Genomic DNA, 144,179 nt, shown 5'->3' with positions numbered 1-144,179 from the left:
GATCAGATTTAGAAGAAAAGTGAGTCGATTTTAATGAATTTAAGTGAAGAAGGTAAACTTCGTTAAAATCCACCCAGCGATAGTAGAGTTTTTATACACTTGTATTATTTATTATTATTATTATTATTATTATTATTATTATTATTATTATTATTATTATTATTATTATTATTATTATTATTATTATTATTATTATTATTATTATTATTATTATTATTATTATTATTATTATTATTATTATTATTATTATTATTATTATTATTTTCGGGCTACTCCAGGGAGTCCTTAGACTCATCGAGGGAGGCCCTAAACATCATGTCCACACAACTATACGACATTCTCACAGTATCTATCATACCTTGCCTTGAACTCGCTCACTGTCATAGCACCCACAACAGACTCCGGCAGCTTATTCTACTCATTTACCACTCTAAAAGTAAAGAACCCAGCTCTAACACCACTGCTAACCACACTCTTGCCCAGCTAATTAACTAATTAAATTTTAATTTAATTTGTTTTATTTTTAATGACAGTTCCATCCATGAAAGACTGCAAACCAACCCAGTGATTATGCACTTTGCACATTTTAATTTCCAAAATGTATTTGGAATAGATTATATTTTTTTGCAAAACTTTTATCTATTATAAAAACTATTAAAATGTACTTGAAAGATTTCTGAGTTGCACGTTGTAACGCAATTCATTTACAATTTCTCATTTTGGTCATTTCATCGAAATGTAGTAGGCGGCCGAATTCTTTTTATTCTGATCATAATCCCGACTAACAAACAAAATAAAAGGAAAATGATCTGGCAGAAAGGTTTCCTCTCTCTCTCTCTCTCTCTCTCTCTCTCTCTCTCTCTCTCTCTCTCTCTCTCTCACACACACACATTTAATGCAAAGGCAAGATAACTGCTATCTGTTTTTCAACTTTCATTATATACTAGAGGAGAGGAGGTGGAGGGGGAATCGTAGTTTAAACAACCCTTTCCAGATAATCACATCATTCGATATGTATAAGTCAACAATGCTTTCCCACACCTCCTTAAGTTAGCTTTATAACTTATTACATTAATATATTCCAAGGAGATAAAGAAACTATGGAAAGGGTGCAAAGAAGAGTTACAAAGATTATATCTGGATTATGAGATTTAGATTATGAGGAGAGATTTTATGTATGTGGATTGAAGACTTTGGTTAACAGGAGAAATAAGTGTGATATGATAGAGGTCTATAAACTTTTGAATGGGTGTTATAGCATTTCAACTGATGAAATTTTCGTTATATGGAAGGCTGGGAGAGAACACGGGGGTATCCATGGAAGTTAAGTTTGTTCACAGTCAAGAAAGAGGTAAGAGCTAGCTTTTTTCCTCCCAGAGAGCAGTGAGTGAATGGAATAATTTGCTCTTAAGGGTAGTAAGTACATCTAATGTGAATGAATTTAAGGGAAGGAATGATAGCAGGTTTGGGTGATTTATAGCCTCCCTCAAATGAGTCCTTGACTCCCTTGAGATCTCAGATAATAATAATAATAATAATAATAATAATAATAATAATAATAATAATATTGTAGGATATATTATTATTATTATTATTATTATTATTATTATTATTATTATTATTATTATTATTATTATTATTAACTTGTTTTTTTTACTGGCTTTTATTGTGTATTGGTTTTTGTACAATTTTTAATGTTTTTTTTGTTGTTGTTTGTTTTGTTTTTATTCCATTTACACATGTTTTAGGTATTTTAGTATTTTTGCCTTTTTGGGACTTTTCCTTTAAGAGTGAAAAGTCAAATGACCATTACGTGGGGAGCGTCAACAGATAAAACTGATCAACTGGTCAACTGAGGCCTCTTTCTCTCGTCTTTTACAATTCTACTCTATTTATGAATACTTGCATTTCCTTTCAGAATTTTTTTCTAATTGCGTTTTAACTAAAATCTTAAACAAAACATTATTACTTTCCGAAAATGCATTTCGCAGAACTGACAACATTAAGACAAGACCAAGAAATAGAATTTTTATCAGAAACTTCTTCCAGTTTCTTTAACTCTGCATGTCATACAGCTATTATCGACTAACGATGCTAAGAACTAGTCCTTCGATTATCTGTAACGATATTACGGCATCGGCATCGAAAACAGTTCCATTTTTAGAATGTGCGTGATAGGCTATCATGTCAAAGGAGTACCTACGTTCGCCCATTTAGCACGATATATGAAGAATGATTATTTCCTGAGCTACGTCAGTCGATATAATACCCAATCACTGGATGGATAAACTTCTTTCGTAAGTTATATTATTACATACGTTCAGAGAAAATTTCGATATGATGTCATTCGTTTTTTTTTTTAATTTAATTTATTTATTTTTAAGTCCTTGCTATTTTAATGACTGAAATTAACCACAAAACATGATTTTTTTTCCCCCCAGTTACCGAAGCCCGAAATAGATGCAAAAAAACAATCAATGCTTCCAAAACAGAATTCGAAAGAGCAAAAAGCAGGAAACTAGCAGCCTGTCCAAACGGCAGCCGAGTCTTTTGGTCTTTCGCCAAAGCAGACTTACTGGTATACAATAAATTTATGACGAAAAAATTGGTAAAGAAAAAAAAAGGAAAGATGGGAATTTAGAAAAATTGATAAAATAATATTTGAAAATGAATAATCAAATTCTAAATTGCATACAAATATGAAATTAAAATAAAAAAATAAAGAGTACTCTACGAGTACGTCACTTTATTCTGCACCTACAGCTCACACAACTATCTACATCTACACACTTCTCCATCTACCGGAGAGTTTTACTTTACAATATATGTTAACGTGGATCATATTAAAACAAATGGGTAATGATCTGTAGAGCATTCAGGACAATGTGATATATCCTTTGGTTGAAAAAAGGGAAATAAAAAATCCTCGGATTTGAATCATGCTAGTCTCATTACTGAGTAGCAAATATTTTCTTCCTGTTTTTCAAATTGTTTGGAAGATAGCAGATGTAAACCATTAGTGAAGAGTGAGAGTCGAGTCAAATGTGTGGAGCAGCCTACTATATAAGTCAATAGTACATGCATGAAATCAAAATACTAGGTGTTATCATAAGAAGCCGCTTCACACGCGTGACTCAACTTCGTTCCATCATACTAGTCAAATTGTTTTTGTTTGTTGAGTGGCAAGGTTTCCATAGCAATTTGGAAAACCTTGATTCACAGAAGAAAATATTCTCTGTCGTCTTATGACAGTAGCATGATTTAAACATATTTTATTCCAAATAAAGAACCGGAATCACATCATCATCATCATCATGGCGATGATGGATATTAAGATAGTACTATATGAAAAAGTTACATCATTACTAACTTCCTATGAACAATTTTCCTTCAAATTAATCTATTATATGTCAATAATACGATGCTTACAGATCTTATATTTCTGTCTTCTAAGGCATTTTTTACTGTATCAATCCACCTAGATCTTGGTCTTTTTCTTCTGGGTCTTCTTCCCGCCAGCCTAGAGAAGAACAGTTGGCTTGCTTTCCTTTCCTCACGCATTCTGTTTAAGTGACCATATCACGTGAGATTAGCTCTGCTAACACATTCCTGAATGCTACAATGTCAAGTTCTTTCTTAATATCTCCATTTTTAATATGATCCTGCCATTGCTGCCATCTGCTGACACTCCTAATCTTCCGCAGATGTCTCATATCTGTAATGTACAGTCTTTGATCAAACTAATGTCAACTAAAAGTTAACATTAGTTTGAACACTGTTTTCTATACAGCTCGTTTAGTGTTTTGACTGATTTTTCTCTTATTTATATAAATAAGAGAGAGAGAAATCTCCCATATAAATTTATTCAGTTGACTTCCTATCATATCAGATTTACTAATTCGGTTGTCTAGTTCGATTCTCGTCACGACGGGAGGAATCTTTATCTGGACGATTTCAATCGAAGGTGAGTTAGCCGATCTCATACGGAGGTAGCAGGGTTTTTCTCCCGGAAACTCTGCTTTTTCATCCCGCATACAGACATATCGGCCCTTCAGAACACACGCAATTTACAGAGAAAAAATACTAGTTGTGGTGGGCGGTTGATGGAGATTATTTGTAGTAGAGGTTCGGTGTAGTGGTTGAGACAGTTGTAGGTATCCTCCTGCGATGAGTCTTCGGACTAATTGCAGTTAACAGGAATAATAATAATAATAATAATAATAATAATAATAATAATAAATAGCTGAGAGATAGGTGCTATATTTCTACAGGTGCTCTGTTCTGGATGTAGTTCGTCTATTCAATACCATACCTATTTTCATAGCCTTTGTCTCTTTTATTGCTGATTTTCATACAAAATTTATTACATCAGTCATTCCATTTATTTAAGCAATTCTAGAGACTTGTACTGGATTAATTTTGAAGTTTAACATCATCTGCATAAAGTTGAGCTGAGATTAACATATTCAATTTTCATATCATGTTTGATATCGCTTTCCTTCAAGTCTGATCCATTTGGATGATGAATAACTAAATACTGAATCAATCAATCGGCTAACGCAGTTAATTCTTTTACAGGGAGTAGGCAAGGCGGGGATCTTCAATCTCTACAGTTGGAGATTTTCAATATCCACCTGTAGCCAATCAGTGATAGTTGGCCCAGGACCATCACTTATTATAAACGGCATCCATTGAAGAGACGGCTGACAAGTGCCTCCATCTTGTTCCCCAATCATAACACTATGTATTTATTGTCTGAGATAGGGTGAATGCTACAGTGATTTTCTTGAGTTTAAAGGACAAAAAGTTTCCTAGAGAAAAAATCCGCTTGCCCATGCCAGAGATTGACTAACACGGAAACGGTTATAAAATGTTCCTCTAGTTGGTGACTAGAATTGAACCTAGGTCTTTCTTCGAGCGGCAGTGCGGTGGGGTGTAATTTTCGCTTTTACTGAGTTACACAGTGGAGATAATCCTTGTCCTCCAGCTGGTTTAACATAACACTTTCCTCCTGTACTTCCTTCAATTCTAACTAACACTTATAACTCAAACATAGGATAAGTATTTTTTGATATGATATACAAGTTATGCCATATAACAGTATGTTGAATAGCTTTTCTCTTGTCACCTTACCATATGCCTTCTGTAGATATGAGAAACTTAAATACTGGTCTTTGTAATATTCCCATGATTTCTCAACTATTTCTCTTAAAGTTAAAATTTGATCTTGATAACATCTATTTGGCCCAAAACCAGCTAGTTCTTTTCCCAGATCATCTTCCACAATTTTTCTTAGTCCTGTGTCAACTATACTAAAAGTCTCACCAGGAACACTCAATAGGGGGGGAATTGTTCTGTAATGCTCATATTCAATTTTCTTTTTACACTGGCAGAGCTTGACTCCAATCATTGGAATTCGACCATCTGAACAGATCTTATGAAATATGTAGAGTAGGCACCGAAAATTTATATATCTCTATATTTGAGCATTTCTGTTCGAATATCATCTACTCCAGCTGCCTTTCCACATTAGGTTTTTGTTGGCTTTTTCTACTTCAAGTATATATATATATATATATTCCTGATTGCATTCATGTTGACTGTTTCCTACCACATTGCAGCCATTGCTTGTTTCATTTAGCTATTTTTCAAAGTAATTACTCCATACATCTAGAATACCTTTATCTTTAGTTTAACCATCCTTTTTATCATCTGACATTTCTTTTAAAGCAATCATTCATCCATTTTCTAAATTTATTTTCAATTTTCTTACAAAGTCTTCCCATGACTTTTATTTACCTAGTTTTAGACAGTGCTTTGTTTTCTTACACTTTTCTGTGTGTTCTCTAAGGGCAAAAGCTGACCTACTTTCTAGGAACTTTCGATATGTTCTTCTCCTCCTTGACTGGTGATTTAACTTCCTGAGTCCACCATGGGTTTTTGATTTTTCCATCCTTACAGATAACCTCAAGGGAATATATTTGGTTCTTCATATTCAAATCATATCGCATTTTATGGACTGTGCATAATGATTATGTATTTTGGTCTACAGTTCATCTCTGAAACCTACTCAACTTTGATTCCTTTTAAACCTATCTTACACACTCTTCTTTTCAATATTCAATTCAATTTTTATCCTGTTCAACACAAGATAGTGATCACATCCAATTTCAAATCCTGTTCATACTCTTGTGCCCTGAACCAGTGGCAAAGCATTACTAACAACAGTAACATTGTAAACGACTCTTTTCTTATTCCCTGCATCTTTTCTCCATGTCAATTTGCGCCCATTTGTATGGTGGAACGAGGTTTAGTAATAACTAATTTATGTGCTGAACTTCTGTTCAGGAGGAACTTATCATTATGATTAACTTTGCTCTTTTTTCCAAATTTTCTCAGTCCATTTCTATATGTCTGGTAACAATTTCTGCTGTTTATATTATATTAAGGTTAGAGACCATAAGATGGCAGCACATGTTTTCCAGTCTCTTCACTTGATGCCGCTTAAAAGTAGTGATAGTCTTGGTTTAGCTATCTCTTATTAGCTACTGGTGGAGATTGAAATTACCCCTCAGTCTCCGAAACAAATGGCCTAGCCTATTCCCTATAAAGGAACAGAAGGAATTAGCTGAAAAAACTAGTCAATAAAATATATTATTGTTTTTCATCCGATATTAATGCATACGTGTAAGAAAACAAAGTTTGTGGGTGAAGTATCTTTACAAATAATTTACTTGTGTATAGAGACTGTTGACTTTTACATCAGTTGCCTTAGTATCCCACTATGCAAGATACACTTTCTTTTGTACTTGTATGTTGCTGTGTATTGCTATGCATTAAGGAAAGGGTTATTATGAGATCGATTTTCCATCTTTGTCAGTTTTTGGCAAACAAATTGTTGAAGCAACAGTGATTATTGAACACTTGGATCGTCCACTGAAACAAAGAGTTAAAGTTTACAAAAAATTAAATAACTGCCACTTGCAGTTACTTATTTTTTTTTAAACTTTAACTGTTTGGTGCAATTTTTTTTGTAACCTTTGTCCTAAGGTATTTGTTTATTGTAGTCTACTGCTAGGCAGTAGAATACACCGGACTTAAGCATTACTGAGCTTTTGGCTCGCTCATGCTTCTTGAAGTGAATTTAAAAACTAATTTGTTCAGTATAGTTTTGGATTTTGTGTTATTCAAATTGATTACATGCTCGCTGTAGTCTACAGCTTGACGAATTAATGGATTAGGGCGGATGGCGGCATTTGGAATCTCTTTTATGTAAGGAAGTTCGAACTCAGGCTGCAAATGACTTGTTGTTGATGCTGTCCGTTTGTTTCAAACCATGGTGCATTGAGCTCTGTTCGTAAAGATTTGTTTTGCATTATGTGTATTACAGTGGCGCACCCGGAGGGGGGCAAGGGGACCTGCCACCCAAAGAAAAAACACTAGAAAATGTTCCAAAAATCTTTTCCTAATTAAAATTAAATTTTTTTATTTATGTAGTGTCGTGTGTTCTATTTCTATACTACTTATGAATTAGCGATCATGTAGATGCTCGGTCATAGGTCGTATGCGATGCGTAGTTTGTATTCTCAAATCGTCTACTCAACTCGGCCCCTCTCAAGATTAAATCCTGAGTGCGCTACTGGTGTAGTACGTTAATGTTTGAATCTGCCATGTGACTCCAGGTGGTTGAGCTATACTTTTGATCTAGTCTGATCAGCATCCAATACAGAAGTGGTTTAAGTTTCGTGCTTCGCAGACTACGTCCACCGATTAATGCATATAGCTATCCTATTGCTATATTTGCTTATGTGATTGACATGAGTTGATAACACGAGTTACTGACCGCCATGGAATGGGAGTGCCAAACATGATTATTTCTCCCTCTTGGGATAATACTCCTGTTCTTGTGAATAGCACAAGACTATCTGGGTTGACATTAATTCTCCATTTATTGAACCATTGCTCTAGTTCCTAATGTTTTGCAGTTTTTCTGTTGCTAATCTAGGTCAGCGGTGAATACCATTATTGCAATACTGTCCATGTATATGGCTGTTGCTCTTAGAAACTATGCGTGGGATGTCAGTCACATAAATAGTGGAGAGCAAAGGTGATAACAGGAAACTTCTGCGATTTTGCGTTCAGACGATCTGATTCCTCGTGGAATCCCTTTGGGTTTGCGATCGCTGTGGTAGGATTTGGTTAGTTTGAATAGTCTTCGTGGGAAAAAAGTCCATTGTGTCATATTTTGTCGAATCCTTTTGCCACATCCACTAAGATCTTCCTTGTTGTGCTGTTTTCAGTTTTACCCGAATTGATATTTTCCAAGATTTTGAGAACTTGTTCGGAGGTGTGGTCCTACCGGAATGCTAACTGCTCATCGGGATGAGATTTAATTCTTTACTGATTTTACACGATCTTGTTAGTATTACCCTCTCGGCCATTTTTCCTGGGCAGGACAGCAGGCTGATTGGGTAGAAGTTTTGAGGAATTGGAGATGATGAAGTTAAATCAACGCATAAGTCACATTTTCATAAACAAGTAATATCTTCCTGGGTTATATTCCTGCTGGAAGTTACACTTTGTGTGTGTGTGTGTGTGTGTGTGTGTGTGTGCGTGCGTGTGCGTGTGCGCGCGCGTGCGTGAGTGCGCTCGCGCGAATTTCTCAATCATAGATTTCGTAGCTTCCCAATACCGCAAAAAAAAACAATAAATAATAACCAACTGGTGTCATCCTCAGATAAGCTTCGAGGATGACATCAGAGAAATTAGTTCTCATCCAAGATGTATCATATGTAATGAAATGTATGTAACGTATGTAATCACTGTAACAAAAGAATGCAATATAGAGTGATTATATCCATTGATATTGTATATATAGAGTGTAAAATTGCAAAGAAACATCTGTAATAATCATCATTATGAATATTATAATAATATAAGTTGTAAACAGTTATTGTTATTATTATTATTTTAAAAAAACTTTATGTACTAGAAAGTATTTGTTATGCATAATTATGTTCCTATAATGTATGTAATTTATCTGAGAAATAATAAAAATGTTTATATATATATATATATATATATTATTATTATTATTATTATTACTCCCTATATGGGAACAAGAAGTCGTTGGCTGGTTATTTTTTTTTTGCCACAGATGGTCAACTTCGATTGCCAGATCTTGATATTTACTGATTATTTCCCCAGTTCTTTGGTGTTGATGTTATCGGTGGGTACTGCCATGTCAATAATCCAAACTTGTCCATGTTCAATAATTGTGATGTCAGGTCTATTGTGTTCCAAATGCCTACCAGTTTGTATTTCAAAGTCCCGGAGAATTTTTATTGTTTCGTTTTCCAATACTGTCTGTATTTTATGCTGCCATCAGTTATCAGAAGTAGGAAAACCATATTTTTTTTTGCATACATGCTAATGAATTATTTTGGCCACTTGACCATGGCGGTATTTATAGTCAGTTTGGGCTATCTTGCTGCAGGCACTGATTACATGTTCTACAGTCTCCTCTTTCTGATTGCATAATCTGCATTTGCTATTATTATTGATGTTCAAAATTTTTGCTTTGATTGCATTAGTAAGTAACACCTGTTCTTTAGCGGCTAGAATAAATCCTTCTGTTTCTCTTTTATTATGTTCATATTGTAGCCATTGTCACGTCTTCGTCACGTCAATTTTTTCATCAGTATCTGGAAGAATTTGGCCATGCAAGGGTTTATTTTTCCAGAGGAAAAAAATCTATTGTTTCCTATTGCTTACAGTTGGCCTTCTTGTGTAGTAGTAGTAGTAATAGGCTTGTACAGTAGGCTCAGGGCTATTGTCGATATCATTTTTAGACTAATTTTGTCTTCTTCCGCTGTTTGTCTCACTTGCAGCAGACCCGTCCACCCATTCTTCTAGGTAGGTACAGCCGCTAAACATCGCTTCGTGGAATGTAATGCATGATGCATAGGCATTAATTTGACAAGGAATCACCTTGGAAAGTTCACGTTTGCTAATATCTGCTAATGCTAATATCTCCGAATAGTTCATTATTGACTATTGAAGTTTTTTTTCCCCATGATTTCATAACAGCAGCCAGAAACGAACATACTCGCATGTTTTTGTTAATTCCAAAGATTTGTAATGATTTTAGGATCCAGGATTGTGGGAGGAAATTGAATGGTTTCTTGTAATCCATGCTTTGTTTAAGTTACTTTTTTACCTTTTTAAATTTCTGAGGATCATTTTATAAATAAGGATCTGGTCGTTTGTTCCTCTAGGTTTTTGAAAATAACCTTTTAAATTGGAGTGTTTCTTCTTTTTATGGTGAATGACTGTTTGCATTTGTATTTTTCTAGAGAAAGAGTGAAAGAAGTGATGTTGGTTCAGTTGAAGTTGCATATTTTGTACATATTGGTTTATTCTTAGTTCATATCTTTTAATTTTCTGTGCAGTTGCAAACAAATCTTTGGCTTAGCTCTTTGGTAACTTCAGCAATTGCTTTTTACAGTCCATTTTTTAAGTTTGGTTTCTTCTAGTCACTTTTCAGCTTTCGGCCCTTGTTGCCCAGCAAGGAGACCTGGGTCCTGTAGCCCACTTATCGCCTGATTCGCAGGATACCTGATAAATCTGAAAGGTCCTTGATGATCCAGGGGTCAACTGATCCGGTATAGTTTTCTTCTTGCTTTTCATAAAATGGTGTGGATGGAACGCTGTTAGTCTGGATCCTCAGTTGAGACCTGTCTGACAAGGGCGGCCCTGCTGGTAGCTATGCTACTTCCAGCATAGCTCTCAACATCATTAAAGCACGCAAGCCCCACCGTCACGACAAGGCAGTATTCCTTGGGGATTATAATTATTATTATTAGACCTCAATGGAGTCAAGAGATTCATCGCGGGGGTCCTACTCTTCATCACATAGTTCACAAAGGACCACAGAGTAGATATTAATGAATATTTTCTTTACAGAAATCTTTCACTCAGTCCTTGATTGACACTTTGCTTTCAGCTCTGTAAGTGAAACTTGCAGAGAATTAACTTCAGTAGCTCCAATTTCCAAAACTCTTCTCCAATCAGCCTGCTGTCCTGCCTAGGAAAAACGAGAAAGTGATACCAATAAGGCCATAGGAAATCAGTAAAGAATTAAATATTACAGTTCATCATACCTCGGCTTAAATGCATTCACTGTCTCTGCACTCACCACACTTTCTGGCAATGTACCAATCAATCACCATTCTCCTTTATAAAAATCTATTCTTCACTCCCTTGCTCACACCCTCCTGAAACAGCTTCCAGGGATGGCCTCTTGTTCTCCCTTTGTCTCCAGATGTTCCATGAAAAATCTCATACATATTAATCTGATAATTTCCTCTTATCAGCATATGTGTCTCTATCAGGTCACCATTCACCTTCTATCCATTAGGCTGTGCAATTTACATTTGCTCAATCTGTCCTCATGCTTCACATTCCAGAGAGCAGAAACCGACTTAGTGATTTGTGTCTGAACCCTCTCCAATAACTCCTCATCCTTTTGTTAACCCGGCAACCAAATCTGTGTACAGCAATCCATATGCGACCTATTCAAAGTCTGGCACAATGGAATCAAAAAATCCTTATTCCACACGTCAGCGTTCTCCCATTATTCTCATAATCCGCTGTGTCGTCTCACAATTTTAGCAAATGTTCATGAATTTTCAACTCCCTATTCACTACAACCCCATAAATCCTTCATCTCCTCCACCTCCTCCAAAATATCCTCACCAATCCTATACCCTGCATCTCATCTTTGCTTCACAGATTTTAAAACTTTACATTTTGCAACATTAAACTGATATCCCCCACAAACTCACCCATTCAAGTTCTCTTCCAAGGCTACTATATCTGATCTAATTCTCGTAACTCATCTCAACTTTGTACCATTTGTAAACAACTGAATATCAATTTGATCCCCCTTTCAATGTCATTTGCATAGAAATTAAATAACAATATCTCCAAAAACATACCCCTGAGGCACATTACTAGTGTCTTTCCTCTTCTGGGATATCGCTTCCCCACATACACAACCTGCTGATATCTATCAGTCAATTTCTAATTCAATTTCTAATCTACTATTCAACCCCATCTGTTCCAATTTAATTACCAGCTTGTCATGTGGCAATCTGTCGAAGGCGTCTTTAAAATCTAAATACTGTATACTAATTTATATGCATTCTCCTTGGTCAAAGTATTCGTTCACCTTGTTATAATAAGCAGAGGCGGCTCGTGCATAGGCACAGAGTAACTGCAGCACCGTCAATTTTTTTCGATACATAAATATATTTCTTAATTTATTTATATTTGCTTGTAATATTTAATTTTATCATCAACAATCCTGTACAATTCTCTTATTTTGTATAAAAAATAATAAAAACCCATCTTGTAGTATTTCGGAGGGCGAAGGACACTAGCAGCACTGTGTTTACCACAGTGTCATATTGCTACTCGAACAAACATATGCACGTCATAGTGAGATGCGAGCTATTAGGGTAATGCGGCACTGTCCGTCGCGCAGTTCCACTGTTGTTTATATTCACTTTGCGCCAGTAGTAGAGTGTTCGTAGTGCTTATCGTGTTTACTCCGTTTCTTTAAATATTTGGACATTACAATTAAAGACACAACATTTGTTGTAGGTTTTTATTTTAGAACATTATTGGGGTTATGATAATGGATTTTATTTTTAAGTAATTTTGAATAAAACTAAACTGTATAATTTTATCGATAATACACAATACTTTTCCATGAAATAAAACAAGAAGAATATATTACATTATTTATATGGCTATTTTAGCCTGTTTCCGTTTAGGAGTGTCCCTTATTTTAAATATATATTTTATTTTTTTATTTTATTTTTATGTAATTTTAAATTATACCAATGTATAATTTTATCGATAATAAACAATATTTTTTCATGTTTAATTTTTTTTAAATTTTTACCATAATTTTGATATTTTATCCAAACACGTATACACTGTATTTACAGTGTGTATGTATATTTCAAAAGTTGCAGCAGCACCACCACGATTTCAAGCCACGAGCCGCCACTGATAATAAGTAAGCAGATTTCTAAAACGCGATATTCCTTTAACAAACCCGTGTTGTCCATCAAATGAATTCTGCTGTCAACCCAGTCCAGAATTTTGGTCCACAACTCCAGACAAGCACATCGGCCCCTATAATTCGAAGCAGTAATCTTATCAACCCTCGCTTTATGAAGTGGACCATTTTGCCCAGTTTCCAATCCTTTGGAACTTGGGCCAATCTAAAACTCATGTTAAAATGGTAAGTTAAAGCAGTTGTTAATTCCCTGGAACCTTACCTCAAGACACTGAGTGATATACCATCAAGTCCTATGCCCTTATTGACATCAAGTTTACTCAATTCCTCATATATCTGCTCACCAGTGTTTTTCCCCCCCCATTCCCACCACTCTCAAGTTCTGCATTATTTTACATTCACAAAGGTGGACTACTTTAATTAACTGCTCATTTAACACCACTACTATATATTCTCCCCCAGTGTTTATTCTTCTACCATTACCAGTGACCATCTTCATCCTCTCATTATCATCTTCCTTCTATTAGCCACATGTCGAAAAACACTCCCTAGGACTTTTAGCCTCATTTGCTGACAGATCCTCACTGCTGCTCATACTGCACATTTGCTTGCTCTTTGTACTCATGTAACTGATTATTTCCAATGATCTTGTGTTTCATCTAGGCCGCATGCTCCACCTCTTCAGTTATCCAATTGACACCTACTTTGATTATTTGCATTTGTTTCGTCATACACTTTTCCCCAGCATTCTCCAGGTCAGGCTGTTTTAGGCTAGAGACTGATTTTCTATGAAACATATTCGAATATCTTGTGATTATTTAATGTTCTCATAATGTTTGTTTTATATTTATAAAGATAATATTTATCATTATTACATTACACCTGCAAGGACTTATCGTGGGAGAGTATTCTGCAAAAAAAAAAAGGACATAAAAGTTCTTTACATGACGACAAGAATCGAACACAGGTATTTTTCCATCGAAGGCAGATTATTACGTTATTTTTCAACAGCACTGCGGAAGCCTTAAAAAAAAATAAAAATTGCACTTTTTTTTACTTCTAATATTCCTGCTGAAAATCTCCGAACATAGGAGATTTAAGAGAATTTAGAAGATAGTAACGTTATCAATGGGAATAAAATAATAATAAGAATGATAAATAATAATAATAATAAGGATTCATGAGATTCAAATACTGTATGTTTATTGCAAACTGCGCTGCTTTGTTATAATATTTGGCTGGAAGATGGCGCCACATTCTCCATAAGTTAAGCAAGTAAGTTTTTCAAATGGTTTCTGAACGCTGCGTCCTCCTCCTCTCTGGAATCTTTTCGTTGTGATTAGATTATAATTATAATCTTAATTATAATCTTAAATTCAGTTTCATAGATCCTAGTGTAAACTAATAAATTAATACTTAGGAGTATATCAACTGTTTCGAGATGTACAAAGGATTATGGCTCCAAATTGGAATTTCACGAGTTTCGAACAATATTATTATTATTATTATTATTATTATTATTATTATTATTATTATTATTATTATTATTATTTCGTGACATCTCCAAGGAGTCCGAACACTCATCTAGTGAGGAAGGTATGATATAATAAGTTCTTATTTATGATAAGAACTTATCGCATTTGTCAATTACATCCATTAAACATTAATATTTGGGCTTATTCTGAAGCAAGCACCATGATTTCCGTTCGTTGTGTACTATGTAATCCTTAAAGTAAATATCAGATTAAGAACTAATTGCTTAGATTGACATCCTCATATACATAATGAAAGTTTCAACTCTTACTTTACCAATAGCTATAAATCTTTTGATCAGGAAAGTTTATTGCTATTCATATATTCACGCAATGCGAGTGCTTGAAGAAGGTAAATAAAATATCAGAATTTCTCATGTGTAATAGAAAAGAATTCGCAAAAATTTATATAAATAAATAAAAACATAGCATACAAATAACAAATTCGCACACACACACACACACACACACACACACACACACACATATATATATATATATATATATATATATGCTGTTTGAAAGGACTACTCCATAGGCAAGATGCATCCTACTATGTAACGAGTCACGTGTTTGTAGCCGGTGTTAATTGCAGGAATAGGATGGTCCCAAGTCAGTACAGCTGTGTCCGGGTGAAATGGCCGCGAGAAGGGAACAGACGGAGTTTGAAAGAGGCGTTGTGATAAAATGCCATGTTGCAGGCCTATGTGTGATTTGCCGAACAAATAGGCCTGCAACATGGCACGGAGTCAACTGCAACTGCTACCCGCAATGGACAACCCACTTTACGCCGAATGTGACCGTAGGGATGCTACGAAGGATAATATGTAAACACCGCCATTCCTCGGCTGATACGTTGAATGCGGAGTTCCGGGTATTGACTGGAACACGAATTTGCATAAAATCATTCAGAACAAAAGCTCACAACATGGGCTTCTACAGTAGGACCGCAATATGCAAGCTCCAGGTTACCTGAACCACACAGAGGGTGCGAAGAACGAGTACAGTGAGACGTGGAAACTTGGAAAGCTGTGTTATGGAGCGAAGAATCACGCTTCACCCTCTACTGAGCAGATGGACAGGTGTGGGTGTTGCGCATGCTCAGTGAACGTCTTTTACTAGAGTGCGTAACCTTTAACTATGAAATTCGGAGGCGGGGGATGTGATGGTATGGCCTGTTTTTCCTGGTTTGGGCTCAAACCTTTGTTTGTGGTGCCATGAACATTGAACTCAGAGTGATAACTGAACATTCTGGACAATTCAATGCTTACTACTTTGCTTTTATGGAACTGACCATTGTCTCTTTCAGCAAGACAATGCACCATGTCATAACGCTGCTGTTGCTGCTGCTATATTGTTTGGGGAATGAGCTTCACCACACTTGCTTCCACAGAACCCTAATCTCAACTTTATTGATCATCTGTGGGATGAACCGGAGCATCAGGTGAAGTCAAGGGATATCAGCCACACAACAGTACAGGGCCTCATTACATGCCTTTTTGAAGAATAGTCCAAACTTCCCAGTGATCGCTATCGCACGCTTGAGGAAATTAGGAATGCTGCAGTCATCGTAGTGAAAGGAGGTCCTATATTTTATTAAGGTGGCCACCATGGCTGTTTGTTTCTTACACTATGGTGTCCGTTGACTTCTTTCCAAGCAGTGTAGGTCTTTTTTTTTTTTTTTTTCAACGGTTTCCAAAAATTATTTAAGGAAAAAATCATTCAATTTTGACATATGAAGTTTACTCATTTGCCTGTGGAGCTCAGTAGAAGTGCCGTTTGCACACTACGACACTTGACCGCACAACGAAAGACTTGGGTTCGAATCTAGTGGCCGACTAGAGGAATCTTTTCTAAGCCTTTTTTCAACCGGTTCCCAAGTTAGTCGATCTCTGGCAAGGGAAAGCAGGTTTTTCTCTCAGAAACTAAAGAAAATCGTCGTCGAACCCACAGCGTGCTTAAGGGTCAAAGCTGTATAACTGAGAGGAGACCTCCACATAGCCTTTAAAGGAATACGGAGAACCGACCAGGGCTTCTGACCTAATGTCCAGTCCTCACCTTCTCGTGGTGCACCCTGTGGGGTATCTACCTGGATACTGAACGAACGAGGATGGGTTGGCAATTTGGGATTTAGCCGACCAAATTGTATTCTTATTGGCTTAAACCAAAATAAAAAATGATGGTACAACATGACAAAATTTCATGCCGGCTGGGACGTCGCCCGGCTAAACAAGGACCCCGTTGTTTTCGCCAGGGAACCAGGGCGAACAGCAAAAAGTCAGCTACTGGAACAAATCTGGAAACAAACCCCAACTCAACATCACCAGAGTTAAAGATCGGTACTATCAACGTAAGAAGCCTGAATGGCAAAGAAATGGAGCTAGCTGAGGAATTAGATAAGTACCAGATTGACATAATAGGGGTGACTGAAACAAAAAAGACAAAAACTGGTGAGATCTTTCTGAGCAATAAATACAAAATGCTATATTCAGGCAATGACAATCAAGGAAAAGAAGGAGTAGCCATAGTATTCAACACAAAATTCGAGGCTAATCTTCTTGAATGGCAAGCAGTGTCATATAGAGTGATGCAAATATCAGAATGTGGAACTTGACAATGAGACTTATTTGTGCCTATGGTCCCACAGAAGGCTCTACTAAGGTAGAAGTGGAAGAATTTTTTGAGGCTCTAGAGACAGCTACTGACACAATGAAAAAGGAAAAGCTGGTCCTTGTTGGGGATCTAAATAGCAGAGCAGAAAGTGATTGTCAGACATACAAAAATGTTTTGGGAAAATTTGGAGAAAAGAGCAAAGCTAATAATAATGGCAAATACCTGTTGGATTTCTGCTCAGGACATGGACTGGCTATTAATAACACCATGTTCCAACATAAAAAATGTGCAAAAATTCACACGGAGAGAAGAGGCAAGAAATAAGAAGTAGATATTGATGTAGATAGTGATGTTTATTGTAGATAGTGATGATGTTTTCTCCCTGGTGCAGGTCACCAGAGTGTACAGAGGATTTGAAATTGGACGTGATCACTATTTAGTCTTGAGCAAGATAAAATTGAATTTCATATTGAAAAGAATAACATGTAAGAAAGTTTTAAAGCGAATAAAAGTTGAGCAGCTCTCAGATGTGAAGTGTAGACTAAAATACACAAAGATTATTGAAGAAAAAATGAAAGAGTTTGAGAACAAGAACCAAACCTTGGAGAGTCAGTGGCAAACCTTGAAGAAAACCCTGATTGATTCAGCCAGAGAGGCATGTGGTGAGGTTGTCTGCAAGGATAGAAAAATCAGAACTCCATGGTGAACACAGAAAGTTAAAGAGGCAGTGAAGGAAAAAGAAGAAAGCATATCAAAAGTTCCTGGCAAATAAGTCAGCTTGTGCTCTTAGACAATACAGAGACAAATGTAAGAAAGTTAAATACTGTGTAAAACTACTAAACAAAAGTCATGGAGGACTTTGGCAAGAACATAGAAAATAAATATCAAAAAGGTGGTAAGATATTCTGGAGGGTTGTTGAAGAAGCTTAGAAATGGGGGAAAGAGTGCTGTAAAAGGAGTTAGAGATGACAATGGTGACATGAAAACGGAGAAAAATATATCCTTGAAGTATGGAGTAATTACTTTGAAAAATTGCTAAATGAAACAAGCAGTGATAGCACAGTGGTAAAAAAACACTGACCATGCATGCAGTCAGGAATACATATCCATACTTGAAGTAGAAAAAGCCACCAAAGGCTTGAAATGTGGAAAGGCAGCAGGAGTAAATGACATTCGACCAGAAATGCTGAAGTATGGTGGTACAAAAGTCTTACAGTGGTTGCACTGCATAGTTCAGAACAGAGGGACGAATTCCTGATGATTGGAGTAGAGCTCTCATAGTACCTATATATAAAAAGGGAAATAAAACTGAATGTGAGAATTACAGAGGTATTTCTCTACTGAGTGTTCTGGGCAAGATTTATGCCAGTATACTTGAGAAACCGTTGAGAAGAATTGTAGAAGAAAACTTGATGAAGAACAAGCTGGATTCAAGCCAAATGGAGGCTGTCAGAATCAGATCTTCGCTTTACGACAATTAGTTGAGAAAGCATGGGAATATAACAAAGATCTGTATTTAAGTTTTGTCGATCTGGAAAAGGCTTACGACAAGATGCTAAGAGAGAAGCTATTCAATATGCTACAATTATATGGTCTCGATGGGGCATTATATCACGCAATACTTAGTCTTTATTTGAGTTGCAAGTCAGCAGTTAGAATTGACGGAAGTACAGGAAGATTATTTAATGTTAAATCTGGTGTGAGACAAGGATGTACATTATCCCCTCTGTTATTCATTATTTATATGAATCACATTATGAAGAAAAGTGGTATTAAACCTGATATCAGAATTGGAGATGTTAATGTCAGCTCGTTGCTTTATGCTGACGATGTTATACTTATCAATATATCCGCTACAAGTTTGCAAGATTCCCTGATTAAATTGTATAACTGTTGTGATAGATATGGTATGAAGGTCAGCAATGAAAAAACAAAGACAATGAAAATGGTAGAATCGTTGAAAATATCAACTATGTTTTGAATGGGGAACCTGTGGAACAAGTAAAACATTTCAGCTACTTAGGCACGATTTTTACTGAAGATGATAAATTGAATATGGAAATAGACAACATTATCAACAAAGCTGGTATTGTAGGAAGTCAATTGAATAAATTCATGTGGAATAAGAGAGAAATTAGTCGGAACACTAAATTAGCTGTATACAAGACAGTGTTCAAACCAGTTTTAACTTATGGATCTGAGAGGAGCTGGGTCAGAAGTAAAACATTTGACCAAAGACTAGAGACCGCAGATATGAGAGTCCTGAGAAAGATTAGAGGCGTGAACAGATGGCATCAATGGCAATATCATATTAAAAATGAGGAAAGAACTTGACATTGTCAGCATCCAGGAATACATTAGCAGAGCTAATCTCAGGTGGTATAGTCACTTGAATAGAATGTGCGAGGAAAGATTAGCAAAACAAGTGTTCTCTGTCAGGTTGGCAGGAGAACCACCCAGAGGAAGACAGATATAGGTGGATTGATACGGTACAAAGTGCTTTAGACGATAGAAATATAAGATCTGGTAATGATGTTGGAGTCTTGACAAGTAACAGACTGATTTGGAGGAAAATGGTAGATAGGAAGTTAGTAATGATGTAAATTTTTCATGAAGTACTATCATATCCTGTACACCCCTTGAGTGTACATGTCAGGAATTTGATGATGATGAAAAATATTGTGTTAGGGACCACGAAATGACAGTACTTGTTAGCCGTTTTCTTCTCTGCATACCGATTAATTAGTGATAGCCTTGGGCCAGCTATCTCTGATTGGCTACCAGTGAAATTTGAACTCCCATACCGTCTGAGAAGTTAGTAGTGCTAAAACGGCCTTGTCTACTCCCTATGCGGGAACAAAAAGCCGTTAGCTGATTTTTTTTTTTTTTGAGTTTACTTATTTTACAGATTGAACTTGAGAATAGTAATATTTTCAAAACGTGTAAAAGGCTAGTGTTATACAACAGTTGTTCGAAACAGTTACTCACCTTATTTATGGGAAAAAAAGAAGCACACGATTTCATAAATCGAGCATTTGATCCTATTCTTTGTACGAATAGATTCACATCCCACTGTGGGCATAGATGTTTGTGAACGTGTTTAGGTAGGAGATGAATTTCACCGCCGATATGAAACTACTCCGCTGCTTATTGAAGTTCGATAGTGCAATGAAAATGTTCCATATTTGGTTTTAAATAAAGGTTCTAGGAAAGTTAGTCACTCCTGTACTATACAGTACAATATAATACGTATTAATATATAATTCATGTATAACACAGGAAGCGATATGAATACAGTTACTTCCTAGCAGTTAGCTGTTTCGACATTAATTTTAAACTAAGATTTGCTGTTATAATAGATAAATAATAAGGTATTTTAATGGAAAAATGTTTTTAAAATATAGTTGGCTGACCAAAAATTCAATTCAGGAACAATTGTGAAAGTATTTTAGGTTGTTCATAAAGTTAGACGAAGAAATGTGATTATAAAGTTGAATGAGTTTTATAGCCCATTCTATTCCATCTTATAAGCCTAACTAGATCGCACTTCAGTAGTTGATTAATTGTTTTCAGTTTTTTTTTTTTTTAGTACCGAAAACTTAAAAAAAAACCGTTATTAAACTCGTAATAAGTTTTATAATATTAATAATAATATGATCGAAATTAAATATTTAGTCGCCATATCTTTAAACAATCATCATTAGTGTTCTGTCTCTTGACAGGGCCAATGGTATAACTCAGCAGATTCTCTTCTTCCAATTTCCTCTGTCTCTTGCTTCCTCCTTCATTTCCTGATATCCTCTTATTCCCATTATATCATCAAGCATCATCAGTCGTCTCCTTCCTCTTGGTCGCTTCCCTTCAATTTTCCCTTCTATCATTCTTTTCAGTAGGCTGTCTCCTCTTAATGCATGTCCTATCCAGTTATGCTTTCTTCTTCTTATGGTCTTTAGTAAATTTCTTTCTTCTTCAACTTTTTGTAATACTTCTTCATTAGTGATTTTTTCAGTCCACTTTATTTTCTCATTCTTCTCCATAACCACATTTCAAATGCCTCCCACATTTTAGCTTCTTTCTTCCCAATTTTCAGAAAATTGGGAAGAAAGAAGCTTTGTTTCTGACCCATATAAAGTCCTACTCCAAATAAAACACTTAACAAGCCTTTCCTTTAGATTTTTATTCATTATATTAATAAACAAATTTTTCTTGCTATGAAATGCATATTTTCCTTTGTTAATTCTTTCTTTTCCTTTTCATTTTTCCATGTCACATTTTCCATTTTCTTGTATAATACTACCAAGGTATTTGTTTGTCTCACTTGTTCTACACGTTCTCCATTCATCCTCACCTTAACACTTCCTGGTTTCCTGGAGACTCTCATCACTTTTGTTTTCTTTGTTAATTTTCATACCACTTTTCTTGCATATACTTTCAAATTTTTGCATTAGGTACTGTAGTTCATCTTCGGTATTAGCTAATATTGCTTCATCATCTACAAATCTAATATTTTGTATTGTTCTTCTTCCGATAGCGATTCCTCTTTTCTGTTCATCAAATGCTTCTTTTATTATTTCTTCTGCAAATATATTGAAGAGCGTCGGTGACAGGCAGCATCCCTGTCTTACACCTCTGCCAATCACATATTTTTTTAGTTTTACCTGCTTTTTTCTTTATTATGACCGTCTAGTTCATATATAATTCAGCTATTAGCCTTCGGTCTCTTCAATCTAAACTTATTTTGCGCAACATTTCCATCAGATTTTCCCATTTCACCATGTCAAATGCTTTTTCAAGGTCTACGAAACATATATAAACTTCTTTATTTACTTCTATATTTTCCTTTCGCATATGGTCCTCATTACTCCAATTGCTTCTCTAGTTCCTCTGTCTTTTCTAAATCCAAATCGATTATCTCCCAGAAAATACTCCACTCTATTATACAATCGTTGATTTAATATTCTTAGCAGTACTTTGGAGGCATGTGAGAGTATGCTTATAGTTCTGTATTCACTGCACTTAGCAGGATTGCTTTTCTTTTCAATTGGTGTAAGAATACTCTCTGTGAAATCTTTAGGCATGCTCCTGTTTTGTAAATGAGGTTGCAGAGTTTCCATGTTTCTGTTATTACTTTGTCATCCAGTTGTTTTAGGATTTCACTAGGTATTCCATCCACTCCTTCCATCTTTCCACTTTTTAATTCTTTAATTACTGTTTCTACTTCTCTCTTTATTATTTCAGGCCTCTTTCTTCTGTTGAGATTTCATTTTGCTCTTCCAATTCAATTTTTGTTGGTCTTTCATTTTTTGCATAAAGTTCTTCGATTTATTCCTTCCATCTTTCACCCTGTATTTCAATATCATAAATCAATTTTCCTTGCTTATCTTCTAATGGCATATTTCTTATGCTTTTTTTAATATTTGTAATTTCTTATGCTTTTTTTAATATTTGTAATTTCTTTTGCTTTTTCAAACATTTTATCATATCGCCCCCTTTTATCCATTTCTTCAATTTCTTTGCATTCTGCTTTTAACCATTCCTCTCTTGCTTTATCAGTTTCTCTTCTTAGTTCATTATTTAATACTTTGTATTTTCTTCTTCCCTCTTCAGTGGTTACATTTTTCCATCTTCTTCTTTCCTCCATTTTTCTTATCATTTCATTTGTAATCCATGGCTTCTTAATTCTTTTCCCTTCTACAAAACTTATCTCTTCAGCAGCTGTTTCATATATCAAGTTTTTCAGTTGATTCCATTTTGCGTTAACATCAATAGTTTCTTCAGATATATCCTCTTTGTTTCTTATTTAAACAATATTCAGACATAATTTTTTTTTTTTTTTTTATAAAATACTATATTAACACTCGATGATATAGTAGTTTGAATTAAAAGCACCAGATGGCAGCAGTCATCTGATGTATTCTCGTGATGCTTTTATCTAACCATATTATCTGAAGATCGTATTAATATTCTGCTGATCACGAAGGTGGCGACACACAGTCAGCTGATTTCGATGGAGTTAGAGTCTCTTTCCTTTGGGAAACATAAATGTAGTGAAAATTTATTTTATTTATTTAGATGTGTGTATTGATTGAATACAAACAGAAGGAAATGAACTAATCCTATTCAATATTTAATTTTATAATGGTTATAACTCGATACTTTTAGAATTAATTAATTTTTTTAAAATTTATTTTTAACTTGTAAACTCGTCAGGAACGATGGGAATTAACAACTAAATAAATTCTGTTTCCGTCAAAATGTATCTTGCTTTATTATTATTATTTTTTATTACTATTACGTTTGAGCACCTCCAAGGTGTCCGTAGACACATCGCAGGTCCAATATATAAACATTAACTATCAATACCTGTATAAAACCTGTCATATTTCCCCATGAAATCATTCACCGACAAAGCGCACCAACTGATTCTGGCGATCTGTTTTACTCATTCACCACTCTCCAACCAAAAAATATAGTCCTCACTTCATTGCTGACCACACTTTTTCTCGATTTCCATGGATAACCTCTAGATTACCTCGCATTCTTCATGTACTGATATATTTCCTCCACATTAATCCTTTAAAGCAACCCCCAAATCTTCAACCTCCTCCTCACAGACATACACAGACATACCACCATCTTGATCACTCGTCTAAATTTACTTCATCACATCCAATCCCCAAACATACCACCATCTTGATCACTCGTCTAAATTTACTTCATCACATCCAATCCCCAAGAAACCTATGAACAGTAATTCAGATGAGACCTTGTTAAAGCCTTATAAGGAGGAATAATAACCTACTTATCTTTGCATGTCAGGGTGTCTTTATAAGTAAGTAATCCTATGTGCTGTTTTGCCACTTTTGCAATATGCCCTATGAACTTCAATTCCCTATTCTCTAACACCCCTAAATGTCTGATTTTATCAATTTTATAAAATTTCTGAAGCACAGTTTCAGCAGCGTCCTACACAGCCGGTAATCTCTTCACTCCAAAATGCCTTACACTTTGCGCATTAAACTGATATCCATGGATAACAGTTTAATGCCCATACTGCCAGTCTATTTAAATCATCCTGTAAAATAGCATCATTTACTTTATTGACTACTGCTCTACCTAATTTTGCATTATCTGCAAACAACTGAACAGTTCCCCGCAGATCATTTCCTATATCATTAAAAAAACAAATGAAATAGTAGTGGCCCAAGTACAGAGCTTTGTGCCACAAACCTAGTCAGATTTCTAAGGGAATGTACTCCTGAATATACTTTCTCCAACAACTTATCCACATCACCAGCTTCATGACCATATGAAAAAATTTAATGTAATTTTTGTATCAAAATTCCATCCAGTATCCTGTCAAACCTTTTCAAAGCCCAACAGTATCACTCTGTAGCTATTACCCTTATCCAACTCAGCTGTCACTTTATTATAAAAAGTAAGTTACTGAAGCATGACCTACCCTTCACAAATCCATGCTGTACCCCTTCTACCATACAGTAGAAGGGGTACAGCATGGATATCTCATTCATATTCACTCATTCCTGAATATTGACCATCACTCCTAAAATCCTAATTGGTCGATAATTTATTACTTCTGTCTTGGGACCTCCTTTATGTAATGGTACTATTTCTCTTTCTTCATTCCTTGGGATTATATCCGATTTGAGACTCAGATTAAATAATCCAGTCAAAGGTACTACCATTTCCCTAGCACATCCTCGTAATATACAAGCCGATATCCCATCCAAACCCATAACAGTATTCACATGAGATTCTGCATTCCCATCCAGATTCTGCAATATCCTATATACCCCGGCTTCCTCTATCCCTAACTGAACAGTAATCCGTGTCATATCTATTACTGCAATATCTTCACTTGGATGTAAACCCTTGCAGAATGATCATTCAATACTTCAACTATTTCATTTGCTTCAGTCACCTCCCTATTATCTGCATTCATCAGAATCATTCTACTGTGGTCTTTCTTTCTTTTGCTTGCCACATACTGAAAAAATCTCTTTCTGATTAATCTTGGCTCATTCCGCATATCGTCTCTCATGCTCCAATTTGGCCTTTCTTAGCATGCTTGACCTGTACTTGATACTGCACACAGCCTCGCTGGTCATCTCTTTCTTTGAATATCTTCCAAACGCTTCTCTTTCTTTTTTAACTACAGTTTTATTCTGTAATTCCTTACAATTTATTAATTCTCTTAACTCTTGGTATGCAGGCAGCTACTTGTTTTCCTTTAAACATCCCTTTAACATCTCTTATGCACTACTAACATCTTTCCCCTGAAGTATACCTCCCATGAGACCCACCCAGGCAAATTTCTGTTTCCCACAGTTATGAGCTCTGCAATTTGACACAGAACTACTCTTCTTTCCTGAAAATTCCACATGCATAGCAATCTCCCTAATCAAAAGTGAATGATCGCTGTCGCTAATCGGCGCAATATATTCATCTTAGTTTTACACAAATCCTGAGACGTAATCATAAGGTCCAGCATTCCTGATCCCCCCTAAAACCTTCCATTACATGCTGCTTTTAGTAATCATTCCTATGAAACTGTATAAATCTCAATTCCTTCCTTTCTTCCATACGACCTTTCCAATCCTTTCCAATCCCATAATTAAAGTCATCCATAGTAATTACCTGCCCTCCACTTATTGAGTTTATCTGCTGATACATATCACCGACATCATACTTTGCAGTCCCTAACCTACAGCAGCAGCCAACCAAATACTTTGTCCTGCTAGCCTGTATCTCGCACCAGACAGCCTTAAATGCATGGTTTTTCTTCTTACTGATCTCTTGTTGCACTCCCACTCTTTTAGGCTGCAACTTATCTGATATCATCATCAATACGATCACCCCATCCTACTTGTTCTATCCCCCTTAAAATACTCTAACGCTCATATTTTATGCCTATAATTATATCATATTCAGTCAGCCACGTCTCGCCAATATCAATAACTTTTGGCCAATAAGAACTAACCAGTGCTAAAATTTCTTCCTTCTTGGTCTTAATACTTCTGGCATCAGTATAAATAAATGATATAAATCCCATAATTAACCTTGCGCTTTGTACCTCAGGAATTAAAGTCAGCATTTTCTCTCCAATCACACACTTATTTGCTTTATTGATGCTTGCAAGCATCTTCACATGCTTCCTCCCTAACAACTCTAGTTATCCTGATTTTGCACATCCAGTCCTACTACTGTCAGCAGTAATTTTTCTTAACTAACACCAAATCTATTGAAGTGCAGACATTCTACCTTAGATGATCTAAGGCAGATGGTCTTTTCGACTATCAAACTCACTCCATAACTCCAGAAACTGGACTCCATTCCTCCTACGTATTGAGTCATTTACAATTATGGCTCTTCTTCTCAATTCACCTCTATCGTACCGCGGCAACATACTATCTTTTGTATCATTCTCGTTTGCTGCTGCTGCTGAGTAACGCTTTCATATCCTTCCGAATTGCACTTGACAAAACAATTCATTATACCTTTCTGCATACTAACAGCATCATTAACTCAATCTTTGCAGTTGGAAAACATGATTTCGTCATTCTCCTCACAAACCACTCCTCTTATCATGGAATCTCCTTACAAAATTCTCACTCTTCTATCACTATCATTCTTTGACGAGCATTCTTTCACTTCCTTTATACCTCTTCTTTCTTACTTTTCTTAACAGCATCGAAAGACAATGAAAGACTGCATATAAGCATTCTCTCTCTCTCTCTCTCTCTCTCTCTCTCTTTCTCATTACATCTAACTCTTCATTCTCTACACCATCCATGCTTTTATTTGCACATACACTAGCATCCTTCCCTCTCTCATCCCCGACACTCACATATTGCTCTCGCGTCATCATATCATCCATTCATCCTTCCTTCACATACTCTCACATTTTCTTGGAACATTCTCATTTTATCTCTTCCTATTATACTTCTCCCGTCCAAGCTTTCATTTGTTTTCTCATTCTCTTAACTGTCTCTCACATTTTCTTTTGAAGTTCTTAAATTAGCAAATAATCTTAGCTCAGTGGAAGTGGCGCTTGTGTCCTCTGCGCTTGGTCGCTCGAAGTCAGACTTAAGTTCAAGCCTGGTCGCCGACTGGAGGAACTTTTTCTAATCCTTTCTTCGACCGATTTCCGAGTTAGTCGATCTCTGGCACGGGCAAGCGGGTTTTTCCTCCCGGAAGCTCAGGATTTTCATCCCATAAACTCAAGGAAATCGACCGTAGTACCCACATTATTTCAGTCAGTAACATATCCTGTTAGGGTTAGTTACCAAGAGATGGCAGCACTTGTTTACCAGCCTCTTCATCGGTGGCTGCTATAATTAATGATAGGCAAGCGGGTTTTTCCTCCCGGAAGCTCAGGATTTTCATCCCATAAACTCAAGGAAATCGACCGTAGTACCCACATTATTTCAGTCAGTAACATATCCTGTTAGGGTTAGTTACCAAGAGATGGCAGCACTTGTTTACCAGCCTCTTCATCGGTGTCTGCTATAATTAATGATAGACATGGGGAAGCTATCTCTGATTGGCTACCGGTGGAGATTGAACTGCCCACTCAGTCTCCAAAAGCTAGATAGGGTATAAAGGCCTCGCTTACTCCCTATAAGGGAATAAAAGGTGTTAGCTTATTTTTTATTTTTTTTAATATCCGAATCGTCCTAATTTCTTCTTTCACTGTTTTGATCCCAGTCCTCAAATCTTCTATTTCTTTTCTGAACATCTCTGTTTCTGAATATCAATGTAAAGCACATTCCGATTATTATCAAAATTGAACTCATTGAGCACATTTCATTGTGCATAATAAATACCAAATTAAATGTGTTAATTTAGACAGAGTAAAGATGACTCACCAAATTTTGGTACTGATTCGAAATTCCGATGAATAAAATCCGTCCAACCAGAGACGAGCTTCGTACTGAAAAATGGGGACAGATGAAACGAATGTAATAAATGCACACTTTTCGAAAATACATGTGCTTTTTCTAAAGAAAAAAAATCAGAATTATTTTATAGTTTTTTTCTATATTACAAGGCACAAAAAAAAAAACAGAAATTGATCCGCAAGAAAAAAAAACATTCAAAATTTAAATAATTATTTACGAAAATATTTTGCTGAAATAATGCTGCATTTAATATCCATTTTACTTATTTTTCATACTAGTGAAAATAATCAAATTGAACTTTCCTTTCAACCAAAAAAACAATTCCTATATTTTCATTCTTTTATTATATAGCACACGGAATGTATATTATTTATTAAAAAATAAATATTATTCAATAAAATTACTTTGATATTTTCTGTATATTGTTTCCAAATATGTAATTGAAATATGCAGAGTAAAGGCTACACCGAACAATCATTAGCTTTGAAACATTTAGTACTATGTTATAAAACAGCCTGTGAGGTAAAGCATACTTGTAACCGAGTCGTATAACTGTTTTATGTTTTTCCATGGTTCACATATCGTTAAACACGAAATATAAATCATAACATTGATTAAATTCTTAAGTAGTTTCTAGCTCCCCTTTTTTCCAAGGGAGAGTGTTAGGAATTCCTTGAAAACTAAGACGATGAAAACAGAAATTGTTTATGTTAAGAATTTTTGATTCTCACTATCCACTCCCTCTCTTTCTTCATTTGGATCGCACGCTTATTAGTTGAACAGAATGGTCCTGTGTTGTTCTTAGGGAGGGAAAGATAGCGGTACAGATTTTTGAATATGCGTAGGTCATCATGTAAACATCCCCAGTGTTTCTTCTACCACCAAATTTAACGTGGGGATCATATTTCTAAAGTCACAAATAAAACGATTTTAACGTCCTCCACATGTTGTAGGTCCCGTGGTCTTTTGGTATCCATCCGTGAAGTGACGGAGATGGTCGTCAAGGGACAAGCAAAAAAAAAAATTTTTTTGATCCTGTTTTATCTTCCGAAAGTGTCTGCGATGACGTCATATTCACATCTTCCTTTGTCGTTTTGTTGTTATGTGAAAAAATAGAATCAGTGTACTGAGAAAGCAACGTCTCCTTTTCTTTCTTCTTCTTTTCTTTTCTTTTTCTTCAAGAAAGAAAGAAAGAAAAAGAACTTTCTTAGTCGATAGCATAGTTGGTCCAGCAGTTAAGGGCATAGTAATATTTGTCTTACCAAAAATAGCGATCGTGTTTGTTTCGAATTATTTCTTTATTTTAACTTTCAGCAAATATATTTGTGATGATTTTTATTGCTTAAAAATAATAAACCTTTTTCTTTCACCAGAGGGATTAGGTGGAACTATTTTAGTCCTAACTTTTAGAAATCTGTAGTGAACTGTCTATATATATAAAATGTGGTCTAATCTCGCAGACTTTCTTTTTTTTTTTCTTTTTCTATAGACGTACGTTTGTTATATAGACAAACAGTTGATGAGAAAGGAAGGATGGACCACCAATAATGATACTACATAGAAATCCCTTCAATCCCTTCAGGACTACTGGGTTCCGATAATTTGTACCGGCTGCACATCTTTATCGTCGATCCTTATATGCTATAATAGAGAGAGATACGATCACTATTTGCCAGATTACTGCCATGTATCTCTCCTTAGTTTTTGATTATAATCAAATATATTTCTCTTTTTTATATTACATATTAAATTATTATGTATGTTATTAATTAATTATGTGTGATGATGATCAGCGTACAGAATCCCCGCTGCTGGGTGAAGGTCTCTTCCATGCTGGAGGGCTGAATCTAATTCTCCGATGGTGACCTATTTTATCTTGGGAATTTGTATATTTGTATGCATGCATGTCTGAAGAATAATCCCAAACATCCATGCCCAAGGCAGGATTTGAACCCATAGCCTTTTTTGTTGGAAAACGGATACGCTAACCACTCGACCAATCATGCCGACAGCCCTGAATTCTCCAATTCCAGAGATCAAATTGATAGGGATTGTAAACAGAATGAAGGCCTTCATTCTCATTCCACCCAAGCTCCTAATTGCTGTCTAGCCTTGATTTGCTAACAATTGCACCAAATAGTAAAAAAAAAAAAAAAAAAAGGCATATCAGACAAGCACTCCACTTTCCCACTGAGCCTATACTGCAGCTCACAACTATACTTACAACGTTTACAAATAGAAATCGAATGACTTCGATAAAGAACAAATGCAGAAAGCTTGCCTTCTTTTCAAACAGAGTTAAGCCTTCTAATATTTTAGCAAGGTTGTTAAAAGCAACTTCTGCTCTTAACATATCTCTCTTCATCTCTCTCTCTCAACAATCTGGATGTAAGAGAGACGAAGTTAGCAGATAAACTCTAAAGATAAGTTCTTACTGGTCACCATTTTGATTCTCCAATTCCTGTACACGGACAAGATAATTCATCTTCAACTGTATGAGAGAATAATCAATGGTTGATTCATCAGAGTAATATTTAATAATTTAGATAGCAATAAGTTAAGGCTCCGATATTACTTCCACTGTTCTCAAAAAGTTTGCTCGAGAAATAACATCCATCAGATATCGTTGTTATAATCTCTCGCCCTTTGCTGATACCTGCAGCATGGAGGCTTTATTCAGCCCAACCCAATAAAAGAGATAAAAGTTAGACATCAAGCTATTATTCCATTGTCCTAACCTCACGCCTTGAAATCAATGGAGACGATTATTAACAACCAAGTTTTCACCATCTGGTGTTTCACCCATTAATTAGTGACCACCAATATGGATTCTGGCACACACATACTCTCTCTCTCTCTCTCTCTCTCTCTCTCTCTAAATCCATAGCAGATCTCCTAGTCAACCCTTTGAATACAAGGTATGTTAATGCTTGCAGAAACTCGTGTTGCCATTTTTGACATTTTCAAGACACGTGATTGGGTAGCATAGAGACTCTACTGAACTCTCGTCGTGTGGTCTGCTTTCTACCTTTGGCAAATGAGTAAGTTTCCTGTCATGGTGAATATCTTTCTCTCTTCAGATTTTCTCATCAATAGTAGCACCCTACTCTCTGTACTCTCACCTATGCTCTTCCCAGTGGTGAGCTATAAGGGACTCGCGCGAGCCCTTTGTTAAATTTATCTGAAATTTGAAAGCCCCTTGTTCTTCTTGTTTACTTTTTTATTTTTTCAAAAAAAAATGTTTTTTTTGAAACATATTAAGCAACAAACTTATACGGTAACCTAACAAAAATTAGTCTATTCGGCATGTATAGATTATTTGGAATTATTGTTTCAACTCCTCTATAACGAATGCGCCCAAGTTTGAAAATAAAATAAGCGCATGCGTTATCTTTACCCTTCGCCTTTCTGGGAGCCAATCGTACGGTAAAACTAGTAGACAATCAAATGTTTTATAAAAGATTATAAAAGATTTCATTCTTATTATATTTTGATAGTTAAAAAATGTTTTCTTATGTGAGATAAATCAACACAGTTGATTGTGTGCAAATATGTCATGTTTAGAGCATGAAATATTTGTTTAAAAATTATAACCTTTAGAGGTTGATTGTCCTCTCATACTTTTTGATTGGAATTTGTACACAAGCTGTATTAATAAAAGTTTTTGTGTGTAATACGGCTTTTTTTTTTTTTTTTCTCGACGAATGCGAGCCCTTTGTTAAAATTTCCATAGCTTACCGCTGGCTCTTCCTATATGTAAATTGCATTTTCTTGCTAACGTAATATCTTATCTTCTTCATTCATTCAGCCATGCAGTCCTCAAACAATTCAGGCTTCAATATTATCCATAAACAATGTCTTATCTTCTAACTATTCTCCAATGTGATGAGGATAATCTCGTAAATTCTATTACAAACCACAGTATCGTCTTTTTTTTTTTTGCGTAAAAAATATTTCCTTCCCTTCACTTTTGATCGGATCTAAATAGTAATAGCAAGCATAAGATTTCTTTTTTTTGGGGGGGGGGGGCTGCCTTATACTTCCAGCCTTTCTTGGCCCCAACATATCTATAACCTCTTGAGTCTTCTAAAAATTGCATTTGTGGTGGGGTTACTAAAACTAAAATCTCATTATTAAAATGTTCTGTGGGATCTAGACAATATGGTTTAATAAATTATGTTATCTTATTGGAGTTACTTTTAATTAAACGTTCGATTTCTCCTTTCTATAGGTATTTTCATGGACGCTGTTCCACCAACTTGCCAATTTCCTGCAAGTCTGTAAAAAAGAAGAGAAACGTTTAGTGAACATTCATCGGCAACTGACATTATCGAACTAAATTCTAATCGTTCTCTTTCATGCAACTCTCATCTGTTCTTTGAAATCGTCTTGTGAAGCAAAAAAAAAAAAAAAAAAAACTTTATGAGGTACATAAGTGGCTAAATCAGCTCATCAAATCACTTGGATGCTGAAGAATACTTTGAGGAGCAGAGACAAGCAAGTTATTGTTCCTCTGTATCGAGCCTTGATAAGACCCTATCTCGACTACTGTGCCCAGATTTGGTCACCTAGGTTTCTTCTTGATGGGGAAGAGACTGAGAGGATCCAGAGGCGAGCGACCAAGATGATAGCAGGTCTACGGAATGAACCTTATGAGAACAGGTTGAAGATTTGTGGGTTGCAAAAATTTGTTGATAGGCGGAAAAGGGGGAGATATGATTGAGACATTCCAATTGCTGAAGGGTTTCTATAGGATTAATTCAAAGGATATTTTTGAGAACAGGATTGGTGGTGGGAGGACTAGGGGACATCCGTGGAAGCTGGGCAAGAATGTGTTAACAAGAATGTGTTAATTAATGTGTTAGAGCTAGGTGTTTTACTTTTAGAGTGGTGAATGAGTGGCATAAGCTGTCCGGAATAAACATACAGCTTATGCCAGAGTGGAATAAGCTGTCTGTTGCAGCCACAACAGACTGGTTGAAGTCTGTTGCGGGTGCTATGACAGTGAATGAGTTCAAGGCAAAGAATGATGGATACTGTGTGAATGTCGAATAGTTGTGATGGATGATGTTTAGGGCCTCCCTAGATGAGTCTAAGGACTCCTTGGAGTCTCCCGTAATAATAATAATAATAATAATAATAATTTTATTTCATAATAATCTTTCTTCTTAAGCACTTGTCTACACATGATGCCGTTGTTTGTAGGTTTTGCAACGTTTTGTATGAGGGATGATATACAAATAAATTTACAAACTTTTGCAGGCCGGATTGTCATTAAAATCGCAAGCAATTGTAGAATAAATAGTTATGTGTCTCCATGGTAATGGCATTTGCATCCATAGCATTAGACCGTGTGAAGGAAGACAGCTCTAAGTTAAAAAAAATCAGCTAACGCCTTTTTACTCCCATACAGGGAGTAGGCGAGGTCTTTTAGCCTTATCTAACTTTTGGAGACTGGGTGGACAGTTCAATCTCCACCGGCAGCCAATCAGAGATAGCTGGCTGAAGTCTATCACCAATTAAGTGGCACGCAGTGAAGAGAGACGGCTCAACAACTGCCGCCATCTCGTGGTCCCTAAGCCTAACGCAATATATTTAATGTCTGAAATAATGTGGGTTCAGGGTCGATTTTCTTGAGTTCACGGAACAAAAAACTCGAGTTTCAGGGAGAAAAAAATAAGCTTGCCTGCGCCAGAGATCGACTAATTCGGGAACCGGTCGAAAAAAATGCTTAGAAAAATTTCCTCTAGTCGACGACTAGATTCGAAACAGTCTTCTTTCGTGTAGTCAAGCGCCATGATATGCAAACACTACATCCACTGAGCTACATATATTTTATTTACAACAAAGCAACTATGTACAATCTGAATAGGAATAAATATATATACATCTATTTACAATTATATACATTTTGTACATAGTATGCTCAATTTAATTGGCATTTTTTTCTTTGATATTTCTTTATAATTTTTTTTTCACATTTTGTCTATTATCTGTGTTTATACAATATTTTTTTACATGATAATCTGCTCAGTGCTTAGTGTTTCCTAAAGTCCTTATACTTCATCTGAGCATTTTTTTTAATGTATCATATATTAATATCATTCGATCTTAAGCACTTATATTAACATTTAAATTACTATTTCATACATCCTATTTTACATCTATTTACAATTATATACATACTGTACAATAGTATTCTCATTCTAGTTGGCATTTTTCTTTGACATTTCTTTATGGTTTCACATTGTGTATATTATCTGTGTTTATACAGTCTTATTTTATTTTATTTTTTTTTCATGATAATCTGCTCAATGCTTTTTGTTTCCTATAGTCTTATGCTTCATCTGAGCTTTTCTTTTTTTTTTTTTTTTTTTTTTTTTTTTTAATCCACTGAGCTACACAGGCTCTTGAGCTACACAGCTCTAAGTTCAAGAACATATTTAGCCTTTCTAAAAGATAAGTTACTAAGTTTGTCAATCTCTGGCATAAGTGAATAGGTTTTGTCTCCCGAAAACTCGGATTTTTAATTCCACAACTCAAGAAAATTGACTCCAGCACTTACAGTTTCTAACAATAATAGTGTTAGGGTTGTGGAGTACAATATGGTAATGTTGTCTGATGTACTCTCTTCCTAAGATGTAAGTTAAAATCATTGTTAGTCTTGGGCCAGATATCTGTGATTGGCTAAGGCTGAAGATAGGCTGTCCCCAATTTCTAAAAGTTAGTTACTGCTAAATGGCTTTATTTACTCTCTTTAGAGAATAAATGAAATTAGCGGACTATTATTATTATTATTATTATTATTATTATTATTATTATTATTATTATTATAGAAAAAATGAGACATAAAACCAACTTTTCATAGAAATCTATATAAGTATTCAGTGAAATTTTTTAATTTACATGTTTTTTTTTTGTATTTTAAATTAACTTGGCTGTCACATCATTTTGATTTAATTACATTTTCTTTTAATTCCATAAAAATACATTGAAACTAAGGTTCCACTTAATTATTCCACTAAGCAACCATATGTGAACCAAAAGGCGACAAATTAATAAATGAATAGAACTTTTTATTATTATTATTATTATTATTATTATTATTATTATTATTATTATTATTATTATTATTATTATTATTATTATTATTTCGGGCGACTCCAGGAGTCCTTAGACTCATCGAGGGTGACTAAACATCATGTCCACACAACTATGCGATTCTCACAGTATCTATCATACCTTGCCTTCAACGCGTTCACCGTCATAGCACCCACAACAGACTCTGGTAGCTTATTCCACTCATTTACCACTCTAAAAGTAAAGAACCCAGCTCTAACACCCCTGCTAACCACACTCTTGCCCAGCTTCCATAGGTGTCCCCTAGTTCTCCCACCACCAGTTCTGATCTCAAAAATATCCTCTTAATTAATCCTATAGAATCCCTTTAGCAATTTGAATGTCTCAATCATATCTCCCCTTTTCCGCCTATCAACTAGTTCCTGCAACCCACAAATCTTCAACCTGTTCTCATATGGTTCATTCCATAGACCTGTTATCATCTTAGTCACTCGCCTCTGGATCCTCTCCACCTCCTCCCCATCAAGAAGGAACCGAGGTGACCAAATCTGGGCACAGTAATCGAGATGAGGTCTTATCAAGGCTCGGTATAGAGGTACAATAACTTGCTTGTCTCTGCTCGTCAAGGTATTTTTCAACAACCAAGTGAGTTGATGAGCTGATTTAGCTACTTTTGCAGTGTGCCCTCTAAACTTCATCTCCCTATTCACCAACACTCCCAAGTCCCTGGCCTCATCAATCTCTTGGAGTATAGTTCCACCAATGTGGTATACTGCTGCTAATCTTTTCACCCCAAAATGCATAACCTTACATTTTGTCACATTAAATTGACATCCATTCTCCTTAGCCCAGAATTTAATGGTCTAAGATGACATGATATTCATAGAAGGTTTTATAAAATAGTGGCTAAGCTTCAAAAATATCAAGCCGACATATGATGAGCAGAAATGATTTTCCCTTATGGAATAGGATAATATTTAAAAAAAAAATGAAACCAAAATGGATAAAAACTATATGTAGAACAAATGCGAAAGAAAAATATCTATGCAATATATGTAAAAAAAAAAAAAAAATAAATAAATAAAATCAGCTAACTCCTTTTATTCCCTTATAGGGAGTAGGCGAGGTCTTTATACGCTGTCTAGCTTTTGGAGACTGAGTGGGCAGTTCAATTTCGACCGGTAGCCAATCAGAGATAGCTGGCCCATGTCTATCACTAATTATAGCAGCCACCGATCAAGAGGCAGGCAAACAAGTGCTGTCATCTCTTGGTACCTAACCCTAACAAGATATGTCAATGTCTGAAATAATGTGGGTACACGGTCGATTTTCTTCAGTTTACGGGATGAAAAACCCCCTTTCCCGTGCCAGAGATCAACTAACTCGGGAACAGGTCGAAGAAAGGCTTAGAAAAAGTTGCTCCAGTCGGCGACTAGACTTGGACTTAAGTTAAACTTTGAGCGATTTTGGTTTAATTTTGGTTTTAAACAGAGGACGCAAGCGCCACTTCCACTGAGCTACACAGGCCTATAATTATATGTAAAATAAATTAATGAAATAATAAATGTATAAAATAGGTGTACTTAGACTTGAGGATCTTCTCGATTATGCTTACTCGATTTAATTGTTGGCATTACCGGTCCATTGAGAGATATTTCAGTATCTCTCAATAGACTGATGTTCTTTCAATTGCGCTGCTGAGGCCCTTAACTGTTATAACTATCATAAGAGTCATTGATATTATTATAACTGGTGTTAAGATTAGAAGTATCATTCGTATCGCAGATATGTCCATCGATCAGGAAAGATATAGGTTCGATTTTCATCAGAACAGGAGGAATCGTTATATGGATTTGTTTCTCTTTCTCTTTTTTTTTTGAACAAAAGATGAGTTAGCAATTTTTTCTCTCGAAACACGGATTTTTTTCCTTCATTAAAACAGACAGACCAGTCAGAGAACACAAAAATAACATGCAAAAGTGTTATATAGTGCAGTGAAGTGCAGACGGTGAATTATGTCGTGTAGATGATAGATCGTGAAGTGTTGCATGGTGCGGAGTGGTCTCCTGTTAGTTCTGGGATTCCATGGGAGTCATGTAATAATAACAATAAAGCATTTAGTAATTTCTAATTTTAAAACAAGTGTTTAACATGGTATTTTATTTTATTTTATTATTATTTTATTTTATGCGAAACGGTAACCTTACAAGTTTGACAGATTCCTCTTAGATTCCCATATGTAGCCAAGCATAATTAAATGTTAGTTCTTAATGCAAGTTGTCTATTAGGAAAAACTAAATTTCTATTTAGTATTTTCCTTGAAAAACTGTTTACCTTTCTTGGTCTCTTAAAAACTACACCGTTTGCCTGTGCGTGTAGTCCGATATCTGTGCGAGAAGCTGCACATAAATGGTGACTTTTCCACAATTCACTCTTGTTCAAGATAGGGCAAGGTCATCGTCGTACATTCCCATGTTGGGACATCAACGCAGTCACTTGTAAGCGATTTCCGTGACGCCACTAGTTTGTACATCTGCTGGAATGCTAAAGTTCGCCCCAAATATATTTTAAAAGGTTGAGAGGCTCGTGGATTATTCAGAGTTGGCTATGGTTATCAACGTTTTCATTTCAAGTGAAGTGCTCCAGTTTTTATAGCATCTCTCGTAATGTGTGTTGTGTACATTATGCAATCATATAATAATTACATAACATGATATTATTCTTAAGAAACGATGTCTGCCATTATTATAAATATCATGATTATATTAAATTAGTTTATTATTGGTTTAATAACCTGAATATGGAAATCCAACACAAAAATTCAATACTTTTTATATTATTTTAATTGAAAACTAAACTATTGCAAAAATAAGGAAATCAACACACTTCTGATTTTATTCCTTCCATGATGCAATAAAGATTAGACGTCACCTGGTGACGAGATAACTTTCACTGGTATAGCTTAGTGACGACGTTTTTACAAATATCAACAAAATCATATTTTCTCTAGTTACAGACTAAGCTGTTTTTTTCGCTGGTTAGGTGAATATACAGTATTTACAATTCACAAATTTGTAACAAAGTGCACTTACGCTACTTAAATATTATAATATAATACAGTAAAACGTCATATGTAAAGAAATTTAGTATTTTTATTAATTACACATTATTTATAAATAAATAATAATAATTTATTATTAAAATTGATTTATCAAAATATTAAAATGATATTAAAATTTATTATTATGATTTATTAATATTAAAATAATATTAAAATAAAAAAAAATACAATTTATTTATTAAAACAGTAAACTATTTTAAAATTCGAGTTTTATTAATAAAAATCTTCTAATCCAGAGCTACTAAACCGTAACTTTTAACAGTACAATCACTGACTTGCGTTTCAAGAATCTTGAAGACAGAAATTTGATTGTGTAACTCCGATTCCAAAGCAAAATAAATATATAGCTTTTTACATTACTTAAAGTCTCCTGAGAATTTCAGAATAATCGGATTAAACAGAAGGGAATTCCTTCTCTTTGTGAACATTTATAAGTTGTATGATTTAACAGATTCTGACAAATATAATCGTCACTTAAAGTTTTCTGAAAATTCAGAACATTTTTACAAAAATAGTACTAGGTTTCACCTCTCCTCACTGCAAGTTATATCGTTTTCTCAATGTACTGGTAAAAGTAATTTATATTTTAAAAAATCTCATATAAAAATAAAAAAACAACAACAGTGAAATAATGAAAAATCAGGAGGTTCACAGCAAGTCACAAGCGTCCACCAGAAAAAGATGGCTGCCTTCAATGCATATCTCGTATCTTGTAGTGATTTCCAGTTCATTACACGAGATGGTCTGTTAGTAGATATCGAAGTTTTGTCATCATGGATATTTTCTACCTATCCACCAATGAGAATTAAAAAAAAAAAAGCACTGTAGACTTGAGACAACTGCAGGACATAATAGGAAATCAAGTATTTTATTATAGTTGTATCGAGGCAATCTTGACTTGAGGCAGCCGTCGTGTGTAAGTCATAAATATTTAAAACAGTTGACTGAAACATTGTAACACAATCTTTTGATTGATTTCGCTTTTCTAATAATTATTGCTTATAACTAAAAATGTTTGTTTGACAAAAACAAAAGGAATTTTAGGTATTAAAAGTTTGCCTGATTTCAACTAAAACTGAAATGTCTCAGCAAATATATATTAAACATCTTAAACCACTAAATTTTCTCAAAATCCGTCCAGCCAACGGGTTTTCATTCCATTTTTCAGAGAGTTTTCACAGGAACTCTCTCTCTCTCTCTCTCTCTAGCTAGTCCATAGCTCCGTTGGGAAGACATACGAACATACTTAAATTATTTTGTTTCTTAAATTATTAAAGTACAGTTAAGCGTACTTTACGCTTAACTGTACTATCAGTACAGTTAAGCGTAAAGTACGACCGTCAGCTGCATCAGAATTGCATCAGAATTGCGTCACAGCAAAAACTTAATATCATTAACTCACCAGAATCATATTTCAACAACAATCCGCGATATGATTTTTTGTGATGACCTTCTATAACTCCGTCAACAATCCCAGTTAGCTATCATTAATAAAGGTGAGCAACGGACATTATAAATAATTAGCATTCCACACACTAAAAACATGTTTGAAAGTTTATTTTTCACTTCATTATTCAGCTCTCAACTCTGTATTTCCCTTAATGCATAGCAGTATACATGTCCGCAAGGAGATGTGCTGTTCATTATGGGAGATACAGAGACAAGGAGTTGAGAGCTTGATCCACCTTTGCTACGAATTTCCCGGTGTGGTACTACCTTACCTCAATCCTGATGATGTTTTCAGGCGCAAACTTTGTTTGCTCACACTTAGATAAAGGATTAAACTAAATTTATTATACACTAAAAACAGTTTCTTATATGCATTAATAATCTTACTCTCTTCAAGCCATCTTGAATGGATAGTATAAACATAATTCTACACACCGTTTTTATTAGTATTCTTGCCACTGTTGTTGAGGAGCGACACCTTCCTTAAAATTTGCGTGTACTCACAGTTTATACTAGTTTTTAACGTGACCGCTTTAATAGATGGCGCTCTGGTCTCCATGATAATGAAATATACCTTTTATTCTTTAATTAATATCACTTATTTTTTACGTGTTTAACTGTCTGTATTAGAAACATTTTGCTTGTTTCTTTGAGGTGAGTAACGTATATTTCCTGTTACCAACTAATTTGGTAACAGGAAATATACACGCAAACGCGACGCACACACCATGTACAAAGGACATATATATATCTTTCACTTTCTTCTCACTCTTTTACATATTCAGAAATGACTGTTTGACGTCATTGGACACAGATGGTTTAACTCCACTATGGTTTCCCGATATGTTTGTCAAAGAGGTCGACCGTTCAATCTGCAACAGAGTTGGAGTAAAGTTTCAAAGCGCTTAGATAAGATACGGTTGTCACTACGCCATACACCCTGTACATAAACTTCTGACTAGTGACCCCTTATGAAACCTGAGGGTGCCTGCAGTACATATATTCAAGGATTACTGAGATAGTGTACGACACTGTACAGCGGATTAATTGCCGTGATTTATACATTTCTTTCCTCTTTCGACAGAGTGGGGTCATGACAGATGAGACCTGATAATTGGTGTCACTCTAGAACTACAGCCGCATCTCCATTAAACCTTCCGTCATCACCTAGTGGCAAACGTGTTTAGTCTGTGGTTACAGGTCATCATGGGCCAATCGTGAGCTTACATGTCAAGCGGGTCACAAGTATACCGACAAGATATTATTTGCGAGTGCTTTTTAGTAATTTATTCGATCCAATGAAGTGAAAGAAATCTAAAACAAGATTATAAAAACACCACTGGGTTAGATTAAGTTTGTTTTAAAAACAAATAAACTTAACTACGAGATAAAGCTTTAGTTAGTATTTTCGTGCGATTTATCATGTTGTAGATCCTCATAAATGTGGGCATAACATTGCATAATGAATTACTATGCGAATCTATATATGTTCTAGAGCAGGGGCCTTCAACGCATGGCCCTCGGGAAACCTGTGGCCAGCCGGCCATTTTAAAAAAATAACTACTTAACATCAAAACGCAATTAAATAAAAAATATAATTCAATAAGGGAAAATGGCCCTTCCCTTAATGCATAGCAGTATACATGTCCGCAAGGAGATGTGCTGTGCATTATGAGAGATACTGAGACAAGGAGTTAATTTCAATGAAGCCCGCGGGCCACTAAGCTATACTGCGGTATTTAGAATTGCAAAGATGCTTTCCAGATTCACAAGGTGTGCATTTGATACTTTACATAAAATTATGTAAAAATAAATATTAAATAGACATGCCTCTTCAGTCATCTACCAGCACCAAGCAGTACTTAAGTACTAGTACTAACGTCTCAGGTAGATGGCTGAAGCAGTAGTTCGTTCGAGTGCGCTGTCTAATGCCTTCCAGATACCTCTCGAAGATTCTCCAAAATTTGTTATTTTCATATAAATACAAGAGGATCTCATCCACAGTCAGTTGTGAACAGTGTGATATTTGTGTATAAGCGCACGCAAGTTCATTAGTGTGAGACATATTCAGTGGATAATAACCGTTACACGGCCATTTTGAATCATTTTTTTTGGGTTCCTTCCATCACTATGGCGTCTAAGAGTATAAAGCGTAAATCAAGTGATTCTTTTCGGGTTTTTAATGAAAAGTGGACCAATTTTTACTTTTTGTGCGGATCGACGATAAGCCAATGTGTTTAATTTGTTGTGAGTCAGTGTCAGTATCAAAAGAATACAATATAAAACGACACTATGAGACAAAGCATGCATCCAGTTTCGATCACCTTCAAGGGTGGTTTCGTGTGGACAAAGTGAACCGTCTCCAAATTGATTTAAAATGCTAGCAGCAGGGTACGTTTAAAAGGCAGAGGAAAGAGAGCGAAGCGTGCGTCAAAGAGTTATGTAATAGCTGAAAAAATTGCTAAAAAATCAAAAGCCTTCTTGGAGAGCGAGTTCATGAAAGAGTGTCTCATCGCTGCTTCTGTCCCCAAATAATAAGGAAGTGTTTAAAAAGCAGAGTTTGTCTGGGGTAACTGTAGCACGACGTGTCGAAGAACTTGCCAATGGCATTGAAGGAACTTTAAAAAAAGGGTCGTCCGAATTTACGTCATATTCACTTGCTTTAGATGAGAACATAGATGTGAAGGATACAGCACAACTGGCTATCTTTGTCCGTGGCATTGATCAACAATTCAATGTGACAGAAGAACTGCTAGCGCTCGTACCTATGAAGGGAACGACGAAAGACACTGATATTCTTGAAGCTGCCAAGAAAACGCTCCAGCGTTTCGAACTCAGCTTAACCAACCTCGAGGGTGTGGTAACTGATGGTGCCCCTGCTATGGTGGGAAAGAACGAAGGGTTTGTTGCGCTGCTACGGAAAGAACCGGAATTAGAAGGAAAAGATTTCGTCCATTACCACTGTTTAATCCACCAGGAGAATTTGTGCGAGAAAACTATTGGATTTGAGAATGTCATGAAAGTTATTGTGGTTGTCGTCAACATTATTAGGGCAAGAGGATTGAATCATCGTATTGTCAATTCCAAGAGTTTTTGACCCAAGAATGCGAAGCGGATCACGGCGATGTGGTTGATTACAGTGATGTGCGTTGGTTGAGCAAAGGAAGGTTCTTAAAAGAGTCTTTGACTTAAAGAGTGAAATACAGCAGTTCATGCAAATCAAGGGGAAGCCGATTGCGGAATTCAACGATGCAAAGTGGATGACAGACTTTGTGACTGACATCTCGTTGATTATAAATGACCTAAATACTCGGCTACAATCCAGATATCAACTGGTGCACACGCTGCTTGGTCACACAGCTTTTATGGTCAAGCTCAAACTTTTGGAGGCACAACTCACAAAATAAGACTTAACTCATTTTCAGCTTCTTGCTGAGTCCAACTGTTCGTCTTTTGATGAATACGCTACAAAATAGCCGTGTTGCGAAGTGAGTTCGAAGCGAGATTTAGTGATTTTCGTAAACTGTCTTCTTTAGATCTATTTTCGATGCCATTCAATGTCAATGCTACCGAAATGCCAGGCTCAGTACAAATGGAGCTGCTTGAACTCCAAAACAACTCTTCTTTGAGAGAAAAATTATTCAATGTGCCATTGCTTACATTTTACAAAGACTACATTTCTGAGGACGCATTCCGTAATCTTCGCCGGCATGCTTTGAAGATGTGCGCTTTGTTAGGAAGCACATACTTATGTGAGCAGTTCTTCTCCAGAACGAAGCATGTGAAGTCCAAGAGACAAGAACTCACATTACGGACCAACATCTAGAGAATACTCTGCGCATAGCGACTTCCAACATTGATGATAACATCGACAAGCTGGTCAAGGAAAAGCATTGCCAAGTTTCCCATTCACGTTGTAAAAAAATGAATGTTTACTTCATTAAATTATCTTTTTTCAAGTATTGATTGTATTTACTTATCATGAACCCGACTCCTACCTACGCTCTTAAAGCTGATTTTTTAATTTTTTTTTTTTTTATAGGATTTTATGTAAAGTATCAAATGCACAGCGTTCCTTGTGAATCTGGAAAGCATCTTATAATTCTAAATACCGCAGTATAGCTTAGTGCCCCTGCGGGCTTCGTTGAAATTTTTAATTCGGCCCGCACTGTCTGAAAGGTTGAAGACCCCTGTTCTAGAGTATTCTCTCTGTATTGCTTAACTATATGGGACACTGAAAGTTTTTCATTTGTAGTGGTTATTTTTAATTAATTTGAAATTAATTTTCGATTGTCGAACCGTAAAAAATATTGAACATAGAAGTGAAAGCATTACAAAGAGAGATGAATGGTACGTGGTAATGGAAGCAAGTTCTTGGACAATTCATTTTCGATTTTCAAACTAAAAAATAATGAAAAAGCACGGCACACGAATTTATCTTCAGCGTATGCAAATACACTTGTATTCAGTAGATGATCTCAACATTCTCGGATTGATGATATCTCCTAAAGTTCGTTATCGATTTCGAGAAGTTCTCTTCAGCATGTACATTCTGATTCCAGAGACCTTTTCATCATCTGAAGCAACTGGCTACGGATTTTTTTGGGATGAAGTACACTTCTCGCATTACGTTTTCTTTAAACGTAATGAATGGTTTCAGATCTGATGGACTTTAACCACTATTATTGTCCGTACACGACAAGGGATGATTAATTCGGATTCAGAATTAATTTTAATCTCTGAAGCTTTGAAACCTACGACACAACTGTTGTTTGACACAAATATTTATAGGCAAACCCTGTTTTGAAGCATTTCATGCCTCTTCTATTGTTTTATCAAGTTTTTACACAAATGATAACAACAGTACCAAAGCGCTATTGATTTTTCAACAGCAACTGAGTTACTTTGAGAGAGAAATGACAAGGAGCAATATTATTCAAGGCTATCCGTAGCTTTCTTAGCAACACGAGAATGACTCGTAGATAATACAGCTGTGCAGATATTTGTGCAGTACAGAATAATCTGATTTATTATTCAAAGTAAATGAGGCATTTTCAGTTGAACTTGCGAACCATTTGAGAGTGATAACAAAACGCAGTGAAACTTCTAGGCACTTTTCACTGGTATGTAAACACATGAGTTTAGTTTTTTGGCTTGCACTTAGCTTTTCGGTTCTTTCAAATAAATGCTCCTGCTTTTTTGGTTCGCGACTCTGTTGCAGGCCAGTCAAGTTTAGATACATTACTTTTTTTCATTTTCAAACTATGTCGCAATATCACCTGCAGTATGACTTATTATTCAAAGAGACGTGTCTGTTCATTAAAATTGTCACAATACACGCAGCATTGCATAGTTCATACTAACAATCTCAGATTGTTATTTATTGTTTATAGTGGTAAATAAATTTTATTTATAATTTTATGATGTCGGCTCCCGTCTAGAAAATTTCGTCAAGATTAGTTAAACATTTCTTAAATTAATTAAACAAAACAAAACAAAAAAAAAACTTAGGCATCGCAAGATGACTCTGAGGGTCACTAAAGGAATATCACAGAATGATCAAAAAGACACATGGGGATATCAGCTTAGTTAGTAAAAATATTTTAAAATAATTTAAAGCACATAAAAAAAAAGCAGGGAGAGTCTTGAAGAAAAGAATTTTTTTTTTTTTTTTACTCCAAGACCAAAAATTAATGAATGATATTCATTATTCAATAGATTTCTTTAAAAGGTGAATTATCGTGACTGGATCATTATGATAAAGCGTATTCTATCTGAGCATTGAGGGGGCGTCAGGGACCTAGTTATTGCAACACGGCGATGCTCCAGTCCACAGATCATTACTTATATCATTCCTTATATCAACCAAAGGAATCCGTCCAAACCAACAGAGCTACCGAGGCTCTACTTATTTCGTTAAACAAAGCATTATACGTTTGTATCATCCTTTATAAATATACCAAACCCTGCGATGTCTACTTCTGACTCAAATTGAAGTTTCACTTGAAGGATACGGTAATTTTAAGAAAGGAAGAAGCTGTTTGATTGCACGGATGCTATTCAAAGAGAGTCTGTAAAAGAGGCTTCCAAATTCACTTAGTTGGAAAGAGTTAGATTAGATTAGGTTATTTTGGATTTACGGCCGAAGCAACTCAGGCCATGAGGCCAGTATATTATGTCTGAATATTGCATATGTTTTTTTTTTTTTTTTGACAGGTTTACATTGTTTTGTAAGATGAAAAAACTTGAGTTTTTTCCCATTAAATCCGTAAAATCGATTCTGGAAGGAAAAAAAAAAAAATCTCTTCTGCTTTCGTATGAGACAGGCTAACTCATCTTTAGACAGGCTAACTCATGTTTCTAAGGTGATAATGACTACTGATGACAATTAATGTGTGTTCCTTATTATTTTTAATTAGAATTTTATACATAATTACAAATTATACAGTACCCATTGTCGAAGTGTAATCCGGCAATACTGTACCGGTTCATGGGGAATAAAAAATAGTTTGCAGAAAATTAAAAAATTTAAATATTGTATGTAAGCTTCGATAAAAAAAAGAATCATTAAACGGTTAAGAAAAAAAAAACAGTGTTTACGTATTGTGTATTCAAGTTTAATAACATGCGCAGACACACAGCGAAAATAGAAGTCCAGGCCTTTTGCCTAACCGATATCAGGCACCTGTAAAAATATCAGATATTTTTACTGGGATTACAAATCCTGATTATTTAATTCAGAGAGCAGACAACCACAAACAATAATAATACATGGCGTATGGCATTAGACCTCAACAATTATTCTGATATAGTTTGAGAAACGCCTGTTGCTCAGTATACTAGTTTCACTGAACGCTCATGTAGTTTTGTAGCGACGTTTTCGGTACCATAATGCAAAACTACCTTCAGAAAGACAGTTATAGGCTTTTTATTCTACTCATTCATTAGAACTTTTTCTAGCGCTGTTTTTCAGCGGGTTCCCGAATTAATCAATCTTTAGAGCATGCATGAAGATTTCCACCTCAGAAACTCGAATTTTTAATGCATATTTCAGAAAATCCTCGAGTAGAATTATACTATTTCAGACAACAGTACAAGTGTTAGGGTTTAGGAGCATAAAACGCAGCAGTGGTCTGCTGTGCTTTCACCCACTGCTTTTAAAGTCATTGATAGCTATGGGCTCAGCTTTTGGTAGTGGCGAAGGATGATAACAGGCTCCTTTCCGATTTCCAAAATTAGTCTGTCTAAAAGAGCTTCCGTAATCCATTTAAGTAACAAACAAGTGTCAGAGGATATATTCGTTTTATTTTAATATTTTCACTAATGTGGACAATAAAATGTATGTATTGAAAGAAACACAAACATTTCTATATATGTTTCTAAAGACAAACTCACTAAAAGAAGAGAAGAACTAAGAAAGTAAGCAAAATGCTTATTAATATTTCTTATCCTGCCATCTATTGTGCAAAATCGAATCCAGTACATAATTGTACAATATTCTAGCACTTCCAAAATGTTGTTATAAATAGAAAACTTTATTTTGATAAGGTCTATCGGAAAGAGTATGTTGATGTTTTTTCAGTTGGTTCAATAACTTGGAAGCTTAACTGTGTACGAATGGTGACAAGCAGTTGCTTGTGCTTTGCTCTAATTAAAGGAAAATATGATGGTAGCGAGTTGGGTGAAATAATTGTCATGAAAATATCTGTAGAGAAAGCACAGGCCAGAAGCAGAATGTTTTAAAGAAAACTAAGAGAGAGAGAGAGAGAGAGAGAGAGAGATCACTTACCTGGATAGCAGAAGTTCCCAATGCTCCGCCCTAATGGAAGAAGAGTATTTTAAGGTATGGCCAATTTAGAATTTATACAGTGTTAAGGTTGTACAGATGAGAAGTGATGTTTTGAACGGAAAAGTATATTAACTTTTCTTGGAACGGAAGAGTCCATTGATGTCACTACGTGTTTGTGCCAGGAAAAGTCGGAGGTGTAAGTCAGCCCAAGTTGAGATATGTAGTCCCGCCTATAGTTTTCAGTATTTCAAAGGTAAGGAGAAGTTAAATGCAATTTTTCTTACGAAGAATAAGACAGGAGTGCATTTTCGCAGCACTGAAGATCACTAAATTGTCGTCACTCCACTATGACGATGGCAAGGAGATCAAAATTTAAGGCGTTGATCGTGGAAAATCTTGAAGCTCGGAAGCAAACTCGATGTAGCTGCATCTAGAAAGGAAAAATGAAAATAAGAGCGATATTAGGACACCAGGACAGGAAGTTAATGTCAAACAATATTCAATATCATAATCGTTTTATCTGTATTTTATGACATAACGATGACGTCACCACATGCATTGAGAGACGTAACCAAAAGTGGTTTTTAGTTAGTGAGCAGTTTTAGACACCAATAAATTCCATTTTTTTTTAATTTTAATTCCATATCTTCCTGGAATTATAAATTCCCTTTCAAACCACCTTTCCCACGCTACTTCTCAACCTTTGAAATACTGCAAAGTATTTCACTAAAGGTCACGACGCTTTGGAAAGCGCTGAACTAAACCATCAACGTTTTACAGACGGAGCAAAAACCTACCATATCAACAACATAAAAAAAATTGAAAAAAAAAATCATCGTTAGCATTCCCAGACGCATAATTAGCTGGAATACGCAAAACACGAAACCTTTAGCAATCCAGAGTAATTCGAATCCCCATTTCTTCAATCATGTAGACTTGTGCATGTAAGTAATAATCACCCTGAACCAACTCGCATCATTTATATTCCTGTCTCCCGCACTCACCGTCTGTTTCAATGTCCTCATCTATCATACATTCATAAACATCTGTCGGGCAGCTGTTCTTATCAAGTCATCAATCTAATAGCAAGCCATGTAATGAAGTAAAATACTAAAATGTAATAGAAGTTAACCGACAAAAATTTCGTAGCCCAAACCCCTCTCTTTCGATCAGACATTTGTAAACTGGTTGAGCAACATTTACTTATCTCTGTGTGCGTAGTAATTCATTTTGTTGAAAGGGTTTTTCCTGTGATTATTACGACAGCGAATGATCTTGTAGCAGGGGTCGGTTTGTTTACAAGAGAGAGAGAGAGAGAGATTAAAAAAAAGCAAACAGGCAAATTGATGAAAGTAAAAGAGAGAAAATCGTCGGTGAATGATTATAAAAACTTATTTTAAAATTTTATTTTAATTTTATATTGTATATTGAAATGTTGAACAGAGGAGTCTTTACATTAAAAGACTGTTAAACATTTCATCTTTCATGTTTATTTTATGAATTTAATGTTTAATTTTTTGATTTACATTTTAATTCAATCAAAACACTTAAGAAAATATATTCAATTAGTTTATTTAAAGTAAAGAGCCAAGAGGCTTCATTTCGGCGATGTAAAACATTATTTAAATTAAGGGGATATTAAATCCCACATTGTTTTAAAACCGAATAAGAAACTCAAAGATCGGAATCAAAGAGTTTCATGCCGAATATAGTAAACTATGAAAATTTCGACGGATTGTAGCGTAAGCCAAACCACGTAGTTCAAGTACGTAGTACAAACTAAGGCAACTCGTTGCAAAGGTGGAGAAAGTTCTGATCACTATTCTTAGTATTTTCCATAATGTATAACATACATAATGTAAAACAATGTGGTATTTAATATCCCCTTAATTTAAATAATATATTCAATTAGTTTTAATAATTAGATATATTTTACTTTGAAAAATGCCCTCCAAAAGTACAAAACATTAGAAAATAAGGGGATAAACATCCTTTGTTGTTTTATAGCCAGTAAGCGAAACTAAAGATCGATAACTACGATCTATAATTAGATTAGTAATTAGATCTATAATTAGATCTATAAGTAGATCATAGATCTACGATCTACGATCCATTTGGATTTTTATCTTTACTAAAGTACAAAACATTGTTGAGATTTTCATTTATGAAACAATATTACAAAACTGTTTTCGAGGTATGATTAACCGATCTGATAATTCTATTCCATAATTCCAATCATTCCATAATGATTAACAGATAGTGATTTACATTGTCCTATATCAGCGATTTTATGGGTTTTTTGCTACTTGATATCAGTATGTAGCAGTAAAAAAATTCATTTAACAACAACAAAAAAGTTAGACCTGTCTTAAGAAAAGCAAGTCCTGTTGACACCCCATCCTGGGCTTTAAAAATCCTACATAGGATTTTTAATGGGTATTCAGAAATGAAACCTGCTTAATAATACTATGTTACGAAAAAATATCGGTTAAAACTGGTTAAAAATTATAGTTCAGAGATACTGAATATTTATATTCAGTATATCTGAACTGAATAATATAAATAATATAAATATTTATATTCTGAATTTATATATTATTCTTATATTCTTAATATTATATATTATGAATATATTATTCTGATTTATATACTGAATATAGATTTATATATGGAGATACTGAATACTGATTATAGTTCAGAGATCTAACCTGAAAATGCATGTAAACTGAAAAGTTGGTTTTTTAACGATATTTCAGATCTGAGAGGTTGTAGTAGGTGATGCTGATGTGTCAGAGGTTATTATTATCAGAGCATATTATGGTTTTCCACACGTACTTTTAAATACCTAATTACAGTTCATCATGTCATCACCTGAATAAAATTAAAAAAAAAAAAACTCCTTCATAATAAGAGGCTACTGTGAAGGGCTTGGAAATACTATTTCAGTTTTAAATTGTACATTTATGTTTAATTTATATTATGTTTAATTGTAGTGATTGTACATCACTGTACAGTTAAACATAATATATTTAGTTCATGACTGGCGATAGATATGGGGCTACTGTCCTAGTGTCTTTTGAAGATTTGAAATATTTTTGTGTGGATCCAACTTACGAAATGCTGTAAATGTATACAACATTAATACTAAATGTGGAGTTAGATATCCGAAAACCTTGTTCCAGAGACTAAACATGGAACTTTTACTTTTTTTTTTCAAAGCACTTTAGGCCTCCAATAAGCAGGACAGTGAGTGGTCTCACATCAGCCAATGAAATTCAATATCTATCTACAGCTTGTTGATTGGATAGCAGAGACGTAATCCACTCTACCATCGCTATGGTGGCATTTACACTACCCGGTTGGAAAGAGAGATAATACCCACACATTAAACGGCAAGTAATAAAAAATATATTATAATAAAAGGTGAAAAATTTCCCCATTATTGACCAGCCAAGTTTGAATTAAATGTAACTAAACCAGAGAACGTTTACAAATATAAATAGGCCAAAAATCATCTTATTCAGAATTACATATCGGGACCAGCACAGTGTGTGTGTGTGTGTGTGTGTGTGTGTGTGTGTGTGTGTGTGTGTGCGTGTGCGTGTGTGTGTGTGTGTGTGTGCGCACGCTGATTGTTTTATTCAGCCCTTAAGAATGATTTGCAAAGTACCTTATAAACTTTGGCCTATGGAGTGTTTAACTTGCTATCTTGCTGACTGTAGTTTGTATACAGTCTTTTGTTTTTCCTGTTCTTTTTCTTCTTTATTTTTACTCTCTCTTTCAAAATATTGTTTGCACCTGGCATATCTTACTTTTCGTCAGTCACGCCATCTACTACCACTTTAGAAAAACTGATTAAAATTTGAATAATCCTTTAAGCAATCTTGCTAAACACGTACAACCTTTGAACCCCGACGTTCCTTATGGCTTAGAAAACGAGGTCGTAAAAAGTTGAGGAGGATACACGAGCTGCATGGTCGTTCACGCTTTAATAGGAAAATTAGCCCTCGACTAGTACCAGGTGATAAGATGAGAGAAAGAGAGAGTTTCGTGTATTCTGAAAGGACGAAAGAGGGAAAAAGAGGCTTAGAATCTTTTGTTCTATTAACAATCCGATATGATTGATGTTTTGACAAAATAGGACAGTCTCAACTGAAAAAAAAGAAAAAAAAACGGAAACAAGAATGGGCAGATGGAAATAAACACCAAGAGTCTTGATTCAGTTATTTGTGTCAACATGACAGCAAACCATGTAATTAGATTTAAATGGAGGAACGGGGAGGATGCAAAGGTTTCTTCACGTTTAAACTATAGACTAGAAAGAGGAATGCTACAATTGTATACTTATGTAAAAATTTATCCTTGGCTTTACATGCTTGTACTGCAGGTGGTTGGGTGTAACCCTATTTAAAAAGACGACCAGAATGCACCATCATCGTGAATTGTTTCCTGGACCATATTTAAAGTTGATTTAACAGGAAAAAAACAAATATTCTTATGAAGAGTAATAAAGCGAATGGCTTAAAAACATTTAAGAGATAGTTTATCTTCCAGTGAACGCCAAATTAAAACTAACTTTTGTCCTTCGTTAGAACATAAGAGTTTATTTTAAAAATCAAGTAATCATCATGACGCCTACGTTTATCACAATGACACTGCTTAGTGTCTGGAACAGTATCACAATCACAGGAACTGCATACAAACGTAACAAATTATGCATAATTTGTCGGAAAATCCCAACATGCTATGAAGAAAAAAGATTAAAGGCCACACGATGATACTCTACTTTTTTTAAAAGTTTTATTTATTTTTAAATAGTGGTCTCACCCACGAATGGTTCAGAACCTGTAGTGTGACAGCGCTATGTGGGTGTTCAGAAAGAAGAAGGTTACTGACTTTTTTTTTTTTTTTGACTGCTTATACATTTTTCTTCTTGGAAATACTGTAAATGGGGCAACGGTAGCAGGGGAGGTATAAGTAATTATTACAGTGCTTCTGGAGTTTAAATGAAAACTGATATTCTTTGGTGTTCGGGTTTTGATGAGTGGGATGGAATTATAGACGGATCAGAAAAATTACCATGACAGTAATCCGTAAAAAAGGCACTAAACAGATAATGTTCTGTATCTCTTTTACAGTTGTGTGGCAGAAACTAAAGTGAATCTTTCAGGGAAGCATTTTTAACCTGTCTTATTATTCCGTATAGGACAATATTCTATAAGCCTAACATTTTTAAGGAAGTTTGGATACCATCTTAGATACGGGAATATTCGATGCAGAACTGATTTGTAATTTGTAAAGGATAAGAGTTTCGTTGCCAAGGCAACTGTCGATGTAACATGTTATAAGTTTTACACTATATTTCAAAATAAACTTCAGTATTCCGTTGGCCTATATTTGATAGCCAATTTCTAATGCCATCTCTTAAGTAGACGATTGAGTACCGAGATTAGTTGTTGATCTCTCTCTCTCTCTCCTCAATAGACGTTTTAACTTTTACCAAAGGAACTCTATTTGATTCAGATTTGGATTTTTTTTTTGTTAGTCATTTGAATCTTTGTATTCCCCATTACTTCATGCTATATCTCCAAAGAAATTAATGCCTGACAGTTCATCATCATGCTAAAACGCAAATGATTGGTTTTATCGAATTGTCAAAATCACAGACAACAAAATTTCTGGAATGTTAGTTCAATGTTAATTTTTTCTATCACCACAATAAGGATTCTGCTTCAAAGAAAGAAAAGCTTCCTGACTCCTATAACATTAATGCCACCACAGTTAACACATGGAAAGACATATTCTGGTAAATACCGTTTTCCTGACAGGAGCATATCAAAACACGATCGTCTGATCTGAGCAGTGCCTAACACGAATCTTCGCTCCATCACAGCTTCCAACACATTTGGGATTGTGTAAACGGTTGCTCTATTTAAAAGCCTCCGTTATTATTAATTTTGTATTTATATTCCTTTCTTATTCTCACTATTCCATCTTAATATTGAGCACTTATTTTATCTACCTTTCGCTATGAGTTTTATGCTTATGGATACTAGAAAATGTATTTGATAAGACTGCGCTACCAGTATCTTTTAATTGGCATAAAACTCAGTAACACGGCCAGTTGATTTCTCTCTCTCTTTCTCTAACACAAAATTCCTTCAGTAAAATTTTATACAAACAGTCGTGGTCTATTTGTAGAATCAGATGGTACTCTATTGACATATAATTAAAACACATTTTATTATACAATAAAAACAAAGTACATTAAATAAGCGATAGGGAGGTTACTCTCTCTCTCTCTACCTATCCTTATACTTTTGGTATAAAGAAACAAATTTTCCCTTTTTCGTATTAAATGACTATACAATATAATTACTCTGTTACTTCTCTGCTTAAGAAAATCAAATTGACGAGGCTAATTTACTCATAAAGAGATTAGCTAGTTATGGCAAGTTATCTTACAATTTATATTCCATTTAACAACAAATCAGAGGCCTCTCTTATAGATATTTCTTATTACTATTTCTTATCAGCCCATCTATGACATATCTCCTAGATATGTCATAGATGGGACACACTTACAGAGGCTCTTTGTCACGACACCTTCCAAAAGTCCTACATCAAAGTCTCTATGGCTTTTCTTTCATCTCAGGCCTTAGGTCTCTGTCTGGAGAGTCTTGCTTCAGGGGGAATTTCATAGGAATACTGGCGAGTCTTGGACTGCAATATTCCCAGTACTGAAAAGCTCAGTCAAGAAATTTCAGCATACAGGCTTGAAGATCGCTCTGTAGCTTTTTTGGGAGAATAGCAGATGCCAAGGGCCGATCGGATGTCCTAGTGCTGCGGGCATCCGACCGGCCCTTGGCATCTGCTATTCTCCCAATTTTTTTCCTTTGCCGTGGGTTCGCCGTAAAGTCTGGTCTTCTGGGTCCAATTGCTTCTGGTTCTCCACCGACTGCCTCTGGCTCTCTTCGGTAACTGGACCTCGCCTACCCTCTGTCGACATCTGGACCTCGCCTCTCCTCTCGATGTTCGGCTCAGTCTCCTTTTATTTTCGCCTTCTGGGAACCTTGCACCAAGGGTTGTAAACCCCGAGAAATCGGCAGTTCTCCTTGATCTTTTTGATAAGGCCTACTCATTCTTTTTTCTCCTCTGTGCACTCTTTTTTTCCTTGTCTTGTCTGGCAGCGGAAACTTCTCTGAAACTAGCGGATCTCTTTGACTAACTTTAAGGTATTCATGCGCAGAGCTCGCAAACAATTTTCTCACACACTTAATCGTAAAAAACTTTCTTGGGCTTTTATACATAACTATTATACAAAGTTCCGATGGCAAAGCATTGCCTTTGTTTTTGACATTCTAGAAACTTTAGTTAAAACAGTAAATACAATCAATTCCCATAGGGCTATTTACATTAATATCTAACATAAAATACAAAGAGACAAACAAGGTTATTTTTGTAACATTCTCATGGGACTTGACCTGTGTAAAAATCGATGTAAAGCGCTTTTGAATTTCAAAGCTACATCGAGTTTTACAATTGCATACAGAAGCAGTAGCCCATGCTTAGAAACAAAGGTTATTGAATTCAACATGGAAGTTAAGGTACAAACCTCTACAATTGTGGGTTCTCTTGTTACTATATATAGTCAGGCCAACCGTTTCTTGGGTTTCTTTTCATCTTTGGATGACATTGTCCATCTGTAATCTTAAATGCAGTGTAGTTCCAAAAACTCACTGATAATATTTCTTACTCTAATAATACCTCTCTGGTGGTTGGTTAGTTCTAAAACCCCTTCATAGTTCCAGTAGTCATTTAGAGTACTTTCATTTTCTTTATATCTTAACATGCCACATAATTTGAAAACCGACATACACACTTATCAAAATGACTTAGACAGCTTTGCAATTTTTATTTATTTCCAATCACGTCTGCTTGGTTCAACAATTTCTTTTTATCAGCGAAAAGCACTACAGCAATAAAAACTTTTTTATTACCATTAAAAATAGTCAACGACTTCTTCCCATTTTACATAATAGGATTAGTATTTTTCTCCACAAGGAGGAGTTTAATTGTCGAACTACGAATAGAAAAATTATGGTATAAGAGGAAAAGTACAGCTGGCAAACGATTCTCATCGAATCACGAAGTTCCATTGCACACACGACAGATTTTTTTTCCTTTTATCTGAAGTGTCTGCACAATAACACTTCGATCTGGATTCCATCATCGATTTACAAAAAAAACAAAAACAAAACACGGTCAACTCTTCATGTTTAGTGAAGCAAAGTGAGTTAAAAGTCACTTAGTAGCCTTGATTATAGATTGCATTGACGCATCTCATTCTATGTGGGTGTTCTGTTAAGTGGGCCTTAATGAGAGTTGTAATATTCACGCAGCTTTCTCTTGACAACAAGATTTATTCAAGAAATACGATCGATCATATTACGCTGCTATCTTTGGAGAGGGACTCCGGAAAGGTTTGAAAGACACGTGATGATATTGCGCCACCCGAAGGGAAGAAAATAAAATTGTGCAGTGACGTCAGAAGGTAATCCCACGTAAACTCAATGGTGTAGAAGCTATTTGCACTTATTAGAAATATTAATTAAATAGTAGTCGTTTATTCGGGATATTCCCATGAAATGACCTTTTTTTTTTCCGGATGGAGTTATTTCACTAAATAATTTGTGAATTTAAAAATAATTCTAAAAAGGTTAGTAAATATGTTCGATTTTATTCGTCTACTACAGGAATTTTTGAAATTCCTATAAAATTTGAATTTTTGAATCCACACACAGAGGACATTTTAACAGATTAAACTAAATTGCTAGATGGAGCAAATTTGAGTGGAGTGTGGAGTTTTAAGTTGTGAAGTACAGAATGGAACGGCCGTCCGTGGAATCTTGTTTAGGAATTTCATGAGATATTTTGTTAGTGAAGCCAAAGTTAACTATATTCGTGTGAATTATCTATTAGAACAGTTATGACATACTCAGTGAAAACAAGAGGGGGAAAAAAATTAAAAAAATACGATTTTTGTTACCCGATATGAGATCGTTGCATTCTTAGAAGCCTGGAGGCTAACTTGAAAAAGATGCTCGTTTTCTAAAAAGAGCAGGCACCGATATCTAAATCTTAGCCTTAGTACTAATGTGCAACAGGTTTACTGTTCCACCCCCGAAAAAGTAAAACTGTTTCACATTAGTAAAACTGTTGTACTCATGTGCAACAACCTTACTTTTTCGTGAAGAGAACAATCATGAAAATATAGCAAAATTAAAATAAAGTAGAAGACCAAATAAGAAATACAGAGACGATCTAAGAAAATGAATTTCCTAACCACAACAGACTTCACGAAAGTCTATTGCGTGGGAAAAAAAAGTGCATGGTCAAAAATCACGTAATGACTAAGCCAAGTATTGGAACAAATGACTGACCATTCTTATTACATGAAGTATTCGAGGCAAATTTTGAATTGCTGTAAAAGTTGAATATTATCGATCCGTCACTTTCATTCTACTAAGCTATTCAACAGATCGATTATTGGTTGTTTAGGATTTATAGAAGTAACACAGGTTTATGAAGCCAATGTGCCATGTCTGTTACTTGTACATGATCTTCTGGACGGTTTTTCGAAATGAATAATCAAAGTATTCAGGAGGAAGAAACATGTCAATTGTGCCTGTATGAGAACGGATAACTCATGTTCAGTTGAAAAGCCCTAATAAAGATTCTGTGCGTCCTAGAGACGGGATTCGAACCCATGCCTTTCCAGCTAAAGGGAATCGTAGGTATCAACTAAGCTACGGAGGCTGTATTCAACAGGATGCCGCCTAGAAAATCTGAAGTACTAAATTCAATTAATAATAACAATTAAAAAAAAAGAAATTAGGTTGAAAAACAACCAAAAAACCCGCTTCCCTTATTTTTTTCCCCACTCTCCTGTAGGCTCTTCTATAAGTAGCATTGTTTAACCAGTTCGATCATATTTGCATTGGGTATATAGTTGTAATTTACTTTGCTGAGAGTGTCTGATAAATTCAGCCAAATAGGACAGAAATAGCTCTTTCAACAGATTTTTAAAAATTCAGAATTTTTAAGGTGTTTATGCTCCCATGAGAAATTCTTGTATTACTCCCTTGCTATGATCTGTCACTAACTTTTCTTTAGTCAAAAAATAGGAGAAGCTTTTTAACTTTTCCTCTACTTCTCATGTTTCTCGCACCTCTTATACTCCTGCTTCTCTTTTTTTTCCCTTTTCTGTTTTTCGTATTATTTATATCCTGTTTGTTATCTCTTCTTTCTTTTCTGAGGCTTTTTCTATCAGTTACCAAATTGCTCTTTCAGATATGTTATACTGGAAAAATTAATCCTTGGCCGTGATCACGTTGCTGAAAAAAAATTTTTTTTTTTGTATTTCTTAATTTTACGAGAGAGTTCATATCACGAAAATGAGTTAAGGTCTGCGTAAGTAACCTGAGAGTGCAAAGTGGCTTGCGATAACCCGTATTTTAACGATATCCGATATGCCTTTTTGCTCTTCCAACAATGTTTATTGCAGGAAGTCTAAGAAATGTTTATATGGGTTATAGTTAGAGGTTAAATCATAAAATGTGCAAATTTCTACTATTGTCTATAATGACATTATGGATCACTTTTTTTTCTTGGAATACTCGATATTAGTGTGAAAAAACGGACCTAGTTACTCTAGTTTCTCAGAACTTTAACACTTCAAACCATCGGCAATAATATTAAGCATGCAAAAAACACTTTATTAGCAATTTAGTTTTTAATAATGACATGCACTTTATTTATAAACCATAATTCAATATAATTGCATCCTTAAAAACTTTTACTTCCAATTAGACTAAAGAGGTCTGCGTACTGCAAAGAAGGGACTGAAGTAGCTGGAGCGATCTGCTGCTAATTATTTAGATAAAAAGAAACTTATCAAAAAAATTCCTCTAATTCCTTTCTTTTTATGAGGGGCTCTTTTAACTCGAACTGTTGGAAACTGGGGAGCAGTTGGTGTCCCCCCCCCTCCTCAGACTTATATGATGTTCCCTTATCCATCACTGAATGATGAACCCAGGATTCAGCATTCCATGACGGATATAACGGAGGCAGCGACACGCCTGACGCCCTACCGGGATTGATCGATAAGAATTTTTCATTCCACGATTCGTGTAGGGTAGTTTAACTCTAGAGTGCATCACTTTAAGTTTCATATTGCACCGCTTTACACTGGGTTAGCTTTGCATTAGGAACAACCACCTAATAACACGTTGGTCCACTTTTCGGTGCAGTCACAGCTCACAGACGCCTAGGGACAGATTTCACAAAGTGTTGAACATCCTCCCTGCATAATTCGACCCATGTTTGCTGCAGAAACGCCATCAGTTCGCGCTCATTCCGTGGAGAATCAGCAGTTTTCCCACCCTGTTCTAGCATATCGCACACATGTTCAATTGGGTTACATTCAGAGGGGGAGTTGGAGGGGCAAGGTTGTGGCGAATTTGTTGTCGTGTTCGTCCAACCACTCAGTCGTTGTACGAACCCGATGACAAGGTGCGTTGTCCTTTTGAAAGATGGCACTGTGGTTGGAGTAGACCTCCTGCAGATGTGGTTGGAGATGGTCGGCTAAAAGGTCATTGTAGCGTTCACCCTTCAGTGTTTGTGGGATGATAGCCAACGGGCCTTGGACATGCCAGGTAAAACCTCCCCAGACCATAACACCACCTCCACCAGTCTGTTGAACCCCAACTGTGCAACAAGGAGATAGGACTTCATGCTGTCTACACCAAAGGCAAATCCGGCCATCACATGGTGCAGCAGGAAACGGGACTCATCATTCCAGATGACCTTCTTCCATCTGTCGAGGGGGAGGGACGTTGCCGACGTTCCTTGGCCCATGTGAGGTGTTGCTTGTGATGCCTGGCCGTCATAATGGATGCTCTTGTTGGTTTCCAGCTGTGGAACCCCAAGCGAAGCAAGGTATGGTGCATGTGGAAATGGGTCAAAGTTCCCCGCCACTGGTGAGTGAGCTGTGTGACGGTTGCGCGTCATTGCTGAGATAAAAGTCGTGACACCCGACGCTCACCTCTAGGATCAAGTACGCGTGACTGACCAATGTGAGGCCTTGTACTGGATGTCTGTTCATGGTTAATCCAGTCCTGGTATACCCTTGATACAGTACTGGAGCAACCAACAAATGCGACTGTTTCTGAAATACTGGCACCTGCCTTTTGGACTCCAACTATCTGCCCGCGGCCAAATTGGCTTACGTTTCCCCATTACTGACAAAGGTTTACTGATTACGCACCGAGAACAGGTGTGCCCATTTTATAGTAGCCGCACGTGAGTTTGATATCACGTGATTCTTCGTTATAGTGCCGAATATGTAAATCGGGCGAAGGAAGGGGTTCCTAATGCAAAGATAACTCAGCGTATGATTGAACAACAGTTTATACAGTAAATTTTCTAGCTCACCTCTTTTGAGTTTTCGGTGAACAGAAGACACTTTTTTAAGTTAAGTACTTTGTACGACCAGAATTTTCATGGTTCTTAAACAAAAGAATGTAGAACTAAAATTTGGAAGGATAGAGGTATCTCCAAGAAGTAAAAATAGCAAATTATATGTGTGCGTGTGCATGCTATTTTAACTACATAGCGTGATAATATTTTTGGAAAAAAGAACAGCAAATAAGTATGAATATATAGTTTTAAGCATATATATTTATTGTACATTTACAGTATATAACACATATACTATAATACATAATATATATAATACAGTATATAAGTAAATGTATGCAATAATTTTCAATAATGATTTTATGTAGTAAATATAGTATTAAAAAAAAACTTTTATATAGCAAATATCTTATTTTTACTCATTTATCATTTATTTAGTGAAATTATATTTATATTATATTTATATTTAATGAACGAAGAAATGTAAATTATATTAAATAACTCAGCTTATTTGTATACTAGGTAAACGTGTAAAATAATAGAATATTACAAATTTCTAGATGATACCGCATCCGTATAATCACACGTCACTGTTAATAAAGGTGCCATACACAGTACCTTTGCGTACCGTCTCACAAGACACTCTCTGTGTGTAACACACACACACACACACACACACACCTATGTAGCTCTGTGGAAATAACATTTGCATTCAGTGATAAGCCACTAAGAAACAGTGTAATAAGTTTTACTGTAGTTGTAAACTAGAGAACTTTTTTTTTTCTGTCTTTCTTCGACTAATTTCCAAGTTAGGGATGGGGTTTTCATATTGTATGGTGAATTTGCATTCAATGACGTCATTGCTTGAATTTGTGCTTATAGAACAAGAACGTTATCTGAAAGGATAGAAATTTTCATTGATTCTCGTAGTTTATAAGAAATACTCAGATTTCTGATAAATTCGGAATATATATATTAAAAAATCGACTTGAGTATTGCAACTTCGATAATTCGAGCATGTATCCAGAAATAGTTAATACAATGTGGGAGTTTAGTAGAAGGATTGTGGTGCAAATTACGCAGTACAACGGGAGTGAGCATAAGTGTCGGCGATCGCACCGTGCGTTAACACTGTCTCCAGAACAGGGTTGTAGACGATTACTGAGAGCAGTTCTCAAACACACACACACACACACACTGAGAGCAGTTCTCAAACACACACACACACACACACACACACACACACACACACACACACACACACACACACACACACTGAGAGCAGTTCTCAAACACACACACACACACACACACACACACACACTGAGAGCAGTTCTCAAACAAACACACACACACACACACACACACTGAGAGCAGTTCTCAAACACACACACACACACACACACACTGAGAGCAGTTCTCAAACACACACACACACACACACTGAGAGCAGTTCTCAAACACACACACACACACACACACACACACACACACACACACACACACACACACACACACACACACACACACTGAGAGCAGTTCTCAAACACACACACACACACACTGAGAGAGCAGTTCTCAAACACACACACACACACACACACACACACACACACACACACACACACACACACACACACACACACTGAGAGCAGTTCTCAAACACACACACACACACAAACAAAAACCCAATCTGCCACACTTACACCATATCGTTGACTTTCCAAGTTCTTGCTCATGGGAGTGGAAGAACAAAGTTGTGGCGACAACAGCACAAAGTCAAAGCCATAATTCCTCATGCTGGTAACAACAGTGGTAATGGTCCGGTGCAAGCTTTCCTGTTTCTTCTTTGGTAACAGTAATGCAATAGCTAAATAATATGGCCAACTGAATATCTCTATAGACAAGATAGATCCATTTATATTGACGATTTAGCTTGCATGTGAAGGACTTCCAGCAGATGGCTCCAAACTAAGGGGCGTTCATCGGAATGGTTACGAGAATATGACGGGAAACTTCATCTTAATGGATTGGCCATGATTTACTAAATGTGAATCCTATTCAACATCTTTTGAATGTTGTGAAACGAGATGTGCGTCACAGGATTTCGATGGTAACGAATGTGATTGAACTGCAGGTATTCATCATTGAATACCTGTGGTTTGAAGTAGTGAAGAAGTTTGAAATTCTTTGGAGTGTTTCCGGCAGTTCGCAGAGGCGATGGGCTTGCATATGAAGGTCGTTGTAAAGCAGGGCCGATCCGAGCGTATCTGATGCCCCTAGGCAAAGAAAATTTAGACGCCCCTATACATTGTCTCTCTCTATATATATTGTCATACTCACACAAACATAAGCCCCGAAGTCTTAGGGCCCCTAGACGATTGTCTGGGTTCGCCTAATGATAAAACCGGCCCTGTTGTAAAGCATAGTGATGGTCAAACGCTCTATTATGTGGGTTTATCTTATCTGGCTACTTACTGTGAGTGTGTATATATGTATATTATCCTCTGCATCGTGGATTTTGGCAGTATAACGATAACTGGACCACAGTTATTACTTAATGTCAAAGTTCAAAAAAAATCTTAAATTTTTGATAACAGTCCGAAAATTCCTCAACATGTAGGATTAACTCTAATGCCACACACACACACACACACACACACACACACACACACACACACACACACACACACACACACACACACACACACACACACACACACACACACACACACACACACACACACACGCATCATATTATACAGAAAAAAAAACCTTCACGGCAGATGGCCTCATTCACCTGCTATTCAGCTGTATAGATAACTCCGTCACTAGGTTTATAGTTAAAGCAAATGCCATTGGATAAAAGTTTATTTCATTGTAACTGTCTATTTATAGTGTTCGTTAAGTACAAACTTGGGGGAAAGGGGTACTAACAAACTTATAGCGCAAGAATGCAATCATTAATTCATACATAAGTGCTTTTCGAGAGAGGTTAAGAGTTGCCAACACTTTTTGCTTCCTGCTAGAACCGCTAGCGTCTGCTACACGAAGAGGGCTCGTGCATTCGTGTTCTGAGAGACGCTAATAGTTGGAAAGTCTGCGCTGAGTGGCACACAACTTGAGTATGTGTGTGTGTGCATGAGTGAGAGATAGTAATACCTTATTCTCATACCGGGACGGTTTTTTAATTTATCCGACTTCGTGGCGGATGTGCATTCTGTTTTTCGACCTCCGTATCGGTAGCTACGGAAGTCAGAAGTGCTAAAACTGCATCAAGTGATCGAACGTTTAATGCAAATTGTTTATTGTACATGTTATATATTTTGTGTGTATAAATAATTAAAATCAGTGATAAAAATGAGAACTATTTCGGATATTTTCAGATACGCATGTAGACTAAACGTGTCAGGTTTTTCCTGCATGTTTTTAGGTAAGTGGACTAAACTATTATTATTGTTATTATTATTTTAGTGTTTTTATGAATGATTTCATTTTTTTTAACAGTAAGGCCTAAAAATAATGCTTTAAAGCGCGCGCAGTATTAAAAGTATGCATAAAAAGCACTTTCCATTTTTGCCAACTATTTGTAAATTCAAACATTTGATGCTTGCCATAAATAAATTTCTGACGAAGTTTTGTTACGAATTATATGTTGTTGAAGGTAGAATGCTGTGGATTATTTGTAAATTTAGTTTATTTCGATGGCTATTCATGCTTCTAAATACCAAAAACATTTATTAGTTTTTTTTTTTAAAGTTTTCATTCATAATTTAAAATTATAGAGTTGTTATTGATAGCATTATTTTAAACTGGATTTCTAATAATTAAACTTGCATAAAATAGAAGGCAATAGTTTGCTACGTTTTCTTAAATCAAAGCAGTGACAAGAAATCTACAAAAAAGTTAATTTATTAGCAAATGTGCATTATTTATGTTTCTATATTTCTTTTGGAGTATTTCCTGTAGGAAGAACACTTACGAATAATCGACATGGTTTCTATATTTAAAAACCATTTCATCATCATCATCATCATCATTGGTTTGACAGCCTTGTGTGGCCCCTGGCCTTCTTCAGAAACTTCTGCCTTCCTTATCCAAACTCCTCCAATTTCTGACTCCTAAAATCTTAATATCTTGCATCCCTCCATCTTCCCATCTTAATTTAGGTCTTCCAATTTTTCATTTTCCTTCCGGCTTAGCAATAAACATAAACAATAAGCAAACTAAGCCATCCCCTTGTCGAACACCATTTTTATATATATTGGATCAGACAACATTTTTTGAATTTTGATCTGATAACAAGTATTTCTCATTGTAGCTTTAACTAAAGCAATAAGTTTTCGTGGAATATGTAGTTCCTCCATTGTAATAAATAAGTTATATCTGTCTATGCTATCATATGTAGCTTTAAATTCTATGAAAAGATGGCGTGTTTCAATTCCATATTCATTGCATTTTTCAAGTAATTGGCCTATATTAAAAATACGGTCATTTGTGACCGTATTTTTCTTGACGGAACCCACACTGATAATCGCCAGTAACATTCTCTACGTAGGGATAAAGTCTCTTGAATAGAATGTTGGAAAAAAATTTATAAGTTATACATAGTAAATTAATTCCTCTATAGTTAGAACATATCATTACATCACCTGTCCGCGCGGTTAGCCTAGTGGCTTCGCGCTTCGCAACTAGATGCCTGGGAAAGGAGTGTCCTAGGTTCGATTCCCGTCGACGACGCGAGGAACTTAAGGATCTGCCATAGCCAAGTTAGCCGGTCTTGGGCGTGGACAGCAGGGTTTTTTCCGCCAGTTTATCTAGTTTATCTGGGGTTTTTCATCCCGCAATCAGGCAAACCGGTCGTACCGCCTCTGTAAAAGAGGACTCACGGCTACTGTACTATCACACGGGAAGGAAGGATTACATCACCTTTCTTATGGATGGGGCATATTTCCTTAATCCAGATTTTGTTGATAAGTTGACACGTTTGAAGTATTCTGTACCTGCATTTTTAATTAATTCTGCTTGTATCCTATCTATTCCTGGGGCCTTATTGTTCTTAAGTTTTTTAATAGCTGCATCTGTTGGTACTGGTTCAACTGCTTCTAGATATTGACTATCTTAATCCTCCTCTCCTGTCCATCTCATTTCTTGTATAGCAGTGACAAGTATCTTGTATTTGTCTAATTGCTCCAGCAGCATTTTTGAAGCTCCAGCTCAGTAAAGAAAAAGTACATTTCATGATCCAATTCTCAAATCCTTAAGACATTTGCCATTTTGTTGCCATTTAGGTCCATCCAGCAGTTATTTCTTGAGATTTCGTGACAAGTTTTTTTTTTCCAGGGTGTGGTCGTCAACCCCACCCCCAACCTGGAGGACTAGGCCTCCGTATTTATAACCCCCGGAGACAGGGTGACCCAGCTATACCTCCCCCGCAGGCACTGGGTACCCATTTTAGTCGCCTCGTACAACATGCACGGGTTACAGTGGGGCTATTCTTATTCCTCGGCCGCCACACGGGAAAAAAAAAACATTTTATAATTTAATTAAATATGAAATGGCAACCTCTTAAATATTTACCATCATGCTATCTATGGAATTATTTATAAAGTCCAAATAAGTAAATATTGTATGAGAATTAAACAAGAATAATAATTCATTATAAAATTACTCCAAACGAAACATCTATAATTATAATAAATTGCCAAAAGCCTATCCATGAAAAAAATTAATACGCTGATGATTTTTAAGTTATATAAATGCATTAAACAATTAAAATCATGGTATGTGTATAATCACATCTAAGTATATAATAATAATAATAATAATAATAATAATAATTTAAGTAAAATTTATCTTTTAACTCTCCAAATGAGCAGCTAACTAAATCTTCATTTTTTTTTTTTTTTTTACAAAAAAGAAATATTGTTGAAATATGACTGCATCAACAGAGAATAAAAATCAGTAAAAACATTATTTCCATTTCCAGATGCAACAATATAATCAGCAGAGTATATTTAAAAAATCTTAATGCAGTAACTGGAATTAAATCATCGTCAAATACGTATCAGATTAATTTTCCTCCAAATTAATCTGATACCTGTAAAGATTCTAACGTTATCAGATCTTATATTTCTGTCTTTTAAGGCGCTTTTTACTGTATCAATCCACCTATATCTTGGTCTTCCTCTGGGTCTTTTTTCTGACAACCCAGCAAGAACACTTGTTTTGCTAATCTTTCCTCTCCCATTCTGTTTAAGTGACCATATACCACCCGAGATTGATTCCTGAATGCTAACAATGTCGAGTTCTTTCATAGTATATTTTAAATATGATACTGCTATTAATGCCATCTGTTCACTCCACTAATCTTTTTCAGAACTCTCATATCAAAAGTCTCCACTCTTTGATGAGGTGTTTTACTTCTGACCCAGCTCCTCTCAGATCCATAAATTAAAACTGGTTTGAACACTGTCTTGTACACAGCTAATTTAGTGTTTTGACTAATTTCTCTCTTATTCCATATAAATTTATTCAGTTGACTTCTTACCCTTTGTTGATTCTGTTGTCTATTTCCATATTTAATTTGCCATCTTCACCAAAAACTGTGCCTAAATAGCTGAAATATTTTACTTGTTCTATAAGATCTCCATTCACAATGCAGTTGATATTTTCAATGTTTCTGTCTATTTTCATTGCCTTGGTCTCATAACTGCTGATTTTCATACCATATCTATTACAATTCTTATTCAACTTAGGGATGATTGGAATTATTTAGGAGTATAACATCATCTGTATAAAGTAAAGAGCTGAGATTCGTATATCCATCTTGACATGGGTTTAATATCACTTTCCTTCATAATGTGATCCATATAGATAATGAATAGCAGTGGAGATAATGTATACCCTTTTAGCACACCTGATTTAACCTCAAACTATCGTCATGTACCTCCTTTCATTTAAACCATATAACTGGAGAGTTTTGGAGAGCTTTCTTGGCACCTTGTCATATGCCTTTTGCAGATCGACAAAACTTAAATACAAATCCTCGTTATATTCCAAAGATTTTCCAACTATCTGTCTTCAAGTGAAAATCTGATCCTGACAAACTCTATTTTCCTGAATTAAGCTTGTTCTTTACCAAACTTCCCTTCCACATTTTTTCTTAGCCATTTCTCTGAAATTTAGTAATACATTCTATTTAAACGATTTCGATAATTTAGTTAGTATGTTGCTTCTGAAGAATTAATTAAATATAATGGCTGTTGATGAACATTAATTAAAAGGGAAAGGATAATCGAGTAATAATTAAAAAAGAATGTTGTCATTTACTCGTAATGACTTTATTGTAATTTGGGTTATAATTAACATAATAACCCAAAAATTTCAAAACTGGTACTTAGCAAATAGATTTTGCTTTAATAAATTTTTAAATAGCGTATACAAGCATTCACTGTAATCTCTCATGTCAAATGAGCTGAAAGTATTTCTGGATTGCACTTGTTTTCCAAGAGGACAATTTCGCTTTGCAATTAACAGACTACAAGCTTTAATCCCATTGTTGCGTGTCCATGATATCTTTAGGATATCATGGACACAAAAACTGTCTCTGGAACAAATCATTTATGCAGTTGTCAGTATTTTTAAATATATTTTAATCGCTTACTATTTCTTTATTATTATTTTATTTTATATAAACGTAATTATTTCTTTCATATAAAATAAACAAGTGATATTTATTTTATTTCTCTGTCGATTTATTGACTTTTATTTGAGTTTTATTGACTCGCAATTATAGCAAAAGCATACCTTCCGATGGATTTAATCTTTTACTGACCGGTGAAGTTCATTGAGTAGTTTTTTTATACTTTAGCATATAACCGTTTAGAGATTAACGGCTATTTGTTGGTGAAGCTCTAAGGAGATATTGCTTTTTGATTAAAGAGATCAGAGTATGAGTTCAGGATCACAGGCCAAGACCTTCGTGCAGCGAATAACAGTGCACTCGCAAAATGAAACAATATATTTTTGCTTTGGCAGATACGATATAATTTTATTTCCTCTACGAATGAATTAGAAATCTTTAATAGGCAGTTGTACATAAACGTCACTTACGCAGTGCATATGCAAAATACTTGGTCAAGCGATAAAAAATGGAAAGAAATTGATAAAAATCAGTGGTTTTCGTATTGACATGCGACCACCTTGAATTCTTATTATTTGTATGTATGAAGAATAATCTGCACAGATAATTCATAAGAGCGCATCTCCCATTCGATAGTTAGCAATTTATTGAATTCACGAAGTTCTTGAAATTCATGTTTTGTAGAAACTTCTTGTAGGAACTTTTCAGTTGATCAAGTATCAAAGTCCCAAAGTACGTACACCATTTTACACAGGAATTACCTACTTAAAAAAGTTTAAAGGACTCTTTAATTATTAATAATAACACACTTTTTTCCTCCTTTATTACTACATCCTATGGTTGAGAAGATCGGGTTCGAATCCCATGAGTTAGGGGCTCATACGACCGGATGGAATGTTCCCTTCCTTCTCGCAAAGCAGAAAAACCAGCCTGAGAACTAACCTACCAATACTTATTACACTATTTTATTTTAAAATACTGTAGTAATTGTTGATTTGTTAAATGTTTCTCTTTAGTGCACATCCTCTACTAGCGTCAGTTTGATACGTAAAAATCCAGTTAGCTTGACTGTTGTCCTGATTGAATGGGGCTAAATAGATCACACTTGGAAGAATTCAAAAGAAAACATTAATAACTCGTCGAAAATGTAATGACAGTTAACTAAACAGACAATAAATCGGAAGGTCTTGTGTGTGTAGCAACCTTGTTCAATTGTTGTGATTAAGACTCTCCGCGTACGTTTATGAGGGACTCATATATATATATATATATATATATATATATATATAATATATATATATATATATATATATAATATATATATATATATATATATATAATATATATATATATATATATATATATATATATATATATATATATAATATATATATATATATATATAATATATATATATATATATATATATATATATAATATATATATATATATATATATATATATATATATATATATATATATATATATATATATATATATATATATATATATATATATATATATATATATATATATATATATATTATATATATATATATATATATATTATATATATATATATATATATATATATATATATATATATATATATATATATATATAAAGCAGCATCCACTTTATTAAATCCTGTCAATTATTCTTAGAAAAATTGGAAATATGCCTTTTCTTCGTCTGCAAACGATGAATGTAAATTGTTTCCATTTATAGGTTCAAAGATAAAAATGGCTCTGTCTAGAAGGGATTCTCCATTAAGTCATTCTCATTATAGTCTCTTAAATTAAGACAGCGTAACGCTGTCTTGACTATAAATCTGCCAACAGACCGATAACGTCTGGAAACAAGCATTGGTTGCCAAACTCCTGCAATTACTCAGTTGTCAACACCGTTGCAGAATCGTACGAAGCAGATGACTGGTTGTAACTAACGACAGACGGCATTAAATGGGCGGAAATCCACTCAAGAAAAATCACAACACTAAATCCTGTACGCAGTTAACACTGATGATAAACAGTTACAGTATCCACGTACGCACGCACACATGTATATATTAATGTGTGTAATATATATATATATACATATTTAAAAATAAAACAGGCACTCTAATATTCCATACGATTGGGGATAATTTTAATATTTATTCAATCTGTTTTTCCTTCATTCAGTTATCCTAATTGTGTCTAGAACTATATACACTATTGGTAAATTCTTTTATAGCTGTGCATCTGCAAAAAGAAATCAATGTTGAGAGGAAGATCGGGTTACTAATTGAGGCTCGACGTGCGTCTGGTTTTCACCAAACAGGGATTTAAAAGCTTGGAAAAGTCATAAAAACATGGAACATGGTTTACTGTGTCAAACTGATGGTTCTATATTATCAGAAAAGTTTCAAAATTATTAGTTTTGCCTCTTGGATAAGGAAGTATCAAAAATCTTGCAAATAAACAGCACGGAAATGATCCAATAAAAACGTAAAAACACGATGGCTAGCTCTGATTCTGTTTCTAGTCTTCTTGAACACATCCTGAATCCTTGACCTTGATAGGTCTGGGCAGGAAATACACAACTGACAGACTTAACATACAGAGGTGTCATGCCCTACTACTAATAACCTCAATGCTTCCAATGACGTCAGCGTTTCAGCCTTTCATTCATTCATTCTATGATAGTGATGTCACGGATTAGCACTGAACGATTTAAATGTTTGCTATAGAACTGTAGCTTATGATTTCATACCAGTTACCATGTTTGAAAATGGTATTTATATATCGAAAATGGTTGGACAAATTTTAGTAAAGATTTCCAATACCAAATTTCATCAAAATCTGTGTAATGGAGGTTTTACGTGCTAACAGACTGATAACATCTCCACAATACAACTACTGTGAAACATTTTATATTTTCCCTATTACAAACAAAAAGTTAGACCTACTGCCTGGTGTTAATCTCCACCAGGAAGCGCTCTGGTATTACAATGAAGAAACCCTCAGTAAAGAAGAAATTGAAGACTGTCCAATTTCTTCTTTACAAATTATATTTTATAATATTTGCTTTTATTTAACATCGCAAACCGAACATAATATAAACAAAATCAAATTAGTGTTAAGATAGTACAATGTATAAAAGAATGAATTTATTCAATAATTGTTTCTGTACTTCTCGTGGTAAAGTGGAAGTTTCGTTATGGTGTATTTTTATGTGAATCTCGCCTCACGAAAGATTGTAACCATATTGTTTTGTGCAGCAGGCGATATAAAAGGTAGATATTCCCCAAACTCTACTTTATCCAGACCAAAAATAGAACTTTTACAGTACAAGTCACTTCAGGCTTTCAGTAATCGGGATGGTGAACTCACAGAAATTCACAAACACCCATTTCACAGAAAGATAAATAAATAATTTCGTAATAATTACTTCAATATAAAACATTCAATGACTGTTATAACTCAATTGTTGAACTTGTTTAGTTTGTTAAACACTTGGAAACACTCTCTTCTTTCCTCCCCAGGCGACATTCAACATTTCAACGCACTCAGTAAGTTAAGCCAATAATTCCTGCGCTCTTTTATTAAGATTTTCAGACACCGTGGCTTGTAGTCTTTGCTCTTTGACCGTAATTTAACACAAATTAACTCGACCCAGCCACTGTGTGTGTTTAATTCCCATATAATTAATGTTAATTAGTATTTGAAGATGCTGGAGATATTTCAGCAAAATGCGAAAAAAAAGATTATATTATTTTATCAATTATATATTTTGATTCCTAAATAATCCGTGCATGTGGAAGTGGGTGACTTTTTTTCCTCCTCTAACTTTACCAATAGAAACACACCTCAAGGCTTTGCATTTTTGTTTGCTTCCTTCTTACATCAGAAATTCCTTTTCACTGCAAATCCCATTCATATCCTTGTTGATGATATTATATCTTTGTTATTTAAGAAATACTACGATGTGGAAGCCAATAAGATATTAAGAATATTTTCTATAACCTTCAACGACGATCACCACACCATTCTCCAATCAGGAGAAAGATAATCCCAAGGTCTTCAGTCCTTCCAAAATTACTGATTAATATCTCCTTTACAGGAAACTACTCTACTTGACTTTATTTTAGATAGAATTCAACGCCTCAGTCAAGAAGATATTTACCACAATACTCTAGAGGTTCTGGTAAGTATAATTATATATAAGGCTCATAGATATCAAATGTAACTCACACAGACCTCCCAGCACCCAAGAAAACTGAATCTTATGTTCTAGATTGCATTTTAACTAGAACTACTTACTCTATCATTATTTGTTTCTCTCTCTCTACAAAATACTAAACTATTAAACACTGTTATTATGTTTGGAAAGATCGTTAAAAAACTCTTAAACATCGTAGAGTATTTAACTGAGATCAATCAAACTGATTAACTCTCTCTCTCTCTTTCTACCTACTTGTTTTTACACAAGCCTCTCCTGATATTATTTATTTGAGCTTTAATCTATACTTTTGTGATTCTTCTCTAAACTTATTCAAACTTCATCAGCAGCCATTCCCTATCCAAAATTTTCACTCTAACTTGAAACTCCACTGTAATGACAACAGCTGCTCCTCATTCATTTCCCAGCCACACCACTCTACGAAACGACCTTCCTACATGTGTATTTTCCATTAGTTACTCATTCAAAAGAAATGACAGCAAATTTCAGCTATCTACCTGCCCTACTCGTGTAGGCATTTACCATCAAGTTAGCGTGAAATCACTCTAAAAATGGGATAACCGTTTTGTCATATCAGAAGTTTACAATAGAGAAGTATATACAAAAAATCTCTCTCTCCCTCTCTCTCTCTATATATATCTATATCTATATCTATATATATATATATATATATATATATATTATAAAAACCTGACAGTGTTGAGAGGACGTACGAGTATTGGCACTATGCTGCGTATCACAATCCACAACACAAAGGGAGAGAGAGAGAGAGAGAGAGCTGTTCGCAAACGTAGAATGAGAAAATCATTGAACCCAGTACCATTCCCGCACCCCACATGGTACTGTTATGTGCATATGTGTGGCCTGGAAATCTATGAGTTGTTTTCCCAATAATTTTACAATTGCCTTATTTTTAAAAAGATTTTCTATAGTTACGTATTTCCCTACCCACTTTCTTGTTACTTTAGACTTGAGTTTAATTATGGTTCTCCTTATTCCTTTCCCATCTGTATTCTACTAAACAGATGTTTTTCATCGGTATTATTTGGTAGCTTGAAATTTAGGATAAGATTCCGTAGACAAGTGATTCATGATAATACACTAATGCTATACGGTATTACGTTGCATTTTGATTACAAGGAATGAAAATCCTACGCGCATTTTCCCCATTCATGTGCGTAGGATTGTCATTTCTTGTAATCAGATGTGTCGCAAAATACTGTGTAGCATTAGTGCAATATCATTAACTTGAAAAGCAAGCAATATGATCGCGCTTCATCGAAGACAAAGTGTTCTTTGTTAGATTCACGGTTAGCAGAACTTGATTAGAATTAGCGGTTTACGGATTGTTTATCTTCAAACGTATAAGAAAACGAATGTAATGTGGCAAGTTGTTTTTCTGTTATTTTTATTTTCCTATGGGATCGTCTACCTCTGGAAAGACATCAGATTGAGATGCCACTCAGAAATGTGTGTGTGTATACGTACATACATACATACACGAAGGGGGGGGGGTACGAAAAATAACCGGATTATTATTATTTTTGTTTACATTTTATTAAAGTTTATAATACCATATTCTAATCTCCTTCAAAGTACTTTCCATGTGTGTCGATGTACTTGTCTCAACGTTTTTTCCACTGCTGGAAATAGTTCTGGAACTATTTAACTGGAATAGTGTTTATGGCCTCCAGAGACTTTTCTTTCACGTCCTTATCAACGAATTGCTGCCCTTTCATGGTTTTCTTTATCCGTGGGAATAAAAAAAGTCACATGGAGAGAGATCGGGTGGCAAACATTCACACGTTTTTTTTTTTTGGATCTCCTTTGAACAAACGAAGCACAAATTTAGCGAACACACGTTTCATTTGCAAATCTTCTGTTAAAATTCTCTGGCACAAGTTCCATGTCAACTTGGAGACATGGAGCTTGTGTCTCTCTCTCATGGTCTTTCGACGATCTTCATTGATTTGCCTGGCAAACCTTTTCGACGTTTGATTCATTTCTGCTTGTCGAAGGTCGGCCAGATGGTGGTTGATGTTCCCATTTTCGAAACGAGAAACCTCTCGTAGACCTGCGTTTTACCTAAAGTGTCGTCCTTAAAGGCTTGCCGAAACATAACAATAGTTTCAGCTGCAGCTTTACCCAAAAGAAAACAAAATTTCACGCATACTCTCTGTTCCTTGTGGTCAGCCATCGCAAAATCGCCAAATTTGCTTGTAAACACTAATAAAAAAAGTAGCCAGAACTATGAACCAGTTCACAAAGGATGAAGCCACTTGCCAAAGTGGTGCGGAAAACTGTACACTCACGATTCTTAGCGGTATCATCCGTAACTAGAAAATGCGCGAGCGCTAACTTCAGATTCCTGTTATTTTTGGGTACCCATTTTGTGTGTGTGTGTGTGTGTGTGTGTGTGTGTGTGTGTGTGTGTGTGTGTGTGTGTGTGTGTGTGTGTGTGTGTGTGTGTGTGTGTGTGTGTACTTTCAGGATATCTAGTAATATCCTGAAAGTATATTTCGTAGAAACTGTTGCTAAGCTACTTAGACCTAACACATTCTTGATCTTAGAAAGAAAACATCCTTCCTTTTCAAAGGACAATCACTTCTTATTCTAATTACGCCTTACGTGACAAGAAAGGGTCGGGTTGGAGGCAAAAACCGGTTTTCTTCTTTGTTAATAGATGTTATTGGGTTGTAATTTATGTGCCCGACTTGTTCGGAGACATTTTATTACACAAGGTGTAACCCTGAGAAAAAAGAAAGCCGAAGATTTTTACGATCTTATTTTTTGAGCCGTCTATCCCTTTTCTCCACCCCAGTCATTAACTTCTGTTAAAACCTTCGTGATTTTATCTTCGGTATGTTGTATGCAAGCAGAAGCACTTCAATGAGTTCCACTGAGATGCTTGTGATTAATATATGGAGCGAGTAGATATCAGTTCTCTTTTTCTAATTACTCATTTTAGTCGTTTTTTTCTTGTTTTCATGTTTGTACAGGTGAAAGAATTCAATGTTATCATAGGTTTGGTTCCCCTCAAAAAGACTTGTATGCGGCAGTTCTGAATATTACTGTGTTACTGTTAAAAATGGGTGTAACTCTTTCGTTACTTGTTTAGTTGGCTGTTTTAGATTTAAGATAGCAAACTACTTATTGAAACAGGTTTCAAGCGATTCGTGTAGTTGTTGGCAATCAAAATGCGGTTGATAAAAGTTCCCGAAAAGACTGTAGTTGAATTTCGTGTAAGTTATAGATATTTCTACAGTTTTTTTTTTGTAATAAAAACAATAACTTCTTTAGTTTATAAGGGGTTACTAATCATTCATCCAGTATACCAACTAAGCGGTTATGAGACAAGCATAATGTTCTGTAGATTATGTGTGTTTATTACATGTAGAAGAAGACTTTCTAAAAGCAAGCTGACTTTTTTTTCTTGACAATATAAATGGACTTCGTGAACAACAACACGGACACTTTAGAAATATATTTCTTTTCGTCACTAAGCATGCTTTGAAAACAAGAAAGGGGTTTTACAAACCGTTATTATTAAACTGGGAATGCAACCCCCATAACTCTTCTCATCGTTCATAAAAAATCGTGTACTCAATTCATAATGCAGACCGTTTATCCACCTTGTTTTAAGCTCTTCAGTTAACAGAAAATGTCACAACAAATGCTAAAGTAGTCGGTGTACATGATAAGATAGTGTCCAATTAAAACATTCCCCCAAGGTTCGTTGATTTGACTTCAGTGACGAAAGCCGCAATGCCATTCTCATACCAATCATTCAGGCTTCAGGCCTTTCTTCAATGATTAAATGCACGGCCTAAGTCACATTCGTGATATGAATTTTTCATAATTTATGGTATCATGTAGGCAATTTCCTAATTTGATACCAAATTATTTCATATTTAACAGCCTTTAACATTAAAGATTAGCAGCTATCATAAATGCAGAAAATGACATTAATGGTCACGTGATCTTGATTTCTTGATTACAAAAAGAACATTATAAATGTTAGCTTTCTAAATCTTTGGCATTACTACAAAAATATGAGAGACTAGGTTTTTTCCTAAGAATTTCTTTATTATATTTTACACTCTTCAGAATGGATTACTAATATAAACAAAGCATGTTGGTATTGCTTTAGTTTTTATTTTTATTTTTACTCTTTTTTATAAGATCAGAATTAGTTATGCCAATAAGCAAGGGATTTTAACTATAATTCAATATGAAAAATATATATCTTCCAAAAAACCTACTATCAGCGCGTGTATTTTAACTAATGAAAGTGACACTATACTCGTATGCATCTGAATTCTATAACATAGCTGCGACGGCCTGCCTACAAGAATGTCCTCAAAATTCTCAAGATACATTTTCTTCTCAACAGAAAATTTATCGAGAAGATCAACAGTCTGTTAGGGGAGAGGGGAGATATGTTATAAATAGCAATTGGTCTCTGTAGCTACTGGAAAATGAAAATTGCGATTTCGACGCAATTGTCAAGCATGTTGATCCAATGCTTCGTGAACAATGATTGCCTCATGACTTTTACGTCATTGGAAGCAAACATTTGTATGTTCAATGAAGTATTTTGATATTCTTCATAAACACGTGTTAAAAAATCCACTTACCATTTTTTTTCTTCAAAGAGAATAGGCGAGGTCGTTTTAACTCTAAACAAACTTTTGAAGACCAGTGGGCAGCTAGCTTCCACCTTTGGCAAATCATAGAATAGCTGGCCTTACACTTAGTGATTTAATTGCCACCCGGGAAAGAGAGTGCGACAGACAACTACCGCCATCTTGTGCATGGTCCCTGACCTTAACACTACATATTAAATATGTGTTTTGACACAAAATTTCCTTCATTTTGTAGCATTTATATAAAACAGATATGTACTTAATTAATTCCAATTAACCGAAGATCGTGAATGAGTGTAATATCTCTCTCAGTTCTGTGGTTCATCAGTCAGTTTGCATGCTTCATAGATAGAAAAATCCAAGTTTTCAGTATTCAATTTTTCCATCTGTTAATTCAACTTCCCTTATAAAGGTTTAGGAAAAATGTTACTGGCTTTCATGATAGGATTCGAATTCAGATTGCTCTTCCGAATACATCAGTTGGCAACAACTAAACATTTTCGTAAATGAGAAATCTTTGTTCGTAGTCAGCATTTAGTGGGCTCTGCGTAATAGAGTCTGTGTCGATTTCGAAGCAGAACTGATTTTAATACAAAAGTTGTCAATTCTCATCTGAATCCTCATGCTTTATTTCTTAGTTGAAAAAACACTCAGCACAGTTTAGGCTAAGAATTCAGGCCTGAATATTCTCATTTCTCTAATTTCTTGAATAACATTGCATTTTTTCCATCTGGCACTTGTAGATCATCACTTATGTGTACTATATATACACAACAAGTTCATCTATTCATTTCCAAAAACACGACCTTGAAAGGTAAGTTATTTGAATGGCAATCATTAAGCAAGAGCTATGTTATTAAGTTGATCAAATATCTTAGAAATGTGTTTGCTGATTGACAGCTATGGTATACAATTACACACTTCGCGCATTTTTATTCTGTAATATGATCAACAATCCAATATGTTTGCATTACTTAGCAGCCGTCTCTTGAATATTAAATTTATTTTATTAAATTTCGTGACACAGCTCAACAGCTCAATGGGCAGTGAACTAGAAGGCATTCCACATCCATTCGTGCGTGTGTGTGTGGATTTAAAGATATCTGAAACCTTCCGATTTGCTGTCATATTTCATGTAATTCAACGTCGTCACTTAAGAGGTGATGAAACTCTTCTAAAGTTTAAATAGACATCCCAGCAGATACTGTCACATCCACTGGATTCCATTTCATCAGTCAAATGAATGAGGAAAAGAAAGAGGCTAACAAATATGATATGCTTTGCGTCTATCTGAGGAATAGAAGACGCTTTAATTGGATCTATGATATGAGTAATTTTGGATAATTGACTCCCACACTCTTCTTCCATAGAAAAAAAAACAGGCTTAATTAGTAAGAAACCATTAAGTTCAAATACGGATTTAAATAAATTGGTTACAGTATGCTACAAATTTATAATTTATAAGAGTTCTAGTAAACTTAGTACCCATACAATATTTATCTGGTCTTCCCGTCGAATGAAAAAACGTGGAATGCACTTGAATAAATATTGTCCTTTCCTTGGTCATTAATAACATTCTCTGGGCGCAACTAACCTACTTTTTAAAATGTGATACAAATATTTCAAGAAACACTGTGCATGCAGTAAAATTCAGAGTGAAAAAAATGTTTTGTATATTTTGTGATGTTATCAGCATGATGGATTAGTAAGCTAATATATGTCCAGCTTGCTAAATAGAGCAATTAATCAAATATAAGCCGTGTGTCAAAAAAGAGTTTTAGGAAGGAAGTGCACATGATGAAGACCATGAAGCTTACCAGACAACTATGCTTAATGTAAACACTGAGCGAAGTGTAATTATAGCTTAAATTCCATCGAATCTGGAAAACTAAATTAAACACTTATGAAGGAGACTGCTATTCTAGTAGAACGATACATAACACGAATCATTAGAAATACCATGAAAATACTTACATTTCCTTAAATTCATGGATTAATGCCTCGGAAGCGCAATTGGCAGAACAACGGGACGTTGAGCCCTTCGATTGAAAAAAAAAAAAAGACTTGAGTTCGATTCTCGTTGTAATAAGAGGAATATTTATATGGGCTTTTTGAATTGAGGGTGACTTAGCCGATCTCATACGGAGGTAGCAAACTCGGGTTTTTCATTCTGCATACAGGCAGGTCGGCCAAAAGGTCTCATGCTTTCATGTACCATCTCTTCAATAATTAAGACAAGCCTGAATCTTTTGTTTTCTTATTACCACTACACAAATCAGAATAACTTGATTTGGAGACCTGCAGTTTTTTTCCCCTTTCTGTTGCCTTTTTCTTCATTCTTTATACTGCGTTTGTTGGGCAAGTTTCCAGCAAGGAAACAAAAAAAGACCAAGCAGCGTAAGGAAAGAAGCACAAGACTCCAAAATCTTAGATGCGGACGAGAAAACTGTTGCTACTCCATGACTGAATGGCTAAGAACCAGCTACGAATAAGATATCCAGAAACGTTTAACAAACATTCTGTCCAATATTGAAATATGAAGTCTATTTGAAAAATAGTGTATCCTCGGTGGTTTCATGTTGTATATCAGGTTGTTTGTGTTACATACATTTATACGAAATTGTCAGTTTTATTTGCTTTGAAGAACTACTTGTAATAGATAAACTTAAAATGATTTTTATAGGAGCTAATCTAAGCAAGACCTGTTCCTTGTACTATAAGTAAATCCAATTACGTATTTTTTGTTGTTATTATATTTTCTCTAGCAGTTGGATTTGCTGTTATTTCCACAGTAACATGCACGACAATTACCGTCTCTAGGCAACCATGGAGTACGTACACTCATAGGTGAGTTATTTTGAATCTCAGTAAAGTAATAATTAGCAACATATTTAATAATAAAATTTGATTACATTTGTAAAGGCGATAAAACTCCACAGCTAAAGTAAGTGGGCGATAATTTTAAAGAACCGCTCTTATGAATGCCTAAAAGAGTTAGAATTTTTATGACTTGTGAAGGGCAGGATGCATTTCAAACGTGGCCGTATAATTGTATATGACAGTAAACCATCTCCTTTTGGCTTCTTTGAGGTCGCTAATGTTTTCTTATGACTATTAGAGTACTTTGACTTCCACCCACACTTGCATATGCATTCATAGCATATTGTTTGTCAGTTCACCACCCTAACCTTGCTAGCGATGTGGGGGTGTTTGTCTTTTCATGTTTGCCGTATTAGAAGTGGGAACGCTTGTGAGTATCGTGAAAGACCGCATAGTTCATTTTGGTAATTTGAATCGATGGTATAATTAATCGTTCGTTGTTTCAACACTAAGGACTTCCATGAATAGCTCTCTCTCTCTCTCTCTCTCGCCAGCATAATCCGTAATGAACATGACAGTTCAAAATTTTATCCATGATAGCATCGAAATATCTCTGAAAACTATTTTTGCCGTATAATACACAATGAACAAAAATCGTTCAGTAAAATTACCCTGTTTTCTAGTAAAAAACATAGTAATTGACAAATGATATCAAATTAACGTTTTTTTTTATTTTTATTTATTTTATTTTTTACAAGAATGCAAATGAAACCATCATAAAATTTCAATAGCATTCTCACATGGTAAATTCATTTTTGAGTACAGCAAGTGATTCCATTTTTGAATAATAATATATTAAAAATTCTTTATTGCTATTTGTAATAAAATTTTGTTCCAAAATGGCCCACGATTTACATTAAAATCAAGATGACGCGGCAATTTTAGGTGGAGATCCTAAAAAAGCAAATTTCAATCATTATATCTAGTGAAAACGAATTCGCGTTTAAATATCGAATGTTTTGTCAAATAATATCGCAGAGAGGAGCTGCAATTTTAATCTAAATTGAAATAACTTGAAGATGTGATTTACTCAAGTTCAACAAAGACTGTCCTACCAGACTAGAGTTAAATAATCAGAAAAACACATGAAATTTACAGTTATACAAGACAATGCAGATAGAGCTGAGGTAGCAAAGAAGCCAGCTACTTGGTCATGACAGGCCACTCAGCCCACTAAAAAAGACGGGATATATTGAACAACAACAACAACAAAAAATAATAATAAAATAAATAAATAAAATAATAGGGGTGGTTCTCATATTGTAGAAGGAAGTACTAAAATGTAATTAAAATATGATTATCACACACCATCCTTTTTTTTTTTTCAACAAATTGAGTTCTCATATAAGAAAGACTCTGTCACATTCTCCTGAAGACTATGTCAGTTGATTTTGAAAGGAAAGCAGGAATCATTGTCATCATCATGTGTTAGCAACAAGTCAATATTTTTGTCACTAAATATGCCTACCGTTAGTATAGTTTGGCTCGATAAAAATTCAGGTTTAAGAAAGTTAAAGGCAAATAAAAGTTTGACTTCCGACACACAAGGTTCAGTTTTTAATTATCTTTCTAGTTATACTTCATCTCAGTGTTTAACTCTTGTTGAGTTCCTCTGGTGGACCAAGAAGTTTGTCGCCTCCAAAGAGTAATTTGATAAGAGGATACGACCGCCACTCCGACGTTTATTTAGATGGCTATTAAAGCAGCTAGAAGAGGAAGTCAGCTAAAAATCTTAAATTTTTGTTACAGGAAGTAACAAATGTAGCTGAAGGGCAAACATTGTTTGCCAGAGTAAGTAATATTTATAGAAATAGCTTTTTTAGGCTACTACATTCTATAAATATTTAATAAATATTTCGATGAGTTCCTCATGATAAGGACGCGAAAGAATAATTGGCAGATGATTCTAATGATTACCATTATTAATGAAGGTGAAGAAGATTTGCAGTATCTCTTTGCCATGGAAATAAAGGATAAGCCATTCTATATTTGAGACTACAATTTAAACTTTATCAAACGGGGTTGTTGTCAAATATTGATCTCAAAGGTTTTCATACATAACTTAGTGGAAGCTTATTTCTTTATGAAGAAGATTGGTTCAAAAGGAAACCAGTCACTATACCATTTAAAAAAAAATGTTCAAAAATTGTGGCTTCTGACCTAAAATTATGATAAAAGTGATTTTTTGGAAGTTTACCAGAGCATTTTACAGATGTTTGAGGTGTGTTCATAAAAATGCAGTTTAGCATGTGTATCAGATCAGTTTTGTCCATTCGTTTATTACACAATAAATCATTATGTACTGGGTGGACGGATTTTTGTTAAAATTTGGTATTTGGGATCTTCAGAAAAACTTTATCTAGCCACCGAATTTTGGTTTTATTGAGTTAGAGACTAACTGGTGCAGAGTGATAACTCGCTTGGGTCGAATGCGATTTAAGAAATTTGATATTTCAGGTCGGCACCGAGATTGGTTCAATGGTCTCAATTTTGCTTCATTCAAAACGTTTTCAGTGACAAAATTTGGCAAAAGGATTTGAAAAGATATATATATATATATATATAATTTCATGACGGCCGCAGTTTAAAAACATACCTTTTAAATATATACTTTAGATAATTTAAATAAATAAATAAATATTAAAAACAATATCATTTAATTACATTTATCGCGCGTAGAGTGAATTGTAAGCAAGCTAAACTTTGCCCTGTTACCACGGCAACAGAGCAGAGCGCCAGCTATGAATACAACTCAACAATTTTTGTTAAATTTCTCAAAACAGATTTCTATTTTGTAGATTGCAGAGCTATCAGACGTGTCTAGAGAATTGCTCATATTTAAATCTGTTTAAGAACCCATTTATAAAGTTAATTATTCTTGCCACATGTGATAAATGAGCGATTATTCATTTTTCCTTGAAATTACAGACGCAACATGTGGTTAGCATTTTTGGTGAAATTTCGGAAGATTTTATCTCCAAGACCACTGCTGTTATGTACTGTATGTAAACTCACGAGGAATGTTTTCGTTCTTTTCTTTTTATGTTTTCGTTTCTTTCCCCCGCTTTTGTTTTTTTTTTTTGTAAACATTTATTTTGTAGGGAACATGGGAGGGGGGAATTGTCGTACAAGTGTCATCGTCCACTCCCATCAACTACTGGTCTTTCAAGTGCTTTTATTCGCAACATCTATTTCGGAATGAACATTCCATCAAGGAAAAACACTTAGTCTCTTTTCCTAGAAACACTACACAAGAATGCATCACGAGGGCAAACACAGTCCCCCCTGTTTATACGATTACGTGATCCGGGGAGTACTTATCCCCCAATTACTGCTGACTCGGTGGACACATGCACCAAACTAAACGTACTCCTTTGGTAAATAAACACCATGAAGTGGCGACTCAACGTTCGCGCGCCAACAGTGACCGTCCGTCAGTCGTCAGTGAGCAAAGTCCCAGAGTTTGCCACTGCTTTTCATTGTCAGCAGGTTGTCAAGTGTTTTTAAGAAGGTTTCTGCGTGGGAGGTCAGGCTCCCTGTTCGCACGTTACCAAATTTAGCCCTTTCGGAGATAAATGTACCAAAGGTTCCACTTGCCGTAGCTGACGTAACCGGACACTCTTCTCCGTAGCGATGACAACGACTCTACTAGGAACTCGAAACACCAGGAAGAAAGATGCTTTCACAGACTCGTGATTTTCATGCATCTTCAACAATCTAAATATATTCTACTACACAGGTGGTGTGATTAATTACACCTCTTAAACATTTCGACATTGTTAGCACTCATTAGGAGCTATCGCAGCATCTGTCGCTACTTGGTTTCACTTTGATTTACATGTATCCAACCCATGTAAATTATAGCAGACACAGTGCTGTTAATAGAACTACCGAGAGTAAAATGCTATAAATGAATATTTAAACATAATAAGAAGCATATTTAACATAATTACATAATATATAGGTGTTTTTATTACAATACATTTAGAATATTTTAATTAGAACAGATATGAATGTATTTTACAAACAAGAAAAGTAATCAGCAGGTTTTTTTGTAGTTAAAGTATGTCCACTTAGTTCTCAATGAGAGATCGTATACAATCTCATCAAGAATATAAAAAAAAGAAAAAAAAGTTACTTGAATAATTCTTTATGAATGCAATACTAGTTCACTAAAAATCTCCAGAAAGTAATAAATAACATAATTTATGTAGAAATATTTTCAACCATTTAAAACGTATCACAAATTATGAAAAAAATTACAATACCCTTTAATTTCTTATAATTTCTTTCCAAGAAATTTCTCTCCATAATTAATTTAATTATAATTGAATAATTTGATATTCACATTATGAACAAATATTGATAAACTTGGTATTAATGTTCATGAAAAACTCGAGGAAGTCAGTTTCATTGTTAATAACATAGATATTGGATCCAAATTCAATTACAAGAAAATGTAGAAACTTTTTTTTTTTTTTTTGTAGCGCAATTGAAAAAAACTTGTCTTCTGATCGGAAAGACCTGGATTCGAATCTTATTTAGGATATGAAAAACTAAAAAAAAAAAATTAAGGGAATGTTATTTTTTTGTAAAAGTTTTAAAATATAAGCCAGTTGGTCTCGCCGGTCTTAAAAATCGTACTGAAACACTAGAATGGATTTTCCTTCTCAAAATCTGATTTTCTGCACCAGCACAACAGAAAACCTATCTGGAGAACACATAATTAACAAACGTAATATACTGGACTCATAGACTTACTTTCTTAAACCGTAATTCAAACTAAACTAAACTAAATCAAACCCACCAATAATACAAATGTACTATGGGATTTTTGGCTTTTCGAGGGCGCGAATGGCATAAAATTAATTAATTCATCTTATTCTATATACTTTCAGAGTTTTGCCAAATTTTTCCACTGAAAAAGTGTGATTCTAAATGCAAATTTCATTATATTTCATCCAGAAGGAAGTTTAATTATACAAAGTATAATAACCATATTATACTTTATAATTAAAGACCAAACTATATTGTCCTGACCAATCCTCCTCTCTTCTTTTTTTATATCCCAGCGAAACCCTCTCCCCACACTACTCCTGTCTCCTTCCTCCTGGTTGACATCATCGACCTAAAAAAAGGACACAAATTATGTCACATATTGTGTTTCGCTGACCTTGCGTATTGATAGAGCCTTGAATCTCTAACGTCACAAAACCACGTGACGCTGGGAAATTGACATTCTTGGTCCAGCTTAGGAAATGGATGGCGCCACTGATGGCTCCTTCTTTATCCGTTTTACACCATAAATCATCCCTGCCGTTCTGTCTACTTGACTCTTGGGACACGGTGGTGGTTTTTTATTTTTATTTATCGCCGTAGTAACATCGCTTCACTATGACCCATTTCCTCCCAAACAACTATAAAAGATTTCAGGTTGACAGTGTAATCATTATTATTTTAAATTAATAGAATGATTACTTTTAAGGAATGTGGTTATTACAACAACATTCTTCTGCTTAAATAACAGTTTTTCGTTTGTTGTCATTTGGCCAGTAAGTTAATTCAGTTACGAATCGTCTTGAGTTTTTCAGTTGACCGATTAATCAAGATTTTAAGATTTCAAGATTTTATTAGTATTGCAGGAAATGTTGGATTTATTAATATTTAATAAAAAGCCTAAAAAGCATAAAATCTTAAAAGGGAGATTAGATGATATTGTGGTAATGAATTCGAGGACGTATACCGCATTTTTCTTAAGACTCGGATCCACTGCGTGTAATCTAAATCATGAGAAACATAACAACTTTCAAGATTACGGAATTCTAAGAACCTGCTTCAACGTATATTACCAATTCGACTTTAAACGACATGTTTTAAAGTTAATCAAGAAGTTTGCTGCTTCTTGTGTTAACTTTATGAAATCAGTACTGAGCAAGATAGCAAACACATCATCTGAAGAACATAAAAGTTATGTTAATAATTACTACTCGAGAAAATCTGGGTTCACTAGTAGAGTCAGGTGACCTTCATTTCAGCTGTATGCTTATTGTTGTATATCGTTGAATCTTAAAAAAGTTTCATAGCATTTTAATAACACAACGTGGCAATTGGTAATCATACTACTAATAATTATTATTAAATATTACTAACATTCTCAACACTTCTAAGTGGTGTTATTCGAATTGCTTCCCTGACTAGAACGTAGTATCTGGCCTATTTGATTAGTACTTTTTATCAGTATGGAAAGCTTTCTTAGAGAAACACTCTCTGAAAGATATTCCTGAACTTCAGTTGTATTACAGATGTTACATGAACACGTTCATTACCAATCACGCGATATCGCGCGATGCGAGCCCTCACCAAACGGCCGATCACGCGTTATCGCGTGGACGTCGCTAACTAAATAAAAAAAATAAAAAAAAATTTGGCCACCACACGAAATTCCAATTTTCAGCTTGGCAATGAAAGTGTTAAATAATAATAAGAAGATAATGCCATTTATTAGATCGTACTGAACTCAGGAATCCTGGTAACATTTTTTTTACTCTATTATTTGCTTTGCGTATATATGTAAAATAAGAACAAATTCACTCTATTAAGCGAAATATCGGTTTTATTTCTAAATATTAATTTGTGATTTCACGTCCCTTCATGACCAAATGTCTTAGCCATAACTTCACTTACTTAAATAAAAGACATCAAATTCCATCTTTAGTTACTGGAGCAGCATTTCAGGATTATGTAGTCCTACCCGAACCGGTGCACAAATGTGAAACCGGTTTACAACTGTTCGTGGATAGGTTCACTTGCACTTACGAATAGGCTACGAGCGTCACAAAGTACCGAGTGGACACTTTCCAAATGAAATTCATCGGAATTGAACTATTAGTTCCTATTCCTGGGCTCAGCTCTGTTGGTTAACAGCATATATTTTCTGGCCTGTCTTATGAGATGAAAAAAATCAGTCATTTCGGGGTGAAAAGGGCTACAAAAAGATTCCTCAATTCGAAGGTTAGAATAGATACTATAACGGTCTTTCTTTTGAAAAGACACACACACACACACACACACACACACACACACACACACACACACACACACACACACACACACACACACACACACACACACACACACACACACACACACACACACACACACACACACACATCTTTATTTACCTACCAACTTATTTGTTGGTTCAGCAGTTGACTCATAAAATGTGTTCTCATTTGTGTTGTTCTCTAGGAGATTTTACATTTTCGTACAAAGTAGATAGACGAGAATTAGTGTAAAGGATAATTCGTCTCTGAGCCAACAGATGGCCTGGACTTTTTAATGGCACTCTAATTTTTAGCACCTTTAGATTCGTTTGTTTCTCTAATCTGTATATGCATATAAAACTACCGTTCTGGTCAGATGTATTTTTACTGAAATTGGATAATAAGTTTCCATTAAAGTTTTTTGAGCCATTGGCAACACTATCTCAAAACCTTTTAACTAATAAACAATTACCAGTACGGATTTCGACAGTGTTGATCAATGGAGGATCTTCTTGTCTATCTCCGCCATCTTTGAACAAATACCATGGAAAAATTGGCGAATCTCGTAGACATTTGATCCGATATGACATGAAAGTCTTTTTGAGTACATTCCCATCATATCGTCTGTCTTCCGCAACAAGTTGCCAACTTTCGCTCGCTGTGCATGCGATGTTGGGTGGATTTTTATCCCCAAACTTTGCACTAATTCTGAAATTCCATAAGGCTCCACTCTTTTACCTATCCTGTTTCTTCTATACATCAGTAATTTTCACCACTTTACTGTGAATCCCACCAAAAGAAGAGTGTGCAGTGATCCGATGACAGTACACTGACTCATTTGACATGAGTCAGTGTACTGTCAGTGTACTTGTACTACACAAATATCACCAAAGCTTTCAGAATATAAATTTCTACAACCATAAATTATGATTTTTAAATGATTCTTGAAGGATTCTAATAATCCTGTTAATTTTAATGCTAGTAAAACTCAATCCTGTCTCATTTCTTGTGAAAAAAATCCTTTCTTCCAATCTTACTTTGAGAGCTCATTCTTTGAACAAGATTTTTTCTTTCTTTCTTTATCCTTTCCTCTGAAGAAGAGAAATTCTTCTTCAAAGGAAACTACTCTAACTTCCAATCTTTTTCGTGGCATAAACATGCTATGTACTCGTATATCGACTTCTCCTCCTCCTCAGCATCAATGATTCCCGCACTTCTCTAAATACGAGAGTGGTCTGAAAAGTTTTCGGCCTAAGAACGAAAAAACGAATTTAATTTCAATTTTTTTTTCCAGCATAATCTCCCTTAAGACTAATACATTTATTCCTGAGCGTCATTATCCCGTCCCTGTAGTGGTTCTCAGCAAAATATCCATCTACAGCTGCAATTACCTCTTGATTCGAATAAAAACGCTGACCATCGAGGAAGAGTTTTAGTTTTGGGAAGAGATAGAAGTCAGAGGGAGCCAAATCTGAGGAATAGGGTGGATGTTCCAACAATTCATAGTGCAGATCCCTTAATTTTCCCATTGCCAAAACACAAAAGATCGGAATAATATTTCCAGTTATTGTTTTACCCTTTTCAAGGTAATTAATAAACAAAATACCTTTAGCATCCAAAAACACCGATGCCATGACTATGTCTTCTGATGGAACCGACTTTATCTTCTTTGGCGTTGAACAACCGGCTTCTGTCCACTGTTTTCATTGATGTTTGGATTCTGGAGTGTAATGGTGAATCCAAGTCTTATCCATGGTAATAAATCGAAGCACAAAATCAGCAAACTTTGTTTGCTGATTTTGTGCGTCGTTTTATTACCATGGATAAGACTTTGCTTACACTTGGATAATGGATTAAACCAAGTATATAATTTCTTCGTATCTTAATTTATAATATGACCAAGTGAAAAACTTTCAACAATCAGGTTTATTCTTGTTAAAACGCTCCAAACACTGTTCAGAGATTTTCATGCGAGTGCATTTTTGATCTGCTGTGAGCAAGCGCGGCACCCATCTTGCGCAAAGCTTTTTCATTTGCAATTCTTCATGCAAAATATATCCTACACGTTCTTTTGAAATGCCTATACTCTCAGCAATTTCACCCACTTTGACTCGCTAGTCATCCAATACCATATCGTGCACTTGATCAATGATTTCTGGTGTTGTTACACTTTTTGGACGTCCTTCACGTGGGTCACAAGGCTGGTACGGCCACGTTTAAACTCGGCAGCTCATTTCTTAATTATCGAAAACGAAGAAGAAGAGTGCCCATAAACTTTTATGAACTTCAAATGAATTTATTTTAGCGTTAAACCTTCTTATTTTCTTTTACAAAAATTTTATAACCGCACGATACCCAATTTTATCCATTTCAAGGGATACAGACAACACTTTCGCTTCAGACAGCTGTATAAAACAAACTACTTGATAGAATGACTTGCTATTTCACATGGATGCTTTTCTGAGTTTTTCTGAGTTTCGGATTTAGAGTTCAATTTTTTTTCTGGAAAGGGGGAGAGATAATATAGTCTAGAGCAGGGGTGTCAAACTGGCGGCTCCCAAAGCAATTTCTTGCGGCCCACGACCCCTCAAGTAAAGATGAAAAAAAAAAGGATGGTTGCTTTTTATAATAAAACAGAAATACCGTATTTACTCGAATATAACTCGCCCTCGCGTATCACTCGCACCCCTGATTTTACTTTACAAAAAAGAAATTAAAACGTTTTGCATATACATCGCACACGAAAATAAAGTTTAACCACTTTCAAGTCGAGGTGATAACTCGCTCCCCACGTAAACAACATGTAAACAACATGCCCTCTCCAACTGCCACTATATTGCAGATGCAAGGAAAACAGATAGTTTTATTGTACCACTGAATAAAGTACAGAGACATTTGCTGTCTGTGTAATATCTTTCTCAACATGTGTAATATATTTCTTTAGTGCGATTAGAGACAACCGGGATAAAAACGGCACTAACTAATCAATCACATGCCCTCTCCCACATTAACCATGCTGCTTAGACTCAAGCAAAACCATATGTTGCAACACAGCATCTAACTAAAAATTATTATTTTTAGTTAGATGTGTGTGAGTGCACCCAATAACTCAAACGCAAAGCAACAATAAAATTAATTTCGGTTTAATTTGTTTTAAATGCCATCTATTGTAAATATTAATAAAAAAATTCAGCTACGCCTTTTATTCCCGTAATATAAATATAATAAAAATATTCTTTATTTTTTTAGTTGTCATAATCATTATACTATTATTTTATATGTCTTGTAATAACTTAGAATAAATAAAATGTTTGTTATTAATTTTCCAATTTATTGGTGCTCATTCTTTCACTTCCCTTCGATCCTAATTAGTGAAGGTTTTTTAGTCGAAAATTTTTTGTGGCCCACTTGAGATACACTTTCATAACAAATGGCCCACGGTCCAATTGATTTTGATACTCCTGGTCTAGAGCTTCAGTAACTTAGGAACCAGGTGAAAAAAGAGATCTGGAAGAAAGTTCCCCTTATCAGTGAATTATCAGCCAGGGCCCATCCCCGGAACTTTTTTATTCACTAGGCACCGACCTGGAATATTTTTCTGATTTGTGACTTTTCTCTCTTTACAGTAATCATGCCTACGTTATCGTATTATTATTCAACAATTGTTTACAGTTTTGAATGCGTATATAAAGTCAACATCAACTGTCGCCTGATTACGAACGATTTCGATTAATATGTTAGGAGTATTATATTAATTTGTAATTTTGTATTTGTATTTAATATTTCTGGTGGTGGGGAAGAGAACGTCTAATTACTTTAACTCCACCAGAATAAATAAATAAATTATATTTAAAAAATGGTGCGACAATCTAGCAATAGCCTCACATTTATGATCCTTGCTTTAAGGGCCCCGGAGCTTATTCGTTTAGAATTTAACCATTGATATAAAGATACTATTTATAAAGCCTAATAATTGCTTTAAAAGGCACTTAAAAACTAAATCACCGGTCAAAAAATGGAAAGAATTTGATATATAGATAAGACCTAAATAAATGCCCTGACATGTTCTAACATGTCAAGTACGAGTATATTACACAGGGAAGTTGTAATATAGTGATGATTGATTCTCTTTCGTCAAGATGGGATGAGAACTTCATGAGTCCATCTTTTGCACTCTTCTCTTAATAAAGTCTTCCTTGAAAGATCTTGGAGCCTGTTGATCTTAGCAGCTTTCTTGATATTAGTGATCCATCTTATCCTTGGTCTTTCTCTTGGTGACGGAACTTATAACTTATATCACCCGACAGGGACGGAAAACCCCCGTTTGGCGGTTTTCCATCCCAGTATGGTGATATAAGTTAATCTTTGTCGGTTTATTCTGTTGAATTATAAAGACCTAATATAGATTATAATTCCCGTCAGTGACATGCCCATACCATTTTAACCTCTTTTTATTTAGTTCGTCTAGTATTAGCTGTAATATATACAACTGAATATACAAGTTGAAGTTGTATACCTAAAGCATTATTTATTTTGCATTTCGTGTACACTTATATAGCTGTTTAATATGTAATATAGTTGTAAATCGTACATTTACACCTTCTGACACTGTTCGCGATTACTAAGTGCTGGGGCTGAATCGAGGAGGTGAGTAATGCACGGTAGATTTTTTATTGAGTATTTCTCAACAAACTACAACAGTAATAGTGAGAATTTCTTTACTAATATAAATCTATTCATGATAATACCCCTCAATGAATTTTACAATCATTAAGAGCGACAAGGTTGTTTTAATAGGGCAAAATTTTAGATATAAGAATCTTAAACACGCCACCTAATTATAGAAAATCTGTAGCCATAGATAATAAGATTGTGTCGTTGAAGCTAATAAACCTCTTTTCTGTGGTTTTGAAAATCCGATATTCATTTAATTATTATTTAATGATTAGCAATAATAAAAGAAAAACGGTTAAGTTGTGTTAAGCATTAGTTTATACAACTGCACGGTCAGTATATAAAATAGTATTGTTTGCATTTCGATTTTATTGTGATAAAATTGGGTGAAATGGGACGAATTTATTTTATTTTTTTATTTTTTTAACGACAACGGATGTGCGCAATAACACAACACCGAATTATTCTCTATAAACACATTCGGCCTGGCTGTAAGCTTTGTGATATCTGAGGGGGAAAAATGATATATTTTAAAATAATAATAATAATTCGGTACTTTTTTTTGTCAATGTTTCGCTTAATTTGTTTTATCTTTTAATTTGAATCAAATATCAATCATTTTAATTCATTAGTAAGACTGATTTGATTTTGGGATCCTTGAAAGCGACAGAACTAATTCTTTTTTTTTTTTTTTAGAAAAACAATTCCAAAATTGAATCAAGTTTAACTCATTGGAAGGTTTTAGCAGTCTTTTTTTGTTACAAAAGTACATTCATTTCTTAGACTAGTTACCATAGGAGCCGACTAACTTTAATGGTGGAGGGAACTATGATTTCCACTATCACGAGACACTTCCAAGAAGTCATCATCTCCAATGACACACAACTGCACTACTACTTCCATCAACGCCATCTACATAAACAGATGGCGAAGAACATCCTATAAATTTTCCATGTTCTCATGGCCCATTTGCCTGTATGAGGGGGATAGAAATCCCGAGTTTGAGATCGGCTATCTCACCTTCAGTTGAAAAAAAACCATATAAAGATTTCTGTCGTCATGACGAGAATTGAACTCAGCAATTTAATTCAAAAGAGAAACCATTTACCTTATTATTATTATTATCATTAGCATTTTATACGTTCTTGAACTCTCCCACTCCACAATCTACTCGTTGCGGGAGGTTATTTCGCTCATTCGGCTCTATCCATTATCTCAGTCTACTAATCCTATTAAAACGTGTTTATCTGTAAACGGCGGGTTTCGTGCTACCTTCGTATGACATCGTAACTTGCTTTCTTGTGAAAAAGTCCTTAGAAATGTTTCCTAACGTGATGACGAGGTTCTCTCTTATTTACACATAAATTGTTTGATTTTCGGTAAAAAAGAGCGCCCTCTATATTTAAAAAAGAAGTAAAAAATCAGAATGTAACTGATTAGATATGAAATATACAAAACAGAAACATAATAGGAAGATAAATTCTTATGCCCCCCCACATATTTTACTTGGAAGCAATAAATAAACAACAGGGAATTTCTTTAAATAATGAAATATGATTTATTAATACTTAGTCGACTTACAAAATCTTGAATTCTATGACCACATATGCATTCAAGATTTTGTAACTTACACGCAAATAGTTCGCTTTTCGATAAACAATAAAAAAGCGAACCCATTTCTCAGGCTATATCCCTATATAGCCTGAGAAATGGGTAAAAATTCACAGCGTGTCTGATTCAATATGAAATGAAAACAGCAACCTAATAGGAAGATAAATCTCCTCATCCCCTCCAAAAAAATCCCACTTGGAATCGCCAACTAAAAACAGTGAATTTCCTTAAATAATGAAATGCGATGATATTCCATTTATATTCTGATGGCAGTGCGTGTGTTATTATAATTATTGGTTATATATCATGTGCAATAGGTATTGTTTCTCCCCTCCCCTCCCTCTGTTCCTCGTTGAGAATCTTTAAAGCATTAACAAGAAAAAAAAAGAGAGAAAAGTAACAACCCATAACACTTACAAAATATCCAGTTTGTTCTTGACAAACCGGAGTTCCTGTTTGTCCTGACATTAGCTTCCATCATGAGAAAGAGGAATTCCTGTTTGTCAAGAATAAACTGGAGTACCTGTAGCGAGAAGTTGCGGAAACTGTAAGACTTTATGAATCGATGAAATTCAAGGCATGAAGAAGGTAATTAGGATAGGATGACTTTGGAATTTGAACGTGCAGACAGACGGCAGAACATATATTAGTAGTGAATGTTTCATATGGAAGTTGCCAGGTTTTTATTCGTGAGCGGGTTCATTTATATATAGAGATATACAGAGTGCATACATTTTGTACCAAAAACTTTGACATCACGAAATAAAACCTCTGCGCTTGGAGACCTTGTCCCTTAAGACTTCCGTTTTTTTTTTTTTTTTTTTTTTTTTACTGCAACCGAAGTCACTCTTTGAAGACCGAACTCTTTTTATGAATGGAAAAGTTTAAATAGACATTAGCTTCAATCACTCGCTAAATAATTAACTTATTTAACGGCATGAAGTGCTTATCATCTTATTTTTTTCATCACTTTCTTCTGTTCTGTCTGGACTAATACTGTCCAGGAAGTTTTCTAGCACAAGAAAAAAAAAAGGCGGCTGAAACAACATTTCAAAATGAGCACAGCGTGTTCTCTTTACAGCTGAACAAATTATGATCTTGACTGACGTCATAGGCCATCAATTGTAGGGCAGATGGAAGAGGGAGGGAATGAGAAGTGTGTACTTCTCAGAACATTCACTACTAATATATGTTCAAATAAATATTCTTAACGTCTATGATAATTATATACTGCGATAAAAATGTACTTTATTGTAATGATAACAAATTTAAGTCGACCCAAGATTGATTTACTTCAAAAATGCACATTTTATTTTGTTGTCAATTTTAATAAAAACAGTATGTACAAATGGGCATAGATTCTATTAAATAACATAACATTAAAACAAAAGTACTGAAAATGTCGAAAACAGTGCAAGACAAGCATTCATTTCTGTTTATCAAATTAATAATAAATTGACTAAAATTCAGATGAAACTGATTGATTTAATTTTTAGAATTTTCATCTACTTCTTTACACTTTCTGTAGATGGCGATAGAGTCTTTAACTGCACCACGAATGCATTCAAAGGAATTCTAGAAGAAAAAATTCGGTAATAATTTGTCTATCAATCATTGTACAAGCAAGTTTCCTTAGATTGATGACCAACTAAAGAATTCTTAAAAGGTTCACGGACCATCTTCATTTAGGTTAATGAATGTGTGGTCAAGTACTAAAGTCTATTTATTTTTTGGCCAATGTCAGAGTTGGAAAGGTTGGTTGGTACCAGACATGGGAAACAGTTTCAGACTTTGATATACGATAGTGGACATCAAGGTTACTAAAGTTAAACCAAACAACGGCTTTCAAGTCTTGGAACTAATGTAATTTAGCAATTAGTTCATGGCTTTAGAGAATATACCATACCGTTTCTATATCATTGAAAGATAAATCCCATTTTGTTCTCTTGTGCGATATTGAATAAATATTCCTGTTTATCAAGAAAATAAATCATTATGTTATTAAAGGGTTATTGTAATTTTTGTAATCAAATGGTTTTTGAAAATTGCGTTAGATGTCGCTCCACAACCGACTTCAGTATAATAACTTGTCAGTACTGATACGTCGCTGGGTCTATATATATATATATATAAACTTTCAAAACCTAATTCTAATATATGACAGTAACAATTATTCGAAATAGATAAATCGAGGTGAGTTGAAAGTTCAATAAGTTAGAGCGTCTGTTCTGCAGATTATGTAACCTTTCTCTGTCTAACTTATCTAATCCTAAAGCTACCCTTTTTACGTTAATGATATATTAGATTTGCAACTTTCGTGGACGCTATTATCAATTAAATTCAATAAAAGCTTACAGTTACTACCTTATAAATTAGTCATCCTATAATAGTTTTGCTTTTCTCCCATCTATTGAAGCGATACATTTGATAATATAACAATTTGCATCTTTCTAGTAGAATATGGGTTTAAAAATTGCAGACGATATTGTACTGTGCGCGGAAACAAGAGAAGAGGTGGAGCAAAAGCTGATAAGATGAAACAGATTATTAGAAGAAAGAGGACTGAGAATTAGTAGAAGAAAAACTGAATGTCTGGCGTGTGGTCAAAATGTCGACACTGAGGATGTGGTGCTGGATGGAGAGGTCATCAAGAAAGTAGATAAATTCAAATATCAGGAACCAGTAATGATAGTAAAGGTGAAGTGGAAAGGGAAATCAATAACAGAATTCAGGTTGGATGGAAGAAATGGAAAGAAATGTCAGGAATTTTATGTGATAGAAAAATTCCAGTGAAATTGAAAGGAAAAATATACAGAACGGTAGTGAAACCTACAATGTTATATGGATGGGAGACTGCCTATGAAGAAGTCCAATGACAGCAAGATTAGTAAGATAGAAATGAGGATGCTTCGATGGCTGTGTGGAGTAACAAGGAAAGATCAGGTGAGGAATGAACATATCAGAGGTACTATAAAGGTGACTGCAATTACAAACAAAGTACAAGAAGGTATGGACATGTAATGAGGCGAAATGAAAAATATGACGGACGAAGTATCATGATGATGGAAATACGAGGAGGAAGAAGAAGAGGAAGACCAAAGAAGCGGTGGAAAGATAATGTAGAGGAAGATTAGAAGGAGAAAAACCTGGACAAAGATGCAATTTACAATAGATACAACCAGTGGAGAAAACTTATCAGAAACAGCGACCCCTAGTTGGTCTATTTGAACAAAACAAAGCACAATTGCTCTTCTAGAAATAAAATTGAAACTGAAACCATTTGCTATTAAAATCTGATGATAATAAAAATCATTTTTGCAAATATACATACATATGGAGAAAAACCAGGGGGGGGGAGATGATCAAAAAAAGGAAAAGAAAAAAGCTAAAAAAAAGGAACAAGAGAGTGTAATAAAGTTAGGAAAAAGAGACAATGAATAAAAATATAATAGAGTGATAAGAAAAGGAAAACAGAGAAAAAGAGAGCAGGAGATGAAGATGGAGAAGACAAAAAAGGAAGAGGAGGAGAAGATGAATAAGAAACAACAGAACAAATACGGAGCGAGAAGATGAAGAAAGAGGAAATACATAGGAAGGTAAGATAGAGGGGAAAAGGACAAGAGATAGATAGATAGATAGAGAGAGAGAGAGACAGAAAAAATAATCAGGAAGGCATGAAATATGGCATCTTTTGTTACAGTTGAATTACTGCCGAAGTAACCAAGGCTATGAGGACGGTGTGACGTATTCTTCTGCAAGTCTGTCTGTTTTTTTTAAGATAAAAAACTCGAGTTTCTAAAGGGAAAACCTTCCACCTTTGCATGAGATCAATTAATTCACTTTCAGTTGAAAGTGAATGCGAGGAATCTCATAAAGGTTGCTCTCATCCTATATTGGATTCGAACCCGGATCTAGCCAACTGAAAGACAACTTTTTTAGCGATTGCGCTACGGAGAAAACGCGAAAGACAGAGAGAGAGAGAGAGAGAGATCGAGATTGAGAGAGAGAGAGAGAGAGAGAGAGAGAGAAGAAGAAGAAGAAGAAGAAGAAGAAGAAGAAGTAAAAATAAAAATAAAAAGTGGTTGCTGGGGAGAAGAATCTTTCTAAAAATCATAGGAAGGAAGGAAGGCGGGGAGAAGAGAGAAAAGATTAACGTAAAAAAGAGAGCTTACAAAGAAAAATATAGGTGAAGAGAGAGAGAGAGAGAGAGAGAGAGAGAGAGAGAGAGAGAGAGAGAGAGAGAGATGCGTGTGTGAATATTCGTAGTACCGTTCACTTAATGCACACGTGAAACCTCAAACAGCTCTAATTGATGTTGTGTGTGGCCTGTTTCTCCAGGAATTCATGTCAGAAAACAACACACACACACACACACACACACACACACACACACACACACACACACACACACACACACACACACACACACACACACACACACACACACACACACACACACACACACACACACACTGTGATACAAATAACTTCTTTAAAGTTAACATGGCGTAACGTCTGCCATCTGACTTGCAGTGCGCTCTTTCTACAATCTCAGCGGCGACTCAGTACTGCTGTTGACCTTCAAGCAGACTTTGTCTCCCCTTTCCCTTAGCACGTGTTTGACAAAATCACGTGGATATTATTAGGAAACACTTCGGAGTCCTGTGTTGTAGAAGAAAAAAAAAAATCCCAACTTCTGCTCTAGTCTCAGAGTGAAACCTTACACTGCGCAGTGTAATCTGAGCACACGGAAACGATCATCTCTACCAGCAACACCCGGTGTTTATCATTCCAACTGTCATCCCCGTTACGGCGTTGAACCGTAACACAACCCTCCCTGCGTGTGCCACGTCGTAAATATCCCTGTTCGAATACCACTTCCTGGTTGTTAAACCTCGGTTGGTCCCTTCGAAAATTTGCGATTCGCACGCGAATAAGAATGGAAACGATAAAGCGCCCTCTAGTGGTCGGTATCTCTTACAGGAACATTCGGGGCTTTGCCCGGCCTCTTTCAAACATCGTCGACGACTTGGTGGAACTTTTAAGCTTTGACTCAAAAGATTTTGTTGTAGCAGGAGGTGAAAGAAAGCGTTCCATCGGAAACTCGAGGTTTTTCCCAATTACTGGAACAGCCATAGTTCATTGACATGACGCATTCGATAATAGCGCCTAACTCGAGAGTCTCTATAGCTCAGTCGGTTTGACAAAATGCTGTGGAAATATCTGGGGTTTGAATTCCGTCTAGGAGAACCTTTATTAGGACTTTTCAATTGAGTTAATTGTTCTCATGCGGAAATGGAAGGATTATTGCTCCAGGAAGCTCGGGCTTTTCTTCCAACAAAACAGGCAAACAAACCGGTCAGGAGAATACACGCATACACACAAGAATATATTTATTTATAAGACTAACCAACCAGTTTATCTTAAAACTTATGGTTACCAAAGCTAATCTTAACCAGTAGTGGACAATAAGAGATTGCAACTTCCACTTATTATTATTAGTATTAGTTGTTGTTGTTGTTGTTGTAGTATAGACCAAGTTGATTTAGTCAAGAAATGCTAAACTTACATAGCCAATTTCTAAGGAATATTTGGTCATCCAAGCATCTTAACCTTCTTTTTCTCTCTGAGATATATTCAAGGAATATCTCTCATTTAATCACATTCACACTGCCATTCAATTTTCGTTCTCAAATTATGTGAAAATTATTTCACAAATAAAGTTATGTAGTGATATCTATTACAAAATCCTAAAACATTTATTTACTAGTTTTTTTAATGAATGATTTGTTTTAAAAAACAACCATTAAGTACCTTTTAAAAAAGTAAAGGTATTTTTAAGTTCATTATTAATATAACTCTTAAAATATACTTTAAAATGTGTTGAAATATTTCGAAGTATATTTTCAAATATCTTGAATAGTGTATACTTAAAATATACTTAAATATATTTTTTTAAAAGAGAATTTTCCCCCTCTTCCAAATTTACATGTTCACCACAACATAAACATCATTTTTAGTCCTCATTTTTATTCGAGAAATCTATAAAATAGTTTTTATAAATCCTACACTATAAAGGATATAACAGAAATTAAACAATCCAGAAATAGAAATTAAACCTGCACGCAATACACAGTAAAGTGGCATTAGTGAAACGACAACACAAAGAAATAATGGTAGTTTTCATCATCGCTTTCTTATTATATCGACACTATTTGTTATCACAGCCCTAATTTTGTTTTATTTAATTTTTTCCACTACAAATTCAACTGAAACCAAAACTGAAATAAGTCAATAAATTTTAATAGAAATCGTAAATACCAGATTTCATTATATCTCAATGGCGAATTGTTACCAGCTTGTGTCGAATTATTATACCAGATGGAATCGTTTTTACCATATGTTACGATACCAGTTACGAGAGTTTACCAATGAAAATTACCTGAAACTAAAATAGAACCGCATGGATATATTCCACTAATATACAATGTACAATGTAATAGACAATGAGGGACTGTGGTGTACCACACTGATCAATTACTTACAGGTACGTCATTTTAGATATAACGTGGATGATGGTAAGGTGGTTATAGGAAAAATATTTGGTATAATTCTTTATATTTTATTTTGGAAATGTTTCGTATGGAAGATAAGATACGAAGTTCTTCTCAGTTTACGGAATCCTTTTTTGTTTCTTTTATTATTATTTTAACGATATTCAGGTGGAAGACGACAATCTGTTATTGCTTCATTCGTCCTTCACAACCCTATAAATGTTTTTATTGTATAGCATGTGTGTGTGTGTGTGTGTGTGTGTGTGTGTGTGTGTGCGTGCATACTTGGATGCCTGGTTCTTTATAAGATATAATATAATGTGAAACAACGATTGTGAAGCATTTTGGGCTTGATGAGATTTTTATGTTTGTATTCTTAAGTTAAAGACTATTTTAAAATCCCTCATGGTAGTGGTGTGCAATAGTTTTTACATTATTCCCCCCTCCCCCCTCTAATTTTCAATGTTTTTCGCAACAGCTTGTGTATTTACAAATACAGTTTTATTGTTCAAGACAATTGTCCGTCTTTCTTTGCGTTAAATGATGGTATTTATTTTTTATATAAGCATTAAAAATAAACTGTGAAAGTAATAGAAAGAAACTGCTTCAAGTAACTCCCCTCTAACTAATTAGGTTTCTTGATATTTAGAAATATAATAACTTAATATCAAAGAAGAAAATTAATAAGTCATTTTTTTTACTATTTTTATATGTGAAAATAATAGAAATATTTCATCCTTCTAAAAGCCTCTCTGATTGGAATAGTTCAACATGCTCATTTACTACATTTATATATTATGTAAACAAAAATAATAAAATGAAGCAAAAAAAACCAAATTCTTGGTAAACTAATAATTCATATTAAACTGAGAATAATGCCGCTCAGCACCATCTTTTGATGAGGAACTGAACTAGTAATATAATTTTTACTAATCAGATTATTTACATTTAAAAAACGTCCTTTTGTATGTTAAGGATGGCGTTGCCTCCTCACATATCTATAATGAACTAATTAACAGAGGACGTTAATTGCTGCTGTTTCTTCATGACTACAGAAGAGGGTTTCAACAGTAAATTGCTCTAAGTGAAGGGTACCAGCCATTTTTTTCCTTATAAAACAGTCAAATATTTATAATACTACAATAATTTTTGCTTGTGTTTTTTATTACCTGCAGGTATCCAACACCGTATATTCAAACATACAGGGTAAATACAAATGGTTATTCACAACAGAATCTTCATAATAAAATGCCTGTAGATAGCTCCCGTTATCAAAGAACTCTTAATCATCACACTGCAAGTCCTATGCATGCTTCAACACGTGTTACATTACCGAGGAGGAATCCACCAGCAAGAAGATCACTAACGGGACCATCGCTTCAAACCAGTGAACAAGTAGTATACAATGGCGACACCTATCGTCGACCTCTTGGTGATCAGCCACAGGATTTAATTCGAAAAAATGCTCCAGTAGTCCGTGCTAGCAATCCAGCAGGTAAGACTGCCAAATGAAGATATTTATTTTATTAAAATTATATTTTAAGTAAATTTAAATAGATTTGAATAATTAATGTCCAAATATTTAATCATTAGTAAAGGTTTCAATGATTTATTAAATTTGATCGATAATTCTAAGAAAAATAAAAATCTCTAATTTCTTAATTGGTACATAAATAATCAATTATTGTTTTAATAATGATTTAGTTGGAAAAAATTTACCAATCAATCTCCATTAATTTTTTTAGCTTTCAATTCTATTGCTCAACCAACCTATAGAAGAGATGGTAATAACCATCACATCACAATTCCTCTTCAACCCAATACTCACACTCGCATCACCATCCCTTTAAGACAGCGAAAACACTATCAAGTTTATCGAACCCCGACCATTGTGCATAACGGAGCGCCATCTGCTGGAGTGAATAATCCACAAAGTTTTGTTTATCCAAGTTATCGACAACAATTGGCATCTTATCCGACTCATCATTTGCAACCTCAAACTTATTCTAAAACGTACCGGTTTAAATTACCTCTAGATAGGAAGAGTTATGCATTTCCTGCAACGCCATCTGGCAATAGTGTTGATAATTCGGTAACTGCTTCTTCTAATCCTGTGAATCATGTCTCTGTACTTCCAGGAGAGCAAACAGTATCTCGAATGCACTTGCAACAACCATCGTCATCTAGAGTGCCCATTCATAGTTTCCAACCAGGTACGCTTTTTACAAGTCCGTATTTATGAATTTCATATAAGTATAAGTAATATCAATTACTCATAATGAATTTTGAATTTTAATCCTATCACGAATATAAGTTTCTCTTACCATATTTTTTGAATCATAACATACCAAAGTGTGTTTTCCATAAGTTTCTATATATATATATAATTCAATGTTTGTTTGTAATTTAACGAATTAGACATAAAAAAAATTATAGGATTTGAAAACTGTTAATCGTTTACTTAGTACAATGTGGCTCTGATGATGCTAGCTTAACGCTAGTGACATATTAGCTGAGCTGTAAATTAATTAATAAATTCTAATTAATCTCATGGTGTTGTTGATCGTGGATCAACAACACAATTCATCATGCATACTACGCCATCTACAATTAACAAGTGCAGAGTATTTTTGTCTGTTAACTGTGTGTGTGTGTGTGTGTGTGTGTGTGTGTGTGTGTGTGTGTGTGTGTGTGTGTGTGTGTGTGTGTGTGTGTGTGTGTGTGTGTGTGTGTGTGTGTGTGTGTGTGTGTGTGTGTGTGTGTGTTGAAAGAGTCCATTTAAAGATGTATAGGATTATACTGAGGGGGATCATTTGTAGTGGAGGGTGTGCTATCTTTCTTTTCTTTCAAACATTCTTTCCTTCTTTTTTATTATTTTATTTGTGGTTTTTTAAATTAGACAAGGGATAATAATCTAAAAGTAAAAACAATTCGGATTGTGGACTGTATAGTCCACAAAACATATCGTTGTGGACTATGTGTTTTTTCGTTTTCCAAAGTTCATTGAAATTTATTTTATTTTAAAAATAACGTATGTAACATTTTTCGTAAACTCTGACAATTCGCAGAACAAATATGCGAAAGTTCGGTTCGAATTATCAATGAAATAACAGATATATTGTCTAAAATTTAAGAATTTGAACAAGAAATAGCAGTATTGTTTTAAGAATCTTCAAGTCTAAAACTATGCCCATTTATTAAAAAAAAAAAAAACCCAAATGAAAAGAATGAATTGATTGAATGAAATATCCTAGCAACGTCAAGAATTCATACCAGTATTATAATAAAAATAGGAAAATATTTTACAGAATATATGTACTTGCTGTATAAGATACAACCTGTATTGTGTAGCTGTATTCTGAATTGCTGCTGTGACATCCAGGAAATATTGAAGTGAAACTCTAACAAACGATTACTGGAAAAACCATTAAAACACTTTTTACTCTCGACATCCATATAATTAATGACATCTATGGCGTCATTAATTATATGGATAACGAAGACTGGAGAAAAATATCCTCATTTATAGCCCCAAGCGAAAGGGAAAAATAGTAAAATATTTTAATAACTCTAATTAAAATTATATTTCTTGTTTTTTTATTTAAACTAATAACTGACAAATTTCTTAAGAAGTGAATTTATAAGGTACTGATAGCAATGTTAGACATAAAACCTACTAAGCAAACTTCCATCTCTCTCTCTCTCTCTCGGCTTTGCATCTGCATTTTTCAATTTTCAATTTCAATCTTCTTGTTGTATGAGAAGAGCGATTGTGAGCATCTCTTATTCAGCTTAACGTGCTGGGGCCAACGTTGACTATTACTTTCTGTCACTTCGAGAGGAACCTTCTGTTTTCTTTCAATAGAGGTGGAGAGAATTCCGTCTATTGAACTTTATCAGAGAATAAAAGGTGTTTATTCTAAACATTTCTGTGCGTATCACTACGATTCCACTTGGGCATCAGCAACACAAACTTTGGCAGTGATTTTTTTTTTTTTTTGTCAGAATGGTATAATGAATACTTAATCATACTTACCACAACAATATTTACTATGATTTACATTGAAACGCTACAAAAATTGAAGCCAAGAATTCCCAGATTTATTGTCTTGGTTACGCTTTTGAACCACCCTCATACAATGCAGGCTTAATTACATCTGTCTTACATCACTTCTGGAAAACAATACATTTGGGAAGAGATCACTTCATGGCAGTTGATCAAGATGACCAATTAAGATGCAGTTTTAGAAAAAAGTTCCAGAAAAGCTCATTTCGGTCATTACAGACTGGCGATACTACCTGGCAGAAGTGTGCGGACCTCAGAGATAATTTTATGCACAAATAATTGTGTAAAATTAAAATGTGCGGAGAGCATACGTGTTTTTATTTTAATAAAGCAAGGACTCCCATTATTGAAAAAATAAAATAAAAGTTATTACTTTTTAGCAATCACTCTTAAAATTTGTATTCCTTCATGGAAAATATCAACAGCTTTCTCTTGCTACTAATTTAGACTTAGTCGGTACTATTGTATTACATGTTGGCAACATTCCATCAATGGGACTAACAGAAGTAGATCTATTCTGGATAAAATAATCACAGAATATGTCCTTTACTTTGTGACTGTTTAAATATTTGAACGATCTTAATTACCTCAACAAATATCGTTCACTGGGTATTTATTTAAATAATAAAATTGTAATGATGGCTTGTTACTTTCTCGAATAGTAAATGATCTCCAGTATCAATTCTTCCCGTGATGATCAACATGGAAAAAAAATTCGATCCATGGAGTTCACAATTCTTTGCACTTCCCTTTCATATGCATAAAAACATTGTACTACACAAATCAACATCAACAAAGCTTCCACAATATCAACGTCTACAATCAAAAATTCTGATCATCTTGAAACTATTCTTCAGTGGAGATTTCTAAGAACCCTGTTAACTTTAGTAGGCTATTAAAAATATCAATCTGCTTTACATCTCTCGAAAAAGGAAGGAATAATTTTTCTTCTAGTCTTTTGAACACTTTATCTTCTTCTGTAACCTCCATTCTCTTTCTTACGCCATGGCAAATGTGAGAAGAGTGTCCGATAGTTGAACAGATTTGTGGTTTGTATACAATCAACAGTTATTCATAGCTAATGTATTACCCGGAAAGAAAGGGGGAAACCTAACCTCTCGGATGCTAAGGTGATTCTAAACGCTTCCTAAAATTCATTGCTCACTGCCAAAGAGAAGAATTAAGTTGATAAATAGTCTCTTATCAATTCGCTTCACTTTCTTTCGTGCAATTTTTACTTCCGGAATTTTTTACATATGTTTCTGTGATAATCACTGCTAGTCAGAACTGGCATCACCATCTCCTCTATTTTTCTCTAAATCCGTTAATTCCCCCTCCTTTCTACATTTCGACTCCTAACTCAAAGAGCAAATTTTCTTCCTCTATTCATCCCTTCTGTTGTTGTCTTTTGGAACCACTTCATCTTAAATATAAATTTCTCTTCATCGAAGAGAAAAGCTTTCTATCAGTGTGTCTTACCTAATGACATATGGCGGCGAAGCCTAGAATTTAACTAAAGATAAACTTCACAAATTGACAAAATGGCCGAGAGGTTAGTATCCGCTTCTAGCCAAAAGGCTGTGGGTTCGAATCCCACCGTGGACATGGATATTTGTGATTGTCTCTGAAAATACTAGTGGTGATAGTCGGCGGTAGATGGTGTAGATGATGAAGGTAGTTGAGGTTGGTAGAGTGGTAGAGACGGAGTGTTGTGGAGTAGGTGCCCTCCCTCGATGAGTCTTTGGACTGCCTGGATATGTCATGTAATAATAATAATAAGTAAAGGTTACTACAGAAGAATAAAAAGAAATATGCATGGCATAATCATTAAAGACAGGATATCCTCCAGTTTCATAAGAATGGGAACATTATATTGTATAGCAGACATTAATAAATACATCATGAATTCAAAGCTGAGATGGGTTGGACACATCGTAAGATATAACAACACAAGTTATCCTAAATTATTAACATAATGGAGACCTATGGACAGAACCAGACGGAGGTGGGGGGAGACCAAAAAGAGATGACAGTTCTGGAGATATTTGGAGTGCAGTGAACTAAAAAGCTGAAGTAAGAATTGGATGGAGGAACTTTTAGCAAACTTTCTATTATTGGACCGATCCAGGTTGAAGAAGAAAAAGAAGAGATAATATTCAGCTCTCGAATCTAGTTTTCTTTAGCCCATTCACTGTACTAAAGTTCCATAGGTTGAACAACCCTAATTGAATTGGATAATTAAAAAAGCGAATAATTAATTGCAAACGCTAACTTACTTTAATTAAATATATTACTCCCGTCTGATTGTAATGTATGTTAGGAAACTTTCAATTTGTTTTGCAGGTTCACAAACGACAGCAGGAGGAAGAGCACATTTGCAATCGTTCCCCCTTCCTTCGAAATGTATTCGATGTCCTCCAAACCAGACGATAGTTCTGGAAAAAGGGAAAGGATGTACAGAAGTCAAAATGCCACCTATCAAAACGTGTTCTGCGTAAGTGGGAACCAAAAATTTGAATTCTTATATTATTATATCATTTAATGTAATTGCAAAATTTTGTATGATTACTTATTTGAACAATAGTTAAAATCATATCTAAGTTTTATGATATTTCACTTTTACGCTTAAACAAAGTTTAAACATGAAATTTCATAAATGAAATGTTAGTCTATAATAACTTCTGAAACGCAGACAAGGTTTGCAGAGAAGTGTAATTTACAGGGATATAAATGAAGTGTCTTCAATTTGCTGCGAAGTGCCATCTCGTGGTACAGGACTCAATACATTGTTAATACGTTTAAAAGGACTCTTCCACAAATTACGTAACTGTTTTAGGAACGGGAATTTGGGCTGTTGTAATGATGTATGAGAAAAAGATAGGGAGAATGGACAGGATAAAGGAAGCTAATATGTTACGTAGAACAAAAATCGTTCTGTTGTTTTTTCCAAGTTTGAGTTTAATTTTCATGAATTTTAAATTCTAGACTTGCCAATCCTTATCCAGTTAACAATTAAAGACCGGGAATTAGCAAATTTTCTGATTCATATAATTTTAAATAAGAATTTATCTTTTAAATCTGGATTGGAATAATTAAAATAACTTGAAAATATTCTTGAACCAGAAAATTAATTAAATACTTTTACATTATGAAAACTATTTCAAATTATACGAAATTCTTGTCATTTTTAAAGCAATTGGAAACTTTTGATATGATTCATACATCACGTTGCATTTTCGTGTTCCCATATAGACTTTCTCGTACTCCTGGGACGTTAGAGGTGGCTATGAATTTTGGACCAACACCAGGAAGTGTGATTACAGAAGGAGATTATTTAATGCAACTTCATATTCTTAAAGGTGGAGTAAGGATTCATACTTGCCAAGTCGGACTCAAAGTTCAAGGTGAGCAAATGATTTATGATGTAGCCATTCACATTCTGCCGCGGTATTTAAAACGGCCAAACAATGAAAATATAATGTCCATCAATAATGATCATGATAATTAAAGTAATAATTATATTGATAAAAAATATATTCATGATGATAATAGTCAAAATAATAATGATAATAATAATAATATAGCGGCAATGAAAAAATAATGATGTTTTTTATTAAAATTTCGATTACATATTTCGATTAATTTGATTACATATGATACATTACATACATTACAAAAATACATTACATGCATTTGATTACATATTTTTAAAATCCAGTCCTTTTTATTATTAAAACTATGATTGCATATTTACAACACATATGATTTACATATTCACAATACATATAATTCTGGGATTTTTTTTTTGTAACAAAGAAATTCATGCAAATTTTCCTTTTTTTCTGTATAATGTATTAATAATTGTTACTGTAGTTGGTAATTTATATTTGTGGTTGAATAACATTGCGTTTTTACAACATTTATACAATAACAATGGGTCATATACATTTACAATTTTTGATTTAATATATTTAAGCGCTGTAACTATAGCACTTGAATGTAATACATGGATTTTTTTCCTTTTTATTGATCTTGGATGAGATGTAATTTCTCAGCTTGCATCCTCGAAACTTTTTTATTAAGCTTTTCTGAGGATGACATCGGTTAGATATTGTTTATTGGTTTGATTGCCCTGTTGGAAGTAGGCTGATGTTTGATAGGTCTGTTATCCTCTACAGCCGCGTAGGTTGAGAAATTCATTCACACGCAGGCACGCCCCCCCCTACTCCCCTACACACACACACACACACACACACACACACACACACACACACACACACACACACACACACACACACACACACACACACACACACACACACACACACACACACTATAATTACGAATATCATGACGCGTCGCTGAACTGGAGAGCCTGAATTGTGTTTCATTAAGTTTGTAAGGTATGTAAGGCGTGTTTCTTGTTCATAGTATGCCCTTAGGGCTCTTTTCAGGCTATTGCAGTTTGTAAGGTTCCTGTATTCAAATAGTAGTTTACTTAGCATATCCAGGAAATAGACGCTTCGAGTGGACTTTCCGTAGTGATTATTATATTTATATGTGATATAATTAGTTGTCTGAGGTCTTGTCATACGGTATGTATTTCTGACTGTCCTGTGGTTGGCATCGAAATAATGTTTTAGCAAAGCTGCATAGTGACATAAATGTTTTGCTGTCAGTATTTTGTGTTCTGACATTGCAGTGTATATAAAGTCGTTATTGTCTCTTTGTTCCCAAAAGATCAGTTTTACCATTTTGTACTGTAATAGCATTAACCTTTTTAGTTTGTAGGGTGCACAGAAAGCATACGTTGTTATAGCGTATCTTAGTATATTTTGTCATACTTTGTATAGTAGTGTTTTCAGGCGTGTTGGAACTATGTCTTTTAACCTGTAGAGTTTGCCACTTATTGTTCGGAGTTTGTTGTGTAGATGGTTTATGTGGCTATTCCAGTTCATATCTGCATCGAAGTAAATTCCAAGGTATCTTATTGTTTCAACCTGAGTGATTGTAGTGGTTTCGCTGTTCTGTGTGTTTTTTATGTTGGAGAGTGGATGTTGGATGGTTATATATTTGTTATCAACTGGTCGAGTCAGTGGATTTCTGAATATCATTAATTTTGTCTTTTCTGAGTTTAGGTGTATGGAGTTTTTGGTAAGCCAGTCTATGATCAGATTTATGTCAAGTTGCATATTTGTTTGGTTATGCTTGCGTTATTATGGATGGATATTATAGCTGTATCGTCTGCGTATTGGAAAATCTTTCCTTTGAGAGGTAGCTGATTAATATCGTGCATATAAATGTTGAGTAGAGTTGGGGAGAGGAACAGCTCCCTGTGGGCTAATAATAATAGAAATAATAACGATAAGTAATAACGATGATGGATAAATGAAAATCATATTGAAAAAAGATAATGAAAAAACATAATGACAATGATAATCAAATAATGATCACACTAAATGATCCAAAATGATCTGGATTTTTTTATTTCGTTTATTTTAGTGCAAAAATGTCCAATGGTCGAAACGCCTCAGAATGGTGTGATGCATTGCACTAACGGCAGCACTTGGGGGAGTACATGCTACTTCATGTGTATTCCTGGTTACAATTTAATTGGAAGCAGTGCCATCTCGTGTGAAGGAAATAAAGCTGCTGTTAGATGGACTGCAGAACCTCCTATCTGCAAAGGTATTTCATTAATCTCTGTATAACCTTATAAGATTCTTCCTCTTCACCTCAAGTATTGAGAATGGATTCAATATTATAAAAATCCCTCATGGTAATCTAATCCAGATTCGAATGTTTTATTTTGATGATTTTAGCACCATCACATGTTGAATGAATAAGAACTTGTTTTCTAGCTCGGAAAGAAGAGCCTTTGCACAGATCTGAATGTTCAAAGCCCGAAGAACCAGTGAATGGCTTATTGCACTGCGAACAGCCATCGATTAACGGTGTATATCCAGATGGTGCGACCTGTCAATACTTCTGTCAAGTTGGCTACGAAATTCCGTCTGATGTCCTGAAAAGTGGAGTGATTAAGTGCAAGAATTCATCATGGAACATCACCCAAGATGTCCACTGTGTGCGTAAGTGTCTCATCAGATGTGTTCCTTTTTTTGTCATTGTTATACCTGCACCATCTATACATTTAATATGACTGTTTTCATAAACTTAAAATAAATGCTGAAGTTTTATTAGAAACCATACAAATACACATGCGAAATACGAGTTTAACTTTTAACATTGTTTTTTAAACACGTTATACATAGGTTGTCATGGAAACAGCACGCAAAGACATGCTCATCTGCAATGCAAAGAATTTAAATTGTAGATGCCGAATTGATGACAGATGAAGAGAACATTGTTCAAACGTATAAGGGCATTTTAAGAGTGAGTGAGTTAGTCGGTGTCATGCGAAGTTAGCAAGGTTTTTCTGTAAAACGGCAGAAGAATATACACAGTTAACAAACATGCTCAATAAACATTTAAAAGCAAACCAAATAAAACCAAACACAGCGCTGGCTTCATAGTCTTAGTTTGTGTCACACATACGTATAAGACTGTATTCCTTGGTGTTAGTGTAGATTTTTCTTTCTTTGTTTCTTATCTTTTCTTCTTCTTCTTCTTTTTTTTTTTAGATATTGCATAAGCATTACACAGAACTTTCTGGAATTTTAAGTCCTGATAGAAATGTTACGTTTATTTTATGTGAATCCCACCCAAGAAAGATTTTAAATCTGTAGCATATTAGTATCATGGATAGGCAAAGGATTAGATAGTCCCAGAGAAACAGAGAACTTTCTCAAGCCACTTTTAGCAGCTAAGGAGTAACTGTTTCACACTTCACACCAGACGATAAAATTCATCTACCACTTAAGAATATTTACAAAACCATGTCCATAGCTGAATTCGAACCTACAGCCTAGCCTGTTGAGTGAATAGCAGAGAGAGAGAGATCCACTTGGTCAACCAGATAAGCCCTTATTTCTGATATTATTTAACAATTATTACTGTTAAATAGCATGTTAAAAGAAAGTTATGATGATAATTAAAATGGACTTGACTTTCCCTAGTATAAGCCATAGCTGATAATTATAGATCTCTGAATCCTTGACTTTACAGAGTGGAGAATGTTTTATTATGGCTTCGAAGATATGAGTATTAATACAAAGTCTACTAAGACATGAGCCTCCATAGAGGGTGTATGTTGTTTGAATCATGAATCATGTCTAGAACGAGCGCGTGTACCCCCCCGCCCCCACACACAAATTTCCAAGTTATAGTAATCGTTTTACAGTTTATATTTGTCATTTCATTTCATTTTCTTTTATATAATACACGCATACAGAAATAATATTTTCTGACTACATTTGAAAAAAATAACGAAAGAAATATTTCTTCTAGCGGTTGGTTGTATGAAGCTGACGAAGCCAAAGAATGGATATTTGACTTGCGTAGATCCAGTAGTTAAAAATGACCGAGGCGACACTCCGGTCAGCCATCCCAACCACTCAAAAGGTACCAAATGTCGTTATCAGTGTGATGTTGGATACGTTATTCCGACTAGCCAGCTTGATCTCGTATCGATTGAATGTGGTGCCCCCTATTGGAATAGCACAGCAGAACCATCTTGTAGAGGTAATTAGTGATTCGTATATATAATGTTAAATGAAACATATTACTTAAAAGCATCACGAATGTTGTCAGTGGAATTATACTGAGAATAACTACAATGACATGCTGTTTAAAATTGAAAATGAATTTTCCAATGCAGTGAGCGCGCGCGCGCACACACACACACACACTACCCATGCAAGCGATTACTCAGTCAAAGTAGCGTCAATCTCCTCTGGATGAGTAACCGCTTGCATCTTCACGAATGCAAGGAGTTATCTCCGCATTGACTCCACTAAACCACGGGTGTCCTGAGAGATATTTTGAACCAACTAGACAGAACGTCCCAGAAATCGGCAACTGAGCGAGGACTGGCATCATTGGAGGGTGCCACTGCTGTTGAGTTCTACATGTTCCCACAAATGTTCGATGGGAGAATTAGGCCGCCAGAGGGAGTAATGAAATGCCTGCATATGTTCTTCAAACCATGTTTATACAATGCGAGCCTCGTAGAGCACGTTCGTTGGGGTAAAAAATCTTCAAAAAAATGTCAAGTATTGTTGATCCAATGTGGCTCAACAATGCCTCAATCATTGAAGGGAGAGTCCTGATTGAGCTCCTAGCAAATTACAGCTGTTTGCCTTGTTGAAGAAGGATTCAGCTAGCCAACGTTTCAGCGAAGACGAGGTGAAATGGACCGTACGCCGATGATTTCTGGGAATTTCTGTATGAAAAGACATTAAAAACCAACAGAAAGATGAGAGAAATGTTTTAACTAGTTTATGGAATATGTCAAAAATAAGTGATGAATCCCTTTTGTCTGTATATTGCGACAATGCCACGTGTGAAATAAGAAATACTAGCAAAGCTTTTTACATTTACTCTCGTAATCAAATTAAAAAACGATTTCTATCAAATGAGAACTCTTCAAAAATTATTAATAAATTAGTTGTCTAGTCGATAAATGGACACTTAACAAACCGACATGATGCTGAAAACTAAATTTATGACTACTACTTACGTACTGTTGAAAATTAGATTTCGAATGATGCATGGATCGTTTCTATCTGTTAGAAATTAAAGAAGAAAGCAAGAAACAAAGAAAACAAGCAATTATGTTTTTATTTATCATTTATCATTACTTGCATTTTAAAGTATACAATTTGAAAGAAAAAAAAGAGAGATTATATTTCTTATTTTTTCAGAGATCACTCCTCCCATTTATATGCCAGAAGACTGCTTTGACCAGACCATCGCTGCACCCAGCGGATGGGCAGATGTGATCCTTCCTCGTTTCACTTCGGCAGGTGGAAGTCCGCTGCAACCCACCTGTACTTACATCGGCTCACTACAACCGGGCACTTACGAGAATAAATGCGAGGCTACAGATCCTGAATTGAGAGTGAGCGCAAGCTGTACATATACAATGATCATAGTAGGTAAGTATACATAATTGCAGTAGACAACAACAAAAATAACGCTTAATGAGTAATTATTTTAGTCGGCAACAGTAACTAATTTATTGTTTATCAGCAAAGAACTGAGAACAGTTCGAAAAAATACAGATGTGAAATCAATTCCAGGAAATTCACAGACAACTCTTTTCTAATAATAATAATAATAATAATAATAATAATAATAATAATAATAATGTCTACTTATACATAAACGATGTGTTACTTGTATGGTTACTTCTGAAGTAGAAACATATCCAGTATTCACCCGATGCGAATATCGATGTCATGCTGGTCACGTCATTCCCACCAGTCTACAAGTTTTATTTATAATAAAAATGATATTTATTTATTTTTATTTTTCACAATTGAATTTTTTTTGCTGAACTTTCATAAGACCTGCATTGAATAAATTAATAAAAACTGTATATCTAGGAATTAAAATTAAAAGCCGTTCATGTACTTCTATTTATTAAAAATATGAACGTCTGTCATAGGGAACTATTCTGGAAAACAAAATAATTATTTTAATTCACCAAAATAATTATTTTAATTCGTGTACATAATTACATTTTACGTATATACAAAAGGCCAAAATCATAGGAAGTTAATAACAGTTTTATCAAAAATTACTGAAAATGCAATCTGCATACCTCCCAACTTTAGGGATCCAAGATACATTGGAAAAAAATACGGGACACTAATGACTGAGAGTGAAAGTTTAGTATGCGTATCCATCACATATGCCAGTCTTACAAAATGATTCTAACTTTCCAAGTGCGTGCGTAGTAAGGTTTACTATGCACACACTTTACTAAGTATAAGTAAACAAATAGTAAATCAAACTGTTAGTCTGCATAAACTCCACTTTATCTGTCTCGCCCAATTTAGTAGATTTTTTTAAAAACGGAAATTGAGTTTTTAAAGCGTCTATATAATCCCACTTCCTTTTCGACATTTTCAACGTTCAACAGCACTACAGGAGAATTGAAAAACCATACATTTTAAGAGCAGCCGTACAGTAATTAATACTCTGCAGGCACCAACCTGTTTCTCTTTGAGCAAACTTCTAAAATGGCGTGGGTCAAGCGGACCGTTCCGTGCTATTTAAAGCTGAGCCAATATCATGGCACACGCCAAAATGTCAATGCACATGCGCACTGTTCTAACGAACTTATTATTGTTGCAGTGTTGCCATCACTCGCCTTGAGAAAATAACAACGCGTCTACAGTTCCCTGTAATGACGAAGAACGATGTTTGTAATAGAATAGAAATTGAAAGTCATCGATTTTATTATTCAGGACAAAAAGCTGTCCCAAAGAGTTTTCTCGGGACAATGGGATGCATTAGCCAAAAACGGGACATCCCGTATTTTACGGGACGTCTGGGATCCCTATCCAACTTACAACCGTACTTTTTTTTATTATTTATATATATACATCGTTAGTTTTTCAAATAGTCATATTAGAGATTTATGGCATTTAGTGTCACCAGTTACTTTATTACGTGTCGTAATTTTTTCTCTATAAATGTGCAAGTAATGCTTAAATTGCGTGAAGTACGAAACTAAAACTCAGATATTTCAGTTCCACATTTCACTTTCTGCAATATTTAATAATATTAGGATTAAAAATAAAAATGAGCCAAAAATGTCTTTACTTTGCTATAAAATATTTGGACAAGCATATAAAACTATTATTATATATACGCCTAATAAGCACAACAAGTTTATTATTGGAATTACTAAGAATTTTGGTGATGTATATGTAAACATAAGCTTCTGAGCTATCTCAGTAATCATAATCACGTCAACAAAAGATCCGAATTCCTGTTCAAGAGTTCCAAATATCGTCCTTTTTATTAGAGCATTAATTAGATTGATTCCAACTTTCATATGGAAGCAGCATGAGAATACAGTACACTTGGAAAAAATCTTATATTACAGTTATGTCCCAATATATGAACCATTAAATCGTATAGAAAAATTAAAGAAAATACTTCAACAGTAGTTCATAATAAAATAATATATCTCAATGTATCTCGTAATATATATAGCTCATAATATATCTCATAATATCAAATAATATATCTCATAATAATAATATCTCAATGTTGCCTTTTATTAGTACATGAATTGAGACAACTGATGTAGGAAAACCTTATGCCGGTCTATCAACAACGTTTTCAAATTCGTTTCAAATGTTAGAGGATCTTACAGACAGATCCTTGAATGGACATTGGATTCTTCGGTGTTTCCGGAAAATACCTGCTATGACAATGATGATGATATATTTTTGAATAGATTTCACAGCAAAAATTCACTTCAAGTTTCTTATTTGTAAATTCGTCATTAGGATCCTCTGGTTTTCTAAAATATATTAAACAATTCCTAATGATACTGAACTTATGAATCTCCCTGTATATATTTTTCGGGAACACAGAGTAACTGAATTATCTGTATTCCCGAAAAATTGGCTATGGTTATAGTGTTAGTACTCTAATAAACAATTTTTCTATCTGCGGAATCACTTTTTTTTTTTTTTCATTTTATTCACCATACTAAAAGTTAATACAGTCGCAATTTCTGTTGCTTTGTTGCTTGCAGCATTTTCGCAGAATTATTTATGAGCGTTTAATTGTTAGAATAGCCCCTCATAAAATGCTCTGCATCTTTTTAAAGTCGTTTAGTATTTAAATCATCTATACGCTAATAATTTTCTTTCTATTCACTTAGTTCCCGAATGTGAGCCGCCACCACCTGTAGACAACGGAGATGTTGCTTGTATGGTTTCAGAAATAGGAACATACCCAGTATCCACCCGATGCGAATATCAATGTCAGGATGGCCACGTCATTCCCATCAGTCTACAAAATCTTCGGGTGAAGGAGTGCAATGAAGACTTGAAATGGAGCCCCGTGGGAGTCCCCTCATGTCGCAGTGAGTGTACTTTTGTATATTGCAAGGTTGTTTTAATGTGAACAGATAAGTTGACTTTCACATTTATTTTTAGATGTTTGTGTGTCTACAAGTTAAATAAATAAACGCACGGAATTAAAATTACTCTTATGAAAATAAATGAGAAAGGAAGACGTAATCGTACGGTTTTCGACACGATCTTTATTGCTCGTTTCAAATTTCATTTATCTTTGCAGTTTTATTAGCTTATTTAATCCCAACATCAAGATATGTTGCTCCACAGCCTTGCTAAAAGCTACTCACCATTAATAATAAAAAAAAAGTTAAAGAATAAATAACTCTCACAGTGCCAATTACTGATTTCACAAATATTAAGTCCCACTGGGTAATAGCTGAATGTAACTAATGTACATAAATAAGTGATAGAGAAAACGTGCAATCGGTGCAGATGAAAACTTTAACCGGATGAATACATCATTTAGATTCAACAGGTTTTATTGCATGGGGTAGGCAGGGATCAGTTTCATTTATTGGCTCATAACAACAAAGCGGTTATGTACGTCCAGCAAATAGCCTGTGAAGCTGAAACTAACTTCTGTCCTCTTCTCCTGTGTTGTTTAATTAATTTGCGAAGGCCCTCAGATTTTGTATTTATCTTCCGAGTGCTGGATATACTAGATATACAGGGTGGTTCAAAATTCCACGGACGAATTTTGAGGGGAGGTAAAGAACATCGAAATCAACCATATTCACATAGGAAGGCATGGCCGGAAACGCCACCGGAAGGTACTAACAGAGACACAAAGATAAAGAAATAACACAAGGCAGTAAGTAGTGTAAGTCCGCGCGGTTAGCCTAGTGGCTTTGCGCTTCGCAACCATATGCCTGGGGAAGGAGTGTCCTAGGTTCGATTCCCGTAGGAGACGTGAGGAGCTGAAGGATCTTCCTCAGCCATAGCCAAGTTAGCCGGTCTTGGGCGCGGGCAGTAGGGTTTTTTCCGCCAGTTTATCTGGTGTTTTTCATCCCGTAAGCAGGCAAGCCGGCCCCGTGAACACACAGGGATACAGCCAAGAATACCTTGAGGCATAGGAGTGACCATTCTATCCTCGTATTTCGGTTATAAGTGATGCATGCCTGACACCGACGATGCATTGATTGCCGTACATTTTCGAAAATACCTGGAGTTTCCCGGATATTAGCAGCGGCGATGGTGATTCTTGCCACGAGGTCCATGTCAGAGGCAACAGGCGTTTCGTACACCATGGCTTTAAGGATCCCCCACAGAAAGAAATCAATGCTTATAAATCAGGTGGGCGTGGGGGTCATGCGACAGCCAATCCATCGAGCCCCAAAGCACATGTCCAAATACTGATGCACAGAAATGCCAAAAATGGGCTGGAGCCTCGTCGTGTTGGAACTGCATCTGCCGACGCACAGTCATTGGGACATTGTTCAGTAAATCCGGCAGAACTTCTTCCAGAAAGGTCCGATACCTCTGGGAGTCCAATCGGGGTAATGACAGGTATGGCCAACTAAACAGTCAGCGACGATACCCGCCCATACATTAATGGCGAAGCGTTGTTGTGCAGCATGTGATCGTACAGCGTGTGAGTTCTCATGGGCCCACACATGAGCATTGTAGTGATTGAAGACCCCTTCGCGGATAAATGAAGCTTCATCTATGAACAAAACACAACTTGGAAAATCCGGATCTACGGCACTTTTCTGGAGAAACCACTGCGCGAATTTCACACGTCGAGGATAATCTTCAGCCATCAGTAACTGGATCCGTTGCAGATGAAATGGATGTAAGGACTCAGAGTGCAAAACGCGCAATACACTTGATCGAGATACTCCTATAGCAGAGGCAACGGCACATGTGCTTGTCTCTGGATTATTGTCCATCGCATGCAACACCTTCTCTTCCATGGCGGGATTTCGCGTCGATCGTGGCGCCCGCTATTATGCCTGCGATCCCTGAATGATCCATAGTCACACAAATTCTGATTCAAATGCGCAAACATTTGGTGATGCGGTACACGTCTGTTTGGGGTACTGTTATATCCCATTATTTTTTTTTCATATATTTTATGTATTTTCCTTTAGTCTTGCCGTTGTGAGGCACGTGGTATCTTAGGGACACAAAGGAAAAGCCCGGGTTCGAGCCAAAACCTGTGTGGTAGACACCTCGTTACCAACTTCTCGTTTAGTTCTAAGAAAATTTATCGAAACTGCGCCACTTAGAACTATTAGATTAATTAAAGGATTAATCAAGAAGTTGGTAAGGAGTGCACAGAGATAGCACGAGATATGCAATCGTGACCATTGCACTAAATGTTGTTGCACAAATTCCTTTATTGCACTAAATTCTGCCCCCACTGCCTTTTCTTTTCTATATAGCACGGCTTAGACTTCCGATCATCGATATGCTAACTTGCTCGTCTATCTGACCTCTTTTGTTACAGCTTTCTGGAAACGCACTTTCCTAGACGTTCCATGTGGCATAGCCTGCTGCAGTATCTCGGGATCAGACTTCCCGCCTAAAACCGTCCAATCACATGCCAGTGACGGACCTTGCACCGCCGAGCTCCGATCAACAGGAGGTGAAGACTCAGGAACAAGAGAGAAAGAGGGGGGGGGTCTAATCCTTTTATACCTCCTCCCTAACGGCCATCAACGTAACTTTGTCCGTTCACACGGCACGTAGAAGTCGCCGTCGTGAGTGTATGACGTCATGGCGTCCGGTCGTCTCCCGCCACTCCTAGTTACGTTTCACGAGGACGAGACTTCTTGGGGAAGCTGCCTGCTTCTCCCCCCGAACGTTTACACAGGTTATGTTGGTCTGGCCTCGCATATTATTTCACAATAAAGTTTATTTTGCATGGTAATATTAGTCTTAACTCAGTTTTAGAATATACATATGATATATACACACTTTTCTTACATAAGTATTCAGAACTACGCTTACCTAGATATCAAGCATGTTTTAAATGTTTCTTAATTGAGTGTTTGCTCTGTTATACAATGATAAGATGAAATATCTTATGTTCCAACTTATTAGGGTATAACAGTACCTTTCGCGATACATTCGTACAGCGGCTCGTCCATTACCGTCAGCTAAACCCGTAAACGAGGTGCATGTCTGCCATCTCAACGTTCGTAAAAAACGACGCATATTCTTCGTACGATGGCGAAAGCTTGAATGGAAAAGCCCCAATTGCTCACCTGGAGCGCTGGCGAACAGCGCCACCTATCACTTTCGAGTGGCGTTTCGGTCATGTTTTCCTATGTGAATATGTTTGATTTTGATGTTCTCTACCTCCCCTCAAAGTTTGTACGTGGAATTTTGAACCACCCTGTATACTCTGATGAGCGAAAACATTATGGCCATCCAGCTTGTTTCCGGCCACCTAGACTGCACAGGACACAGGCCAGTGGTGGTGATATCCCGGTATGATGATTATTTTCATCGACATTGAGTCCTCGCATCCTCATTGAACACACCTTGACCGCTAATTCTTACCCAGGGATTGTTTCTGACCAGGTATTGTCCTACATGGTGACAATGTGAACCGATGTATTTGAACTCTTCCAGCAAGACAATATATATATATATATTGTCTTGCTGGAATTATATAAATATAAATATAAATTTATATATATATAAATTTATATTTATATATATATACATATATGTATATGTATATAAATATAAATATAAATTTATATATATATAAATTTATATTTATATATATATACATATATGTATATGTATATATATATAAATATAAATTTATATATATATACATATATATAAATTTATATTTATATATATATACATATATGTATATGTATATATATATAAATATAAATTTATATATATATATATATATATATATATATATATATATATATATATATATATATATATATATATATATATATATATATATACACACACACCGAAGAGTGTATATGCTGTATATCTATAGAATACCGAATAGCAGGTGTGTATATAAAAATATGGAAATTATCAGAGACATTTTACCAGAAACGTTTACAAAATCGGCATTAAAATGCTGCCCGATTTGAATCGAAATTCAGCTGATTCTTTAAATTTCAAAGATCACCTAAATTTTGGTTCAAATTAGTGATCTTAAATTACTAATTTATACTAATTATTACTATTTGTAGAGCAATTTTACTTTTTCAATCAACGCAATTCGAAGAAATTTTGTTATGAATTTGTAACGAAGAATTAACATGCGTACTGACGAATAAAACAAACTTAATAGTTGCTTACTCATTGTAGAAAAAGGCACCTTAACCCATATTAACTACTTAACCGAGTTCCACATTATGGAACTATGTCCTACGTAGTTATGTGACTTATTAAAAGGACAAACTGCGTCTCACTTTTAAGTGTAACGTAATCAATCATTGCTGTCAAGCAATGTGTCTGCAACCAAGGCCACATCAGCAGTCAGAACAAGCAACAAGTCACATTTTTAATTTCTCGAAGTACTAAGCACCTTTATTATTTATTTCTTTACTGAATATACTCTTGTTTATAAATGATTGCGATGCCTCAAATATCAGGATGCATTCTATACCTACTGAAAATGTTTACAAATTAAAAGTTATGTAAGTTGAACTGAAAAAAAATTTTACAATCTCCAAAACCTAAAGCACCTTTTAGTAAATTGATTGGTTTTATTTAAATAAAAATAAGTAATCAATAAGTATTTAAAAATTAATCTCAATAGATTAAATATTATTGTTTATTGATTCAATTAAAACAAATTTGAATCTCAGTTTCCTTCGATTTATTTTTAATTTTTCTACAGAGCGCGTGGTTCCTGAAACCGCTCCTGAAACTTGCAAAGATCGCGAATTTATCACGACTGACCCACGTTCCATTAAACTTGAACTCCCAGTTTTCTTGACAGCTTCTGGAGAACCGGCCCAAGTGTCATGTCTTATAACGAATGTGTCTGATCACGGGATGCACGAAAATGTATGCGAGGGCAAAGATCCGGAGTTAAACACATTGGCAATATGTAAATACAGAATATTAGTGAAAGAACCGAGTCATACAGATGCAGTGAAAAGTAAGTGTTCTTATAATATAAATCTATTTGTATCTAGTTCGACCGTCTCTTCGAATGTTTAATGTTTATCTTTTTTTTATTTATTTTTCTTTTTCTTTTAGGACACAGTTGTGATGCCCTCACCGCCCCTGCAAATGGAAAGATACGATGTTCCACTCGAAGCGGAAAATTTCGATGTCACGTTAGATGCAACGAAGGGATGATTTTCGCTAATTATATGGCGATACTGAAACGGGGATATGTCGAGTGTGATCCTAGAGTTGGAGAATGGGATTTCCAGAGAGAACATGGAATCGACAACCTTCCGGACTGCGTGAGTAAGTAAAGGGTATTCTTCATATTTGTCAACAGTGAGTAGTCATGATTTCGAAGAGAACATAGAGACTATCTGTCGGTTGCTTATATAATTTGAAAATGAAATTTCATTTCTTAATACAAGATATCGGTTTATAGTCTCATTGTAATTTATTCAGGTATTGTGATAGTAAATTAAAATTATCATGGAGTATGATGTTGCATTGAAGCAAAGTTGTATTGAGATGAGAAAATGTGAATAATGTTTCATAAAAATCGGTGGGAAGAAAATGTTTTATCTGATTATGTATATGTTACTGAAATCATGTAACCGTAATAAAAACACACGCTAACAATTAGCAGTTTTCGTGGATATAATTGCACCTGTTCTCATCCCCGTTTTTTTTTTATTTTTTATTTTACTTACTCTCAAGGAGAGTTGGCAACCACTTCTCTTCAAGCACCTCTAAAATTCAAGGCAGGAGTGGCAAACTGTACTGATTTTATGACTCTTAACCGTGTGATGACCGCTGCTAAGACTGGGCTCACCATTCGCAATGCTGACCTGTGTGAACGCGTACATTGCAATGACTTCACTTTCATGTGTGAGGAAGATAAAAAGATCAAGCGACTTGCAGTGGAAACTACATGGACCGTACAGGTAAGCAAATTTTCTCTTCTCTGCTTTCTATCTTTAACTTTTCTTTTTACAATTTTATTTCTGTTTTGTATCATTTAATATAATTCATCAGTTCGTTTGTTTGGACAATTCTACATGTAATATTTTAACAAAAATGTGTAATACACGATTAAAGTACAACTTTATTAAGAGAAAGATTGAAAATGTATTGAACATAACTGATAATTATTAATATTGAAAAAAAAAAGATTTCCTTTGTTTCTTTAGGCATTGCAAAGTTTTTAATATCCAGGAGTACAACGAAAGATTTCAAAATTCATAGTTCGACCATTCAGATACAGAATCACATAGGATATCTCAATGGATACTATAAAATCGAACGAAAATCGTGATTAATCCTTATTGATACTTTCTCTATAAAATACATTCATATAAGAAAAAAACTTAACACTATTTTGTAGTGAAATAAACTTCAAGACCATATGCTTTTTATAAAATAAAATTTTATTTTTCCTTCTTCCGGAAGGGAAAATTCCACCACCTCCGTACGAGACTGATTAACTCACTTTCAAAAAAAGCCCTTTTAAATGTTCCTCGCGCCTTCGAGATCTTTGAAATCAAAGAGAATTATCACGAGCAAGTGCGCTAGATAATATCTTAATTAGGGATTGTTATCTAATGAAGATAGATAAGGGACAATAGAACAGGTATGTGGATCTGAAAATTCTATAGCGAATGTTCAATCCACTAGAGTATGCTAGTTTCCCCAAAGTATGTATGTGCGTGGTTAGGAAGGAGGAAAAATCTACGCATTACGTCTATAAAGTTCATGTCTTCTTTGAGAGATCTAAATCTATTCAAATGAATGTTTTATTCCGTACTATCAACAGAATAGTTATCGCCATGTAAATGAATAAGAAAAAACAATGTTTTAATACGATTTCAGTGTAATTCCACTTAAATGAATGAATTCGTTTTACCTCGATTAGAATTTTACGCGTCTTATCTCGTTAGGCTCGATTGCGTATTGGTCAAGTAGCCTGGCTTCGTAGAAATCTATTAATGCTCTGACAGAATGATTAATCGTATTTGCATCATATTCTATATCTAATCTAGCAACTGTTTCTGTGTCTTGCAGAATGAAAGGGAAAAAAAAACCTACTTCCGGAAAGAGAGAGAGAAATTCCGCAACCCCAATATGAGACCAACCAACTCACCTTCAGTTGAAAAGTCCTTATAAAGGTTCTTTGCCTCTTAGACGGTATTCGAACAACCAAGTCTTTCCAGGGTTAAGCTTCTATTTCCACCCAAGGGAATCATACCTTGATGGTGCTTTCATGTTTCGTCTCCAGTTACGTTAAAGAAATTCCTCAGATCTCAGAATAAAATAACTGTTGCATTTTATGTCATTCGAGTGTAGCTTGCTAGTGAGATGGAGTCAGCAGTGTGGCCACTCAACGCGAAATTACCAATCTTTTCCACGTCCACTTTTTCATACATAATAATAATAATGACACTATGTTAGCGTCGTGATTATTATGCATGTGATATACTCGTACGTTGCAGAAAGCTATACTTCCGCCTGTTATAGCTTCTGTCATATATGACCAATTGTTAGAAATATATAGAGTTTCTCAGACGCAGTTGGCAGAACATATTCTTCTTGTTCTAATCATACCAAGAATGCAAAGATAAGAACATTTGCTAATATTTTTCAAGTGAGGAATATTTAAGCAGTCTCAGATGAAATTAGGAAGGTACCCCCTCTCTGAAAACTGTGATTTTACTAAGAAAAAATTGGCATAAGGGATAAAGCAGTAAACAAGAGTAAAAAGGAAATAGTGACAGTACAGTGGCAGTCGCTTCAAGTTGCTTAAAGTTTAAGTTGTAGAAGTGGAATGGGAATTCATGGAGTGATGCAAGCTTATATAAACTGTCTTAAAAAGAAGTCCTTTTTGTAACAATTTCCTTAACGATCAGGATTCAAGTTCTTTAAATTCAGATATAATTTTGCACGCTACGTCTCCCTCTTCAGCAAATACGTTTTCTGTTAATAATCATTAACATCATTACAATATTCACAATCGGGAGAGCTGCACATGTGCAGCCCCCCCCGTCATTACAATATTCACACATGTGCATCTCTTCCAATTCCCGATTCCATTGCTTCATATTAAAATTGATGTGATATGCTAATATATAATTTTCTATAGCATTGATTTCGATTACAGGCTTCTTATAAACCCCAGGAATACGAATATGGTGATGAAATACCGGATATAGAGTCCTTAATCGAAGAAGTACAGGCAAGAACTAAAGATATTGTATCAAATAACAACGATTTTAAAGACGAACTTGCATCAGCTGGCGCATCTTTATGGGATGATTCATTCAGTCAAGGAGTGTTTGCAATGGTATGCCATAAATCGGGTTACGTTCTGGATCCGGACACAAATCGCTGTTGTGAGTACAGCAGTTAATTACATGAATCCTGATATCATCACAGCTTTCATTTATTTCCTTTATTCTGTTTGAATACTTTATTAGCCAGACATAACTTTATTTCTTATAGTTGAATGTCCTACCGGAACTTATGAAGAAGAAGGAATTTGCCAAACCTGTCCAGGCAATTATTACCAGGAAAAAACCGGTCAGACTAAATGCCAACCGTGTCCCAGAATGACTATTTCCAATATGGGATCTCGTTCCAAATCAGACTGCAAAGGTGAGATTTTAATTACCTAATATTAATTATTATTATTATTATTATTATTATTATTATTATTAAGAGAGGCCTCCAGGGAGTCAGAAACTGATCGAGGGAGGCCACATACTACATACACCATCATACTTATTCTTGAATTTCACACTACTTGCACTCACAACATTCAAAGGCAATCCATTCCAATTACGCATCCCCCCCTCTGAGAGAAAAATCTAATCCTAACCCCCCCTTTCTTAGTAGCCTTCATTCTCAGCTTCCAAGGATGCCCTCTCGTCCTTTCCCCACCTTCCATAAATTGAAAAATTCCATCAATTGAAATCCTGTGTGACCCTTTCAGAAGTTTGTAAGTCTCAATCATATCACCCCTATTTCTCCTGTTTGCTTGTGTCTGCAGTCTACAAATTCTCAATCTGTCTTCATAATCAGTATTCCACAATACTGATATCATTTTTAACACTCTTCTTTGTATTCTCTCCAATATATCAGAATCACAACGCAAACTAGGAGACCAGACCAGCGCACAATAGTCCAAGTGAGGTCTTATCAAGGCCCTGTAAAGAGGCAAAATAACATCCTTATCTTTACATGTGAACGTTTGTTTCAGCATTCCAATTATCTTTTGAGTTGTATTTGCAATCTATGTCACGTGGTCCCAGAATTTCAACTTCCTATCTATTAACACTCCAAGATCCCTAGCCTCATCAGTTTCTTCTAGCCTAATCCCACCAATATAATACGACATTGGATATCTAATCATGCCGAAGTGAATGACTTGACATTTACTGACATTGAACTGACACCCATTGTCCCATACCCACAATTCCATCCTATTCAAATCATTCTGCAAAGACTGCATATCAGCAGCATTCCTGATCACCCTACCTATCTTTGCATCATCAGCAAATAGCTGTATGTCGCTTGTCAAATCCTTTCCAATATCATTAATGTACAGATTGAATAATAGTCGACCAAGCACTGATCCTTGTGGTACACCACTTGTTACCTAAAACCTTGCAGACTCAGATCCCCCGTATACCACTTTTGGATATATGTCAGTCAGCCATCCTCTTATCCATGCTAATATTCTATAACCCAAACCCATTTTCTCCAATTTATGCAACAGTCTACCATTCTTTTGACATTCTGTCAAAAGCCTTAGCAAAATCCAAAAGTATCATGGTGTATCCATTCCCCTTGTCTAGTTCAATGTTAACATTATTCTAGAATGTGAGCAAGTTATTAAAACATGACCTTCCCGTAGTAAACCCATGTTGTTCATTGCAAAATAGAGATTCACTGTCAACCCATTTCTGAATGGGGCCCTAATCAATTTTTCCAAAATCTTCACCACCACTCCTGAGATACTAATTGGTCGATAGTTGGATACATCGGTCTTTGCACCACCCTTGTGCAATGGAATTACCATACATTCCTGCGGAATCATCCCTGTTCTGCGACTCATATTAAACGTCCTGGTCAAAGGAAATGGCCATTTCAGCTGAACACCCTTTTAGCACATGTGCTGATATTCCACCAGTCCCTATTGCTGAATTCTTATTCAATTTGTGCAACAGCTCTAATACCTCGGCCTCACAGACCTGCGTTTCTTCATCTATTGAAGAGGTAACAGTGAGCTCAATGTTGCGTTCACCAGGTCGATAGCTTTTATCGAAATGGGCACTCATTAACTGAACAACCTCTTCTGCATCAGTAACCAGGGCCGGCTCTACCGACGGTGCAATACGTGCATTTGCACGAGGCGACAATTTTTTCGGGCGGCAAAATTGGCATAAACTATACGAAAAATAAGGGAGAAGGGGCGGCAAAATATGCTACAGCACGGGGAGGCCCTGTCTGTAACCCTCACGCCATCTGGATTTAGAAGAGTTATTCTTTCATATTCATTATTTCTTTTACTTACAGCATATAGATGGAATTCTTGTGGGTTGTCTTTAGCACGTAGAGCCAGTTTCTTTTCATACTTTGCTTTCCGTACAAGTTGTGACTATGCAAACGGTATTCCTTCCACATCGTCATTTTCTTACGAATCTCTTGCTTAATAAGATTACACATCCATTTGACTCCTACTCTATTTATTCTTCGAACTCTCGGGATCATTTTGATATCGCATAATTTAAGTATTTTTTGAATGCTTCCCATGCACTGTCTATATTCTTTCCATCCAGCAACCCATCCCATTCCAATGAACTCAGTATGCTCCTCAGTTGGTCATAATTTCCTGCTTTGTAGTTCAGCAGTAACCTTTTATGAATGGAACATTCATAAACTAGTCAATTCCCAAGTGAGTACCGTATAATCACTGTTACCAACTGTCTTTAACTGAAACGCCCTCTGACACTATAATCAAATCTAACACTCTTTGACCTCGAGTTCCTTCTGTCATATGCTGCTTGAGGAAGTTGTCCCGCAACAGCTCAATAAATGAATTTTCATTCTTCTCATGAGATTCTACTGCTACCCAATCAATATTTGGATAATTAAAGTCTTCCATTATGATTAGTCGATAGTTGGATATCTTTTCGCGCTCATCTTCTGTATTTGGTGATGCATTTCTTCATCACTAGCAACCGATCCACCAGGTCTGTAACAACATTCCACTATGTAATTAGTCTTGTTAGACTAATTACATAGTGGAATGTAACACCTCACACCAGATGGCTTCAAACTCACTGCCACATGAATTATTGTTAGTAGTATTACTACAATCATAGGCCTCAACTCTAACTGCATTTAATTAATCCAGTATCATTAGCAGCACGCCCCTCCCCTCCTATTCTGTCTATCCTTCCTAAAAATACTGAACCAATGAAATTCGATACCAGTTAGTAGGTCTGATTCTGATAGTCAGGTCTCACGAATACCTACAATCTGAGGTTGCAGCATATTGACAAAGGCAACAAACTCTATCCCTTTGTTTCTGATACGCCTAGCATTCGTGTACAGACATAATAATGTACCTGTTTGTTCTTTTGTATTGTCTTGTCTGCATTCTGCCTGACACAGTTGGACAACTTGCAGATCTTTATAAATACAGACTAATAAAATGATGCAGTAATCGATATCCGAGATTCGGGAATATTTTTAACAAAAAATAATACAACAGAAGGCCTACGTAGAACTTTAATTGAATAAACGTTTCGTTCAACCAACCAAGTTTCTTTCCATCCAGGTTGGGTTGTCCAACCTGGATGGAAAGAATATCAGACGAAATCTTCAGTGTGAACTCAAAAATTAAATAAAGTAAAAGTTACATAACAGACAGAAAAATCAAGAATGGGAACATGTAAGATAATAAATGCGAACACCTGTAAGATAATAAAATAAAGTACGATCCTAACTGCTCTAAAGTCCTAACGATTTTAAATATATTTTTAAAAAAATAACTAGGACACAATGTGTAAAGATAATCAATTTCCCATAAGGGATATAATTTAATTACATCAGATCTATTCAGGCTGAGATGTTGTAGCAAGGTTTCGCAGCGTCCTTTGTAACTATTCAACAAGAAAATGGCTTTTATGTAGGACTTTCCTTTCAAAGGAATTTACGTCGGAGCAGATGCCATGTTTGGCAACTCTCTGGTGGAGAGTATCCTGGTGTTAACTCCCGTGCACTTGTGGTCTAGCATATTTCGGCCAAACCGCAGATATGTAGTTGTTCTTCGTAAGGAATATCTAGAGAATGTTATTCCAAGATCTGGAATAATCTGGACTTGCTGAACGTGAAGATAAAATTTGCTTTCAGTACTAATGTAACAGTTGAATCTGGATTACGCATTTATTTCTTTGTATCATCTTCAAAATTCACACGCCCAATCTTGGTTCCCCTCTCTCTCTCTCTCTCTCTCTCTCTCTCTCTTGGCTATGGAGAGAACTGTACTATTGTCTTATATTTTTGTTCACAATTTATATTCACCATTGCGGCAGTGAGGTTTCATGGTGTCAATAGCTGACTGAAATTACATCCTCTCCTTTACGTGGCACTTACATTCAGACCGAAGAATCTTATATTAAAATTAAGAACATTTTGAAGAGAATGTAAAACTATAAAATGACCTCGAACGAAAAGGTCACTAAAGATTTGGTTTTCCGCTGTAAGGCGCCGTTATAGCAACGGCCATGACATGTCACTTTCAACTTCTCTACTGTTCATATGATAAATAAATTTTGTGAGATTTCTTTGTGAGATTACTTCTCTACTCTCGCTGGCAGTTCTCTTCCCCCCCTAGATGATTTTCACTACTAATCTGTCATAGATTAGTGGCGAAAAGTGGAATAGCAGACTTATATAAGCTCTTAAGAAAGAAAAAAAAGGCATGAAATGTTTCTCTCTCGAGAAGGATGATTATTAACAGCTCAGCACCGAGTAAGTGGTTGTTAAGATTACGCCTGAATTTAAATTTTTATTTGACTTTAGCTTATGTAGGTAACGATTTCTTATTCACCCCCAAGCAAACTTAATTGAAACTGTAGATTGATATAAATCAATGATGTGTTTTTTCTATCATAGAGATCGGTCAACATGCAGAACTGACACTTCGGGAACCTGTCCGAGAGCAGCCGATGACCGAATCGACTATCAGAACAGCTTGTGATCCTAATCCTTGTAACCACGGAGGAACGTGCCTCATCGTTCGACATTCCTTCCGTTGCCTTTGCAAGGAAGGTTTCAGAGGTAAGTGAAAATAATATCGTAGTTTATTCACTAAATCTCCGCAATTTCATTAACTTATAATCAGGGTTACTGTCTTTTAAATCCTTTCAACACACAGACTTATCAGAAAAAAAAAAACGTTTTGGACCAAAAATAGAAAAACATCAGAAAAAATAAAATAAAATAAGGAAGAAGAATAATAATTAATAATGTAAAAAAATCTATTGTGATGTATGAAAATTCATATCTTTCAGTTTAAAGAGGTCTGAATAAGTAGAATGATACAGGTGGGTTCCTATAATACACTTACATCGTTTTTACTTACTCCGAACTTTTATCGTGAAAAATGTGAGCATATGATTGCGATGAATACAAAGTTTTAATCTTAACCTTATCTAAGCCTTCCATTTTACTAAAATTATGGTTATGAGTTCCTTTAGTCCTCACACTGAGGCTTCATATTTTGGCAGAGGAAGGGTTACATTGAAATACTACTATAATTTGTAGATATTTACTTGTTAGTTGCTGCTATCAAGAGGCTGAATATACATAGAGAACAGATCGCAATTTGTACATAACTTACCCCTGATAGTTAACAATATCAATATAAAATATATCTTACACATATTAGGAGCAGTTATTAAGCAGTTAAACAGAATTAGTTATAGAAAATAATATTATTCATAGATAATGTTACTCACCAAACATTTTAATAGCAAATATAAACATTTATCCACATAACATTGAAAGAAGAAGAACAAAAATAAAAATATTTCGTTGTTGTTATGGAAACAACAACAACGAAATGGTTGTCTCCTGATGATTTCAGAAGTAATCCAATATCCTAAGATGAAAGCCCTAAACCCGGATTTTAGTGACTAAACTCAGGTTTAATCGGTTATAATATTACGGTTATTATATTTTCCACGCTTACCATAGTTTTTTGCCTCCTTGTGCTTTATTAAATTATGATCATGGTTGAGATAGATATTTAAGATTGTTCTAAATTCTAAATTTTGTGACAGATATTATGCAAGCTCAAAAACTGGGAACTTTTCATTGAGTAACAGTTTTCCAAGTATTGGCTGGTAATTATTAGATATATATTGATGATTTACTATTTCTCTTTTTGTCCTCAGGTTATCGCTGTGAGACGCCATATTGTCCACCGAATTTGTGCATAAACGGAGGAACTTGCCATGTCCATACGACTGGAGCCATAAGCTGTCTCTGTCCAGACAACTATGCCGGAGCCCGATGTGATAGAAAAAAAGGTAAAACATTTGTAAGGTGTTATTTGAATTTACATTGAATGCAAGTCATCAGCTGAAAGTAATATCAAGCTTATAAATTCTATCCAAAATACTCACTTCTTATTTTATTAAAGTGTAGTTAAAATGCATGTTGCATGAACAGCATATAACTTACAGCATCGACTACATATAAAACATTTACGAAAGTGCACATAATGTTTGTTCGCTTCTGTTAATTTATATCTAAGCGCGTGGAAAAATCTAATAAATTAACAAAGTAAAAAGCATATATCGATACACACTTTATGAAAATTACAACATATGCACAATAGATATATAACATACTGCTGGCTAGTTTTATGAAAAGTGGCATGGAATTATTATTCAAATTTAGTGTCACATTCCCAGTTGTGTATACAGCGGATAAATTAAACCAGGATAAGGTATGGAATGCATTTCATAAAGTTAGGACTATTTCCATACTTGATAACTGAAGCATTTATCTTGCCTATCGCATTAAGATAATTTTGTGATTATTTTTATACAGAGTTAAGTGACTTTACATTGTCGTAATATTTTACAGAGAGGGATCCTTGTAATTCGAGCCCTTGTCGAAATGGAGGGCAGTGTAATCGAAATGGGACTCAGTTCTCGTGCAATTGTACAAAGCAGTATACAGGTAAGAATGAAGATAATCGAATTATGTTAAATTTAAAATAAATATGAAAATAGATATACGGAAACCATTTCAACATATAATGTTGTATTCTGAAAACAGTTTCATTAAGATCATGTTCATCTGTTAGATATTAAAAATCAATTCACAAATTATAGAGAAACAAGGAATAACAACTGTGATATGAAACTTGGTTTTTATCAGGATTAAGTATGGAATTCATTTACATCGTAACCGATGTGATCGGTGAAGAAATGATAAAAAAATACTGAAGATTTTAGAAGACTTAAGCATTGTAATAAAGACAGTAGACGAACTACACGATGAACTTTCCAATCGTTAAACAGGCAGGTAGATACCGGGGAAAACTTGAGACGGTGAAAAGAAAGAAACAGTTTTTCAGGGAGGTAAGAGAGAGAATTAAGTTTCTAAAATCCTACAGAGAGGATGATAATGAAACTGACTGATTGGTTATTAGTTTTAAAATGAACAGTACTTATACTGCACAGAACTAAATGAAAAAAATATGAACCTCAAGTCATAATTATAAAATTAAAGACATCTTTAGCTTAAACACTGACTCAAAGGAAAGCTTATTAGATAACAAAGATAAAAATTACAAATACGGGAAAAGGCAAGACTTTCCTGGATTCTTCCATGGTCAAAATATCAGTATACGACATGTTATGTTGCTTACGAATGTGAGAGATATATTCTCACAGGAATGATGATATTAAATAAAATAATCCATAAGGAAGAACTATAGAAAATAAGGGAAAGGAAACAAGATTAGACATTAAGAACATAATATGACAAATTATGCAGAATTGTTTAAAACTATTAAGAAACATATGAGAAAAGTAACACCAAATAAATTAGTGATACAAGGAAGGGATAACACTGAAAAAATATTAGCGAAAATCTTAACGTGTAACAAACAAATGTATTTACTAATTATGGAAATAACAACAGAAGAATAATAAAAATTATTCAATAATATTCGACATTATAAAGAATTATATGTGCGATACCCGCAAAAACCTGAGAAATTATATTCACCTCTGAGTATAGTAGCAGAAAATAAAAACACTCTATAAAGAATGAAATATGACCAAGTTATGATAAAAATAAATATTAAAATTGTAAATCCTGAAAATAATTTATTTTTACTTATAAACTTAAAGATGTTAAAGTGTTACATCAGCTAGAAATGCGCCCTTAATAAAACTAAGAAGCTTATTATTCACTCTGTACAAATATTTGCAGCCACTATAACTCGGAGAATAACATCACTATTAAGTAAATATCAACCGGTTGTTCAGGCATGATTTTAAAAATATTTTGATACATACAATCATAACTGACCACATGCAAAACTTCTAGGAGATAGTTAATTAAAAACGTGAAGCATTGCAAGTATCATATGTTACCGGATTTATATATAACTAACTGATATCCTTTTAAAATGCATGATATGAATTGTTTTATTAGTAGAAGCTGTGATCAGTTTAGTTACATTTTTAGGAATTAATAAAATTATGAAGGACTGAAGGAATAAGTAAAGATGATTTTTTCGATCTCATTTCGACATCACTTCGTTCCAGTATTTAGTTTTCACATTTACATATAAAAAATGCAAGATACAGAGAAACGTTGCGTATCCTTGTGTGAATATGAATTAGATTCATAAATTCAACAATCCGGTATCTTCTCCTTATCTTTTAGCAAGTGTCCATAAAAGGCAGACATATAGAAGAAGAGGAAGCAGGACAAGAACAGTTTTTGTGTGGCGAATATCTACATTAGCGGGATTATAGGCATTCTGCAAAGTCATTCCTCTTCTTATCATGTTCAATATTTGCCAGGTGTTGATTTGAACATAGTAACAGGTACGCGAATCATCACCACACATGCACAGGGCTCCTTTTTACGACATATAAGGAACATTAATTCTAGATGCTGGAATAGATATGAATATTATTTTTAATATTAAATAATTAGAGTATTATTTTTTTTTAAAATGGTTTACAAAAGTTATGTGAGAAACAAAATACCCAGTCTGAAAATATCTGATGACGATTTCTCCGAAACGGCCAGCACATTGTCATATGCCACTGTCTTTTCATTCATTATTACAGGTTTTTAATTGTTTTCGACCCGTTTTCTCTTTATATCCCAATTTTAAATCATTGCGTTTTATAATTTTCATTATTTGTGTCTTCATTCTTGCCATCTTGCCATTTCATCTTATTCATTGCTCCTACATTTTTATGTTATTTCAAATTTAATACTGTTTTCTGCAACGGTACCAAATTCCATATCGAATGCAACATCCTCGTCTTCATCTTCAAAAAAAAAAAAAAATCCAGTTATTAGACTTTTAATAGAGACATGCGTTAGACTTTAAATAACAGCCTTACACAACATCACTACGTGTAAGAGAAAACGAAATATAATTTATTACTCCTATATATTTCGCTCAATATGTCTTGAGCTTCATTCAGGGAGAAGGAAGAAGAACTAGTAGCAACGCTTAAATTCTCAATACAAGAACGAGTTATACAGCATGCGTATAATATCACGTGGCTCGGTCGTAACTGTACAGTAGGAGGAAACACTATTAGAATTCAGAGACGTAGGAATAGATGTATAATTAATTCATTTATTTAAAAAAATTATTTAACAGTAATCACTTCGCAAAACTTAGAGATAGGCAAACAGTCTGTCCGATTAAGATTAGGACGGTGGCGTAGGGCTTCTCACGATTCAAAAAATAGACGATCAAATTTGAACCTACTATGGTGTAGCATCTTGGTACGGTTGCAGTGAACTCTGTGTCTAGTGTCAATGGCATGGCCTGAACCTTCAGATTCCAAAAAATCTTATATAATCTTAATGTTCTTCGATTCTAATAGTAGCAGAACTGCCAGTCTGTCCAAAGTAGCAAATATGACAGGAACAGGGTATTTGATAAACACCAAGTAAAGATAGAGGTGGTAAGAAATATGATAACTTCCGGGATGGTTTGAAGGTATACAGATTATATCTCCGAAGGGTCTTGCTATTTGTTCAGATGTTCCTTTAAGTTAGGTATGTTGATCCTTTTAGCATCAGATTGAAATCTAGAAGAGGGATAATAATTATCAAATATTTTCTGTATCAAGGTCTCGCTGTATCCATTATGTAACAGAGCAAGCTTTTATTTTATTTAATTCTTCTAATAGAAGAGATTCAGAATAACAAATTATGCTTACTCGGTGTACAAGGCTTTTGATAATACTTATTATTTTTTTTTGTGAAGGATGATGATGTGAAGATGCGCGGATATATCTACCTGTAAAGGATGACTTCTTGTTAACAGAAAATTCAACAGATGTACGATGTATTCAAGTATCCAAAAAGGGGAGACTGTTGTTAGATTCACGTTCAATAGTGAACTTGATGCAAGTATATAAGGAGTTAATGTTATACAGAAATTGTAATAGTTCTGTTTCAGAGTGAGACCAGATTGCAAAGATATCATCTACAAAACGTAGCCAAATGCGAGGTCGAGAAGAAATGGTGCTAGAAATCCGATCCTCTAAATACTCCAGATAATAATCAGCCAATTAGGACAATCCATCGCAATATCCTCTATCTGCTGAAATAATTTATTACATCATAATCATCATCATCAAATTCCTGCCATGTACCTTCAAGGGGTGTACAGGATATGATAGTACTACATGAAAAATTTACATCATTACTAACTTCCTATCTACAATTTTCCTCCAAATCAGAAATAATTAATTTATTACGTCAAGTAAAATAACTGGCATTTACTTGAATAACTTGACGATATCATCAGGGAAATCTACTTGTAAGAGCTGTAGAATTTCTTAAAGTGGTCTATTTGTAACAGTGAAACTACATCAAAGGAAACCATGGAAACCATACACTCAGACTCCTGAAGATAAAGATCCTTAATTTTTTCTTCAAAGTCAAAACTGTTTTTGATATAAAAGGTAATTTTTTCCGTAAATTTCGTAGAAGTCTTGAAAGATATTTTGCCAAATAATAAGTAGGAGATCCTATGCAATCAACTATTGGACGTAATGGATAACCAGATTTGTACCTTAGGAAGGCTATAAATATGTGGGGGGGGGGACGAGCATGATGAATCCGAAACTTTTCAAGTATCTGAACTCTACAAATTTGATCGTCTATTTTTCTGAATCGTGTGAAGTCCTACGCCACCGTCCTAATCTTAATCGTACAGACTGTATGCCTAAGTTTTGGAAAGTGATTACTGTTAAATAATTTTTTAATGAATTAATTAATTATACATCTATTCCTACGTCTCTGAACTCTAATAATGTTTCCTCCTACTGTACAGTTGCGACCGAGCCACGTGATATTATATGCATGCTGTATGACTCATTCTTGTATTGAAAGTTTAAACGTTACTACTAGTTCTGCCTTCTCCCTGAACGAAGCTCATGACATATTTAGCGAAATATATAGGTGTGATAAATTATATTTAGTTTTCTATTACATATGTGAAGCCGTTAAAAATTATATTAAATCCATTTATTGTCTAAAACTTTATACTCCTAATATATAAAATTGATTTTCATGACTTACTTGGTTCAGTAATTTATAATAACTAGTTTAAACGTAGCCTGTCATTTTAATAGAAAGGGAGGGAGCTTCTTTCCAGTTAACTAAACTTTGCTATATACATCTTCATATCTGAAATAATTGTTTTATCTATTATTTATTATTTATTATTATCATTGTTATTTATTATTATTCCAGCAAGCGACGAAACATTTGAGAAAAATAAGAAACTATATATCAACCATAGAATACTTTTGAGTAATTAAATGATATTTTCAGAAATGATGTATCCTTCAACTTTAAGCTAGGAATTGTTTAATCGAGGTCCAATGTCCAACTATCAGTTTATGGAAATAAACTAGTATTTGTAAGCTGGGCCGCCGAGAGGGGTTAACATCTGAGACTTTTGTCACGGGTCCGACCATCGGGCCCCGACGTGTCACATAACTTTTTTTATAATGCATGGTCTTAATTCTCGTAATAATACAACAATGATAAAGGATAATGGCATATCGAGAATTATACTGTGTTTTGTTTTAGACAGACGACTACGCTCTTTAGCTCGCCATGATTGTCCGGAAGACACTGATTCTCTCGGCGCGGATCGCTGTAGTTATAGCAGGTGATGACGTCAATAGGCGCTCATGCAAGGTTGTTACAGTCGGTTGCGCTAGCTAGTAACTTTCAGCAATAAAGAGCTTCAGTAGATCATCAATGCTCTAGGAAAGATTAAACGGCCTAGCTTTGCTGTCAACAGAACACGACCTGGCAATGATAATTGATTATGACGAGGTGATTAAAGATTTTGCTAACCATAAAGTGAGGAAGTGGATGAGGCAATAAAAATTTAAAAACTCTATTTTTATTTAATGTTTGTATTTTGTATGGTATGTAATATATCGAATTTTGAATTTGTTCTACACTTTTTTAAATAAATGCTTATAATGTTGAATATGGCTTTTTTTATTAAACAAAAGCGATGCACTTTTTTAAGTGGGGCCCGGACCACAGGCTTGTCACGAGCCCGAATATTTCTCTCGGCGGCCCTGTTTGTAAGTATATACTTTTTTCCAAGAGATTGATGAGGTCAGGGACATGGGAGTGTTGGCGGATAGGGAGTTGAAGTTTAGGGGGAACATTGCAAAAGTGGCTAAATCAGCTCATCAAATCACTTGGATGCTGAAGAATACTTTGACGAGCAGAGACAAGCAAGTTATTGTTCCTCTGTATCGAGCCTTGATAAGACCCCATCTCGACTACTGTGCCCAGATTTGGTCACCTCGGTTTCTTCTTGATGGGGAGGAAGTTGAGATGATCCAGAGGCGAGTGACCAAGATGATAGCAAGTCTATGGAATGAACCTTATGAGAATAGGTTGAAGATTTGTGGGTTGCAAAAATTGGTCGATAGGCGGAAAAGGGGTGATATGATTGAGACATTCAAATTGCTGAAGGGTTTCTATAGAATTAATTCAGAGGATATTTTTGAGAACAGGACTGGTGGTGGGAGGACTAGGGGACATTCATGGAAGCTAGGCAAGAGTGTGGTTATTAAGGGTGTTAGAGCTAGAGTTTTTTACTTGGAGAGTGGTGAATGAGTGGAATAAGCTGTCAGAGTCTGTTGTGGGCGCCATGACAGTGAATGAGTTCAAGGCAAAGTATGATAGATACTGTGTGAATGTCGAATAGCTGTGATGGACATGATGTTTAGGGCCTCCCTCGATGAGTCTAAGGACTCCTTGGAGTCGCCTGTAATAATACTAATAATAATAATAATAATAATAATAATAATAATAATAATAATAATAATAATAATAATAATAATAATACTTTCTAATATTAGCTCGCTCTTCAAAGCATACACTGAGAGCCTATGCATGTACATGAAGAGACTGAAAAGGAAGTGTGCAACCTTTATGTTTAGTAGAGTAAATAACAGACGAATTAAATTAACATAAACTGAATGGAAACGACAAAAGAGTCAGGAAATGAGAAAGCTGTAAAAGCAGATGAAGGAAAATATTAAAATTGAGGGGATATGAAATAGAATACAAAGACAGAGACTGGATTTTCACCTCTAGACTAATGCGAAACCGAGTTTTCTTATTAATTTTCTGCAGACAAAAACGAATATTAAACTATAGGTTAGTTATTGCACGCCTAATTGAAGAATTGAATCAAACGAAATTAAAAGAATAGTCTCACATTCACCTATAAGGAAAATTAATGTTTCTGTTGGAATTACCATGTACGGCAATTTAAAATTTAATGAAAGAAGTTTAACTGGCTGGAGAAGACCATTCGGTCTCAATAAGATGTTTTATTGACGTTTTATATGTATTTTCAGTATCCAGAGGAAGTGTGTAACCTTTATTTTTAGTACAGTACAGCAAATAACAGATGAATTAAATTAAAAAAATTAAAAAAAAGGAAACGACAAAAGAGATAGTAAAAGAGAAAGTAAAAACAGATGAAGGAAAATATTGACATTGAGAAGGAAACAGCTAAGGAGATAGGGAAAGAGAAAGACACGTAAAAGGAGAAAGTGAGAAAGATTATTTTTCAGTTGAGTTTAATTGGATTGGGTTCGGTTGGTTGTAATTATGGCTGAAGCGAACTAAGGCTATGAGGCCATTATTTTCCTTGTACGTCATAAATGCGATGCTGATTGTGCATAATGCATTAATCTATTTATGAAACCATGCAAATGCACACGATAAGTGTTGATTACTTAAAGAAAAAAGACAATGAGAGACACTAGTCAGTCTGCATGATTAGGCTTACATAATTCCATCGCTTCTTTAGTCTTTTATAATCTTATTAAGCGGTGGAAAATGAACTAATAAAGCGTGTGACGTGCTTTAAGATGAGCTGTTATTTGTTCTGCTTGAAGTAAAATTTTTTTTTTTATTAGGTGATCACTGTGAGTTCCATACTTGTCAGGAAAGATTTCGTAAGTGGTACTGTTTGAACGGTGGCACCTGCGGTATGATGCCCAATGCTCACTCCATGGTATGCATCTGTCCTCCTAATTTCATGGGTGCATGGTGTGAACATGAAGAAGGTAAGCTTTTCGTATATTAATTAACAGTTATTTTACGTATATTAACGTATATTAATTAACATATATATATATATATATATATATATATATATATATATATATATATATATATATATATATATATATATATATATATATATATATATATATAACAGAAAGGAGAAGAACGGCAAAGCAGAGATAGGGAAATGAAGGTGGAAATAAAGGCCTAGTGCATACTATGTACAGATAAGTGAATGAGCCTCTTTTGTGTACGCTTGAGTAATAAGCCAAATATTGACAATAGAGTAGGAGTAACATGTCATGGAGGGAGGGTTCAGTTAAAAGACCGGTACTGTTCGAGTGCCATGGACTTTGCATGGATGCAATCTGAATGCGAGCTTCAGGTTGCCTCCATGTGAACTTTTTTATTTAAATATTTTATTTTTTAAGATAATTCAGATATCGAATATGGAGTTATTTTTAAAACAAATTCAGGAAGACGAGTCATTTCCTGCAGTCACACAAAAATGGCTGTTGTATAAAAAAGTTCGTTCATCGCTGAAACTTCATTCTATAGCCTGCTTCTACAAGAACAGCGATTTTCGAGTATTATGCTTTATACAACAAATAGTACGAAACTGATGCCATATTTATTATTTCTATTAAGCATCCCCCAGTTAGAGCTATTTGGACAATGCATAGTAATTAAGGACACGCTTATACATACTAACTATTATATTTTAAGTACATTTTTAATCCTTAATAACCTTCTAATACCTAAAAAATTTTGGTGGTGGATGGTGATGGGTTGACTAACTTTTTTTCTCCTTACAGCATTAACGAACACTTCCAGAAAGCCGGAGGTACCAAACCCGAATGTGACGTAAGAATTCCTGTGAAAATACGACTTCGTTGTTAAGGGTGAATATTTGAGATTATATTGAGCATGTATGTCTGTTTGAATGCGTGTGGCATGTTGCGTTGCTTCGGCTTGATCACGAATAAGCTGTGACCGATAGCTCCCTTTTGTATGAAATGCTTGCTTCGTCCTAACTCTTTAAAGATCATCTTGATATTTCTGATAACCTTCACACCTGCCACATTAATAATGGCGATTATTATATGTTCATAACAGATTCAAAACTAACAGTTCAAAACTAAATAAGCAAGAAAATAATATTGCAGTGTTGTAGATATTTATCACATAAATGTTTTATTCTGTTCATAAAGATATGCTTATTCTCTATTCTATTCTATATTCTATTAACCACTTCAAAGGACTTTTTTTATCTCCTTGAAAAATCTCCTTGCAGCTGCTTTAGATTATCAGAGGACTTTAGATTATAAGTAATTGGGTTTTCCACTGAGAAACCCTGAAAAAAATCCAGGAAACATTTTGCCTCTACTTTACTTTTATTCCGAAAATTAGTCATGCCTGCATCCATATAATGGTTATGATGTTTGTATAGTCTACGATGTCTGCGACATTGAGTCATTTATGTAATAAATATTTTTGGGAACTTTCTGCACTAAAATAAGCAACATTTTCCCTAAGTCATGACGGGTATACGCACCGGGAACTCATGGGAAAGTAGCACCGGGACTCACAGGAATGGGGAATGGATAGATCCAGGTTCGAAAGGGTTTAAAAGATATAGTGTAAAGAGTTATAAATTTCTTTATATATTTTATGTTGTAATTATAACACTCATTATAAATTCAGAGGTATCAAATTTATCTATCAAATATACGTATTATGATACACATTCGAACGCAGTTATACTACCACTGGATGTAGGTCAACAATCCGGTATATTATATATATATATGTGTGTGTGTGTGTGTGTGTGTGTGTGTGTGTGTTATGGACTAAATGATTAATACGGGCATTATAAATAATGCCCAGCCATTATGAATAATGACAAACAAATTCGGGCACTGTAATAAATTTTACGTTGTTTATCATAATTTATCACATTGACCGGTCAATATGAATAATGCTATCATCTGGGCGAGCAAAGTGTTAATAACGATACCTTTTTTGGCAGTATTAGAAGCGGTAGGTGTTGGGAAAGAAGAAATTCTTCGGAATTTTTTTTTTTTTTTTTTTTTTTTTTTTTTTTTTTTTGTCGGGAGAGGCGAAGGGGCCCAAGTCACTCAAATGTTTACAAAATCAGGGTATTTGACAATGATAGAAAAAAGTGAAAGAGTCAAAACCATATATATATATATATATATATATATATATACACACACACACATACATATATATATTATGACAATGTGTTCTTAAAAGAATCGCCGTACGGAGAATTATCTAACGTCTAAAAATAAAATAAAGTAAAATAATTATATAAGTGAAAAAAGCAAATTACTATGAAATCTTACCGATTCACACTTAGCTTTTAGGTATAATGCAGATAGTTCTGAATCAAATCTTATCAACTAGAATATACTATAAACAAAGTGTATAGTACTGATTCGCTTTGTTTATTGTACATTGAAACCCTCCAAACATTTTATAGAAAATATTTAAAACATACGTAGAAAGATTACGAGTACTATAATAAGCATTAATTAAAACTGTGAATGAATACACATGAAACACACTTTAACTACAAAAAAGAAAGAAGGAATTGATCGTGATTTTAATTGTTAACGCCAACTTATACTTATATAGACTTGATTAAATGCGTACAGACGTAAATTACGTAATGAAAATTATAAAATGTAATATAAACAACTAATACTTCGTGATGAGTATCCCATCACATCACCAGAGTGAAATGCACAAAAAAGAGCGGACCGTTACACAAAACAAAAAAGAAATCAACAGAGGTTAGAGAGTGTTTCTGTTCTCCCGCTATCCGGCAAGTCACGTGATAATATTTGAAACTGATTTTTTTGTTTTCACTTTCCATGGGTTCCTAATAGCATCACGTGACTGGTCGAAAAGAGGAAAAACAGAGGCATTCTTTAACCTCTGTTGATTTCTTTCTTGTTTCATGTGACGGGATACTCGTCAATAAAAGAGTGGTTGTATTAAATTCCTTAATTCTCAATACGTAATTTACGTGTGTAGTCATTTCTTATGGTCGTGATTTTGGCTGGGATTAAAACGCTGTTTCAAAATCGCTTATGTTTGAGTAAGATGAATAACTGATACATATTTTGAAAGATCATTCTATTCTTCAAAAATTATTTTTAATCAAACGTCATTTAAAAATATTTTTCCACCAAATTCGTTATTCGTAAATAACATTCCTTTTCAACTTGGCTGTTGACTCAATCTGCAGAATATGTCACAAGATAGCCTAAGAGCTGTCCACAACTATAAGGTTAACATTTTTACTACATTCATCAAATATGGTTTTTGTTGTAAAAATAGTAATTCGGTAACACTCTTTCACTAATTTCCAATTTCTCAATGAATTAAAGTAATTTTGATAGCGAGACTTTCCCTTGAAATCTTGCAAAGGGCAATGATATATACCTGCTTTCTACTTTACTATTTATGCTGTTTAGTGTCAGCTGCTTGTTCGATCACCAAATATGTTTGTGCTAATCTTGGTTTTACTTGATAGGTTCCATCACCAGCCTGTGTCCATTAATTTTCCACCAGCAATGCTTAATGTGATGAAGGAAGAAGAAGAATGGCTCTCAGTATATCGGAAGAACATGAAGACAAAGAAAACTATTCCAGTACTTTAGTATTTCTCCGCCACATGCCTTGCAAACTATGTTGATATGGTTTTGTGAGTGCAAACTAAAAGAGATCAAGAGCAATAGCCTCTAATTCCTCCATTTCCACTTCTAACATGCAACATGATAATTACAAATCTTTAAGAAACTTTCCGCATAGGAATTTTTATATTTACTGTAAAGGGGGGGGGTAGAGGATGCACAAACTTTTAAAGTTATGCTTTTGCTTCTCAGAATTCCTTTTACCCGCATTTCATTGCTGGATTCAATCAACTCTCCTCGCTCGCATGCACGCACACAAATTGTTTTCATTTTTATTCTTCCTTTATTTGTAGTAAGATGCTCTGTAATTTACAAAAAAAAAGGATATAACGCTAAGAAACTTTATCTTGTATTTCATTGTGGTGTACGCACTCCTGCTGTAAGCCATATAAATTCGCAATTCATCTTTCCTCTTCCGTTTCTTTAAAATTCCTAGTGTATCATAATAACAATCATCATCATTATCTCAAGTTAGCACTTCATAGCTATAGTGTTTCATCTGAAATAGTTTATGATTTGCTAGATGCTTTTTTTTTTTTTTTTTTTACTTCTTCTTACTTTATACTGGATTTAAAGTAAGCGGAGGCTATTCCAATTTCTATAGCCAGAAGTAACCATAGTTGTCTGAAAGCATAAGTTATGGTTAATAAAGTTCTATAGCCAAAAATTAGCCTATGCGTTGAAACATGTATGTGTAGATAAACTGTTATGAACTGAACGTTTTGCTCCAAAGTACGACTGAGCAACGACGATTAGAACTTATCGTAAATGAAAGTGCTCAATAAAATTTCTCAATATGTTCACTTTCTTTTTTTTTTACCCCATTCTCCCCCCACCTCTCGCAAGTTTGTTACAGAATACAGTCTGTTTTCAATGTATCGATACTTTTACACATCAAACTAGTGAAACTCTTGGCAGACATTCATTATGCACTTGCTCGTTCACTTACTTTCCTTCACGGTTTCTATAATTTATTCTTCCTTACTAATTGTCTTTGTAATATCGAGCTCTGCTCATAATTTCAATATTATTATATAATTACAATTTCAGGACCACCAGAAAAACACTTGTGGTTTTTATTTAATCCCAGATACGATTTATCTGCAGCAGACAGTAATAATTGAAAGTTAATTAGAATTGATGAATGTTATTCCCAAATATCGTCGAAGTTAAATGATTTATCGAGCTTTGGAACTAATCAAGTGTCAAGAGATAAAAGTCACGGTGACTGTGCTTTGCACACTTAACTTAAAACCATGTGAAGAACAAAAAAGATAAGGTCGTCATTATGCGAGAAACTGGAATGGATTCACCTACTTGTGCTGAAACACTAATTACCATTCTAATCGAGTGATGTAATATATACTGCAGTTCCTGATAGTTTATTCTCATGCAGTAATAGTTTCTAATAATTCAAATAAGCAAATTATCGCTTATTTTTGCTTAATTTGCAGAAACATTTAAAATTCAGGGCTTTAAAAGTTTCTGGTAAATCTTATGTTTGACTTATTGACATCGACTGTACAAAGTTGCCATAGTTAAATAAAATTATTCTTATTTACTTGTCTTCTTAATTGTAAGAACACACACAAACACACGCGCGCGCACGCAATTTTTATGATGATAGTGTGTTGAGGAAAACCCATTCTTTTCATTTCACGTAGATAGATATATGTATAGAGTAAAAGAATTTGTCTGCTTTGTTCCTTCAGAATCGAGGTCTTTTGGAATGATACTCGGTCCTCTCATTACGTTTTTTCTTTAATTGAATCGGTGAATTGAAAACTTAAATTTCAATGAATTATCAGTTTTTGGAAGATGAACTAGTCAGGGGAAGCGAGGAATAATCTTCTATCTGTTTAATAATGATTCATTGAATCTATCTATTGGTGGAAATTCTCAGTACGTACAAGCCACCGCATAATTTTACTAATACCAGTTACATTTCCAAATCTCGTTAATGTCATTTTGTTAAAACTCGTTGACAAATATCATACCGATTCAAAAAAAA

At 34.9% G+C, this 144,179-nt stretch overlaps 1 protein-coding gene across 2 annotated transcripts; it reads left to right on the top strand.

The window, feature by feature from the left end:
* Nucleotides 1-63,062: 63,062 nt before the first annotated feature.
* LOC150109511 (sushi, von Willebrand factor type A, EGF and pentraxin domain-containing protein 1-like) lies at nucleotides 63,063-143,729 on the top strand. Of its 2 annotated transcripts, none has more exons than XM_090408765.1 (22): nucleotides 63,063-63,509; nucleotides 79,357-79,438; nucleotides 100,529-100,848; nucleotides 101,099-101,566; nucleotides 105,763-105,913; nucleotides 106,672-106,823; nucleotides 108,922-109,107; nucleotides 109,281-109,508; nucleotides 110,827-111,060; nucleotides 112,242-112,475; nucleotides 115,226-115,429; nucleotides 120,256-120,519; nucleotides 120,621-120,836; nucleotides 121,251-121,474; nucleotides 123,685-123,916; nucleotides 124,026-124,178; nucleotides 128,709-128,873; nucleotides 129,992-130,126; nucleotides 130,689-130,784; nucleotides 138,293-138,442; nucleotides 139,259-139,345; nucleotides 142,009-143,729. In XM_090408765.1, the coding sequence occupies exons 1-21, from the start codon at nucleotides 63,437-63,439 to the stop codon at nucleotides 139,309-139,311; spliced, it is 4,020 nt and encodes a 1,339-aa protein (XP_090264891.1). In that variant the 5' UTR covers nucleotides 63,063-63,436; the 3' UTR covers nucleotides 139,312-139,345; nucleotides 142,009-143,729. The 2 variants fall into 2 exon arrangements, with proteins under 2 accessions (XP_090264891.1, XP_090264890.1); XM_090408764.1 differs by having other exon boundaries at nucleotides 121,248-121,474.
* Nucleotides 143,730-144,179: the final 450 nt, after the last annotated feature.

Source organism: Typopeltis vanoorti, chromosome 2 (assembly GCF_054136105.1).
Source record: "Typopeltis vanoorti isolate ZY-2024b chromosome 2, IOZ_Tvanoo_1.0, whole genome shotgun sequence".
Lineage (NCBI taxonomy): Eukaryota > Metazoa > Arthropoda > Arachnida > Uropygi > Thelyphonidae > Typopeltis > Typopeltis vanoorti.
This window is presented reverse-complemented; position numbering and strand designations above follow the sequence as displayed.

Coding starts and splice junctions, on each gene's coding strand:
- LOC150109511 (XM_090408764.1), top strand. CDS start 63,437: ATGAGAACTATTTCGGATATTTTCAGATACGCATGTAGACTAAACGTG. Junction 112,476..115,225: donor ATATACAATGATCATAGTAG/GTAAGTATACAT, acceptor CTATTCACTTAG/TTCCCGAATGTGAGCCGCCA. Junction 120,520..120,620: donor TCATACAGATGCAGTGAAAA/GTAAGTGTTCTT, acceptor TTTTTCTTTTAG/GACACAGTTGTGATGCCCTC.